At 41.0% G+C, this 144,179-nt stretch overlaps 3 protein-coding genes and 1 long non-coding RNA gene across 6 annotated transcripts; 2 read left to right on the top strand and 2 right to left on the bottom strand.

The window, feature by feature from the left end:
- Window positions 1–24,158: 24,158 nt before the first annotated feature.
- ACAN (aggrecan) lies at window positions 24,159–66,177 on the top strand. Its single transcript, XM_088148686.1, has 18 exons — window positions 24,159–24,165; window positions 24,618–25,001; window positions 28,094–28,268; window positions 29,481–29,608; window positions 31,078–31,371; window positions 32,689–33,177; window positions 33,932–34,106; window positions 35,937–36,064; window positions 36,790–37,083; window positions 39,061–39,240; window positions 42,885–45,260; window positions 46,222–46,335; window positions 52,396–52,509; window positions 55,971–56,129; window positions 59,359–59,441; window positions 60,239–60,383; window positions 61,983–62,165; window positions 64,493–66,177. Exons 1-18 carry the CDS (start codon window positions 24,159–24,161, stop codon window positions 64,567–64,569), a joined length of 5,505 nt encoding a protein of 1,834 aa, XP_088004812.1. The 3' UTR covers window positions 64,570–66,177.
- A 587-nt stretch (window positions 66,178–66,764) lies between these two features.
- HAPLN3 (hyaluronan and proteoglycan link protein 3) lies at window positions 66,765–81,551 on the bottom strand. 2 transcript variants are annotated; one of them, XM_007427153.3, is made up of 6 exons: window positions 81,411–81,510; window positions 80,591–80,699; window positions 72,030–72,166; window positions 71,211–71,579; window positions 69,719–70,021; window positions 66,765–68,672 (listed from the first exon to the last, which is right to left on the bottom strand). In XM_007427153.3, exons 2-6 carry the CDS (start codon window positions 80,638–80,640, stop codon window positions 68,392–68,394), a joined length of 1,140 nt encoding a protein of 379 aa, XP_007427215.1. In that variant the 5' UTR covers window positions 80,641–80,699; window positions 81,411–81,510; the 3' UTR covers window positions 66,765–68,391. The 2 variants fall into 2 exon arrangements, with proteins under 2 accessions (XP_007427215.1, XP_007427214.1); XM_007427152.3 differs by having other exon boundaries at window positions 66,767–68,672; window positions 80,591–80,702; window positions 81,411–81,551.
- Window positions 81,552–81,655: 104 nt separating this feature from the next.
- LOC148214794 (uncharacterized) lies at window positions 81,656–87,861 on the top strand. Its single transcript, XR_015797508.1, has 3 exons — window positions 81,656–82,174; window positions 82,597–82,667; window positions 87,599–87,861. It is a non-coding gene; the product is annotated as an uncharacterized LOC148214794 (long non-coding RNA).
- Window positions 87,862–102,709: 14,848 nt separating this feature from the next.
- On the bottom strand, window positions 102,710–134,594 carry MFGE8 (milk fat globule EGF and factor V/VIII domain containing). Of its 2 annotated transcripts, none has more exons than XM_007433187.3 (10): window positions 134,420–134,594; window positions 126,956–127,081; window positions 125,518–125,643; window positions 123,437–123,550; window positions 116,590–116,771; window positions 115,522–115,677; window positions 111,914–112,058; window positions 110,012–110,214; window positions 107,856–108,011; window positions 102,710–104,233 (listed from the first exon to the last, which is right to left on the bottom strand). In XM_007433187.3, the coding sequence occupies exons 1-10, from the start codon at window positions 134,490–134,492 to the stop codon at window positions 104,090–104,092; spliced, it is 1,425 nt and encodes a 474-aa protein (XP_007433249.2). In that variant the 5' UTR covers window positions 134,493–134,594; the 3' UTR covers window positions 102,710–104,089. The 2 variants fall into 2 exon arrangements, with proteins under 2 accessions (XP_007433249.2, XP_007433250.2); XM_007433188.3 differs by having other exon boundaries at window positions 110,012–110,196.
- Between the last annotated feature and the right edge of the window lie 9,585 nt (window positions 134,595–144,179).

Genomic DNA, 144,179 nt, shown 5'->3' with positions numbered 1-144,179 from the left:
CATCTTTTTAGTTTATGGTTTATTATAGCATGAGAACCCAGAACATGGGTTAATTCAGCAGCTAGGTTAAGCAGTTGGTGTGAATAGAGTAAGCAATGTAGGATCACCTAGGGGAAGCTGTTATAAATAAATGAGGATTTAAATAATCTTCCCAGTTCAGTGTCAAAGTGTTTGTTTCTTATACCATTTTTTTTTCTTGGCTATTCGTTACTCAGAGAATAAGGCTTGGTATCAAAAATTGTGAAATTGCAGATTTATATCTGCAAACCATAAGTTCTACTGTTCCTTACGCTAGGAACCCACGATGTTTGGAGGTTTGTTCTCAGAACATTATTCTTTTATCTTACTTCTGTCTGTAAGCTGTCTAGAAAGATGGGCTATTTGGCAAATGTAAAACATACTAATGATGAATGAAAGCATTAAGGGCTGGGGGAGAACACTGGCCTTAGATCCTGCTTCTGTTTTTTAAAAAAAAGTTTCTGGCTGTGAAAAGTTGATTCTAAGTCCCTGATGGCTTCTCACAAGGTCTAGAGTGACTAGGGTTTAAAAAAAAAGTCCAGGCGATCAACTTAGAATGGCTAAAGACCTACTTTCTTTTTGAATGAATGCACAGAACTTTTTTTTTCAATGTGGTTTCATTTTAAAGAGAATGTGTCATTTCTTCATGGAGTCGGCTTTTTTAAACCCTTCATTACTCCTGAATGCTTGTATTTTCTGCCTGATGCCAAACCCCTAAACTTTTACCATAGCCAATTAGAACTAGGCTTTGCCCAAAGAGAAAAATGTGACCACATACATTAAAAAAAAAAGGGGGGGGGGAACATGCATGAATTTTGTTCCTTTGTTCTATTAGCATGGTTCTTTGTCTGTTCTTTAAACTTCTTTTGATTGCTAATGGGTAAGACCCAGAAGACATATAATCATTTTTTTAATGGTTAAAGGAGATTGCTTTTCTCCAGGAATAAATCAGTCCACACTGACCATAGTACAGTAGTTTTAAAGATATGAGACACTGCCACAGTTTCAGCAAAAGTTGTACAATCTGTTAAAAAGTAGCCAAAACCACCCATGGTTGCGCACTTTCAGAGAAATCAGCAATTTATATGAATCACACAATAACAACAAAAGCTTATCCATTGAGCATAATTGCATTTTGGTTCAATAGGTGTTCAAAACAGGCATCCCTTTCATGAAAAGAAGACACAGTTCTCACACAATGCAGGTCTCAGACTTCGTAACAAAAGCGTAGAGACCGTTCCTCGTTTCTTAAAGAGAATGCCATCTCTCCCTACAAAATGGCTAAAAACTTTTGCCTGTTTCCTAGAATCGCTTTTACCAAGGAAAATACTCTCATTCAGGGGTGTATGATCTAACACCCCTCTAAAAGCTGCAGCTGTAGTGGGACATTTAATGTTGCAGAGCGGGGGAACGGGGTCTCTTCAGAGGGTGGTCAAAAATGTCAAGAGGCAGATAAAAACAAGGCTTTGATTACACCATCACAGCTGACATCTTGACTTTTTGTGACCACACCCTGCAGACACCCATGGAAGGGGAAATGAGTAAATAAACAGGGAGGTGGTTGTTGTTTGTTGTTTGTTGTTGTTGTTGACTCCGGGCAACTGCCTGGACTAGTCCCTGCAGTCCTCTAGGCAACATTTTGGAAGTGGTTTGCCCTTGCCTTCTTCACAGGGCTGAGAGAGGGGGACTGGCCCAAGGTCACCCAGCTGGCTTTGTGCCTCAGGCAGGACTAGAACTCATGGTCTCCCGGTTTCTAGCCTGGTGCCTTCACCATGTCACTGTGCATTTAAGTAAAAAAGTGGTCTTGAATCAAGCTCTTCTGATGACTCCATGGATGGATCCATCCATGCCATTTTCTTGGCCAAAATACAAAAGTCCGCCCTTGCCTTCTCCCAGGATGCCTTTTTCAACTTCTCAGTTTAGCCTACAGCCCTGGGATTCTCTAGGGATCACCTATCCAAATATTAACCAGACCCAGCCCTGCTTAGTTTCCAAGCCCAAAGTCAGCCAGGTGCTACCACACACAGGGTTGGCCAGCTGACTCTGTCTGTTTTAATTTGAATGAATTGATGTTTAAATCAATCAACCTTTTTTGTCCCAACTTGACTTCTCTTACTGGCATTCCACTCAAGGCTGAGTACTTCCTTCATCTCAAGTTGTGCCTCTGCACTTCAGATAAAGGTCTCCCAAGTCCATCTATGAGACTTATCTCCTGCATTTCCTTTAGGAACATTCCCTCCTCCAATTTTTCACCCACAACTACTAAAAGTCTACAAAGCATTTCAACACCATAATGTCTTGCATCCCATTCCAACTTCTGATACTAAAACAGGCCATTGTGGCATGGCTAGTGGTGGCTGATCTCAAAGCGAAATATCCTGAAAACAATACAGTGGTGCAAATGGTCTGTTTTGAATTTAGACCTTTTCTCCAAAGCATGTCACATGGTGCTAGCAACAACCTGGTGAGGTAGGCTGGGCTGAAATAACTGGTTCAAAATTACCCTAGGAGCTTTGATGGCTCAGGATAGATTTGAACCAGGGTCTCTGTGGTCCCAGTCCAACATCCTAAATATTACATCATGCTGCCTCTATTTGAAGGCCTGTTAGTTAGTTCATTTAGTTGTAAAACTTCCTAGGAGGGTAGGAAAGGAGGCATTTTGGTCCTCTGAGATGTAAGCACTGAATAAAAGACACTAAACCTCTTATTTTGTACTGTGATGAAACATATTGGAAGATGGGGGCTATTTCAATCATTATTTCTGAACACATGAGACACTGCAAATTTGCAAGCTTTTTCATCTTTTTTATGCTGTAGGTTTTTGGCCAGGTTGTTGTGTCAAGGGGCTACCCTACTAAACTAGCTTTTAGTATTTATTTCACATGGCTGCAAGTCAATGGTGGCTAACTCCTTTGTAGCTAGGGTTAAACTCTTGGTGGGGGGGGGGGTGACGATGTGATGACGATGAAATGGCATTCAAGAGTGGTAGGGTCTGTGGCTGATGTCCCTGCAATGTCACTGAGGTGGGTGACACTGAAGTGCTCTGCTCATTTTGGCAGGACTCCAGGGAGCGTGTTGAGTGCAAACAGGTTTATTTCCATTGTTATTTCTAAAATGCAACAGCAAAAATTATTCCAATGAAAATTTTTGGCAGTGTCATCTTAGGGGAGCTTCAGATGTATTTAGGGTTCCTGTGCAATCTGCAATCCATGAGTTGTTCAGCCTTGCTGTAAAGCAGTGTTTCTCAATCTTGGCAACTTTAGGATGAGAGGACTTTAACTCCCAGAATTCCCCAGCCAGCATGGGGAATTCTGGGAGCTGAAGTCCAGTCATCTTAAAGTTGCCAAGGTTGAGAAACAATGCTCTGAAGTGAGGGTCCCAGACTCCTTTGCAGAGTCTCCAGAAGGCTCCTAGATCAGACATGCAAACCTCAGTAGCAAAATCACCTATTCTCAGTGCTGTCCTTTTTAGTGATTTTTGTTTATTTGCTTGCTTGCTTAAATATGAGTAAGCATGCACTTTGACTCTCAACCTTGCCTAAAACAAAAGACAAAACATCTGCAGCCCCCAAAGGCTTAGAAAAATCCATTCCAAAGCCACTAAGTACAGCCCCTAGGTTGGAAACAGTGGATTTGCCCAGCCCTGCTTTAAGGGAATGAAAAACCCTGATTTAAGAAGAAATCACAAACCCTTCAGACTTTGCATTGGCTCTGCCAATAGAGCAAGATTATGCCAAACAGGCAGACTTCCATCTCTTTATTTATCTAGAAAATTAAATGACAAGTTGCACCTGCTGAAACTCCCCTTCCTACACATCTAGAAAAGATACAAGAATGGATTCTTCTCTGGTAGTTTGCTGCCCCTCCTGTCAGATTTTCCAATTTTCTTTTGGCTCCCACCAACTATCTTGTTCTGGCTCCACCTTCCTCCAAGCTCCAAGCCTAATTCATTACCTTCTTCTGGGGCTTCACCTCCTGTCAATCCACTCATTGAGTTCACCTAATTATCTTATATTTTTGCATTCTGTGCCTCCCTGCATCATATGTGAGCACAGGATTGTGTTGACATGCATGTACCAGTAACTCCCTTTGCGCACATGTACATCTCTCTCATACATTCCTCTCCTACCCTTATCCTGTTCTTGCCCATTAATCTTGAGCAGGAAGAGGAAAGCAACGAAGCTTTCTTTCTCTTATGGTTATGGATGGTTGGTTTTATACTGCCATTTGATGTGGGAGACCAGCAGTCTGGTTCTTTTTAGCTAGCTGGACAGTGCTTTGCTAGCTGGTGGGGACAGGATCACTTGGTTTCCTTCCATTCATGGCAGCAGGAAACCAATTATCCCTGAGGTTCTGCAGATCATACTTTTTGCCGTCAAGGGCTGCACAGAAATAAAGACAGGATTGCTCTAGGAGCACGATCTCGCTATTAAATATATGTTTGAGAGAGAGCGCAGGTAAAACAGCAGGTAAAGCTTTCCATCAAGCCATTATAAATTTTAAAAAAAATGTTGAAAAAACCCACAACTCTGCAGGATGTAACTGTCAGCCTTGTGGGGTAAACCACACAGGAATCACAACCAGATGAGCTAATTCTACTTTATTGTAAAGCTGCATTAACAGAATCCTACAAGTCTGAAAGTACAATTCTCCCCCTGCCCATCTCCTTTACAGCCTGAGAAACTGGGGGGGGGGGGTCCCTTCTGAGCCTCTTGCCCTGCCCACTATCCAGCTGTGGACTACGCTGTCTCTTATCTGCCCAGTCCCTTGGCAGCATCTCTTGGCCCAGTCTCCCAAGGCCTTTCCCACATACCATTACAGTAATATCATCTCAGCCACCTTTGCAATGGATAAGAAGCCTGAATGCTTGCTTCCCATTTGACTGGGGCTAAATCTTTACCCCCAGGGAGCTGCTGACAACGATGTCATACCAACATAATCTGCAAGTTTACACTATTCTCAGATCAGCTGGATTTTCATCTAAAATGGGATTGAGTCATCCATGTATTATGGAAACTTGATCATTATTTTAGCATACTGGGTAAAGTAGGCCATAATGCCATTTTTTCATTTAGGTATCACATTTTTTGTGAACATAGGAGTCATGTTTTGTTAATCCAGATTTAGAATTTAGCGTGTTGCTTCAATCCAGCTCCTGGGAGCTTAGCCTGGCTTCCCAAATTGACTCCTAACTTACCAGTACTGCCAGTCCTGAGAATTTTGGCTCCTTCCAAACACAATAATTCTGTCTCTACAGCAGTGCAAATGTTCATGGGCACAATATGCATGATGAGGTTATTATTCAAGACCTGCCTACTTAAGTAGACTTTTCAAGATCTTAATGCTCCATCATTTCTGTAATTCTCACACCCAAGACTTTAGCAAAAGCAGAGGCAATGCTATGCCAGGAACAGACGGAAATCTGGGGCCAGAAACAACAGGATGCACTTTTATGTTGTAATTTAGGTGACACCATCCATGGACTTTTATAGAAATATCATTCAAGTCACAGTTCCTTCTCCCGCGTTGACAGTCGATAGTTTAAAAGTGGGGTCACTTTGAAAAGTAACCAGCCTTCTTGATTCCTATCCCATGTTAATTTCTTCCCGATCCAGTAGAAATTCAAACACAGCCAGACAAATGGAGCAAGATGATTTGCATCTATCCCAGTCTCCATTATTTGCTCACTTTATGTGGGGAGTACTGTATAAGTTTCCTTGGTGCTTGGCTTCAAAAAATAATATTGGCACAGCCCGGCCTTTATTTTTCACAAGGAGGCACATTTGTATGCAGCTGGAGTCAACTCTCCAAACATCTTCATCTCATTTTAGAAATCAACAGTCACGTTCATTGGCTTTAAATAAGACATTTCCACCCTCTTCTAGTTCTCTAATTCACCTGCTGCTGCTTCTTTTCCTTTCCCATAGTTGCACTGAAGATGGGTGTTTTGACTATTGCAAAGTTTCACTTTCCCAAAATTTGGTCATCTCCTCAAAACCCTGCTCTACAACTTCCATTGCCCTGAAAAAGCCATGTTGCCCTTCCACAGCCAATGTCTGCCACAGCAACAAAAGCTGTGTTCATCTCATAGCCCATAGGCGGCCAGCTTTTGGCTGCTGCAGAGAAGCAATGAACTTTTTAAAGTCTTATTTAAAAGTTTAACTCTCTTTCTGAAGAGGGCAAGAGAGAAGGGTGGCTGGCTGGCTGGGGCTGGGTTGAGGTAGAGAGAGAAAGAGAGCAAGTTGTTACAGATTAAATTAACTCAAGCAAGATGCAACAGCGGAAATCAGAGCGTTTGCTTTTGAAAAACTCCCTGTTCTCCTTTGGAGAGAGCAGAACAGTTCACCCTATGTGTGCATAACTAGAAGTACTCCGATCTCCATCCATCTGTGTGTACAAGGGGAACGGGTGTGAGTAACTGCTTCTGCCCATTTCTTCTCAATAGACTTACAGTGCAGACATATAGAAGCTTTTTTGTTGAGCCACGGAATAGATGGGCCTTTTTTTACTTTATAATGGGAATCAACCAGCTTTTTTAAAAAACTATTCATAGTGACTGCACACACACACACACACACGTGCCTGTATTTGTGGGTGTGCATCATGGAGATTTCCTCCTGTTCTGCACAAATTGAGGAATTACGTGCTGTGGGCAAGAAAGACATTCAAAAGATGGCTGATGAGACCGCCATATGCTAGCTATCTTCACATGGAACACCAGGTTATGCTCCAATGGGGCTGGATTGCTTGGGGTTCAGCACATGGTGAGAATCCTGCCATTGTCTTAGCTTGATGTGTGAATTAGGTAATCAGATATAATGTTTGCTAGTCCAGTTTTTATTTTAGTTCACTGATATTGGACCCTGTCTTAGGCTCTGATTTCCTTGGAGTATTTTTCCTGCAGTTTCAAGTTTATCTCTGACCTATGTCTGCCTTCTGACTGAGTATTCAGCTAACTGTGAGCTCGTTATATGTGCAACAGGACATTTCCCCCCTTTCCCCAGTGATTGGCACCAGAAGCATTGGGAAATATAATTTTCCCAGTGGCCTTGATGTTGTTATGGGCACTGGGAAAACTACACCTCAAGGTATATTTCTCCCACCAGCAGAATAGTGATTAGCTCCAGATTCTGGAGAGATCTTTGTTTTCCCATCCTTACCCTGCACACACAACAATAATGTAAGCTGAAAGGAGGAAGAGCAGCTGAGCCAAGGAGTGCAATTCCAGAAGAACAGATATTTTAGAGAAAGTGTTGTCCTTTGGCAGATTTTAGGAATGACGTTTAGAGAAATACGATACTACAAGTGAAATCCCATTGGCTCTAGTAAGCAGGCAACAGCTAATCTGATGCCTAAACATCATAAAGGCACATTTCCTATTTGTATACTTCCATGGAAAAACATCTAAAAACATTTCCATGGAGGATGATGGAGATGTGCATGAAGTCGCCAGAGAACTGTTGCTAGTGATCCAAAATATGTATAAATCGTATGCTCACCAAACAATGTATATAAACTGCTACTCTTTGGATTAAGATTATATGAAGGATGGCCAGGAAAGGGTGTGACTTTATCTAAAACTCGATACATGTGATGCCTTTCAAGGGGCATGGCAGAGCTAAGGTTGCCCTAGAAAACAAGGAGTGGGAAAAGTGTCTGCAAGATGAGAGATGCAGAGAGGTGTGAAATTTCTACAACAAAGGGGTCTTAGAGAGAGTGCCCAGGGGCAGGGCACTTTGGGATCCACCCAAACCACAGCCAGGACTGGGAAAACAGACAGAAGCTTCTTTGTGAAGCAGAAAACCTTCGTGTTTGTCTCACTGTAAGCTATGAAAAAGTTAAGTTGGCTTTTAATTTTAGGTGTGGCCATTTCAAGCCATTTCGTTCATCTGTGGTCTTGTTTAAATGCAGATGTGACTCATTCAGCTCTTTACTCAGGAACATGCCGACTGGAAAATAATTTATTCTTTAAAAAAACTGAAATAAGAAAGCTGTTCCATCTACTTTCAGCCTTGTACAAAATGGTTCTTCTGAGCACCTCTAAGAATCATTTGGCATAACAACGGCCATCTTATTTTTGGAAATGGTGAAGCTCTCCAAGGCACTCTTCCCCAACCTGGATGCTCCCAGATAGGTAAACTTCAACTCCCAGAATTCTCAGTCATTATGGCCGGTGCTAAAGATTCTGGAATTAAACTCTGCACAAACTCTGCACATTTGGAGGTGTCCTGGTTGAGGAAGGCTCTTTAAGGAAAAAAGTTTTTTCCTGGTTCAAGGCAATAGATCCAGATCCAAATCTAGATCTAGATAACAAATTAAGCTAGTTACAAATAATTATCATTTCAAATATCAGAATTACAAGCTCAGTGATTTGTGAACACTTATGTAGTTCCTTTGTAGCAAGGACATGATGTCATGTGGCAACTATTTTAACAACTAAATTTACATCGCCTTGGAATCTTTATGCTTGTAAGAATGTACGTATTTAATGTTAGTTATGGAAACATTGGTCATATTGTATTGAAATGATATCCATATTAACTGCTACAGCTGCGTTTTTATTGCTTGCTTTATATAATGTCGGGGTTGCTGCTGTTTTTATATTATTATTGCTTTTGACATTGTTGTTTTGTTTGTAATCATGTTCCTAGCTGCTTTAGAAGTAACCATAGAAGCTGAAATAAAATGGAACAGGAGCAGGTAAAATAAATAAAGATCTAACTAAAAATCTAACTAACTCTAAATAAAGAGTTGATTTAATTAATTTTTAAAGTAGGTCTATTCAACATTCACAAATTACTTAAGTGTGATGGAAAGAATGTGTGATTAACATAATTCAAATGTGAAAGCAACAGATTCACATCTAGGAAGAGTTCTCAGTGCTTAGTTTATTTTTAAAAATCCTGGATTTGAATTCCAGGAACTGAGAACCCTGTCTGTATTGAATTTGGCTGGTGCAGATATGTGAGGGCTTGATTTACTTTATATTTTAATAAGATCTATTTTGAAAAGATTTTGAAACAGAGCCACACAACCTTTTAGAGGACAAAGACTGTTTGCAAGTTGGTGACTGCAGTCCAAAATATGGGCAGGGCCAGGAGAAAAAAGTGGGTGAGACCAGGGAAAAATGTATTATACATTAAATTAAATTTGCACTGTTGAACACATTTAATGTGACAATTCACAGTGTTTTTACTCATATTCCTGCCTGTTACATTAAAAATCATAATTTGGGGTAAGATATCATCAGTTCCTATAGCCTTGGGAGCTGGGTAAAATATAAAGATATGTAATAAATAAATAAATAAATAATATGTATATTTGCTAGTGAGATTTTGTAATGGTATGTGGGAAAGACCTTGGGAGACTGGGCCAAGAGACGCTGCCAAGGGAATGGTCAGATAAGAGACGGCACAGCCCGCAGCTGGATAGTGGGTGGGGCAAGAGGCTCAGAAGAGAGCACCACCCCCACCACCCGCAGTTTCTTGGGCTGCAAAGGAGACGGGGGCGGGGAGAGGACTGTACTTTCAGACTTGCAAGATTCTGTTAATGTAGCTTTACAATAAAGTAGAATTAGCTCATCTGATCATATTTCCTGTCTGGTTTACCCTGCTGTGATGGACTGGAATGGTGGGAGGGGAGTAAAGAATGTGCTCTCATCTCCAGAGGAGCGAGGAAGAGATAAGCAGAGGAGACTGGCACCTCCCCAAGAAATTCCATCGGTGTGAACTGGCTGAGCCTGGGAACTGGTTTCATTCTGGGAAGATTCTTGTTAAGGGGTTGTAGCTAATAAACCTTGTTGGATTGATTCTGCATGGTCTCCTGGAGTTCCTTGGGCTAGGCCCGACATCTGCAAGGCCGACAGATTTGGAGGGTTTCTGTGAGCTTTGCCCTAGGCTTTCTGTGACTCCATGAAGGTTGCAGTCCTCTGCTCTAGGCCAATGTGGTGTCTGCCAGCTTGGCAAGAACTGGACTGTGATCTCTCTCCTTTGCATATTTCCCTTTAAGAAACAGAATGTAAGAGAAAACTCCATTGCCAGATTTGGCTTCCCCAAGCTGCAAGTTAATTTATTGACTGAACCTGGCCAGACTGGTGGCACTTTTCATTCTGTGCCTTTCTTTTTTATCTCCTTCCTTCCCTCCCTGTTTTTTTCTGCAATTAAGTAACTGACAGACCAGTAAGGAAGGGCCTCCCTAAAATAATTGAGGCACCTGATGTTCTTTTCCTCCCTGACCCAGAACAAATAGCTGTAAACTTTCTCAGTTTTGACTTCTGTTGTTTTTGTGCTTTAACAGTTTGATTTGTTCCAATAAGGCACTGTAGAGAATAGCAGCAAAACAAGGGAAGATTTTTCTTTTTTCAGTGTTCTCGCCAAAAAAAAAAAAAGAAGAAGAAGGACAAGCTTAATCCAAAGTAGTTATTTATCTTCTGGTTCCATTGATGGAAAGAGGCAGGACTTGCTTGAATGCATTCAGTTCAGCAGACCTGCACAAATTTTGACTTGCTAAGTGGGACATAGTACGTCAGGCATACGTAGACTGCCTTTGGGGAACACACTAAACCTATTTATTGAATAACTCAAGTTCCAGGCTTGTACAATACACTGAACTGTAAGTTAACCTACTGAGCTGGAGCTTCGTACAGTGCTGTAAGCAACAAGGTGAAGAAACCAAGGTTTAAACCTGGCTAGGCATGCTATGTCACTAGGATGAACAAATTATCTGATTTTGCTACATTGTACTGCAGTAAATAAATAAAGAAGGGGGTGGTTGTCATGCATCTCCCTTATCACAATATATAGCAGGAGAGCAGGACATTCAGTTTGACATTCCAGCTATGCACCTATGTCGATTATTGATTGATTATGTGCCATCAAGTAGATGTCAACTCTTAGCAACCATATAGGTAGATCTTCCCCAGGATGTTGTCCCCATCCTGGCCCTTCAAGTCTTCTAATGGTGCTGCTGGTTGTCCTCTTCCTCTCCCCCCCCCCCCTTTCCCAGCACTATAGACTTCTCTAGAGAGCTAGATCTTTGCATAATGTGTCCAAATTTGACTAATTTGAGCTTGGTCATTTGTGCTGGATTAAACTCTGGATTAATTTGTTCTATGATCCATTTGTTTGTTTTCTTGGTTATCCATGGTATTCTCAGAACACTGAAGTTCCAAAGTGTCAATGCTCTTTCTATCCTGCATCTTCAACATTCACTTCCATAAAGTGTCCCAGGAAAACCATTGTCTGCACAATTCTAATCTTTGTAGATATAGACACCTCATGGCATCTGAATATCTTTTGCACGGACTTCATGGCAGCCCTTCCAAGTGATAGACTGCAGTGTATTTCTTTACTATCAATAGTTGTTCCTAGGAAGAAGCTATCCACCTCATCAATATCTTCATTGTCAAATAAGCCTATGCAGAGATCTATGTTAATGTCTTTAGAAAGTCATGCCTCAGAAACATCAATTCCTAGATTCTTATTAATCTCAAAGGGGATAATATATATAAAACACCCATACTGGGCCTTTGAGGGAAGGCTGGAATCCAAAACCTAGGTAGGATTATGCCTTTATTAGGACCAATGAAATGACACAAGACCTTCTGAATTCTCTAGAAATCTTCCATAGGCAAGATGTTACAAACCTGCAAACAAACCATGGGGTAGGAAAGAAAGAAGAAAGTTGCCAAATCAGGCCATGTTTTAAAGAGATAAATCCTAGAATTCAAAGTCAGTCTCACAATGGAGATTGTCACTACTCTACATTCAGTCCTGACATGATTTTACAAAACAGAACTGGAAGACAGGGCAATTTCTCTGACCACCCAATAATTGCATAAGAAACACACACACCCCGAAGCATCCATATTTCTCTCCTACTATGAAATACTTTCAAAATAAATGTATTGTTCTCAGACTGAATGAGCGTGGTAGGAAAAAAATGCAGAATTTCTCTGCCTAGCAGTACTTCACTGGTTCATCAAGTGATGATGGACCTTTTTCAATAGCAAGGCATTTGTTCATTCCTCACAAAATCTTCCATTTAATTTTTGGAACTGCTAGCTCTTAAATGGTTCTTGAGTAGAACAGCTAGAAAAAAAATTTGTGAAATTCTTAGCCTTTGGGGGCAAGGGGGGAAGGATAAGTGATGGGACACCCATAAAGCAGCTTTACATGTTCTGCCCAAACCAGTGGAAATGCCTTCATCTAAACCAGATGTGTAGGCTCAGTCCATTCTGTAGCTGCAATAAAGTGAAGTTTTCAAGCAACGTTCATTGTTCACCTAAGAAGCTTTATTATTAGTCTTGTGTTCTTTCAAACTTTACCATCTCTCAAAAGTAGTTACACATTTAAAGATAGATTACAGCCAACAACTATCCTGTGAGGTAGCATAGGCTGAGTGAGGGAACACAAATCACTTCACAAACTTGACTGCGTAACTGACAAAGGGCTTTTGACAGAACAGTGTTTTGAACTGTATAGATGAAAGTGTCTCCTCTAATGTTGCAAGGATGAGAATACTAAAATGGGTCCTTTGAATTCTTCCATCTCCTCTTTTCTTCCAAGTTCTCCCCTTACCCCTCTCTTCCTGCGGTAGCATCTGAGGAGGGCACCATGTTGGAGAACAGTTTGTTCATTTATTCTGCAACTGGGTATCTCATGATAGTGGAAAAGCAGAAGTGATGTTTGTTCTTTTCCTTAAAGATATATTCCAAGAAAACACATACTTGTTTTCCTAGTTAAACCTTTTTCAAGAGCTTAGTGTTAACTTTTTCCAGCAACTATTTGTGAGCTGTCTGCTGTGTAGCATATTTGATTAGCACGCATTAACACGCATGTGGAAAGTTGCATTTGTCCCCCTAACACCCAGAATTGCAACTTCTGGAGACCCTTCAAAATCTTAAAATATCAGTTCTTCCAAAGGGGCAAACTAGATAATATATAAAAGGCTACATTTTACATACCTTTGTTTAGTTGTCTCTGGGTATTAAATACAGTAGCTGAAGCCTGGGTGGAGTTTAAAGGAGATAGAATGGATTTGATTGATTCTCACCACATTCTTATACCAAGGAAATAAAGCTGCCAGATGTTGGCTGCAAAAGTCTAGATGACCACTAGATGACAGCAAAGAGATACAGAGAAGCTCTAACTCTTGTAGCCATCTAGATTTTTGCAGTCCAGATCTGATAACCGTAACAGAAAAGAAATTCCACCTCTCTCAAAACATTATATGCAAAACTAATTTCTTTCTGTTTCTTTTCCCAGTAGTAATGAAATTGACTAATGCATGACACTAATAGGAAGAAATATTTCTTCCTGCAGCGCGTAATTAACCTGTGGAATATGCTGCCAGATGATGTGCTATGGGCTGCTAGGTTAGAGGCTTCCAAAAGAAGACCAGACCAATTCCTAAAAAGCAGGTCTATTAGCAGCTATTAGCTTTGATGGGTGGATGTTCCTTCCATACTTGAGGGCAGCCCATCTTCACCTACTAGGTATACAGGAGCAAAAAGACAGAAGGGCTCCCTTGATCTCTTCTATTTGCATGCATAAGATAGGCTATCATGTTAGATTGAACATTGGCTAGAAAGGCCTAACCCTGATCCAGTAGGTCTATTCACATGTTCTCATGCACTGTAATATGTCACAGCAGGTAGCTCACCTGGTTGAACTTGGCTGGTCTCAGAACAAAGTAGGATAATCCTCGGCTCACATTGGGAAGGGAGACCATTGGGGTAAACCTGACAGTAGGCTAGACCAGGATGTCTAAAAGACACCCCAGAAGACTGGAAACCCCTCATAGACGTTTTGCGTGTAACAGAAAAAAATGAACTGATGATTTATGGATTAGAAAATAATAGATTAGAGAAAAAAGAGAGCTTTTTTCTGTAACCATAGGGTAAGAGGTAAGAGGTATTTGAACTTATAATTGCTGTAAAGAAAATCAGAAGCGACTTCTTTCTATTTCTTTTCATTCATTCCTTTTGCACTATTGTCTTCCTCCTTGTCTTTTCTTTCCTTTCTTTCCTTATATTAGTCCTTGTTAGTTTTTAATCTCCTTTTTAAAAAATCTTTCATACAAATTATTTTTAAAAAATAAGAAAAGACACCCCACAAGCAAGGAATGACAAACCACTTCCTTACTGTTGCCAAGAAAACGGTACGGTTGTATGTAGGGAATTACCGAGGCGTAAGCTTAGCTCAAAGATGCCTTTACCTTGCTGTGATTTGTTGTTTGTCTGTTTTAAATATTGGGGCTGGATGCATTATGACTGTAGAAGCTTGTTTATTTCAGAAAGCAAGGAGGAGAGAGGAATGTTCAGTTGCAAACTAGCAACCGCAGCATCGGTCAATTTTGCTTAGCTTTGATTCTTTACCTCCTTTGATTCTTTATCTCCTGGACTTCAGCAACAAGGAATGGTGTGTCTTGTCTGTTGGCCTCTGCACATATTCCTTATCCAAATGTTACGGAACATAAAAACATGCCATTTTTGTCCAGATTGCCCTTCCTGCTGTCCTAGCAGGGAGTGGGTCTTCTTTCTCCTTTCTTTGATAATCACTTGATCTGTTGCTCTTAGGTCTGCCAAACTTTTCAGGTAATCTCTTGCATTTCATCTGAATTTATAAACTGCTTCTAGAGCTAAGCCAACATTTCGCAGAAGTTCCCCCTCTCCAGAAAGTTAGATTTTGTTTCCTCCCCATTTTTTCCCATTCCTCAGAAAAAGAAAACAATTTTGCATTTCACCCAATTATTCTGTATCCGTTTTTGGGCAACCATTTCCCTATCACCTGCATACAAACGGATTCTCACCATGTCCTGAAATGATGTTGTAAATGGGATTATGGTAGATATAACAGGATAGGAGGGGGGGGGGGAACCCTTAGTGGTAAAATGTTTAGAGAATTTCATCTGTCTTTGAAGAAATTCCATGAAATTGCTTCTTCCTCCTCCCTTCCCCTTCCCATATCCCATTGGAGAATTTTGAAAGATGATTTCTGCACCATTTTATGGGCCTTCCTAGAAATCTAATATTCCTTGCTATATTAAATTCACTTTACTGTCTGGCTCAGCTTGACCCTCATTCTATACTTCCCTACTGATGCTCTTGAGTCAATTCTACTTTAGTATCAACTTATGCCTCATTAGGTATCTGAATATGAAGCCAGCTGAGCTTCTGCATTTTTATGCATTTTATTTTGGTGGGATTTCAGCTTACTGAAGAAATAGGTTTTTCTGAACCAGTTTTGATTATCTGAACTAGTGCGATGTTTTCTTCCAGACATAGTGTGGCACTGATTGGTTTAGTTAGTTTTAACCTTGTTTAGTTTTTCCCTCTGGCTTAGTATTGGTTCATTCACAATTCATGGTACTGATTCATTTACAAGTAATCATGTTCAATAAATCCAGCAAATGAATTAATTCAGTAATCAAGTTAAGTGTGTTGGGTGAACTCAGTCTATGAGGAGAGTGGGAGATAAAGGTACACGCTGGAGATAGGGTGAGTAATTAGTACCAGTATTAATTTTTAGTAGTACAGTCACATCTAATGGTTACACAGCAAGAAGAAAAATAGCAAGTGGAAACTTTATCTGTTACCCTGCTCTATTTCTCCTGATTGTGCCTCACTAGCCATGAACAGTATAAGAGCAATTCGAGAGGAATTCCATAGGAAATAAGCTTTTTTGTTATTGCTGTTTTCTCTGGCCCAGCAAAGACCAATCACACTTGTTTTTGATGGGAACTTCCCACAATTTTCAAAATGTAGCTGTGAGTATTTCACCAGGACTGTGGCATTGGGGAAGATGTCGAAACTTTTGCTTCCATGCCATGGCTCCAATTCAAACCAAGAGATCCCACGTCTGCCTTGGAGGAACATCCTTAAACCATCAAATGATCAGAACAACCAGCTGCAAAAGAAGATAGGGTGCCTGACGCAGTTAATGTCTGGTTATTCCTACTTCTACACAACATTTAAAAGAGATCACTCCAAGGTAATGGTTGGTTTGCTGCTAAGCAAATTTCCAACTAAAGCAACTTCTTTTACTCCATGGATAACAAACTGAATTTGCCAACATTCCTGTCCTTCTGTGCAAATATTAAAAATGCAGCATCTTTGCAGTCTTTTGCATCTGACCAGCTACTTTTCATTTTCATAGTTATGCACTTTTAAACTGTATTTATAAATATATGTAACTTTGCATAGATGTAACTTCGCCTTGCCGTGTTAGGCTTCTCCATGTGGAGGATCTAACTTGTGGGTGAGATACAGAAGCAACAGCATATCCTGGCAATCTGAAGGAGTCCCCAGTACAGGAAAAGCTGGAACCTCAAACTGGTTGCTTGCATAAAGCTCTCAATGAGACCCAAAGCAGATCATCTTGGGCAGTTAGCACGGACAGGATCTATTTACTTTTTTTCATATTCAAAGGGGAAATCTGTTCCAAGCAAATGTCTAGGTCTATGGAATTTCCACTGTGGCAGTTTGTCAGGTTCTTGCTGAAGTCACCTTTTGGCATTCCATACAATCAGAAACCACTGAGAACATTTAAGCTGCTAGTCTAACTAGTAAGTTATGAAGACTCAATAGCACAGCATTCCAATAGCCCTCCACTTGTTTTGGCAGAGGGTCAAGGAAAGTGCAGCTAAGAACTGCCCTTAAGTATGAGGTAGATCACCATTTAGCTATCAGGGCTAACATTCAGCATGTTTTGGCTACTGCTGCTCCACGTGGAGCTACCTTTGAAGACCACTCAGAACTTTCAGTTAGCCCACAATGCAAATGCCCAGTTATTAGTTGGCACTTTTCACCACAAGCATATTGCACATGTGCAAATCAGCTTAAGAGTACAATTCAAAGTACCGGTCATTAGTTTGGCATGAGGTATGTGTAGGACTACTGCCTCCAACCAGGATCGATCCACCCCACCCATGCATTCTAGGAGAAACTGGAGATCATCTCCCATTTCTGCAAAAATGCATGGTCCTGAGAGTCATAAGTTCTGCTTTACAGTGGCAACACTTATATTACGGAACAACCTTCCCTTAGAAATCAGGCTGGACTCTACATTGCTTAACCTTCTAGAGATTGTTGAAAGTGAACTGTTTCCGATGCTTGTTATGAATGATGAGGCACCCATGATTGATGGGTATTTCTTATTGTGTTTTTATAGTTTTTATGGATTTAATTCTTACTGTGGATATTTTAATGCTTTTAATTACTTAGGCTGCTGAGAGTCCAACTGAACGGGGTAAATGTTAATCTGTTTAATTAATTAATTAGAATCAGGTCCTCAAACACCTTCCTCCTCCTATGCCAGTGAGCAAATTTACATAATAGCAAAATCAAAAAGGAAAGATAATGTTTCCTCCAAGTTGAGTTCAACTCCTGGTGACTTCGTGAATATGCCCATGTAGTTTTCTTGGCAACACTATGGAGGTAATTGGCCAGTGCTGCCTTCTGGAATGTTTTTATAATTTCTCAGTCTGACCTATAGCTGGACTTTTCTGGTGTTCTTGCATCCAACTACACACCAAGTCCAACCCTACTTAGCTTTCTGAGATCCGCTGAGATCAGCTAGGATCTGCCATCTAGTTGGCCCTTAATCATAATGTTCTTCCACAAAGCTTTGAAGCTTGCATTCTCCTTCCAGGGCTGAGACAATAATAAATAAGTTCAGCTTTCCAGCCTTGCTTAGGCTGTAGAAATACAGAGCTCAAGAGCTGCTTTTAAACCGCCACAGAATCCTTCTGTGGAAGTGTTCTGAATCTTCCAATGCTTGAGCATGATTCTCACTTATTGTCATTTGCCACCTGAAATAGCTTCATTAATGGCAGAGGCAGCTATGCCAGGAAATAATGAATGACCAAACCCAATGAGAGGATGGAGCTGGACATTATTGAACTAGGCTTGCCAAGACAACGGATCACAAGGTAGCTAAAGAGAAATAAAATGTTAAGGTGGAAAAGGAGTTGAAAGGACTGGTGGATCTTCATCTAAGATGGACAACTGGTGGGCTATGTATGGCCCCAAGACCCAACAACAATAACAAAAAACCACCACCACCACCACCAACAGTAATAATAATACCATATTGCAAAGAAGCATTAACAGTGAAACTAAGATGATAAAGTAAAAAATCCCATTGAGGAAAGGAAAGATTTCTCCATTACTTGATTATTTCTCCATGGTCTGTGCCTAAGCACCCGTTTCTTCCCCCATCTTTAATAAAATTAAAGAGAATAATCTATTATCACATTTTTCTTCATTCTCCCTGATGATAAAACTCCAAACGCCTAATGCTGTCATGCCAGCAAATCTCTATTTGGGTTTCTTTACCTAGATATACCTACTTGCTGCTATAGTTTGATCCCAGGAATTGGGAGGTGGAGCAGGTTAAGAATCCCTTCCATGGACAGTAGATAAGGTGGAAATAGTAAAGTCAAGGAAGAGGCATTTGCTGTCTCGGAACAACATTTTCCCATCCACAGACGCAGTGCTACTGACATGGGGATATATTAACATTGCAATTACTGACATGGAGGTATGTCAATGGCAAGCTGTCAGCTGTAACATCATTTAATCAAGGGATTCTTCACTAACATGATCACATCTTTGTCTGGAAGAACTGTAGTTCTCAAATGTCCCAGAGTGCAGTCCCCCAGCTTGCTGGAATATTTTGCTTTAGAATAGAGCAATTCTATTGTTTACCCATCAAGCTTAATCCTCAGATTTCATCTAAGATGTTTTTCTGCTCCTAATGAAAGACAAAGCACTTCTAGGAGAGCCAACGTGCATGGCAGTTGAATGCAATTTCCTCTATCACCTCTATCAGCGATACCAGCGTCTCTTATTAAGAGCAAGTCAGATTCAGTAGACTCACTCAGCAAAAAGACTTAGAGGAAGGAAGTTGGTGAACTGAACCATTTCACAGAAGTAGATGTCCTTTCTGTTTTGGCAATCAAGTTCCCTTTTTTTGTTGGGGGTATGTGTCAAAACCCTCTTTCCCCCTAGCTCTAATATGGAAGGAGCTATGGGGACTGATCTTCTCAGACCCATGTCCCCATCCATGAACACATCTACCATTTTTAATAAAAGTCACTTTTCTAGAAGTAAGCCATTTTCTGCAAAATTCAGGCTGGTTAGACTAACGGAAGAGATAGGTTTTAGGGAATGGACATTCCAGTCCTCTCTCCTTAAATAAATAAACAAATGCTAGAATCCAAACACAGTAATCAATATACTTCTGTGGCTTTTAAAAAAAACCTTATTATTTACATCAGTGTTCTCTCAGCTGGATTATTCCATTCTGACTGGCTTCCAAACTCTCTCAGATTAAGCACTTTTATAAAGACTGGTCATCTGGATGCTATTCCTCTGCTTCTTATTCATAAAGAAAAAACATCATTTAAAAATTGAGGATACCTCTGCACAAGCTCTATTTTCAGGTTAAATCCTCCCAAAGAACAACGAGCACCAAATTCACATCAAAACTCCACATTTCTTCACAAGTAGTGGTTTAGCCAATGGAGGAATTAAGCATAAAATTAGGCTGTAGATTACAGGTTGCCCATCCCTGCACAAAGGTTGTGGTCTCCCAACTTGGATAAGGTTTTCTTGGAAAATATGGGTTAGGGTTACTATTAGCCATGATGATTATATATATTACTTATAGAAGAAGTAGACTCTAGGCAATTTGTATGGGAGTTTCTTCTGTCCATATATGAACATCTGGCTATCCGCTCCTGCAGAAGAATTTAGCGGCCTTTATTTATTCATTATATTTCGATTCTGCCTTTCTTCCAGTTGCTCCCAAGGTTACCCCGCCTTCTATTTTTCCTCCACAACCACCCTATGAGGAAAGTTGGCGAGCTTTAAAACTGGGTCTCCCAATCTTATTTCTATCTAACACTGCCTCTCCTAGAACCTTTACCTTACTAGACCAGCCTGGAGAAATCATGTCTTCATTCCCATGGGAAACACTGCAGTGTCTTATACGGCTGTAAGCAGATGTGTGAGCATGAAACTGAGCAAACTCAGGGAGGCAGTGAAGGACAGGAAGGCCTGGCGCGATATGGTTCATGGGGTCACAAAGAGTCGGACATGACTTAACAACTGAACAACAATGCAGATGTGAGTTTGCACAGCAGTGTTTCCCAAACTTTTCATACACTTCTCCTGAGTCGTCCTTTTTTCTCCCTTTAGAGATTTCATTTTGTATTTCTCTTCTGTATGATGCATAGAACCTTAAACTCTGTAACCACACTGGGCTGGGTTAGTCTCCATGGCACAATGAGCTATAATAGCCAGTCACATTTTAGTTTAAGCTGTTGTGTGAACTCCACCACAGAGAGAGAGAGAGAGAGAGAGAGAGAGAGATCTACAATATACATGTTCCTTGGGCCATAATTCACGTAAGATTATATTATAACAAGCTTATTCATCCTTCATGACTCTACAAACACCTTGTCCTTTCTGAGCAGACTAGCATATTTTAAAAATGCCTTGAGAGGCTACAAAATGTACTGAGATCACCAATGAGAGCTTTTTCTTATCTATTGCCAATCCACTGGAACAAGGTTCGACCACAATACAGCCTGGTGCCTAATTTATTCAAATATTTAAAGATGATAACGTTTTGTTTAGTATTTTTAATGGGCCTTTCTGAAATTGGTTAAAGTACTTTTTTAATGCAGAAATGTATAGTTACTAAGACATAGGTTCTAATTATTGTTTTAAATATTGTGGGCAACTTAAGTAACTGAGACTCTGTATTTCTGTTGTGATCTTAAATTGGATTATTGTGAGTTATTATATTTCTTGATGTTGCAATTTATTATTTTCTAGTTCATCAACTCTTGGTGCATGAAAAATAAAGCAACCACTACTTCTATTATTCTACAATTACAGATCAAGATTTTTTTCAGTCCTGTATTGTTGAACAAACTATACTGCTCTGGTTCACATATAACTAAGTGATAATGTCTTGATTTCTATGCTAGGCCAAAATGTACTAATCACATGATGGTTTCTTTATATAAACCAAGCTAATAATTTCCATCTAACAGGCTGTAGTTCATTGGAGACAGAATGGCTGGCTTCACCATACACTTTAGATGAGGATAAAATGGGCTTGAGTAGTATGTGATTCAGCAAGTTGTGGAAATCTAGCCATTGCCTTACCATTTTATATAACCTGGCTCATCATATTAAGCCATAATATCATTTGTTTGGGCACAGCATATTATGTGAATCCAGCAATCATATTTCGGTGACCTGGGCTTAAGGTACTGTATATTGTGTTGTGTGAACCCAACAAATAAGTATTGTTTGTCGGTCATTATTTCCCCTCCTCCCATCTCTCACTCACCTTAGTGCCACACTTCCATGGTGGATTAAAACATAGTTTCCATGCTACCTGAATTGGAAAAATGTTCTGGCTGTAAACCATTGTTGCAAGTATAGTTTGTGCCATGCATAAGCTGGTTTCCTTGTTCAGATGCAACAGAAAATTGTGATCTAATAAACCTTGAAAGTAACGCATCAGCAGCAGTAGCCAGCTGCTAATTAGGAGGGGACAATGTCCAGTCCTCCAGCTGTGACCGAACACCAATTCCCAGCAACTCCAGCTGGTCTGAACAATGGTGAAGGATGCTGGGAACTCATATTCATCAATATCTGGAAGGCTGGACATGGTCTCCTCTTAATTTAAACTCTGTCTTGACTGTAATGAGTAGCAAATCCAAAATATTGAAATGTAAAATATTTTTCTTCCTTACCAGCTAAAGAAGGTGAAATCCCAAAGATGTTATAATAAAATATTTGTGTGTGTGCGTGTGTATGCTTAATACAGACTGAAGCACCTCCTGCTAAATTGACTTTGGTCATTGTTTCTTTCATCCTACCAAAAATGACAACTCACTTACCTCTATTTGTATTTCAGGAAAAGCATGACCACTTTACTACTAGCATTGGTGTGTTTGCGTGTCATCGCTGCAGTCACCTCTGTGGAAGTTTTAGGTATGTCCTATCAGGGGCTCTCCTTAATTATGATACAGCTTTGAATACAAAACAGAAGCAACTCAGTGCCTTTTCTGGTAACTAATTATCAACATCCTTGCAGTTTGTAAAAGTATGCTTTATCACACGTGTCTTCTTCAACATTCTAATTGATCATGATGTTCATCTTCTGATATTTAACACCTTCTAAGGGCAAGAAGGAATTTCATGTGATCCTCCATATGTTGGTGGCTACAACCTCCATCATCCTATACTATTGAGCATCCTGGTTGGATTTATGGAAGTTGTAGTTCAGCAACTACATCCAGAGGGCCCTGGCTTCTTGATCCCTGTCTTAAATAGTCCAAACAGTATTAGTCCATACTGTTATAAACACTATTTTTTTCTTTCATTTATATTCCAATGCAGTCCATTTAAGAACTCTCCACATTTTACAGATATACACACATATAGTTAAAATGACCATGGCAAAGACTAAAAAAAAAAAAATAGAAAAAATATAGTAGAGAAACAACAACCAGAATAACAATAAATGGGCTCAGTCCCCAAAAAGAGCTCTGTTTTAAGTTTTTTGCAGAAGGCCATTAGAGAGGGAGCCAAACTAATGTCAACCAGGAAGCTGTTCCAAAGGGGAGTCACTGCCACAAAGAAGCAACTCCTCCTGGCCTCAGTCCCCCTTGCTTCCCAGAACTGGGGAACCACATTCCCTTTTACCTCCTAGAAGTGAGGAACCACAAGCTTCTTCTTCTGGAATAATTGTGTAGTTCAAGCTGACTCTAGCTGGAGAAAGCAGTCTTGAAAGCAACCTGGTGCCAAGCCATAGAGGGCTATATAGATTAAAACCAGTACTTTAAATTGAACTTAGAAGCTTATTGGCAACCAATGAAGGGGTTGTAGCACAGGCATAATGTGCTCCCAATGACATAAATCAGGAAGTACGCAGCTACTGCAATCTGGACCATCTGCAGCTTCCAAGTAGCGTTTAAAGCAGCCCCAAGTACAGCATGCTAGAGCAGGCTAGTAGGGTAATGAGAAGGGCATGAGCCATTGTAGTGAGGTCCTCCCACCTCAGATAGGGCCACAACTGGTGCACCAGCCAAAGCTGAGCAACGCCTCCATGGCCACAGTCTTCACCTGCTGTTTGGGAAGATGTCCAGGAAGGCCCTTAAGTTGCAGAACTGCTCCTTCAGGGGTAGGGCCTCCCCCTGAGAGACAACACTGGAGCAGACAAAGAGCTTGATGGACAAATAGTAATTCTGCATTGCTTGGATTCAACTTAACTTGTTCTGCCCTATTCAGATCCTTACATCCTTCAGGCCCTGGGACACGACTTTGATGGCATCTCCAGCACTATGAAATTACATCGACTGCTACAGTGCATTTACATCTTTTTTCTCTATATCTAGTAAATTTGCCCCTCATTTAATCAAGATGCTAATCCTTATTGTTATGATTTTTAAGAAGAGGGGGACATGACTACTGGTCATATAGGCCAGACTCAATTTAAACTCTAGAACCTGTTATTTCAGTACAGTAGTTGGGCTCCTCCTCCTCTGGGCAGTTGTATCAAAAGTTGCCACTGAACTTACACAGAATTCTCTACTCCATAAGACACAGTATGTATAATAATGGGGAAAGATAAGTCAGGCCAAAAGCTATGCATTATAGAGGGTGTTAAAATTTTTGCATTTTAGATATTAATAGGAAAGGTCCTACCAGTTGAAAGCATGACTCCTGCTTCAAAGATGCATCTAACTTCCCACTTGCATGCTCTTGATGTGAGAATTTGCTTTGATTTGATAATTTGTTCTTCTGACTAAAGCATCTTTGAGAGCATTTGGAGGCCTGAACATACCCCAGTCTAATGGTTTCTCAGCAATCACTTTGTATCCTCTCTTTATATCTGGATGCTAATGTTGGAGAGAGGGAACAGAGATCCTTTAACAAGCACCAGGCAGTTGGCACCATGTCACCCAAAAAGTACCAAAAACACAGCTTTGCAAACAGCTATAATCGTAGCCATCTGACACAAACTGGAGTAATCAGAAAAAGGGGTCCAGAGTGGCAGTGGGCTTTTGATGGTTGCCTGTTGGTCAACAGTCAACATTTGATGCTGCAGAAGAATGGCAGGTAGGTCCCCAAAGCAGGGGACAGGAGCTCTCTTGCTTTGTGAGCAGGGATGCCAGATTTAATTGAGGGCTTCAGTGGATGGGTGGCAGAACCAATGGATGGTGTCAGAACTGAATTTGTGGTTTGTTTGTTTTTCTTTTCTTTTTCCTGAGTTTGGGAAGCAGCTTTGAAGGGTTTTTTCCCCCTTGTTTCTTTTTAAAAGCTACGTTAAACCTGTTTTACAAGTTGACCAAAGCCTTCATTTTCTCACCTGTTTTCTGCCTGAAAAGGATCCAAAACCACACCTCCAACTTTTAGAGTTATGTCTAAGGGCTCTCCAGGTTTGCAAAAAAAAAGGACACAGGCAGTTCTTCCATGGGGCATGGTTTGGAAATGATTGCTGTCTGTTAAACACGAATTAGCCTATAGTACTGATATTCACTCTTTTCTCCTTGACTTTTTGGGATCAATAGATCACAGCGCCACACTTAGTGTGAGCATACCTTTACGTTCTCCCCTGCGTGTTCCTCTGGGAAGAACTTTGACCATTCCCTGCTACTTTATCGACACCTTGGGCCCAGTCACCACAGCTCCAGACACCCCACCAGTGTCCCCAAGAATCAAATGGAGCAAACTATCAGAAGGCAAAGAAATTGTCCTCCTAGTGGCCATGGATGGTCAGGTACGGGTCAATACAGCCTACCAGGACGCTATCTCTCTGCCCAATTATCCTGCCATACCAACTGATGCTACTTTGGAAATCAAGGCACTCCGGTCCAACGATACTGGGATCTACCGCTGTGAAGTGATCCATGGCATTGAGGACAGCCAGGACACAGTAGAGGTGAAAGTAAAAGGTGAGAAAGCAAACCTTCTGGGCTGCTTTGGAGCCAAGTTCTGATTACGGGTGTCCTGCAAATTTCTCCTCCATGTTTACCCCTACCAGTGCTCACTGAGTATGATGAAAGAGTATTTGCCTGTGAAACTGCTTTTCAAGGAGGAGAGAATTTCAGTAAAATTGTCTAATGTTCTTGCCCTACTTAGCTAGGAGATGACCAAAAGATACATGTAATTGTGCAATATGTATAATTTTGCATTGGATAATCCTCTACTCATTGATAGCACCCTTCCTTGCTTCCCAAACATCCATTCAATCTTTAAGAAAATATATGGGGGGGGGTCCCCCATCACAGCAATGTCTCCACTGTGATTGGCAAGTGTATGCTAATGCATGCATTCCCCTCTTCTCTGGTAGATGCCCTCCATGGGCCTAACATTTAGGCTGCTGAGTTCCCTGCCTCCCTTTGAAAATAACCTTCCCATAAAGCCTGACCGTGTGTTGCTCTACAAGGCACATCTCATTATATTGCCAAAGCAGAATAACTGTTGGAAGAGCACTTGTTTCAACTGGCATACGTTAATCTGGCTCTCACACTGGAGAACAATTTAGTGCTACCATACAGAAAAGCCTTATTTGTCAGTACACTGCTATTTCCCAGTTGGTTGGAAGTGAGCAACTGTATCTTGTCGTGCAAGGATCCTAGTTGGAGACCCTTACTTCATAGAACAGAATGAATCTGCTTTAGGAGAAACTGGGCTTTGGTCACCCTTGTGACATATTGGCCCAAATGTGCCCAAACTGACCAATACTGTCCTTACAGTTAGCAGGGAATGTTGCATGTGGCACAGGAAAGACTAAGCTGGTAACTTAGTTTACACTTTTCTAGCTTACTAAAAAGAGTTAGTACACAACAGGCAGTGATTGGCAGAGGTTAGTATTTGTATTTCTATCTGGTGATAACCGTGGCATCTGGAAGATTGCAACCTGACTTGTAAGTGGAATGAATGGTAAAACATATGAACTAACAAAGGAAACGGGGGGGGGGGGGGAGGTTGTTGTTAGCCTGTTGAACTAAGAGAAAGATACTGTATAATAGATCTGAACGGAGGTGATCTGAGTGAAATGGATGAATATATGTAGGAAAGGGAAAGTATTGGTTTAGTTATGAATCAAAAGGCTAAAGTGTATGTCAGAAGTATGAATTAGTGTCATTTAAGTTGTTCTGAGTGCATAGGCAGGTAGGGATCTAAATGTTGGTGGCAGTTATATGTTATGCTTTAGTGAACAGTGATTATAGAAAAGCTAGAGATGAGTTCAGGAAAAAGTGTACAACATTTTCTGAGCCAGCGGAAAAAAAATATTCTGCTAGGTAGCATGAATGGATGAGTGGGAATAAGAAGAGGTAGTACAGAGAAGATTCAGTCATTCAGAGATCTAAGAATGAATAAGAATAATGATGGGAGAAACATCTGCTTTGAGAAAAGGTCTGTTTGCAGGGAATATGTAATTTAAGAAGAAATCTATTCATTTGAATATATGACAAAACATAAAATCTAAAAGCATTATTAATGTGATTGTTTATGATGAAAAGTTGTGAGAGTTCCTGAGTTATATAAGCAAGATGAGAGGTTTTAAATATAGGAAAGAACATTTTTTGGTGGTACCAAGAGTGGATCCTGGAGAAAGACAGACATGGGGGGAAAAAAAGAAGTGAAAGGAACAAAACTAAAAATATAATGACTGCTGGAGAAGGAAGCATGAGTCTTGTATAAAAGAATACTATTTATTTATTTAAATTTATTATGGCCACCCACTCCAAAAGCTATTAGAAGATAGACTAATCCCCCAACTGTGTGAAAAGTGGACTAAAGAAAGCTTTATTAAGATTAAAAGAGGAAGAGAAAATATATAGCTCTTTTGATGCAATTTAAAAAAAAAAAAGGTTTGAAAATAGGCTAAGCAGGCAGCCACTGGCAGAGTGAAAAAAGAGAAGTGATGAAATGATTTGCAATGAAATTGAAGGGAGGAAATGCTGGAAGGAGTACTTCAGATAGATTTTTCTTGGAATTATAGTAATACGTTCAAGAGCGGAGCTGAAACTAATACCAGAAATGTTAGCGTCCAGGAAAAAATTAATGAAAAGGACATTGTAAATGATGTGAGAGTGTTAAAAATGAGAAAGGCTGCAGGTATAAATGGTGTAACTGGAAAATTATTAAAATATAGATGTGGCTTCCTTATGCAGTAGTTGTGTGACTTGTTTAATATGTGTGTGAAGAGAGCATGTGGATCTGACACTGAATAAGCTTGAATTAAGGGTTGTTTTGCATAGTTATGACTTGAAGTAAGAATAGTACACGATGGGAGCAAAGCATATCTGAGAATAACTGGAGTGCTCAGCAAATGGTTCTACGTTGAGCAGGGGAAAATGTAAGGGTATATGTTTTCCCCTAGGTTGTTTAGCGATGGAGATGTATAGTGAGTGGTGCTGATATAAACTAAGTTTAGCGGTTTCCTTTTCTTGTTCTTTTCTCGTGTATTTATATAGTTGCCTTCCTGTTTCTTCCTCTTTTCTGTCCTCTACATTACACTGTGTAGTCCAAAAGGGAATAGCATGATTGGACGATATGCATGAACATGTCTCAAAAGAAAGGGTAGGCAATTACTTTCAGGGTAAGTGAAGTGTACTTTCAGGGCATTTCATTTCCTTTGGCTTCTGAAGCCGCAACAGTGTTCAGGTGATACGGTGTCATTGGGTGAAGCCAAAAATATTCATCCTTTTTTGTGGGGTGTTCAATATCAAACCAGACATGCTAAAGGAAGAGAGCATTTCTCTCATAGGAAAATGGCAGTGCTAAAAAGCCAGCCATCCTGGCATTTTTACTTGAAAATGGTTTTAGATTTTGTCATTGACCTACATGGATATGAATGGCTGATGAGCTCAACTGCAAGCCTAGCACACACATATGCATCATCCAAAGGTTGGGGGGAATTAGCATCTTGGGTACACCCAGCCCTTTTGTTAATGTATGGATCCAAATATTGTGCCAATCCAGAAAATTAACCAAGGGAAGCCTGTTGTGTGAACACAACCAATGTGTTTTCCAGGGATCGTGTTCCATTACAGAGCCATCTCTACCCGCTATACTTTAAACTTTGAGAAGGCAAAGCAGGCGTGCATCCAGAACGGTGCTGTCATTGCAACTCCTGAGCAGCTCCAGGCAGCCTATGATGATGGCTTTGACCAGTGCGATGCTGGTTGGTTGTCTGACCAAACAGTCAGGTAAGCAATTGCCAAGGGGGTTTGTATACCCTCTTCTCCCACTCTGGGTCATCTTGGTGAACTAGAATACTGTCCCATCTTCCCCAGCCAGTGTGGCCAGTGGAAATTGTCACGCTGGAGAAGCATGGCTGTATGCAAACACAGGGTAAAGACTAATCATGGTGAAAAATTAAGCAGTGCTGTGGATCAGCAATGAGAGAAGGGGTAGGAAGTTACAAGACTGAGCTATTGCCCTCCTTTCCATTTGATGAGAATTCAAGGCTTCACAGCAAGGATGAGGAATCAGGTTTCTCTCTCCACCCAACACTGCTGGACTGGATAATATTGGTGGGAAGACTGCAAGAAAGAAAAGGAATTTTTTTAAAAGCATGGGTGCACTGCCTATAGATCGGCAGATGTCACTGAACTACCTCTCCCAGCTTCCCTCACAAATGGTCCTACTTGCTGTTGAGTTGTAGTTAAGGGACCTCTGAATGGCTATACTTTGTAAAACTAAGCTGCAAGGTGGAGATGGGCAACCTGAGGCCTCACCACTGATTTTTACAGTTCCAGAACCCAGTTGTCATCGTTTCCTGTCAGCTAAAAGTAGGAAACCCACTGAGCTAACAGTAAAAGCCCTAGGACAGGCTGAACCAAATTGAAAAAAAAAAAAAAGACAACTAAAATCTCCCCCTCAAACAAACCAAACAAAAAAATTCTGCCCCACCCACATGGGTGGCACAGTCCTGGGCTCCTTGCCATGCTATGTACCACACCTGCAATGAAAATGCCCCCCCCCCCATTCACAAACCCTGTCCTTTGAGGTGTAATCCCAATTCTTTCTGTTTCTCTGGAGAGAAAGAGAAAACAAACAATCACAGCTTGTAAATCCCTGTTTTTTTAAAGAGAGAAACATTCATTATCAGGGCTTGGAATAAGAGTCTCCCTGAGCAAGACATTTCTTACTCCTATGAGCAAAAACTTATGGGATGGGGACTTTGGGGAAGAGAAAGTGAGGCTTGGAAACAGTGAGAAGAAGCCAGTCAACTGAGTGGTGGAAGTCGGTTGTCATCTACAGCCCACAGGCTGGAGGTTCTCCATGCCAGAGCTGTAGTTCAGTCTCAATACTTCTTCTGGTTTTTCTAGAAATTATTTCTATCCCAGAACACACTGTTTCCCTTCTCTGCCCTCTTCCCTTGAAGATAAATTTTCCTCTCCCTTTTACTGAATCAGGTACCCAATGCACCATCCCCGAGAAGGTTGTTATGGTGACAAGGATGAATTTCCTGGAGTGAGAACATATGGTGTTCGTGATACAGATGAGACATACGATGTGTATTGTTATGCAGAGGAAATGGAAGGTAATGGTTTGTTTTTATACTTTTCACACTTAAATTCTGTTCTTCCGCTAGAAGGTCTTAATGGCAGCTTGTGCAGCGTTAAAACCATTGTTCAGTGATTTAAGGGGCAAAATAAATGCCTTGATTTGATGTATTTTTAGATGCTTTTTAGGGTTATGACCTCTCAACCCAACTTGTACAGGGACTATTAAATGGGAGTTCTTGTTCTCTGAAATATTGGGAATGTATACAATACTCAGGAGGGGCACTCTGGGTATTTTAATCATCACAATTACAGGCAACATCAAAAAAGGTTTTCAAGGACTATCAATGTGAGCATTGAAAGGGCCACTTGAAGTATTTTCATAGCTGTTCAGATCAACCAGATTCATCTTCTTCTTCCTCATCCACCCCCCTTATCCATCCCACAGATACCTATTCAAGAGTTCCATAGCATTCTTGAATTCAAAACTAGAGTCATGTCTCATCTACATAATAATGATATTAAAACCTAACTTCTGGATGACTTCTCCAAAGAACCATATGGTTTGTTTTGGGAGGGGAGAGGGGGATAGTGAGTTTTTCGAAGGAACTACCCTCCTTTTTCTGAGTTCTGAAAGGGTTTCAGGAAATGAGCTTCTTCCAAATTTCAAGGAAATGCTCTTTAATACGTGTTTGGGGTCCGTTGGTATCAGGTGGATATTACAAGCAAAGTACTATCCATTCCAGCAAACTGTACCTTCAACACCAACCCTATTCAGAACATTTTCTAGATTTATCAAAACTCTTATTTTCTTACTTTTTTAAATCCTGCACTCAAGAATCTGAAAATAGCAGATATGGTACCCCGCTTCCAATTTAATCCTCTCAGCAACCCATGGAGATAAGTTATGCTGAGAGAAAAATTGGCCAAAATTGTAGGGGGTGGTTGGTGGGCTTTATAGTTTAATATTCTGGATTCATCTTTAGGACTGAATGAAAAGGTTGAACTTGCAGGTAGCAAACTTGGGGAGGAGGGAGCAATTTACAGAATATCCCTGGGGGAGACATAATTCTCTTCCACTATATAGCATCTTAGTAGTTAATCAAACTGTATTATAAGTGAAAGAAGGAACAAGCTGAGGAAGGAAAAACTAAAGGGGAAAAGATAGAGGATGCCTATTATTCTTTTCAGATGGATCCAACAGGGTATAACCTCAGTCCTTTTCCACATTTTTCACTGTGGCCATGACTGATAAAATGGATAAGGACTGTAATTTTTCCATAGTCCAGTCCTTAAGAAATCAAGAGTTCAAATTTCTATTAGTTCATTCTCAGAAATGCTTTTCTGAACCATTTTCAGCTCCAACGTGCTTTCTTTTAGACTCTGCAACCCACCTACATGAGCAAAGATAATGGGTAGAAAAGTCAAATGGAGCCTCTCTGTAAATGGAAGGGGCATCATCTGGCAGCTAATCGGTGGCATAATGATCTGTGCATTTTGATTGCAGGCAAAGTCTTCTACGCCACCTCTGCTGAGAAGTTCACCTTCTCAGAAGCAGCAGAGAAATGCCATAGTCTAGGTGCACGTTTGGCAACAACGGGAGAGTTATATCTGGCCTGGAAGGACGGGATGGACGTCTGCAGTGCTGGCTGGCTGGCAGACCGCAGTGTCCGGTATCCCATCAACAAACCAAGTCCCATCTGTGGTGGCAACCTGGTGGGCGTACGCACAGTGTACCTTTACGTCAACCAGACCGGGTATCCTTACCCTCATTCCCGCTACGATGCCATTTGCTATACTGGTGAGTAGAAACAGAGGCACTGAGCTTCTTCCAGTCTGTGTCAGTTCTGCCAGTTCTTTCTTCTTGCATTTCATGTTACCTTCTGTTCCCTCCTTTTAAAAAAACTACACAGATATGCATTTACAAGGACATCTTTCTCTTCCCCTCAAATATGTATTTTTGCATAAACTTCCTTCTAAAATAACATCTTCATATGTTTTCTCTTGTTCCAACTACAAAACTACATGCCTCACAAAACACAAATGGTATTTAGAGAATAACCATTCTGTTGCTTCGTGTGGGAAGTGCAAATTTTGTCCATTTTATTTTTTTAAAAAAAGTTCAAACAAATGTATCTAACATCACTTTCACTAGAATTACCATTTCAAAGCTCTTGGCATTTGTCTTATTCAAATAAGCATACTGAAAATGCCTGTGCTTCACTCACATTCCCTAGGGTGATCAAGTTCCACTGATTTTTGTAGGATAATTCTAGAATAGAGACTGTGGCTAAACTCCTACATTGCCATACACCATGGTTTGTTTGACTTAAAGGCTGTGGAACAAGACAATTGCTGGGTTTAGATTAGGCTAAGCCATAAGCCATGGTTACAAGCCATGGGTTGGATTTGTACACAGCCGCCAGTCAAAGCTGAATAAATCAGATGATGGACTAGTGTAATGTGTGAACCCAGCCTGTGATCAGAATTAAAGTGCTAATTAACAAGGTAAACCTATGCAAGTTTGTTTAGAAGTAATGTCTGCTATGTTTAGGGATGCTTACTCCCAGGTAGGTCAAATTCTGTATTACAAGGGAGCCAAATTTGAGGCCTTAGGCTTTAAAAGCCCTTAGGACAGGTACAAGAAACCTCTCAATGTTTTCATCATTTCTGATGTGACCAAAGGAAAAAGTGATAAATGTGTGATTAGAGAGTAATCATAGTAACTACATCGCTCTATTATTTTATTTATTTACATAAAACAAAACATAAATCAGATTGGGATTTTGTTTTGATCTGTGGTACCCTTTTAAAAATCTGGCAGTGAACTTACTCCCAACAGCTCTGACTGAAATGGTCCATTGTAGCCTTCAGAACTGTGCATCCCATTGACCCATCTTCCCTAATAAGCTGTTTCATTTATCTACACCATTTCTTAACATAAATTCTAGCATTTTTGTTTCCTACCCATAGTCCTAGCAGCTGGATCAGAGAAAGGAATCAGATGTCTGGAGCAATAAGAGCATTGTTACCTGCCTTGTAAACAGACATGGCCCTAAAAAGCTTGAGTTTCCCATTGTGATTGGGTTTACCAGCAGTTATCTTCTTCATGCTTTAGGTGTTGACTCTCGTACTGTCATCCATGAGAATATCACAGATGAATCTGTTGATGAACTGGGCAGTGGCTTCACCATCCAGACATTCACTGACGCAGATATTGAGCTGGAGTTTCCAGACAACACTACTGAGAAAGAAGCTCGAGGAAGCATTGCAACCTTGGAACCTATCGATTTTACTACCTCCACTTTAGAGGTGGATGAAGGTATCACAGCAACTCCAGATCTCTTTGCAACAGGTTTCACTGATGCAACAGAGAACAGGACTGAGATTGGGATCTGGGAGGACCTAGAAAATGGTACTGCCTCAACCTTGGATGCGCTCTTCCCCACGGATATCCCAGAAGCAACATCACTGGAATATAGTTCATGGAGTACTGCCACAACAGAATCAGAATCACCCTCACCATTTACCAGAGAAGAGCAAATCATGCCAGGGACAGCTGTTCCTGATATTGGTCTAGTCCCCCGGAAACCCATTTCTCCCACAGGTATACAACCAAGGTTATCATGTGTTATTTCAATGAAGATTTTGCCTTCCTATATGTTGAGCATCAAGCTAGCGAATAGACCAAAATAATAGAGAATTAAAAATCAGTAGAAACAACCCAAGTGATTAGTAGCATCCTATTCAAAAGCATGACCAGAGAGAAAGGTTTGGGCTCTTTGCTTGAAGGTTCAAAGCCTGGGAGTGATACCTGTGAGAATGCATTCCACAGTTGGAAGAGAGACAGGAGATGACCCTGCCACATGCATGACAGCGTGAGCATTTCTGAGCCAGGTTTTTAACAAGTGTGGGACCCCCTGTTCTAAACTATGAAAACAACTTAACCAACCTGAGTCACCTCATGAAGCATGTTGTGTGAACAGTGTCTCTGGGCTCTCTTCCCCACCTCCTGAGCATCCTCTACTGTCTCCAGAGTTTCTCTTCCTCTCTGACACCTTTTCTGTCTGTAGCTTTTCAACGTATGTGGATGCACTGCAGAGCCTCCACCAATCCTTTCCTGACCTCTGCTGTGTTTTGGAGGAGGGTATTTTTAAATGAATCTTTTCTGAGTGTTTGTACAACATAGGAACTGTGCCCTCATCCCATGGGTCATGTGAATAGGATACCAAGTATTGTATAGAGCACAGGAATAACTCCCAGCAAAATATCTTACCTTGTTTTTGTTTCTTTAACTATCAACCAGTGCGCCCTATTTCTTTTTCAGCCCACTTCCTTGTGTTGTGTTGGTTTCTCTGCAGGTGTCGTCTTTCATTACCGGCCATCCACCAACAGATATTCCCTGACTTTTGTTGAAGCTCAGCAAGCTTGCCTAGATAATCATGCTGTTATTGCTACTCCAGAGCAACTACAGGCTGCCTATGAAGAGGGGTACGATCAGTGTGATGCTGGCTGGCTGAAGGACCAGACAGTCAGGTAAGGTTCTGGGCCAATGGCTAAGGAAGGAAAGAGCCAAACAGAGGGATTTTCCTGTCTATGGATCAGCATCTTTAATCAGCCTCTGGCGATCTCCATTCAACAGGATTATCACTGACTTCTATGGATCCTGTTACTGGGAGGTCAAGGAAAAAGTTCCCCACATTATCCATAGGGTATTGGTTCCAAGAACAGAGGCCCCAGGAATATATGGGAACCTGCATATAACCTTGGGAGGGCCCCCTTTGCTCCTCGAAAAGTTGCCACTGGACTAACTTTCAGAATGAAAAGAGGGGCTGCATACAATACACTTCACTCGGATGCTAAATTAATCCATTTTTGGTAGGTCCATGTGATGTCTTGGACCTTACACTAAACAGATTAGTTGACCTCACAGAAACAGACAAGCTGTCAAAAATTAATCAGAATTTAAACAATCTAGTGTTGTGCATCAGCAACCAATATGTTAACTGCCCTGGGTAAACATGTTATGGGACCCCAACCAAGGATTAACTGACTATATTTAATTGATCTGACTATAATTCAAATGTAATTAATCAAATTTAGCTTTTGTCCTGACCTTCTTTGTTCTGGCCCAATCTGCTATTTAAATGTAGTCCTTGTATATCATTTAACAACCAAAGCTAACCCTGAGCTTGAAAAGATTTCTCTACCTGGATCAGTCTTCTGTGATCCTAGAAAATGAGAAGGCATCGCCTTCTACCTGACAGGCTATTTTTCTAGGTGCAGAGGTTGATTTTAATGGAAATTCCACCAGGGGTGTTCCCACCTGCAGACTAAAGTAATACAACTGAGATTCAGGTTTATTAATTGAGTGGGATCTTACTCCAAGAGTTCTTCCTAGAAAATGATGTCTGAAACTCGAGGTAGAGACATAAAACTTCTAAAGAGTTGCCCAAGCAAGGCTTTGGAGCACTGGTATCAGTCTGCGTCTATCTCAGAGCTATCCACTCATCCACTCCTTTCTCTCCAGCAAAATATTTACACTGAACTTGTCAACTCACAGCAGAGTTTCAAATTCTTCAGATTGCAATGGCAGAAACTGCCCATGATGTAGTTTGCAAGCCTGAAATGAGATGTGTTGTCCTAGCTTAAAAATAGTCTTGATTACTAAGTATATTCTCTCTCCCTCCCAAATGTGGAGGTCTGCTTTTATTTATTTTATCTATTTTATTAGATTTTTAAGGCTGCTTAATGGCAAGCAACTCTGGGTGGTTTACAATTGATTTAAAAATATATCATAAAAACAGAACAGAAAGCTATAATAATAACAACAGCACCCATTGAGAAATACAAAAGTTAAAATAATAAACATGCATGCAGGTTCACAAATTGATTTTCAAATCATGCAAAGTGCCCAGTTGTTGTCACGTTCTTTTTAATGTTGTTTAACAAACAGGTTGTTAGTATAATGGTCTGCCAGCTGAGCATCTTGGTTCAAATCTGCCCATTGTGACCTCACCAGATGCACGGGCTGGTGCCCCAGGGCCACCTCCAGATCTGAAAGCTTTAGATGGGCTCTCTGGAGGCTTTCCAAAGGTTGTCAACAAACAATAGCTTTTAACATTTTAACCATTAAGTACCTGTGAAGTGATCATAACATTTATTCAGTTAATTAAATATAAATGTATTAAATAGTTTTAGCCTCATCTACTTTGGGAATATAGCTCCAAACACCCCCCCCAAAAAAATCTAAGTGTAATCCTTAGACTGAAAACACATGAACCTAGACCACAACCACACAAAGCAATTGTCAGCTATTAGTGAAAAATTCTAAGACCTTTGATGAGATTCATTCCTGCTGGCCAGGTATCCCATTGTTGTTCCACGCAGTAAATGTTCAGGAGACAAGGAGAACTTCCCTGGAGTACGAACCTATGGTATGCGCCCCGCATCAGAAAAGTTCGATGTCTACTGCTATATTGAAAAACTGAAAGGTACGTTTCCATTTATGGAAGGAAGGGCAATGCTTTATTCGTGTCTGATTTAGTCAGGGAAATCGGGCTGGATAACATTTTAGATTCAATCTCCAAAGGTGTTTCAGGGCTTTCAGGAATGTGAATGTAGTAGCCATCTGCAACCTCTTAAGAGGCTGAAGGTTGAAGTGTTCTGAAGTTGTGAGAGAGAAAGCATTCTGGAGAGCAGGAATCTGACCTGAGCAAAGATGAGTGGAGCAGGTTTTATCACAGAGAGGATATTTATTTACAGAAAGCATTATCCAGAGAGACAAAGCCTAGACCCTAGCTAACTGCAGCCCACCAGGAGGAGATCCAAAAGCATGAGTTTTGTGGTACCCATGCCCTGGAAGAAAGACAGAAGTAAGTGACTTCAGATTGGCAATCACTTGGACGAAGAGCAGGTGGAAGGAGAGGCGAAGAGGAGATACATAATGAATCCTTCTTTCTCTTCTTATAACCTATTGTCGTTGGTAGATCAGGAAGCGCTGAAGAGTCAATGCTGTTGGATTTGGACCTCCAACAAAAGCTATTGCATCTGTTTATGGGATTGTTCAGCTGATCTCCACAGCAGCTGTGCTATCCCAGGAAAGGTGTTACGGATCCATGCTAGATCCATGCTCCAAGGCATTGTGTTGAATTGAATCCCAAGTGCCGCGTGTCCTAATGGAGGCAGGACCTCACCACCTTTCATTCTTTATCTGTAGGTGAGGTCTTCTTTGCTACTCAGACAGCACAATTCACCTTCCTAGAAGCCCAAAGATACTGTGAGAGCCAAAATGCTACCTTGGCTTCCACCGGACAACTCTATGCTGCCTGGAGACTGGGACAGGATAACTGTGAGGCAAGCTGGTTGGCTGATGGAAGCGTCCGATATCCCATTGTTAATCCTCGTCCTGCCTGTGGTGGAGAGAAGCCCGGCGTCAGAACGACTTATTTGTACCCCAATCAGACAGGATTCCCTGACCCTCAATCCAAGCATCAAGCCTTTTGTTTCAGAGGTAAGGAGCTGCTCATCTTTCTGAATGGGGATAGCAATCTTTTCCACCCAGAACTCAATCTTCTTTTCAATTCCTTGATGTCATGGAGGCTTCATGCACCCTTTCTACCCCACTAAAAAGGGGTAGCCTTGCTGCTGGATTTTGATATCAGAATCTGGGGTTTTTTCAAGGTATTATAGGAGCAGTAGCATGCAAGGAAATTTTATTTTTTAATTAATCAATTAATTAATTTCTATAGCCGCCCATCTCAACCAAGTGACTCTAAATTAGATTTAAATTAAATTGACTAGATTTAGTCAAATCTAGTGTTGACCCATTGAAATAAATGGAACTTAAGTTAGTCCAAAGTTTTACAGGGAGGATGTTTAACAGAGCATTCCAAAACCCTGGTTCAGACTAGTATTTAAATCACATCAATGAGTAAGAGAATGTTTCTCCATGTTCAATAAGCTACACTGTGAAATATTAATAAAGGCAAAACATAAAGAAACGAGGAGTTTCTTAAGCAAGATTATGAATGGCATTTTTAATACATACATTAAGATAACATTTCTTGGAATTTTTCGCTCCTTATGTACATAACTTCTTTTTTTGTTGTTGCCGGTGCCTTCAAGTCAATGTCGACTCCTGGCAACTGCCTGGACAAGTCCCTGCAGTTTTCTTGGCAAGATTTCAGAGGTGGTTTGCCCTTGCCTGCTTCTTAGGGCTGAGAGATTATGACTGGCCCAAGGTGACCCAGCTCGCTTCATACCCAGGGCGGGACTGGAACTCATGATCTCCCGATTTCTAGCCTATTTTAGCAAGCACAGGAAATGATGTCTTCATCAAGTCATCAATATGACTATATACTTCGATAAGAATGCAAAATGGCCTTATACTAAGACTAAGCCCACTATTATTGACACTGACTAGCAAAGTTCTCCAGGAGTTCCTTTTTTTTTAGGCTTCCTTGGAGATGCCAGGGATTAAACTCAATACCACATGAATCAGTTGTTCCACCGCTGAACCATCATCTCTTCCCTTTTGAATACACCAGGATAGTGTTGTTATTATTTTTACAGGCTGCATTCATGCAGCATCTGAATTCATTCTGGGGGTTAACACATTGCATTTAACCATAACCTAACCAAGCGGGCTGGAATTACACAATATGCTATGCCACTAACATGTAACTAAGGTTAATATTGTCTAAGCTGTTGTGCAACTATCTCTGGTAGATTTATACCAGATGTGTGAATGTAGCTCTTGTGTTTTTTCATAGTGCAAATGAGTGGATGAGTGATGAAAAATACAAATGATTTGCAGAGGCTGAAAGCCTTAGCTCTCACAGGAAGATTTAATATTACAAATTATTCTATTTAAGGTGGAATTCAAGAGTAATGACAACTCTTAGAACCAATCAATAGAAAATTAAAGGAGCAGGGAAATCATCTAGCCCTATTCAGAATACTGAATAAATACAGAAAGTTGTATCCCGTAGTGTCTAGCTATTAATAAAACAAGCAATAGTGGTCCATAGATTTCTCCTTCATGGAATTGAGGGCCCTCTGGAATAAATTTGAAGGGAAAGAATAGATGATATATGGCACAGTTGGAAATACATTTACATGGTATATCTATGTCATATGAAAGTATGTCCGTGGTATACCTTGGGCTGTACAATGGAACTGGTTGGCACAAGACTTAACAAAAAGGAAGTTGCTTGCTCGTGTGCCGTTGAACTTTGGAACTCATTGTCATTGCCATACAATGTGCTACTCTGACAAGCATTTAAAATAATTAGATAAACTCCAGTAAGTAATAGCTAGTAGAGATTGTAGCCCATAATTTCCAGTGTTGGGAAATGACAATAAGGATATCTCTGGATTGGCCTTTTGTTGAAAGAGTTACCATTCAAAATACAAACCAAATCCATCTGTATATCTACCTTGAACTTTCCTATTTGGGGTATTCCCAACAATGATTTCTGTCTTTCAGCTCTACCATCTTTGTATGAGGATATAGAGGAAGATTTAATTGCAGCCCAGGTGGTCCCTGGAGTAGAAGAAGTCCCTTCTGGGGAAGAAACAACTGTGGAAATGGAGTTTGCCACTGATTCTGAAAATCAAACTGAGTGGGGAACAGAAGTATTTCCAACTAATATATCACTGTTATCGGGTAAGTAAGTTCCATTGGTTCAACTCCAGAATAAACTGTTGTAACTGTTGTAACTGCAACTTTTTTGAGATCCATTTGTATAGGAAACTGTACAAAATATATTTAACAATAAGAATATAGTAAAGCCTCATCTTAATATATATTTACTTACTTACTTACTTAAATGTATTGACTGCCCAACTCTAGTAGGCTCTAAATGAACTCCCATTTAGCAAATTTCAGATTTAATTAATGAAATCTAGATCCAAACCATTCTCCCCTCTCCCGCAAAATGGACAAAGTCCAGATAATCTCAAAAAGTGGTTTTTGTCCATATGTAAAAAATTATTTGCATTACTTGCATATGTCTATAACCTTTGTCTCATTAAATCACTTAATTTATTCACTTGTAACTACATAATGATACAAATGTCACACATTTATGCAACTTCTATGTAATTCCTGGATTTAATGGACATTCAGATTTCATGGATACCCTTTTCCCCCAAATGGTTCATAAAATTGAACTTTTACTATCATAGTTATAATGATAATAGCAGCAACAACATCGGCAGTAATTGTACCTGTATTTGACAGTTCCAGAATCTAATCATGCTGATTTGGACAGTTTTAAAGATGTCCAAATCAAAGCAAGTTTCCTCTAACACACAGCACATCCAAATTAGAATTTCTTTAAAGCACCATTAATGATTCAGAATTTGAAAACACAAAGATAGTGCTGGGATACACAATATCATAATGTGTTTGGTTTGGCCTAGCCAATTACAGATTCTCCAGTAAATCATTATTAAACATACTATGTGTGAATCCAGACAGCAAAAATAGATCCATTTTGCCCTAATGCCTTCAGGACATGATGGAAGACAAAGGAATTCAGGGCAAAAGTCAACCATAGTTTCTAAGACTATGGAATCCAGGAAGATAGAACATTGGCTTGTTTGAAAAATTAAGATATATATCCTTCTGCCAATGTCTATGATTTTTCATCGCTGTTTTCCTATACTTGGAAAACTTGGATTCTCCCAAATCATTTATCTAGGCTAACAAAGGTCAGATAGTTTGAAGTCCATTATATGGCATGAATCAAGCCATCACATTAATCCATAATGTGGTTTATTTATTTGGGCATAGCAGGTTACATAAACTCAGGAATTGTGTTTTGTTAACTTAGATTTATTTAGTATGTGATGTGAACCCACCTCCAGGCACTTTTTGGTTCCAGTTTCATATTTAAACTATTTTTCCCTCGTTATAACTCATTAGTATCTGCAGCTTTCTAAAACTGGTCAGATTCTTTGCCTAAAGACCTCTCTATGCTATACTCATACAAATGGTCAAAAAAAAAAAAGTCCAAAAAACACAGAGGACTGTTAATGAAATTTATACAGCAACATGGCCTTGTTTCAGATTATCAGATCAATAACAAAAAAACCCCAAATGTTGACACAGAGAAAGAAAAGCAATACGTGCATTGAGTAACGGGGTTTAACACTACTGCCAAAAGGTTAAACACTTAGAAATCTATTTGACAAAAAATAATAAGGATTTGTTTTAAAATAATTATTTACAGAGCTGGGAGAATATTATAGCAGATATTTCCAGATGGGAAAAATCAACATTTTCCTGGTTAGGAAGAATTGCAGCTATCAAAATGAATATTTTCCCAAGACTTAACTTTCTTTTCCATATGATTCTACTACATATTGAAAAGGTATTAAGCAACTGGCATAAATGAGTAATGGACTATATATGTTCCAATAAAAGATCAAGGATTAAATTCAAGATGTTACAAGATGCAGGTGAGGCAGATTCAAAAGAGTGAGGGCACTGTTCATAGATATCTCAGGGCTGATACAAGCAGAAACCAACTGCAGAAAACATTATGCAGTAATAAGTGATGTATTAACATCTAGGATAAATACAAGAAAAGAATAGGCCCCGGATTGTTCCCCTGTTGTTTTGTTATTAACTGTTTATTTTTACAACAAGCAAAGCACTGAAATTCATTCAGTGGAGAGAGAACAATTTGTTTAGATTGCAATATCTGATTATTAACAAGACAAAGAAAAAAATCTTTTGAGACTCTTCACAATGGTCTGGTTCACTTGACTGCATTTATCTTCAAATAAATAGCATAGTACCAAAATAACTGCAGAAACAAAGGGGAATACATAGAGACTTAACTGAATTTAAACATTTTATCATGTATCACTCAGAACATCTGCCTGGCCTTATTTATAAACTGCTGAAGTATGATTCAGAAACAAGTCAAAGATTATACAGTAGAATTAAAAGGATGCAGGACTTATAGGTGTAGTAACAGATATCCAACAATGATAATTTCAATAGAAGAATATTAAATTTACTCTGAATATTATATTTAGAGAAAATTGATGTTTTATTATTAGTATACTACTCCAGTTTTGATCACCAAAATGGATAAACCGTTTTCTAAAAATTCCTGAAAATGTAATGAGCAGGTCAAATCATTCTTTCATCTCTCGTGGCAATGTTGTATAGCTCAATAATTCTGGAAAATGATTCATATCAGAATGAAATAAATCTTAAAAGTTGAATTCCCATTTCAATATGCAATATTTTTATTATTTTATTAAGTAAAATAAATTTATTTTAAACTTCATTAAACCATGTATTCCCTGAAAGCATATTGAATTAGATATGTCCATACTGACTGCTGCAAGGATATTATATACTTACTGGAAATGTCATTTGTTACCTTCAAAATGGGTATGCTTAGCCTTGATATTTCTATTCTGTAGCATTTCAAAATCAGAACAGATGTTTAAAAATGTGGATAGAATTTATTGTAGCTTATAACCTTACTCAGTCATTTATACTGTTTTGATCATGATTACTGATATTCATGCTTTGCTTCAAGCTTAATAGTGATTCTTAATCTTTTTCAATGATACAATGTATTCAGTTATTCACAATTAACTAATGAAATATTGGAAACTTTAACCTCCGTGACATTTATAAATCTCTTGCTTATTCATTTGTGTTTTATTTCTTTATCCCCTTTTCTTACTTTCTTTTGTTTGTTTGTATGTCTTCTTTAAAGTGATTAATTAAAAAAGCACATAAACCTACAGAGAGGAGGTAAGGAAAGAAACCTTTTCCTCTTTGCAGCTGTAACAACCTTTTTTTTAATTTATTGCAAGTTTCCTAACAGCTTCCATAACAATCGCTCACAAAAAAACAGAAAAATAAATATATCCTTATTTAGAATTCACAAACTAGTAAGGTTCACCATGTACAAAAAACCTGAACCTATAATGTGAAACTTGCTTGGCTTCCTATCCCTAGAAAGGTCACCATTCATCTAATTCCACCAAGAAATAAAAATATGACCAATAATTCCTTTGAAAAACTATTTCAAAGTGGGCAGATTTCTGAGTCACCACACTGATGTCTAAAACAAACTTTAAGGTTTGTATATATCCTTGCTGTGTAGCCCTGTGTTTGTATGGTAATATATATTTCATGTATTGAGGGATAATATTCCTTTAAAAAAAAAAAAAGTCTGAACATAGCCTAAAGTTTATGTTCCTTTTTGCATTGCCTGAGAATTCACCCTCGCACATGTGCTCTTTCTTTCTTTCTTTCTTTCTCTTTCATGCAAGTGAGTCCATCAGCTGTGAGTCAATCAACTGTTCTCCCTACTGATGTAATACCTGATGAAACAAGTGCAGAAGCTCCAATCACAGAGATGTCTGCTTCTGGTTGGACTTCTGGAGCCCCAGATATGATTGAGCCTAGTGGAAAACCCTCAGGATTTGGAGAAAGTGAATCTCCCTCTGGAGTCCCTGAAATGAGTGGGCTGCCTTCTGGAGAGAGTGGGCTACCATCAGGAGACATAAGTGGCCTGTCTTCTGGCATTATTGAAGTTGGCATCTTACCTTCTGGAGATGAAGAATTATCAGGGATTAGTTCAGGAATCCAAGAGCAAATACCTGGGCTCCAGGAAGGCAAAGGGATCCCAGAAATTAGTGGGTTGCCTTCTGGATTTAGTGGAGAACATTCTGGCATGGATTTCAGTGGCTCACCATCTGGAGGGTATGATTATAGTGGTCTCATATCTGGATTTCCTACTGTGTCTCTGGTGAATGCCACTTTGGTGGAAGTTGTGACCACAGCAACAGAAAGGGAAATGGAAGGGAAAGGGACAATTGGAATCAGTGGAGATGGAGATTTATCAGGTTCCCCCTCTGCTGACTGGGATGTTAGTGGCATAACCAGTGGATTGCCCTCAGGAGTTGATGTCTATGGAACCAGTGACATCAGTGGGGTTTCTTCAGGACTCGATATCAGTGGGGAACTACCTAGAATACCTGATATCAGTGAATTACCATCAGGACTTGATGTTAGTGGACAATCATCTGGCCTACTAGATATCAGTGGGTTGTCCTCTGGAATTGACTTCAGTGGGACATCTGTTGGGACACCTGATCTAAGTGGCTATGTGGATTTAAGTGGCCAACCTTCAGGTATTGATGGGAGTGGTGAACCTTCAGGTGTTACCTTCATTGATGCTAATTTGTTTGAAGTGACAACTCCTTCAGCTAAAGAAGAAGAAGGGAAAGGATTTGTAGAAATAAGTGGATTACCTTCGGGAGATGAAGATCTATCAGGCACAACACCAGGAATTTTAGATGGGAGTGGCCAGCCTTCTTCAGGACAAGTAGACTTCAGTGGGTGGGCTTCAGGAGTTAATGAAGTCAGTGGACTTCCAAGTGGACTAACAGACATTAGTGGAGAAAGCTCAGTCAGTGGCTTTTCATCTGGAACATATGATTATAGTGGCCTTGCATCTGGGTTTCCTACAGTTTCCCTTGTGGATGCAACTTTGGTAGAAGTTGTAACACAGCCATCTGTTCCACAAGAAGTAGGAGAAGGGACATCTGGGATATTAGAAATAAGTGGGCTTCCTTCAGGACAGGAGGGGACATCTGGAACACTATATGATGTGACAACAGCTAGTGGAATATCATCTGGGAAAGTTGATTTCAGTGGGACTTCATCGGGCATTCCATATTTTAGTGGAGAAACTGCTAGCACTGACTTAAGTGGAGAGTCTTCAACCACAGCCAGTGCTAGTGGTGATGTCTCTGAAATCCCAGAAATCACCTTAGTAACTCCTGATTCAATAGAAACTGTGACAAGACCAACAGTTTTACAGGAACAGGTTGGAGGAACAGAGGCAATATATTCCCATGTTCATGAATCAAGTGGGGAAGCCTCCACATCTGGTGCAGAAGTTTCTGCATATCCCGAAAGTACCATGTCAATCCCAGTATATCATGAAATCAGTGGTAAGACATCCACATTTCATGAAACTAGTGTAGAAGCCCCTTTGTTTAACGAAACAAGTGACAAAACATCAGTCTTACCAAAAAGCCACCTAGAAACTTCAACCCATTATGAACCAGGTAGAGAAACATCTTCATTATCTGAAAGCTACTCAGAAACATCTGGGGTACCATTCATCAGTGGTAAGACATCCACGTTTCATGAAACTAGTGTAGAAACCCCTTTGTTTAACGAAACAAGTGATGAAACATCATTCTTACCAAAAAGCCACCTAGAAACTTCAACCCATTATGAACCAGGTAGAGAAACATCTTCATTATCTGAAAGCTACTCAGAAACATCTGGGGCACCATTCATCAGTAGCTTACCCTCTGGGGCTTTTGATGAAAGGAGTCAGATTAATGGGGATAGTTCAGGTCCAGCCCCTCAGACAGTATCAGATACACCAGAGAAAGTTTTTTTGCCAGATGTCCTACTTGGCACCAGCAGTCCAGATGTTGAATTAACGGAACACTCAAGGCATCTAACTGAGTCTCAGGTTGAAGCAGAGACCAATACACATCCAACACCAGAGCTGGAAACAGGAGATGTTGCTACTCCAGGGATTCCACTACCATCGCCAACAGTTTCTGATCTCCTTCCTAAAGTTTCATCAGAGGTGGCTGATGGAATAAAGCTTCTTACACAAGGTAGGTTCAGAAATATATATATATATGCACTGCAACTTCCAATAGCCAGTCTGATTCTCCTAAATTTTCACATTTGCTGCTCTTTCCCTTATTTCTCCCTTGACATGGTCACTCAGAAGTAGAATCTCAGGAAGGTCTTCATTCCTGTTAATCTAACTGGTTGATTAGCAAAAGATTTTGAACATTCATTGGGACATATTTGGCTCTCTCTCATCCTGTTTAATACTTATTACAAAATTACCTGTATTTTGATTTCTTGTTATTGCCTCATCCCTTCTGCCACCAGCTGGGAAGCAAGAGAAGTTAGAACATTGTAATGTCAGGGATGCTCATAAATTCTATACTTTTTCAAATATGAGGGAGCTAAAAATATAGCTGTATATCTGTCCCTTACACCAGATAATTTTTTAAAAGTTGTTTTTACCTAGCCTAGGAAATAAAATGCTCAGTTTTCTCCTATGTATTGATGAAAAATCCAAAGTTCTTTGAACACTAGTATGGAGGATTCTCAGAAAGGACTTCCATATCAACAAATAAAAGCACATGTTTATAAAATTATATTTGTCTCACCAAAAGCCAGGAACTATTATTTCTGTATGATCTCACTTGCAATAGCTGTGCAAAGCTCATAGGCACTGAAAGCATTTTCTGACCAAAGCTTTGGACCAAATATGATCTTTAATTTACTTTTACAATCCTTGAAATCCAAAGGGCTACAAGAGTGAGTGAGCTAGAGTTCACAGATATGGGCAAACAATGTAGTTTTACTAGGAGAAGGAAGTTTGTTTCTTAACATTAGTGAGATTCCAGTGGTTTTATTTACTCAACACTGGAATCAAACCCTTATTTCGGTTTAAGAAATTCCGTCTGTGCTGTAATAGAAAATCTGCTTGTCTCTAAAAGTAACTTTCAGCTTGGTGATTCTGCAGAATAATTAAAGAAAATATATTTTGGGTTGCAGCTACACCTAAGACATGTGAGGAGAAAGTATGTGGAACTGGGACCTGCCAAGAACAAGAAGGAAATATCACCTGTTTGTGCCCACCTGGATATATGGGCGATTACTGTGAGATAGGTAAGTCTTGATTTCTTCTTAATATGGAGCTGGAGGATAATATATATCATACCAAAACACCCTATTTATTAGGAGTGGGGGACAAATGTCCCAGGTTCTGAGCAAAAAGAGAGAACCAAGAAATAGTAGATACATTTCTGCCTATATAAACACACCCTGCCTATATAAAATCTGTTCGTAGTTCTATTTAACCATGACCAAACCTCCTCTACTGATTCATTCTAGGTTCCTTCTTTTAACTATGATTTCTCTAATAGCAAGTTAATCTCATGTGAGTATCAAAGCTCTGAGTGGTGAACAGTAAGCCAGTCCTTTCTTCATACCACAACAATGTAACTCTTCCCCAACAGAGGCTTATGGCTATTGGTGCTGGGAGAAATAAGGGGTCTTTAGGCAAGATAAGCTTCACACAGAATATTGAGTGCTCAGTGTCCCTTCCTAACCAGGAAAATTTTGATTTTTCCCATCTGGAAATATCTGCTATAATATTTTCCCAGCTCTGTAAATAATTATTTTAAAACAAATCCTTATTATTTTTGTCAAATAGAGTTCTAAGTGTTTAACCTTTTTGCAGTAGTGTTAAACCCCATTACTCAATGCACATATCTTCCTCCATGTTCCCCTTCTTTCTTTCTTTCTTTCTTTCTTTCTTTCTTTCTTTCTTTCTTTCTTTCTTTCTTTCTTTCTTTCTTTCTTTCTTTCTTTCCCCCTCCCTGTGAGGTTGGACCTATGCTAAAATGGGGTCAGATTATTTGATCTAGGGTACTATGGAAACCCAGCTATTGTCTTAGCAGTGTGTGTGAAGCAATTCATTATGTTAAGCCATAGTAGAACTATCTGAGCATTACATATTATGTGAACACAAGAACTGTACCTTATGTACCTGAGTTTAGCATGTTGGGTGTCCCTGTCTGGTCAGGTGCTAAAACCCTCACCGTGGTTTAGATATGGTGCAAAGCTGTAAGTCAGCATCTCCATTTCTCTCTGATAGTCTCAGAAATGATGGCCATTCCTCCCTGATGGTCCCAGGATCATTTTAGTTGATCCCATCGCTCACAATAAGATCTTCCACCTTCCACCCCTATTACTTTTGTTGCTGCTGCTTTGCTTTGTTACAGTATGGCACTGTAGGAAAAGTGGCTGTTGCTCTGATAACTTCAACTCCTTTTTGTTTGTTTGTTTATGTATAGCCATGGGGAAGAGAGAGGAAGACACATATTAATACGGTTTTAATGGAATTCCAATAATATTATGGCTATTTTATTCCATACATTTCCTATCCATTTAGGGGTTTATGTCAAAGTTGGGACTAACCCTATAGAAGAACATTCACATTAGCAAAGTTCAGTGCCTTACTCTCAATCTAACAAAGGGGAGTATAACCACATCCCTTAAGCAGAACATTTCTGCTTCTCTTCCAACTCTGCATTCATTGTCCTCTCTGTTGTGCTTGGTGTACAGAGCTCATAACTTCAACTCCTTACCCATTATGCTGCCTGTTTTTAATTCAAGCTATCTACTTTTCCCTTGCTGATTTCTCTGCTGAAATTTCCAGTAATGTAACAAAGGTTCACTCAGTTGCAATTGCTACTGGGTGGTTGAAAAACATCTGTAATCGAACACATGGTAGATTATTGTCCATGACCTTTAATGAAGAACCTTCATCCTGCAGTGGATAGATTCAAGGTGCTGCTGCTGATTTCTGTATTTCATTATATTTTATTTTATTCTACTGTACTCTCCTTCTGTAACCTACTTCTTGTGGAGTTTGAGGGGGGGGGGATGTGGATATAAATTAATAAAGTAAGTCCACTGTTTTCTCCCTCTTATCTCAAAGCTTATTTTTAACCACTGTGATGAATCATGGTAAAAAAAACAGAGAAGGGATTACTAGAAAAATACAGAGATGGACAACAATAATTTAAGTAAATAGGTGTGGTTGCAATCAGCTCAAACACCACTCATGAGAGATCAGCTATCCAAATGCATGTTTGAATTCCAGCTATTGATCTGATCTCTACTCCATTATATCTAGAACTCTCACAATGAAGAGCTCTGTCAAAAAGGGTAAATAATAGCAGACATACATGTTCAGAATGCTGAATCTGCCTTTCTTACTGAACAATTGTAAAGCTCTTGACAATATTAGGAATTTGAAAATGAGGTCACAGGCTGGAGGGCAGGGTTAACTTTCATCCCAGCTGCTATACTTTCAATCTTCCTCCTCACTCCTCCACACTCACATTGTTATACCATAAGAGGAAAGCAGAATATTAAATTTTAGGAGAGAATTGGGGAGAAGAAGGCAGAAACAGAAACATGGGGACAAGAATGTGCTGAATTAGTACAAGGAGTAGGGGTTGATCCAGGGGTAGCAGGAAATCAACAAAATAATTTAAGGATGGGCTTCATAACAGATTGGTAGGAAGAATAAAATTTCAAGTCTAACCTTGAGATCTGGCAAATCTAGGATGTGATTGGAAGAGTAGGTGGGGAGGTATTTACAACTTACAAGTCTTGTCTTGCAATTTATTGTTTCATTTTCATGGTCAGGCTTCGCAAAAGGCATGGACCAATTTATGGAAGTAATGGGGATCAATGGCAGATCTATTAGCCTTGGTGGCAGTATGACTGCCTCTGAAGGCCATCTGCTGGGAGACTCGTGGGCTTCCTTGCGCAGTTGGTTGGCTCCTGTGAGAACAGACTGCTAGTACTAGATGGGTCAGAGATCCAATCCAGCTGGGCACTGCTTATGTTCTAAAAAAGGAAACTACAGGTAATAACATTCTTGGTCTGTTGGCTGGTAAGATACTTTGTTGAATGCCACTCTGATAGATCACTTGTCAGAAATCAATTTCATACATTCAATTTCTGGTTTTGTTGAGTTGAAGAAAGCACATGAGCCATGGCTAGGAAGATGTATGATAGATGCTGTGCTTTGGAAAGTTTTTTCCCCTCCATACTTTACAATTTCACAGATAAAAAAGGGAGAGATGTATTTCTAATATAATTGTATTAACCATTTTTTAAAAGGAAGATAAAAACCAATAAAAACCAATATAAAGTAAGAAAAAGAAAAGAAAAAGGAAGAAATCAAAGAGGAAGCTAAAAGTGCAAGAAAGGAAAAAGAAAAAAGAAAAAGAAAAATAGAAAAGAAAGAAAAAAGATACAAAGAAATAGCTTCCAATCTTCTTTACAGCAGTTATAGGTACAATTATAAATTTACCTCTTACTCTATGGTTACAACATCTCTCTATAATCTAGAAAGAGAAAGAAATCTATAATCTCTTCTTTCTGTCTAATCATCAAAACCATAAATCATAAGTTCATTTCTGGGGGGAGAGATGTATTTCTGACCCCATAGATTGATGCCTAAACTCTTCACCCACCACCCATATTGTTCTGCACTGTTTGCTGTGTATTTATTTTAAGAATTTATTATTTTAAAAATATCCTACAAGCCACAGATATTAATGCAGTCCCAAGCCACATATAAAAATATCCCCCTTACTGTGCAATTAATTGATAATTCTTTACCTCCGCAGTCTTGGGCAACTGGACAACCTCTTTCTGGCAAGGGCTAGGAGCAAACTTTCTAGAATTGTTCTTTCCTGTAGAAGCCTTCCCCAACTTAGGTGCTCCTCAGATGTGTGGACATCATACATACACACATTCAGAATTCCATAGGCATTGTTGAGAATTCTGGGAATTAAGTCCACATATCTGGAGGTTGCCAGGTTGGGAATGTTGGGGGTCATTCCATTTCTAGTGATGATTTTCCCAGGAAGCAAAGTTGCAGCCTCCAGTGACCATTGATATATGTCTCAGGAAGCAGAATTTATAGAAGGTAAATGGTAGAGCCAGCTGATAAAGAAAGCAAGATCTTGCAGTGCATTCAAAATTCAAACACCTAGATACCAGAACAGGAACTTCAAGACAGGCCAGAATCTTGGTCAAGTGGAAAGTGTTTTCAGCACCCTGGACAGCTCATTGGGAGCTTTTATAAAATTTCTAGTCCTGATTATTCCCTGTCCTAGACTTTCCATAGTGGAAACGTGGTCACTATCTTCTCCCTTGTGCCTTGCCAGTACTAGTGAATATGAATATATAGTTATATATATATATATATTCTTTTTCTTTTCTGCAAAACATTTTCCCTACCTAGGTCACCATCTTTGACTATATATTTGCAGCAGATACTAACCTTTTTTTAGCTGTACTGTGGGGATAATTTCTAGATTATCAGTATTTCAGGATCAACATTTCTAAAGCTTTTCACCCCCTCAGAAGCTGAAGGACAAATATTTCAAGGATAAATGTACTATTTCCTTTACAAAGATAAATGAGAGCCAACTCCATTTGATAGCCTTGAATATTTTCTTCATACAATTAAAATGGTTTCCTCGCTCATTAGATTTGTTTTCTTGAGCTAAGAAAACACCATCAGGCAGTTTCTACTGTCTTTTTCATCAATCAGAAAAGCAGCAGAAAAGTACATTTCTAATGGACTCAAGCCTTCAGACTCACAAAACACAGATCTGACTACAATTTAACTTGATATTTTGAAGGTAACTCTGGTTTGCCTGTATGAGATTCTTGGTCAGCAAGCAAATTTATAGGGGCCCAAGAGACAATCTTAGCCATCTGTCAGGATGGGCAATCATCAATGACCATTCACTTAGCCCAACTCTCCTGTCTTTGGCATGGTCACAAGCCAACAGTTGAGTCTTCTCAGGGAACCGTGTTGGGGAGTTTCAGCTATTGTTCCTTATGCTGCTTGGTCAGAAAATGATTTATACTTCAATGTTTGGGTTAAGTGCATTTAGATTATTGGGTTTGCTTTGCTGAGTTCTAAAGAAATTAGATCCCTGGTGGACCAAGCATGAGAAATCGGTCATTATCCATATTTTGATGCTTTTACTAATTAAAGATATCCCACTCTTCCCACAATTTAGCGTGATTGAATTCTGTCTGGGCTTGACTTTCTTTGACTTTACAACTATTCTCATTAGCTGATGGATGAAGGCTGGAAAACCACAAGCCAGAGTTGCTTAACTAGGCAGATAACTAGACAGATAATTTATTGGCAAAATACACACACACACACACACACACACACACACTGTTGAATGACTGTAAACACAATTTAAAAGCTTTCTTGCTTATGTATCTGATTTAGATGAATTAAACTAACCCTGTACATACAATGCCTGATTGCTAAGGTACTATTTTTGTATTTCTCAACATATAATCTTGTATATACCAGACATTTTCATTATTTAATGACCGTTACTTCTCAAGGCTTAACCAAGTTCGCTTTTCCCTGAACTCAGATGTTCATTACATATTAGTCCTTTTTAAACTTTTAACTTGTCGATATATTCATAGATAGGCTCTATGTTCTTACAGAATATTCCCTAAATTTAAAGGTATTTAAATAATCATATTTAAATAATATAAGCATAACATCAAACTACCTGCCCATTGCTCATTGCCCCTTTCAGACCTTTTAGCACAAACTTTCCAGGAAGTGTACCCAGTATCCTATAGCAAACATAAAGGCCATTGATTGGACTTTCCCAATCCAATGCCTTCCAAATGGGTTGGATATTAACTGCCATCAAGTTTGAGAATTATGCACTATGGTCATCGGGAGCTATAGTCTGACATGCTGGAAGGCCACCAAGCCAGAGAAAGATGCTCTTAATTATATCTCCACTCATGTAACTCAGCTGCCCCCCCCCCAAATGTGAACAGTAGTGATTTCTCTGCAATTCACATACAAGTTCTGGTAGTCATTGCAATATTATGGTAGCCAGGTGGTTGCCAAGTTTTTTTCTATGGTTGGGACATTCTTCCTTTCCATTTTCCCATTCATTTTCTTCCACATTGGAGGCTGCAGCTTCAGTTGGCCCCAGTATCCAAATGTGTCCCGTTGCCTCTACAAATCCTGTAGTTCGCTCCCTCCTCTATATTCTGGTTAAACCAAGAAAAGCGGGTCTCCTCTTGTGGACTTTCTGCCCAGCCAAAGTCCTAATGGCAGCCCTTGATTTCTTCCAGACATTGATGAGTGCCACTCCAGCCCCTGTCTGAATGGAGCTACCTGTGTCGATGGCATCCACACTTTCACATGCTTATGCCTTCCCAGCTACGGAGGGAACCGCTGTGACGTTGGTATGGCCTGCCTACCTTACCCAGCTTCAGCTAATTCTACTAACTGTATCCCTTCTTTTTTTCTGGGGGACAGAAGGAAGCAACCTGACACATATGCACCCAGTGCTATTGTATTGCATCCATTTCTCATCTCATCTAACTAACTCCTAAAATACCTGTTGCCAGGGGGAAAAGAACTGTTTCCTCTGATCACTATCTACTGTTGACCTTGGTCAAACCCATCCAGGCTTGGAAGCTAAACAGAGTCAGGGCTGGCTGGTGCTTGCATGGGAAGCCACCAGAAAATGCTGAGAGTTCCTCTGAGGTCCTAAAAGGGAGGGGAAACACACAGAGCAGAGCTTCTGGGATTTTTCCAGTCCCTTTACTGGTAAAGGCCATAGGAAGGGTCTGCATTTTCTTCTGTGTCCTGAAGTAGCATCTTCTGTTTGTGTGCACCTTCTCTCCAGGGACTAATTGGGGTATGCGTGCATTTTGTGTGCATGTATAAGAGAGAATTTCTGATCAGGTGGATGTGTATATGTTGCTTCTGTTTGTATGTTATGGATCTAATTGTGGCAGGTGCATGAGCTTTGGGTTTCTATGAGTTCTCTCACAAGGCAGGGCAGGGCAGGGCAGGCTGTCTGCTCTGAATCAGGTGACTAGAATGCAGGGGACCTGTGATGGAAGACTGGCAGTTTTCTGATCCTCTGCCCAGCTGTTTTTCCTATGGCGATACAGTGGGGGAAATTGTTAAGATTTTTTTTTTCCCACAGCCCTCCGCCTGATTCTTTCTTTCTTCAAAAAGAAATCTGAGCTTTCTTTTGCCAGCTTCTTCCCCCATAACAAATTCTGTTTTCAAAGTTATCCTGCTGCAGATGGACAGAGTCCCAAACCTGTTACATAAGGTTCATCATCCCAGAACAAGGCAAACCACTTCTGTATGATTGCCAATGAATAAATAAACAAATAAATAACACGGATGTGTTTGTGAAGTCCTCAGGAATGAAAGCTTAACTTAGGGCAATCTTTACCTTTTAACACAGCTAGTCCTCGCTTACCGACCGCTTGTTCAGCAACCTTTCAAAGTTACAATGGTGCTGAAAAGGAGACTTACAATCGGTCCTCAAAGCTGGGGCTGTCGCAGTGTCCCCGCAGTCACATGATCACAATTCGGTCATGCAATCGCCATTGGTGACCTTCACAGCCAGTTTCTGACAAGCAAAGTCAATGGGGAAGCTGGCAGGAAGTCACAAGTCACAGTCATGTGAGAGTTGTGGGATGCGGAGAGTTGTGGGATGCAAGTTGTGGAATGCAGAGTTACCAGTCCCAATTGTGGTTGGTAGGTGAGGACTATCTCTATGATCACTTCTTTGAGCTAGAGGTCCTCCAACTTTGGGGCTGATGACCACAGTTGAAATAAGCACGACTACAAAATAGCAAGCACAGACAGGATGCTCCCAGCATGCCTGTGTCCATTTTTCTGGACAGAGGGGCACACTTTCAAATAAAGCAGTGGGTTGCTGTCATCCACCATATTTGTTTTCTAAGAATGTCTACATGGCCAGGATGGCAATATCTACTGTTGGAAATAAAAGCTGGCCTTCCCTTTTCTTATTTAATTAACAGGTTTGTTTTAAAAGGATAAAAGCTGGTGGGATAGGGACCCTGGCAGGAAGCAAGGGAGTTGTTTGTTGTCACACTGTTACCCAAAAGCAGAACCAATCCCCATTCTAGTGTTTTGTGTCTCTCTCTGAAGCTCTAAGACACCTGGTTGTTTGCTTTAACATTTTTAGTAAGCAAAGAAAACCTTTTAGCTAAATCCATATGCTAGTCTCCCTCAACCTCAATTACAACTGCCACTTGAAAAATCATATCCTTTGTTATAGGCAATTTTCCCTGAAAATATGCATTTTATTCAAGTGCTTCCTCCTTTGGTACCTTTCATTCCCTAAGCATCTATTTCGTTATACATTTCTTGATCAGAGCTGTGTGGCAGAATCTGGAGTTACAAGAAAACAGACGGATAATTGCATTCTGCTTTGTCTTGAAAGATAGACTGGTTTGTATTAAAATGCAAGCCACAACAATATAGGAATGCTTCAACACACGTTTGGCTAACAGCTTTTAGAAGCCTCCCCACAAAAAAGGAAACCTGAATTATTCAAGAAGGTTTTTTTTTTGCACCATGGTGAATATGGAGGGACAAAAATGCTTCACACCTCAATATGGGAAAAAGGTGTGGAGTTGGGTCAGGGCCAAAAATACCTCTCTGTGTTTCATGCAATTTATATTAGGTCCTTCAGCTGGTCTAATATAGAAGGGCACTTACTTTTAGAAGTAGAAAACAGGGAAAGAGAAAATATATACTTATTCTATTCTACTTAGCATTAATAATGTTATGCTTCTGTCCATCTTTTGTCTCTCCTCACAAAAGGTTCCTATTCATCTGTCTCCCTCATAGAAAATATAGGCTCATCTCTGATTACTGATATGATCCAGGACAAAATCAAATTTATTGAGGCTTCTCCATTTTTGCTTTCAGAACAAAGTTAGAAGGATTATTTATTAAAAATGACATGAATACTGTGTATCTCAATGAAATGCAAATAGAAAGTACATAAGTATGAATTAGTATATGCTAGATAGTGGGCATGGTCCAAGTCCCTCTATGAAACAATGCCATCAGGTGGCAGGTCTTCTCTGCATGGTACCTGCCCTATGGAATAGCATAACCCCTGAGATTCAGTTGGTCCTGACCTGGATGGCCTTCATAAGGCCTTGAAAACCTGGCTTTTCCCCAGGCATTGGGCTAGGAGGCTAGATGAGCCCAGTTTGTTATGATTTAAGAGAATGACTTTGGATGTATACGTTCTTACTGTTATTTTTATTAATTTTTGTTGTTGTTGTTGATCTGTTATAGACCAATCATTGCTCCCACAGTCACAATTTGTGAGTTGGGCAGCCATATAAATTGATTAAATGCATCCATATATAAAAAATTAGGGTGCCCTTTGTGTACGAGGAAATACACAAGAGGGCACAACAATCAAATACACAAGCACATGGAATCAATTTTTAAAATTTCATATTCCCTCTTAAGTAAACTTGTATGGATTAATTTCACCATAACATGAACCAAGTTGTACAGGACTAAAAAATATCCTGTAGGATTTTTTTTTTACTAGCCCATAATCTGAATGTTTCCCTAGATAGAAGCTTCTAAATTTCAGATGCCTGTAAAACACTTTTCCCTCCATTTTGGCACTTCTAATAAGTTCTGTCAACCTTCAGTATTTTTTGCCAAAGTGATAGCACTCATTGGCAAGAAAATCAGTAATTCTTTGTTTTTGAAGAAACAGGTAAGTTTTACCCAGCTGCTGAGTCAAGTACCATCAAGCCTTCTACAAAGAGATTTGGAAGGGGTTAAACTTCACTCTCTGCTTTGACTCTTGTTCACATAGTCCTTCTGTATCCATGTCTAGATCTGGCAGAATGCGAAACAGGCTGGACCAAATTTCAAGGTAACTGTTACAAGCATTTTGAAGAAAAACTCACCTGGATGGATGCAGAGAACCTGTGCCGAGAACATCAATCCCACCTGAGCAGTATCATCACACCTGAAGAGCAGGAGTTTGTGAACAGTGAGTGTGGCAACTTGAAATTTCTAAAAAATATATATATATACCCCCAAACCAATGGACTGCTGGGAGCTACAACACTGATTCTGAATTTCACTTAGGAGAAATGGATTGTCTAGATAGGCTGACTTTTCATGGCTGAGCCTTTAATTGGTATATTTTAGTAGATTGCACTGGTGTTATATTATGATGACCATGAGCTGTAGTACCCAAGAGATGAGTTAAATCCAAAGTTGGCAATGTTTCAGCTGACAGGGCCACCGTTTAATCTACTGACCTTCCAAATGCCATGAGAATCCTGGCTTTAATTGTTTTATTTATTTATTTAGAAAACCTAACTCATATTGATACACAATCCAGAAATCACCATCTTTTCAGTCCTGGTTCAGCAAACAGTCCATTAGAAGCTACCAGAAATGTCAAACACATAATTTATCCCTGATCAAATAGTCCAACTTTCTACTCCTTCCTTTTGTGCTTCACAATCCTGCTCTTTAATTCATTCCACTGGTGTCACAAGATTTGGTCTTTTATCAATCTTTGTCATTCCAAACAAGTCTTCAGATCCTTTACCAAGCTACTTTGTAAATCCAGTAAAAAAGCATCAGTCAGGATTTCTTGTCACAACTGCTCCTGGTCCAAGTCCTTTTCTTGCTTTATTTTTTGTATTTCCATTTTAATAATCTTTTCAGTTTTCTCATACCCAATATTTTCAAGTTCTATTAGATCTCTGTGAAGTAAAAGTTTATTATTTTAATCACGTTCTAATCCACCCAAAGAATTTCAGTTAATTGGGTGCATTGGAAATGTGTTAAATAAATAAATATTTAGGTGATATTCAGTGGTGACTTTAAGACAAGCTAGACTGGACTACAGGTTCTCAAACTGTGATTTGTAAACTGCTGGTAGTCTCTGCTACTGTCATGGAGGAAGGTGTTTTGGGGAGTTGGGGAGTTTTTTTTTTAAGAATTTAAGTATTGAATGTCATCCAAGCAACTTCAAAATATATCAATTATTATTAATTTTATCTACTATGGGATTTTGAAGCACATGCATCTTTGGGGAAAAAATGACAAATTCTTCATTAATATTCTTGATGAGTAACAAATTTGGGCTTTAGAGTCTTGTACTCATTTTATCAATTATCTTTCCCTTGCTTTTTTCAATCTATTTGGATGTTGATTATTGAATTCATAGTATTTTTGCTTTAAAAATAACAGCTGCTGTTGATATGTCTCTAAAACAGCCAAAATAGTTGGATTCATTCTATATAACACTTGGTCAAGCAGCAAAACGTGCATTTCAGATCTTAATGACTTTATTTTTATTTTAAAGAGAATGTCAAACAATAAGATTGGAGGCTTTAAAATCCCTAATACAAGGGAATATATAAATCAGATATGTCCAGTTAAAAAGAAATCTTCACAATTAGCAAGTAAATTAGATATAGAAATCAATCATTTCTAGGTAAAGTATAATAAGAAAGGTTCCCCAAATATATGCAGTTAACAAAGAAAGAAAATAGCTAGTACTTCATAATAAAATATGTCAGAAAAGTTAAGAATATCTGCATTTGATATTGCAGTTGATTTTTTTTTCCTTGATAAAATGGTCCTGGTTATCAGGTATTTGACTACAACTTTGGGCTATAGCCCATGACTGATACTGTATAAGGATGTCTATTTTTTTTTCCTATAAAAAACATACCAGTTAAAAAGACCATTCATGGCTTGGCAATGAAAAATGGACCAATTTAGAAAACTATTTGATGTGAATGTAATGGTGTATTAGAGGTCTGTAAATCACCCAAAATGTAATTTGGATCTTCAAATGGATTCAGAGACCTGACTCAACCTAATTCAGACTTCTGAAATGATTTGGAACAAGTGCTTTTCCACAGATGCAAAAGGCCCTGAATTGCTGATTAAGATCCAAATCAATTCAGAGGCATCCAATTTGACGCTTCAAATCAATTCATATTCCAATTGACTAATCACATTTCTAAACTGAAGGTTTGCACAGTCCTATGGTTGATAGTTCATAAGAATAGCTAGAGGCCTCCATTTGAATGTTCAGCACCCACCCTACATAAAATCCAGCTTGGTATCCATGTGAAGGTGGGTCTTTTGATAACTGCTCCCATTCTGTGCTGCTCATTACTGACTGAAACCCATCTGTTCAAATTCTTGTCAGTGCTGAAATGTAACCTGAAAACCTTGCCAGAATAAACCAGGGTTGATCATGCATGGACTTTTTTCTGCAGTAGGTGGCAGACAGGAAAAGTAGGGTCAGACCTGGCTAGTACCTGGAAGAAGAAAATCAAACTATTGCATGGTTTAGGCTAGAAGAAAGGAAATGGCAAACCACTTCTTTATGGCTGCTAACAAAACTGCATGGATGTCTGCACGAAGCCCGCAGGAGATGATCTGAGCTTGACAGAGTCTTTATCTCTGACCTTTCAAAGATTATTCCATTTTTTGTTTTGTTTTGTTTTTTGCAAAATCAATAGGTCCCCGAATGTAGGGTCAAATTGCATATCCTGTTAATTAACATACAGCTTGACTCCAAGTAGGACATTCCTCTCCCCAACCAAAAAAGATCACTGTCCCTTGTGTGTCAATAATAAAGCCATTCCCATTGCTGCTGATAGCAACAGGTTATCATTAATTACTTTCCAGGGCAATGAAGAATTTTTAAGGGTGCCTGAAGACTGAATCACTCCTCTTCTCTATATGTTATAAAACTAAACTGGAATAAATGCCTCATTATTACTTACTGAATGAATGAATGAATGAAAGAAAGAAAGAAAGAAAGAAAGAAAGAAAGAAAGAAAGAAAGAAAGAAAGAAAGAGCTCCATATTTAATCTGAGCATTGCTTAAACTAGAGCTGTGCAGTGCTTTGGGTTCAAAAGCAAGAAGATGCTTCAGTCTGCAGGGGCGTGCCATAGCATCCCACTGTAACTCCTTAAACCGTGTATGTCTTTTCCAGGGATCATGGTGTAACACAGGAGGCAGATGGGCAGTCCTGCGAAAAGATGCAGCTGCTTTAAGGAATTGTAGGCAGGTGCCGTGGGTGACCCTTGGTGATCCAAAGCACCTTTTTGCATTGAATTTGAAGTGCTCCGTAGCTTAGTTTGAACCTCGCTCTTAGGCTCAAAGTCAGAGGAGTCATCCTCTGCCTCCAAATAAGCCAGCATTCATTTTCATTTCTCTTTCTGGGTGTGTTTTCTAGACAATGCACGGGACTACCAGTGGATTGGGCTAAGTGACCGAGCTGTGGAAGACGACTTCCGCTGGTCTGATGGACATTCTCTGGTAAGTTAGACTCTGGAGGTTATCAAATATAGAGATGTTTCTGGACTCCTGGGAAATCAGTGCTTCAGAGATCCAGGAATCCAACAGGCTAATCCCACAGTGCCTATAGGACACCAGCTTGGGGAATGCCAATATAAGGAAACACTACATGGACAGGAGGAAGTATGGGAAGCAGCTATGTTTTGTAGCATGGATGCAAATCACCATTCTTGTTCTAGAAGTATATTCCCTGAGTCCCCAGATCTGCCTAGAGCAGCCCCCAGAATCCACCAAATAATCGTTTTTAAAGGAGGGGAATGATTAAATATACAGACAGTTATCTTATTCACTGTGTCTATTCATTTTTAATAATATTGAGATTGGTACCAAATTAAATCAGTATTGGTCTTGGCTCCAGCCCTTCTTTTATGTCCTGGAACTGCCCCTTTTGGAATGTAGCCCTGGTATATCACTCAGAAGCCAAGGTAGTCCTTGGTCCAAAAAAAGGTTGGGCATCTCTAAGGTAGGATGGATTGGGCATTTCCCCCCATTAAAATTCCTTCCCTCCTTCATCAAAGGTGCTTGTGATCCATAATGGAAAATGAAGGTTTGGTGGGAAACTGGAGCAGTCTTAAGTAGGAAGCAGGTTATGACCCTCAAATTCCAGCATTATAGAGCAAGACTTGCTTATGGGGAATTTGCAGCTGCTTCTAACTTTTTTTTAAAAAGGAAAACTATGGAAAATCTAATGTCTTCTCCCTCCACCCCCATTTCATCTGACTCTGTTTTATTCCGGCTTTCTTTTCCTCTTTTCTAAGCAATACGAGAACTGGCGACCTAACCAGCCGGATAACTTTTTTGCCAAAGGCGAAGACTGCGTGGTAATGATCTGGCATGAGAAGGGTGAATGGAATGACGTCCCTTGCAATTATCACCTCCCATTCACTTGCAAAAAAGGAACAGGTGAGGCTCAATGTCCTGCTCCAAAGGGCTCACAGTCCAGTCACAGTCCAAGGTTATCCCTGCAAAAGGCTTACATCTGAGCAGTCAAGGTCCAGAGGATAGAGTGGTATGGCACTGTCAGGATTGAGCAATGATTAAGGGCATTATGCAGTGAGGCAAGACTTGGAGGAAAGACATGGCAGATCCAAGGACAGGCTGTCCCAGCAGCTGAAAATGAAATATTGAAAGCTACTGGCCCTGATCCAAGTACAGCAGATGCTAATCATAACCCGTTATAGGAAGTGGGCTTCTTGGAAGCAATAACTCACTCCAAGGATGCCACCACATAATGAGGCTATTCCCAAGTAATTTAGCATTTCTTCATTTGGACTTCTCCATGGCACCTGCATTATTTGGGTACAATTCTCTGCATCATATTTAAACCTATTCCGTGCCTTGTGTTATCTTCATTCTTCTCTCTGGGATGACAATTTGAGAAGGTCATAATCCATGTCTTCTGGAGATAATAAGGAAAGGTCTTAGCACTTCTCCAAAGCTGTTGGTTTCTGGCCTAATGTTTCAGTCAGCACCATATAACTGGGGCTAGTCTGTCATTTAAATTTCCTACAATGCTTCCATGCCACATTGGACTATGACACTATGGGAAATTTAGGCATAGCCACTAGTTACAGTGCTGGTGGCCACCAAGCAGTTGTTTCCCCAGGTCTCTCTCAAGCCACTCCTGGTGTCCATCACATATTCTTTGTAATATCTAAGGAGTTTCTTAATTTCTTCTATAACAAAGTCACATTGTTCATACCACTGATTCAGTTCCCACTATAGTGCCTTATCACCTCAAAGTTGCCCTGTTACTTTGGGATACAGCTAAATATTATCCTGTCGGCACTCAAATAGCAAGACCAGATCAAAAACTAGTGCAGCACTTTTTATGGTAAGGTCAGTGGGCCAAAACATAAGGTCAAGTTCAGGGGTTGAAACTTAGAATTAAACATGAAAAATTAAGATTCACAGGATTGAGCAGCAAAGTATTGTCTGGTCTAAGTAAAAGTCAGAATTTCCAGGAAACTAACATGGTTTAGAGTCCAGGCACAAGGTCATATTGATACTGAAAGTTTTCAGGCCCTTGACTGTGTTTATACCAAGCATCCATGATCTCTCCCCAATTAGAACCTGTACCCATTGCAGAAAAAGGATTACTTGAGAATAATACCAGATTTCTGAGTACACTATTATTCCCAAATAAAACACTGTTCCCAAAACGTTCTTCCAACCACTCTGATATTCCTTCTCTCATCCTTTGTCTCTGTCCTTCAAGCATCCTGGAGGTTGTGGCTTTGGAACAGGGTTGAGAAATGAAAGGCAGTAGAAAATGCTTTTATCTGAGCCCTAGCACCGCTGGATCAGACTTTCTAGATTCTTGACCCAGCCCTTATTTTCCCCTCCTCTTCAGAAGAGGATTCATCCAAAGAGGCCATGATAAACATTGAGAATGATGCTGGTGACCAGGGACTATAATTATTGTAGCAACTAGGAGCATCATGTTCACTGAAGGATGCTTTGAGCAGAAAGCAATTTGAAAGATGTCCTTTTCTCCACCAGTTGCCTGTGGAGACCCTCCTGCAGTTGAGAATGCCAGACACTTTGGCAAGAAGAAGGACCGCTATGAGATCAATGCCATGGTGCGGTACCAGTGCCATCAGGGTTATATTCAGCGCCATGTGCCCACCATCCGATGCCAATCAAACGGGCACTGGGAAGAGCCGCGGATAGCCTGTATAGATTGTACGTAATGTGTTCTGGTGAATTTACAGAGTTTGTACTCATAGCCCTTTCACCTCTAACAAATAGAGGGAGGGTATTTCAGCCCCAATGGAAATTTACAATAATTCTTATTCGAACAGTTTAGATAGATGCCTTATGTTATATTGGTTCATTTAATTGTCTGGATTTGTATGACCATGGTTTATAAACCAAACTGACTGGGTTCTGACTAGCCAGCTAGGATGCAACCATCTATATTATGTATTTCTGGATTCAAAAAAGGGGAAATAAAGTTTTGGTAAAATTTGCCTTGGGTGGCTAAGTGAAGTAGACAACTAGGGGAGAAAACAAAGCAGTTCTGTCGAAGGAGAGATGCTATATTATCTTATGATAGAATTAGAACTATAATAGACTCCTTGCTCTCTCTCTACCCTGTTCATACTATTTGCATCAACCACCTACTCATTTGTAATGTTCTTTTAATTAGGAGGGAATTCCCTGAAAGACTTTCCACAAATGAGATTTAAACCTGCTTTCAATTAAGACAATGCCTGCATTGGGGTAGAAGAATCCCTGTGTACTAAATTTCTGTTCTAGCTTTTCTTTCCTTGTTAGCAACGATCAGATGATTCATTCTAACATTCAAGCTGCTCCATTAAACCTCTTGATACATGGGAAATGCTCTTGACTGTAGCTTTAATATTACAGAGATTATTAGTTCAAATGTCTCCTAGTCGAGCTGGACTGCAAGAGCTGACTGGTAATTGAGCCCCGAGTCTTTTAATTAATTAAAGGAATGCCAATAGTTGGCAAGTCCTTCTTGGCCAACATATGGTACTCAGCAAACTTCTATAAATCTTTGGTTTCTCAGAATTGTACAAGAACAGAGAGCAAGCAGAGGAACTCACAAGACAGGATGAGTATAAATTAAAGAAGGATAAACTAGTGGCCTCCAGGAGTTCTGGAATTCAACCTTTCAGCCCAGCCAATTGGTCAGTAGCAGGGGAATGTGAAGTTCTAGTGCAAACCTTATGTTCTCCCCCCAACATTTCCTGGAATGGTCATGTAAGCACACATTGCACATCACATGGCCATTCCAGAAAGCATCCAAAAAGATGGATGTAGGGTGTAGACTCCAAACTGAAGCAGACATTGGTCTGCTAATACTTACAATATGGCATTTTGGAGAAGAACAAAGACAAGAAGTTCCTAGTCCACAAGATAAAAGCCTGATCTTTTGCTGCATGGATTTATATTGGAGAAACTAAGAGGCAAAGAAGAAGAACAATCCTAAACTGCAGGAGGGGATCATTTTTCTGCCCAATTCATGCAATTTTTCCTTCCTTCAAATGTTGTACACTCTGGGGTCAACGTAAGATTGCTGTTGAACAGTTTTGTGTGTATATGTGCCTTCAAGTCACTGTTGACTCCTGGAAACTGCCTGGACTAGTCCCTGCAGTTTTCTTGACAAGACTTCGGAAGTGGTTTGCCATTGCCTCCTTCCAAGGGCTGAAAGAGAGGGACTGGCCCAAGGTCACCCAGCTGGCTTTGTGCCTAAGGCAGGATTAGAACTCATGGGCTCCTGGTTTCTAGCCTGGTGCCTTAACCACTACAACAAACTGGCTGTCTATCTGAACATTACTCTAACCCAACTGGAAAGTTTGAGCTACACCCCAGAACTGCCTAGGTTGCATGGATCTTTATAGTTCATCTGAGCTGGCTCTTTTATTAGAAATGGTAGAATAGCCTTCTTCAGATGTTAGATTTCTAGGCACCAAGAAAGTCTTGGACCATTTTCTACCTTCAACATAAAAAAGGGAAGGGGAGCTCCTGTTTCATTTTAAGTCATACAGTCAAAAGTTTAAACTTCCATAAGTCTTAATGATTACAAGGCTTCATTTACGGGTGCTCCCTCACCCACCCGGCCCCCCAAATTAGCCCCCTTGCTCGTCCATGGGACAGGAACAGAATTCTCTCTGTCAATCCCTGATCTCTCTGGCAGTCCCAAATGTTTTGGGAAGGAGGGGTGGAGGGACAGGGGGCAGGTGGGACAGGACCTGCTCCAAAGTGCACTAAGAAATCCCTATCTGACTAATACATCAACTCCCTGTGCCCCAAAGGTAAGAAAAAGCACAGCTGTGCAAGAGCAAGGAATCTGGCACTGTAGCATGTTCGTCATGGGCAGCCAGAAAAACAACATGCTACAGCCTCTGTGGTGTTTTTCCACAGGGAGAGCGCAAGCCAGAGGGAGGGAAAAGCTCAGTCAATCTAGCTCAGGACAAGCTGGGCCTCTGTAGCCATCATTCCTGAGTAACAAGGTCTCTTTTCTTCTCACTCTCCTCCCACAGCCTCCACCTATAAACGCAGACTACACAAGAGAAGTTCACGGACCCGATCAAGGACCAACGGAAAGATGACGGCATGATCCACCCTTTAAAGAGAGCGATTTGAGCGAGAGAGAGAGAATTTATGGAACAGTTATATTAACAAAATTGATATATTTTTTGTTGTTGCTTTTGGGGAGGTTCTCATTATATAAGGAATAATGTGTATATATAAAGAAAAGAACAAAAAAAGGGAGAGAAAAGAACCCTTTGCAAAATAGGAAGCAAATATGATTCCAGCATTTTTTTTTTTTTTAATGATTGCTAGATCCAACTATCTTTGTGCCTTTGTGGGAAAAGGGATAGGGAGGGTTACAGAGGATGTGGGTTAAGTTAAATAATAGATTATCTGGAGGAGGAGGAGGAGGAGGAGGAGGATCCTGATTTTTATCCTACAAGAAATATAATTTTTAAACTGCAGAGTGGACAAGTATTTTTTAACACCCCACCCCCCAAATCTCTCTTTCCACTGTTGCAGCAAATATCATGGGATTCAGCGGGAGCCACAGAGAGGAAGTGAGCATATAAAAGAGGAAGCAAACGGGGTCAAGGCATGGTAGGGAAAGGGTCAGGAAACCTCTTTTCCAGCTCTCCCAACACGTCGGTGCAAATAGTGATTGCTTGTTTTGGATATGTTCATTCCTTTAAATAAATGCAAAATGTCAAATCACGTGTGGAAGTTGAAATTAGCAAGAGCATCAGATCAGCTAAAATGCAAACAGGTAAGAAGGGGGCAGCACTAAACTCCACACCCTACTGCTTTTTTTGAGCTCCAGCACTTCCTGGTCAGACTCCAGTGGTCCTCGCTGAAACTGACATTGCATCACCTCTGACTCATTCCCCCTCCCTATTTTTATTTTTTGAAATTCCTTGAGGAACTGGAACAGGGAATGGGCTAGAAGCAGGCTGGGGCTAATGATAATGCTACTTCATATGCCAATATTTCTTCTTACTGCAATTTCCTTTCCCAGGACACAGCAAAGCCGCTCCCATCCTGAGATGGCATATTCTCTCTTACAGGGAACTGTGCAGGGCACTCGGATTCCCTGCATCTATTTATATTTTTTAAGTATATATATTATAATAATTGAAAACAGAGAGGAAACCAAGGAGTCATTTTTACAATAACTTAAATGGACTTGCCAATGTCTCTGAGATGCTGGTAGGAGCCCAGCTTTGGGTATGTGCTATATATCCAATGGGGAAGGAGAAACTGGGGCAAGGGAAGGATGGGACTGGGGAACAAAACCAGTAAGAGCTTTTTATTTTGCCAAAAAAAAAAAAATCCATCAAGGAAAAGAGCCCCAGAATTTTTTTTCTTTTCTGGAAAGCTCTGTGCACGTAAAGCAACTCTTGAATGAAAAAGAGCCACGCCTATTGCTGTCAGTGCTATGGTGAATCCTGTACAATAAAAGTTGTTGTAATTTATCCTGGCTGAGGTGCTATTTGCATGCACTGTGGGTGGGTGGGTGCACCTGGGTGCATGAGTGTACTTGACCATTTGGGTGCACCACTTGTGGGTGCTCTAGTACAAGTCAACTGCCCTGCTCAGTCATGTCCAAAAGGAGATGACAGCTAAGACCCCATAGCCCAGAGGATCCACATGGAGGAGGAGGTGACAGGGCCTTCAAAAGATACACCTAGCATCAGTCTTGATGAGTTGGCATTGCTTGCTGCAGCATCCTCTTGTTTTGTACACCTTTTTATACTTTGTACCCCTTTAGTGGGTTGTTTGTAGACATTTAGAAATGCTCGTCCAATTGTGCTTGTCCTTATGGTTACATGGTTCTTATTCCCAAATCAATGTATTTTCCATTTAACAGCATGGTGGTAGAAATCAAACTCCATTTTATATTCCTGAAATCGCAAGTGTGTCAGTAGCCAAGTGAAACTGGGGAAGTAAATGTAAAGCATGCCATGGCAGTGAGTGGGGAGAAGGTAGTTGGGGCATTATGACCAAAGCAAGCAAGCAAGCAGAAAAGTAAGAGGAAAGAGACAAAGGTACAATTCTCTAATAGGTCCTCTGTTCTGAAACAAGAAAGCAAGGGGTCAACATCATTTGGGCTTAAACACGATCATGTCCTCCTGCAGTCTTAGGCTGACTTTAACGGTGAGAAGAGCGAAGCGACCTCTGCAAATGATTTAGACTCTCTACATAAAGAGGGTGTTTAATTTGATTTCAATATTTAAGCAGAGCATTTCAATCTGTGCTGTAAACAGCAGAGACCTTTCATTAGTCATTGGTGCCCCTATGAATGCAGCTCATTCAAAGCTCCTTCCATCAGCCTCCCAGTCTTTCCTTTGGCCCCTCCACACCCCCACATTTCCTTCCCACCTCCTGTCCAAAGCATCTCACTTTTCAACACTTTCTTTCCATTCTGCTCCAAAAGGCTCAGGTTAAGCTTGGTATCTCACGACCACCTCAATGCTATTTCTGTTCTGTGGAATCTGGTAGAAAAAGGGCTTCTGGAACCGTTTAGGGTTGGTTGTTGGACAGCTTCTGCAATCAAGATGGAACAAGGCACTGATATCCACGTTATTTCTTTGTGTGGTTTCCTTCAAAGTTTTATTAGCAGACATCCCAGACACCCCATCTTTAAACACCACAAAACAATGTTCAAGACACCTTTGACAATACAAAAGGTACAGAAGCAAAAGCTTCCCAAAACAATGGTTTGGTTGCAGTGTCCTAACAGAGTTTTGCTTGTTCTGCATACGAAAAGTGACAAAACAAGACAAGACGGCTTAGTGAGATGTGTCCATCCAGGCCCAGATTTGCCCATCCTTTACAGCAAGCTGAACATTGGACTGCAAATAACAAGAGCGCTGATTCTTGTCTTCTCCTCAAAGTGGCCTAATTCTTAAAATCAAATTTGGAAGAGGTCTATGTGTATGTGTGTGCAAAGATAGAAACTTGGATTCATGCATTACTCGAAGCCATAGTTTAACTATGGTTTACAAATGGCTGGGTTTGCACAATGATCTATGCCAAAACCAAAGAAATACAAGATAGCATAGCCTATTGTATGAGCCCAGTCATTCCACTTTCTTCACTTTACAAAAAGATGGGAGGAGGAGATGAATTGGTGACATCACAGGCACTACCCAATAAACATATAGGTCCAGTTCAGCGTTAAACAGAAGGAATTATATTTTCCCCAGTTCATGTTGACAACCTGAAGAACAGGAGAAAGGATACTGAGAAACAGCCCCTTCTGCATCTCCTTTTGCCCTGAGATTCTTGCCAACAAGCCAGAAGGCAAACAAACCTTATTTCTGATCCTTCAATGCCTATTAAGTAATAATGTAGTCACTTACCATACAGTGTCCTGAGATATTAAAATAGCCAGTTCACTTTGAACGTTGCAAATATTGGATCACTTAAGATGAGATCATATGCTACTAAGAGTTGGGAATGTCACACTGGACCAGGAATTCCTTTCTCAAGACAGTTCTTATAACAGCTGCCTAACTGGTACTTCAGATGGCTTCCTAATCCCATTGACAGATGTTGGCAGGAGCCCATTCCAGAAGACATCATAATCAGATGAGCAAACCAACTCTTCTCCCATGTACATGCACCATCCCAAGTTAAGCTCAGGTTTTCCAACCACATGATTAAATGGGCAACAAAGCTGGAAGCTCATAGGATCAGTACTAAGGCAACTCAATTTCCACCTCACAGCTTGTGCAGCATTTTCTGTTTCATTACAAAAAGTTTTTTAAAAAAAAAAAAACCCACAGAAGAAAACACAAACTTGAAAACATACAGTTAAAACAGACCCCCAGAGACTGGCCCTTTAAATAATAAACTCTAGGTGGTGATAAAAAGGACACTGTCCACTGATGAAGGAAGCTTTTCCTTAGCTCATCTTGTAACAGTAGACTCCAAATTTCCCAGTTTGGGGAAAGCCAAAGCTTCGGACCCCTGGTTCTGGTGGGCCACAGTTGGGTCGGGGAGAAGCGATGGGGTAGCGCACACTGCCATCAGCCAGCCACCCAGCATCACAACGGTCCAAGTCCAGGAACTTCCATGCTGAATAGAGCTGACCCACCTTGGCAATTTCACCCTGGTCATCCTGGCATGCTTGCTTGGCTTCTTCTAAGGTGAACTTCTGATTGTGATCCAGATAGTAGACAGTCCCTATTCAGGTGGGCAAAGAATATTTTACTGATACTTATATATTTTTTTAAATCAAATATAAAAACAAGTCAGCATTGCGAAAAAGAAAGAGAATGAATGTATTGCAACTGGCTAGGTTTGCATACCGTGCTAATTCATCAGTTAAGTTTATTATAATCAAAAGAGCCAAATGTTGGCTAACATAGTTTATGTTTTGTTAAACAAGCCAGAGGGGCACAGATGACACATAATGCTAAACCATAAACAATGGTTTGTAAGACGCATTGGATGAGTTCCTACATTGCATTAACCCAAAGTTTAGAGTGATAAGCAAGTTGCATCACTGTAAAAGAGTGTCCTCTTATCTGTATAAGATGACAGCTTTAAACAGAATATTGGCTGGAGAGGTTGGGAATTGTTGTCCAACAATATCAAGGGCACTCACTATGTAATGGAAGATTAAGGTACCACCAGAATGAGATAAAAGCAAAATTGTAGTGGAGATTGATTTCAACCCAAACTAAAAGCCAGACAAAATATGTAAAAAGGGTGGCTTATTCAAAGTTTTAAAGAGAGGGAACCAGCCCCCTCCCTGTGGAGGCGGTTTCAAAGCTTAGCTCCTGTGTTAGAAAAAGTCCCTTATATATGTATCTGAAAGTGAAGCCTCTCTTAGGTTGAGCTACAAAACACAACCCAATGGAAGAACATTTTTAATGAAAAAGATATCAGATTCCATCCCTTACCTCTTTAGCTAAGACAGACTCCTGCCTACAACGGATCAATGGTCTGCCTTTGAAGGTAGCCCCCAGAGTAGCTCCCTATGTTCCCATCAACTGGTCCAGTCCATAGTCTAGTCATCTGGTACTTTCATTTGAATTAACTGCAGTTTCCAAGCCACCTTCAAAGGCAGACCTGTGTACAGGACAGACTAGTAGCCAATCCCAGATGCTATCAGAACATGGACATCAGTCATAGTCCAGAAAGAGAAAAGATCCCTAGTCTGCTACCTCTTTCTCAACACACCTGCCTCTAAAAATAGTCACTGCCCCAAAGATAACAGCACTCACCTTTCAGAGCAGAAGAGAAACAAAAGACATCAAAATGATGGAGGTTCTTATGACGTTCTCCATAGCTTCTGATACCAGGTTCTAAGTGATTCCCACCACAGGGTTCCCGAGGTAATGTGATGGGGTACTGGACTGTGCCATCAATCAGCCAGCCAGCATTGCACCAGTCTAAGCCTTCCATCCAGGACTTGAAGAGCTGGTCAAAGGAGGCTATGACCGCATCCTGATCTTCACAGCTCTTCTTGGCTTCGTGGAAGTTAAGCTTATAGCGTCCATGGGGAGGCTGATAAGGAAAGACCACTCCTGAATTGGGAAAAGTGAATGAATATAAATGGAAAGACCACTGAATGTGTGTGCATTTGGTACTGGATAATCCAACATTCAAATCAAAAAAGTGGAGGGCCACATTGATCTCTGGAATTGGAGAAGTGAATCAAACCCAACTTAAATGATCTTAGTTTGGGAAAAGATCGTGTAAAACAGAGGTGGGCAACCTGTGGCCATCTAGACCCTGTTAAACCAGAACATTAGCATCCCTCACCACTAGCCATACTGAAGGGAGCAGCTGGACATTTTGATTCAGCAACAACCAGACAGCCAAATGTTACCTGGTTTTTAAAAATATCTTCAGATTGCAGGCCACATATCTTCTCTCAGCCCACTTTGCAAATGTAGGATCTGGATTATGTCAAAACAATCACACAATAGGCTGCTTATGTCAAAATGATACCAATTTTATTCTTATGTAGCATTTTATCTTTGGATTCAGAGTTAGTCCATTGGGAAGTTAAGTTTGAAAAAAAATGACAGACTGCTGGTGACATCTGGTGGCCAGAAAGAGGAAGAAACTCTAGTTCTGGTGTTATCTGTTCACAAAGCAAAATAAATATTGTCTGTCTGTCTGTCTGTCTGTCCGTCCGTCCGTCCACCCACCCAGTTCTGCTGATCTTACTAAGCTTCTAAATAAAATAGCAAAATACCTTCTTGCTAGTCAAAATCCATCACTTCAAATGTCTCATTTTTGCATTCATAACTTCATTCCATATGCATACTAACTTTTAAAAACCTTACACAAATTTGTATGCATTTTTGCACCTCTTTCTCAAATAATATACATTTCTCCTTGCAGTTTTGTCTAGTGTACATAGCTTTCCCATATATTATATCCTTTAATATTTTTTTCAAGAATTTATCCATCTTTGTGCAATGTTACCCTAATGCGTCTTGGGGCATCTAGTTCTATGGCTTTGTTGTACTTTTTCCATTTATTTTTGCATCTGTATCCCAACTTATACCCTGAAGGCTGAAGACCACATACACAGGGATTGCCCTCCATTTTATCCCTACAACAACCCAGTGAGAGAAAAGGTGTCTGTCTCTCAACCTCATCCAGGAGCTCTGTGGTCAGTTGGGTCTCCCCGGTTCAAGACCAACTTCTTAACCACTTCATTACACCTCACTTGTTTAGTCACAACAGTGACATCCTACTCACCTTGAAGTTCTAGATCCACAGTCCCACTCTCATCTTCCAGACCATCAATGACTTCACAACGGTACTTCCCAGCATCGTGTAAGCGCAAGTCATTGATCACCAGGGATGCTTCATCAGCAGCCTCCTGCTGCAGATGAGTCCGTCCACGGAACTCGCCAAAGATACGGTGCTTTCGCCCAGATGCCACCAACACATCTCGCTCTTTAGTGTTGTCCTCCCGCAGCTTGGACCACTTGATGCGGATCCTGCGTGGGGCATCCAGTTTAGGTGCGTAGTGATAACGGCAGGGCAGCGTAACATTGGCACCACGGTGGGTAAAGATGGCATCATCAGATGTCTCAACCATCAGTCGAACACCATTGAACAGAACTGAGAAAAGAAGAAACAAAGGTCAGATGTCAGGCAACACACCTCAAAATACCAGTTTCAGGGGAACAACAATGGCAGAGAGTGTGTCTCCAGCTCCTGTTTGCAAACACCCTAAAGGCAAACAAAAGGCTGGACTAAGAAGGACCTTGGACTGAGCCATTAGCAGAGCCATTTTTACAATTTAATGTAATTTGCAAACAACTGCCATGGTGTAAAATGTGCACATTTCTTGTTAGGTCAAACAGTTCTCCAACCTAGTTGTCTATAAATCAAATCAAAGTTAAATGGAAAACCGTGAAAGTTCAACCAAAGTTTTTATTTCCCTCCTGTAAACTCTAATATTCTCACTTTGGAGTCCTGATTTTTCTATGGATTTTTAAAGCAAATCAACTAGTTAATTATTTTCTCTACCCATCAGGCCAGGTACTAATTTCCCTGTCCAAACACTACCTTCTCCATCTCCTTTATCGTTCATGACTCGGTCATAGTAGAAGCCATTGTAGAAAGGGAGGCTGCCATAGCTACTCCCAGTCTGTAGCAGCATCACCGCCAGGGAGAAGAGCATCACTTGTGGAAGATTCTGGAACCTATCAATCAAAAGAGTGAGGGTAGAAACCATCCAGATTAATATAGATCTCACCACGTTGCCTCAGCAGGTAGCAGCATGAACCTGACCTTGGCTGATCCCCCCAAAGCTAAGCAAGATGGGCCATGGCATGGGACAGAAGGGCAAAAATAGTTAAGTCAGAGCACTCCCTCCCTTAGTAGTCCTCCCCTCAGGAAAGAGAATTGGGCATGGTGTATTCAGTAAGATGTTGTCAGATTTAAATAGGACTAAATTTCAAGAGAAAACTTTGTTGTTGTTGTTGTTCAGTCGTTAAGTCGTGTCCGACTCTTTGTGACCCCATGAGCCATATCGCACCAGGCCTTCCTGTCCTTCACTGCCTCCCTGAGTTTGCTCAGTTTCATGCTCATTGCTTCAGTGATGCTATCTAACCATCTCATCCTCTGCCGTCCTCTTCTCCTTTTGCCTTCAATCTTTCCCAGCATCAGGGTCTTTTCCAAAGAGTCCTCTCTTCGCAAAGAGAAAACTAGCGGTCAACAATTTCTTTGTATTGATGATTTGCTTCCTCCTAACAGAGAAGTAATCCATTTGGTTGAACTGAATCCTATTCAATCCAGTCCAACATCCAATTGAATGTGTACTGAATCTGTACTATGCTGAGACATTTCAAGGAAAAGAAATGTCTCAGTACAAACAGGATTTTTTTTAAACTCCCTCTTAAGGACTTGAGTTTATCCATGCTCTTCCTTCCCACCTCCAAATTCCTCCCTGACTTCCAGACCTCAAATGACACTTGGACATTTTTATATGTATTAGAAACTCACATCCTGTTTAAGGCGGCTTGCTTGTTTTGCATTTACAAACTGACATTTATTTGCATGCGGAGAAAGATAAGCATCTCCTGAAAAAAATTGTTCAAAGGATGGAACATGATGGCCCCTTCCAATGTCATGACTTTCTGAAATCATCCTTTTTTTTTTTGGAAGGTTATTTCTCTTCCACCTGAATTCATTGATTCCGCAATAAACCACTTTTCATGGTTTTTCTTTGGCGTGGTTAATCTTTTTTTTTAATTTATTTATTTAGATGATGCAAGTGTCCTTGAGAACCTTACTACATAGAAGTTTACAGCTAAGGGATAAAGATTCCTTCAAGTTGAGCTCAATTTCTGGTGACTATACAAGGATGATCAGTTCCTTGGCAGCAGTACCAAAGTGGCTTATTATTTCCTTCTTCAAGGAAGTTTTACTAACTTTTCCATCTAGCCTAAAATTCTGGAATTTCCTGGTGTCTCCTCCAAGTGATCCTGCTTAGCCTTTTTATGATCCTCAAAGGTCAGCTAAGTGATGTTCCCTAGTTGGGCAAAAGTATAACACATTGCACTAAATAAATAAATGTGAAATAGAAAACATTTGGAATGCTTTTATGGCTTTCCAAATGCCGTAAAACATTTTAATTCCAAAGGTTGCTGGGGAATTCTGGGTTGTGAAGTCCACCTGTCTTAAAGTTGCCATGGTTGAGGAACCCTGTCTTACAGAACAGATTTATATAACCTGGGTCAAGGACAGCTTAAAGCTGAGAACCCTAAGTGGTTTGCAACACATTTTTTTTCCAACCCTTAGCATTGGAAGAGCAGACTCAGCAGATGTCTAAATGTTAATTCTGAAGGTGTCAGAAGAAGAAATTATTTTTAAAAAGCAAAAGCTTCTTCTAATTGAACTCAACCCTGGGTGATTATGTAGACAAATCCATGGAAATGGGATGGAGGTGAATTGCCATTGTCTTCTTCCAGAATTTTTTTCTTCCCGGTGTAGCCTTACAACCTACAGATTTCCTATCCCACTACTAACCAGCCCTAATCCTGCTTTGTTTCTAACCCTGCTCCAGGTCAGGCAGCTGCTTCCACCTGCTGAGATATAAATAGATTAAATAATAGAAAAGAAATCAAATCAAATATTGGGGACCACCCACTTTTTGGAGGGTGGTCCAGAGCATGCTACCTAAAGGTGAAATGTGGCTGTCAGCCTCAAAACGATTGTGCACCCTTGGGTGTAAGCCCTCACATACAATCAGGTATGGTGAAGCATCTTCAAATCCCATTCTTTTGCAGTGAAGAGCTAAGCATGCCTCACCTCCCACCCAAAAAATTAATTGGATGGAAAAGTGCTTCACCATGACTGCATACTATCTTACAGATGGCGCAGCTGATTAAAGTAACACAAATGTGTCTTGATTTCTCCTCCAGTGCAAGAATGAATCTCTTTTTCTCCTTTTTACAGTGCAAAATTATTGCAAGTTGCCTTGTGTGGTAAATTGAATCTCAAAATACTGTTCCTTCCTGCCAACAGAGGGCACTTTGTACCCGTCACTAGCATGTCCCTGAAACTCTTTTACGTAGACATTCGACTTTTTGGACTCCTGGCTAGGCAAAGATTTCCAATTCGTTTCAAAATTGCCACCTCCCTGTCTGCACCAAAGAAGCAGCTCTATAAACAGGATTTTTTCCCCTCTCTCTCTTCTTACCAAAGGCCTCAGATGGCCTTTCCCATCCTCGCCACACATTGCAGAAATTCACACACTTGGCTTCTTGCTCACGGAGCCTAATAATCACTGCCCTTCTCAGCCCTGGGAACTTTGGAAAGATGCAGAAAGCAGTCATTATCCTAACTGCAAGCTCATATGCCAAATTACAGCAGAGATATAGCCAAAATATCACAGAATGCTTACTGTTGGGAGTGGGTGGCAGAAAACCAGGAGGATGGAAGGGAGGGTATCAGAACACAGCAAAACTAGCTGGCGGGCGCCTTCAATAGGAGCACTCCAAACTGCAGTATTTTGTAGGCCCCATTTATCAATATTCTGGAGTCAGGGGACAGGATACCCTGATCAGCTGTGCTATACCCCTGGTTTGCTTAACTGTAATTTCTTGAATAAGCCACAGCAGAGCGGGTTGCTGCACAGGCGGAGCCTTGGCCAGGTTTAACAACCCACAGGGACTGAATTTGCACATGTTAAGTCTAAACCAAGCCAACCACATAATGGCTTTGTGCAATGTGTGAACCCGGCCACATTTGTTTCAATGCAAAACGCCTGGAGTTAAGTCCATGTGTGCCTAAACTAAGGGTAATTATCCTTATTACTACTGAGATGCGCTAAAGACGTAGTTCACTTTTATACCAAAAGTATTTCCTTTCCAGCTGAAACACAGTAAGAACAGCTTTCTTGCGCAGAGATCCATCTGCCCGTCTTTCTGAGCTAACAACTCAGTCCTGTGCAAGTTAATCACTGCTAACTCCAATGTACTCTCATGGAACTGAGCCCTAGACTATCTCACTGAACATTTGTACACATGTTTATGGAGACAAATCCTCTTGAGCCTATCAGGATTTAGGATTTCAGCCAAACCTCCGTTTATTTAGTCCAGTGTTTCTCAACCTTGGCAACTTGAAGATGGGTGGACTTCAACTCCCAGAATTCCCCAGCCAGCCAGAGTTGAAGTCCACCCATCTTCAAATTACCAAGGTTGAGAAACACTGATTTAGTCCCTTGAATGGAAGATGCAAAAGGAGCGAGATCCTCCTATCCATGATGCTATAGAAGCAAACATCCATCTTTTACAAAGGGCAGGAGTGAAATAAGGTCCTTTCCAACTCTACAATTTTAAATTCAGAACAGTGACTCACACAGCAGAGGACAGGCATCTTCATCTATAGCATTAGTGAATGGGGTCAAAATACACTTTCATTTTGACATTTAAATCATGCCAGTCTTCTACTGCATTTATTTATTACATTTACAGCCCATCTTTCTTCCAGAAATTCAAGGATGTGAGGGTGCCCCCGTAACATTTTATCCTCACAACAACCTTGAGAGATCAATTAAACTCAGGATCCGACTGACCCAAGGTTAGCCTGAGATGACACCTCTGCATATATATTATGCATACATCCTGTGCATGGTTTATTAGGGCTTTGAATGTGCACCTCTTCGTTCTTAGCCCAATACCCTAAACCAGTGTTTCTCAATTTACCCAGCATGCTGGCTGGGGAATTCTGGGAGTTGAAGTCCACACATCTTAAAGCTGCCAGGGTTGAGAAACACTGTTCTAAACCCAGCTCTTTAAAAGAAACAACCAATGCAGGAGGCAAGATGCAAGCAAATAGATATTTCTAGGAGAGATTTCCAAGCAATGGGTGCTAGAGTGACAAATTGATCTTGTCCAAGAACTAGCATCCATATTCTTAAAGCAGAACTAAGTTGAAAGTGGCATCTTCAAATTAAGCAATAATGTACTGAATCTTAGATTTGCTACTGCTAATGAACATAATAAGACGCACATTTGCCCTGAATGGCTGGCTTGTCAGCGGGAGCTACGCATGCTTTCAAAATGATTCAGAAGAGCTCTGGACTTCAAGTGAGCTATTGCTCTTCATTAAAGCAGACCAACTTCCTTGCAACCCTGAAACATGAAGTGTGCCTTTAGGAGTAGATTCCTTAAAGCAGTGTTGTCCAAACTTGGCCACTTTGAGTGGACTTCAACTCCCAGAATTCCCCAGCCAGCCATGCTGGCTGGGGAATTCTGGGAGTTGAAGTCCACTCATCTTAAAGTGGCCAAGTTTGGACAACACTGCCTTAAAGCAAGGAGTTTTTCCCAGTCCTCTCTTCCATCTAAACATAGAAGAACAAAGTCCTGTGCTTACATGAAATCCAAACTCTTCTTCAGAGTCCCCGCTAAAGCATGCTTAGCCCTATTGTCATGTTAGAATGGCCTCATTTTAACTCAAAGTACTCATATACTCTGCTTTCACCTGAATCATTCCTCCCTTTGCTGACTCCTATGATATTCCCCTACTTCTCCATCACTACCTCATTTTTCTTGTACAAATTGCCATCAGAAAAAACATCCCTAGAGTGATAGAAACACTCTTATTATGGGAAACTGTCTTATTTCTCAAGCAGGCAAACAGCTCCCTTCTAGGTTTTCCTCTTTGAACAAGAGCTGTTCTTAAATTTCTTGTCCCAAGCTACAAATTCCTTTACAACTGGGGCGTAAGACAGAGACGTGGGTGGCGTCAGGATGAAAAGTCATTTTAAGTAAATCTACTTAATATTACAAATTGGAGAGTTCTAGGTAATTGCTAGAATGGCTTTGGTTGGAACTCTACCACTGGTCTTCTAAACAGAATCACTGGCTCTGGAATGGCCCTTTAGAACACAACAGGTCACATCTTCTGTGCTGCTAACCACATCTTCCCTTCCCCCAAACCTTTTATTTCTCAAAATTCTCCATTATAAATTGTGATTATGGTCTTTGGGAGGACTTTTATTTTAAAATCACCAGCACAATGCCTCTTCAAAGTTCCACCATTATTTATCATATAATAATAGCATTGACGAGGGTAAATTACATGTTGCCATTCTTCTTGGATTTCCCACGGAGAGGAAAAATCAAAGACATCCCTGTATGTTCTACCACTTTTAAAGAAAAAAGAAAAAAAGTTAACTTACAGGAATGATGAAATAAAACAGATGAGGGCAGGGGACACCTTTAAAAGACTGCCCAAACTATCAAATTGGGACTTAACATAAGAAGAATTATATATACTGCATACAGTCCAAACAAGATAATCCTTTTTATCGGGGGGTGGAGAGTAAAATGATTAACTTGCTCCTTTTGCTATCAGTTTTTACTTATTCATTGTACCCAATTCAGGGGTCCCAAGAGGATTCATTCAGATTTTTAACAGCCAAGTGTAGGTTAACGTAGAGGTGAGTCCCATAAATTTCAAGGAGCTTCTTCTGCAGGATGTAGTTAATCTTGCTTGATCTAAAAATCTAAACAGGGTGGACTTAGTACTTGCACTGGAAGCCACCAAGGAATCCCAGGGTGGTAAGTTAAAACAACATCCCTGAAGCCCTGGCAACTCCGTTTCATATTGTTGCCAAGAAAACTCCATGAACATAATAAAGTCACCAGGAATGCAGCTTGACTCAAATGAAACTTTGTTCCTTAGCCTAGTTTGTCTAACAGCACCTGGCCAACCTTGGTTTGTCTAAGAAGCTAAGCAGGGTGGATTCAGGTTAGCACTTAGGTAGGAGTCCAGAGAATCCCATGGCTGTAGGCTAGACTGGAAAGTTTAAAAAAAAATGTCAATAGGTAACAAAAGCAGAGCCTTATCAAGGTCAAGAGAAGTACATGCACATGTCCATTGTAGGAGAAGATCTGGTGAATGATTTGACCTGCAGCTCATGAAAACTTATTCGTTAGTTGGAAAAGGTGCTATCAGATTCCTTTTGATTGCCCATGATGCCCACAATACCCATGAAATTCCCAGGAGTCAAGTTAGACTCAAGGAAAACTTAGCCTTCTTTCTGGACTAAATATTGCAGCCTAAGACAGGAATGAATATGTCTGAGAGACTTCTGGGTAACTTTGCAGGAGATAAACAAGAGTTTCCAATCCCTGAGATTGGGCACGACTCTTTGCCCATTTAATTTGTTTAAATTGCCTGTTCGTAGTAAGAATGTTTGGGTAAATTGTGTAAAAAGTGTCCATTCAAATCTGGCAATAAAAATAAATTCCTGGATAGAACTATATTCTAGTTCTTCAAACTAGGCTTGTTAACTGCCAGAGCGATTAACTTGCATAGGGAAGACTCAGGATTCTATATAAAAATAAAGTAGATCACATAATGCTAACCTTAACTGTAATCCTGACCAAACTTACTTGGAAATAAGCCTTAGCGAAAAGTACAGGATTTACTTCTAAAGAGTGGGTTGCCCATTATGGACAAGGGAATACATTTTAACAAAATTAGCACACCATTAAGCAAACTGAATTGGGAAGTCAAGTCAGTTGCTGACATTCCAAAGTCAGTTTCTGTTCTGAAGAGGCAAGGGGTAAAAGTGATCAATTACAGAAATAAATAAAAGCTATCACAAGAATGGGACTCACTTGCAAAAACAGTAGAGCTAAAAGAACTCCTTTATCCCTTTTCAGTTGGGATCCATTAGTCTTAGCCTGATATTAAAAGGGTCACCAAAGCAGCAGAAATATATGGCCAAAATTAAGACATGGGCCCCCCCAATGCATACTTCAGTCAAAGATGAGTCTTGCATTTCCAAAGCTTGAGGAGTTCTGCATCTCAGAATAGTTTCTCTGCATCTCAGAATAGGTGGTGCCAAGTCAGAATGGAATTTTGGAGAGAAATCAAACACATCCCTCAGCTGATAATGGCTTAATTAGTTTACAATATATCTATCTACTGCCTTTCTTTATGAGAAGGAATCTGGTAGCACCTCTTCCAACTACTAACTTTTATTAAAAGGCACAAGCTTTCATGAAGCGCAGCTCACTTCATCGGATCCGTAGAGTTAATCAGAAAAGATGCCTTCAGACTCCTTCTGAATTTTGTTTTGTTCCCATAGATTAACATGGCTCTCCTCCTACAATGCCTTTCCTTATAGGATTGAGAAAAACTGCATCGTAATCTGGACTGGCTTAGATTTTAGGGATGAAAATGGGAGGTTTCCCATTTCTCGTATGAAAGATGTAACTTTTGACAAAAAGGCATTGGCATCTCCCATAAAGATAGAAAACAGGATACTTGACGTGAAGCAGCTTTTCAGACATTAGCATTTCAGGGTTATTGACAGATCCCAAAACTCATCTTGAAAGAACAGGGGCTGCAATCCAACACATGCTTACATGAGAGTGGAAAAAAAAAATCTGTGAACTCAGTGGGACATGTTTCCAAGTTTAAATATAAATGTAGAGTTGCTCTCATAGATTCCATCAGGAGACAGACAGTGCAAAACATCCAGCCATGTGTTTGCTTAGTTCATCCCAACCCATAGTCCAAATGGAAAGAGTTCATCACACCAGTCTAGTCACACAATGCATAGAATTCCCCAGTAGGAAGTGAAGGCATGGCTTATTGCAAATACCTAATCCGCAGTAGGTAAATGTTAATAGTTCAAATAGTCGTGCAATTTCACAACTCTTGGGTGGCAGTTTGACAGTGAATCCCAGGCTTCCATCCTACCAGACTACAATCAACAGATTATTCCTTTCAGTTCTCCCCTTCTAGGAAAATGGTTGTTATTTACATTGCTTTTGGCAAGTTTTCCCCACTCCCATTCCTTCTTCAATTCAAACTTATCCCAGGCACATTTGGAGACATTGTAATAGGATGCCAATGTTATGCCTGCTAACACTTTCTTTCATATCAGCACTTATCCTCCTGCTGTACTTAGATGGATTTCCATCCTCCCCTTCCTTTCCCATTCTCAGGTAGCAGCCCAGGTAATTTCATACTTACATATGTTTGCTCAGTCTTAATACCCTTCATTAAGGTGTAAGTGGCCCCTGAGTGCAAAGGGATGTTCCCAACAATGCAACATTATCAGACCATACATTTCAGTTCTCTTTGGCAGCGAAGCCCACCTTGATGATATGAGAGGCATCTCCATGCTTGTAGATGTCAGTCCAGTCATTTTGTTCTTAAGGTCAAGGTGCTGGTGGGATGAATTTCAAAACAGGTTGATCCTTCCAGCTGCTGTCCAACACAAGTGTGAAAAAGATCAAATAAAATCAACTTGCCAGGTTGAGCAGGGCAATTTCAATACAATATACCAATGAGATGCAGACAAGATGTTCCAAGGATCTTTTCCCCACTTATTGGTGGGGATCCTCTGCTTGTTGGACTTAGAAAAGAGGTTTACACCTCTGCCATAATCAGCATCTACGTTTGCCTCTCTGGCTTCAGTCCAACCTTACGCAAGGGTCGTGTTCCGGCAAGGTGCAGAATTACCAAATTAATCCATTTTCTGGGTTGCACAATACATTGAACTATACCCAGACCCAACCAGCTGAGTTCACACAACCAGCTAAGCCAAGGGCGGGTGGGGAAACAAACCCTAACTGAGATAAACCCTAACCAAGTAAAGGCTCTGTACCTACAACTGCTAGGTCTGTCGCTGACCTGATTCGGGGTGTGTGGTGTGAGCCTAGCCCTTACCCCAGCGAATTTCTCCCTACTTCTCCCACTCAGTAGCTACAGAACAGCTTCTCTGGCTGGCCGCTGGACCGCAAAGGGACTTAAAAGTGCGCGGGTGCGCTCGTGCGTCCCGCGCTCCGGTCCTACCTCCTCCCGGTTCGCCTCCCGTGGGATGAAAGGCAGAGTCCCAGCGGAGAGAAGAGGGGGGAAACGGGGTGGGACCGGGGGGGGTCTTTCTTCCACTCCTTCTCCGGATCTCCTACTTACGGAGCAAGAGGGCATAACCAGCGCAGCGTCCTGAACGGACTGCGAGCAGCAGCCAAGAGTTGAAACCTCCCTCCGCGGCGGGCGAGCGCAACTGAGCCGCCTGCAACTTTAGCGAAGTGGGTTGTAGATCCGCGGAGCGGGGCGGGGCGGCGGCGATCCAAAAGGAAACCGCGGCAGGACCAACCCCTTAAAGGAACACGCGCGCCGCCCCCCGAGCCGCACTTCTGGGCCGGAGACCCCGGGAAGGTCTCCGTCCAGCTGGCTTTCTGTTTTTCCTCGGGTGGCGCCCGTGATTTTGGGCAGCACCCGCCTCGTCTGGCAGTTTGGAAAGGGCCCACGAGGCAGGGACAGAGTTCGCCCTTTCTCTTTCTTATCCATGCCTTCGCTTCAGAGTTAGCCTTCCTTATTTACGGCTTGGCTCCTGGGCTTTAAATATTTGTCCGCTGCTTCTCGTTAGAAAAATTCCAGAGGCGTTTTTTGCAACAGCTACTGCAATCGTTCGCCACAGTTACTGCAAAATATAACCAGTGTGGTGGTGGTGATTATATTATTTATTTAATCTATGTACTACAGCTGTTTGCCCAGTGGAAAAAGAAGGGAACTAGAAACAGAAGCTTGGATGAAAAGGCACAATATTTTTGTCCTTTAAGCCTGCGTGTGTGTGAAGTTATTATCTAACCCTGATCCATAACAAGATCTGATCTTAACGGTTCATCTTCATTCATAACTGCAAGGGAACAATGCTGAATTGAAGGGGAAAATGGGTGAGCAAAGGCTTATGTATTAAAAAAAAAAAATCCATGATCAGCTTTCCATTATGTTGAAAATGCCACATTAGCTCTGACAGTATGTATTATTGAGTTATCAGTCCAACCAAGACAGATGGCCTGAGGTTTTGCAATTAATTGCTTCTTGGGTTCTAGCCATGGTTAAAAGCCACATGTGCTGGATCACAGTTCCTGTTCCCACCAGCCAACCTGGTTATGCTTGCTGGGGATAATGGGAATTACAGTCGTCTCAGTTTGGGTTGCTGAAGGTTATCTTAAAGCCGTTGCCACAATATTCTTACTCAACTGGGGTATAATATCAGAACAGACAAGCGATGGGTTTTTTTTAAAAGGCGTGGCATTTCTTTTTCTGCCACTCAAGCATTTTTCAATGGATTTCTTATCCTTTATTCTCATAGAACATTGAGGATTGTACAAAGACTGGAAAGAACCAGATTCAAGTTCTCCTTCAGCCCACGAAGTTTGTCTGGTGAGTCTGCATTAGTCACTATCTCTCAGGCAGCCTCCCTTATCTCAGAGCTGTGAAGATGACTAGGTAGATAATCATGTCCGGTCCCTTGAGCAAAATAAAATAAAAAAAAATGGGAGATGTAAATAAGCAGTATAAATGATGATGTTAGCTGCAGCTGCTGTCTGAAGTCCACACACAAGGCAGATCTTCCAAGAAGTTTGCTTCGTTGAGTTATGGCACCTACACCTAAGGGAATGGATGCTGGATAAAACCCTGAGAGAGTAAATTCCTTTGGGGGTGGCTGATTCTGAGCAAATACCCTGAAGCTTGTGTTGCCTGAACATTTTCTTCAGATGTTCTTCATCTCCTGAGACCATCGGTAGCAAGTAGAACAATAAGGAACCAAGAGTTTGTCCCTTGCGTCCCTCCATTTCCAAAAAGGTTTTCTCACTTAAATTCTGGATGCGAATCTTCTGTTAACAGCATGGGAATAGAGCCTGTTGAAATGATGGCCCCCTTGTAAAGCATTCAGGAGAGATGAACTCTTGTCTGAATTATCTTCTGCCTCATCAATCATCCCTTCAGAAGCCTGATCTGATGCTGGTGCAAGTAGCTTTCCACTCGTGTGCCCTAGGGTGTTTTTTTCCCCCAGGCCACATTGCTTTTCTTGTGGCCACATCACTCTGAGTCATAATTCCATTCTCATTTGCTCTGGTTTTGTATTTATTTCACATCGATGGTGAGCCTTGCATTTCACCACAACTAAATAAATAAATAAACTAGCATGGAATTTGAATGTAACCTATTCTTCCCAAGCTTGCATACCAACAATGTTATTTATGTGCTTCTGTCAATGAGCCCATCAACTGATCAAAGAACCTGTCAATCAATCCATTAATAGCCCAAAGCACCCACCTGATCGAAAATAGCTTTAATACAGTGTTTTTCAAACTTGGCAACTTTAAGTTGTGTGGCTGGGGAATTCTGGGAGTTGAAGTCCACACATCTTAAGGTTGCCTAGTTTGAAAAACACTGCTTTGATACAATTTTTGGTAATATTCTTTGCCATCCTGACAAGCAATTGTGGGAGGGCTGAAAGGAAATTAATGCAAGGGAAGGCTGCCCAAATCTGCAGCAAAATGTTGCAACTTGCAGGACTCTAGATTCCCATTTCCCAGCCACCCACTCAATCATGTTGTTTTCTGGAATAATTGGAGCCCCACCAATTCTCCATCTCCATTCTTTATCTACCAAGCACGCTCTCTCCTACTTTTAACCATCTCACCTTGGTTTCTCCCCTAAATTTTATGGGTGTGGAAAATGTGGGTTTTCCCTACTCTAATTTTAATTTCATTTTGACAGCCTAAGCATGCATTTGACCCCTTTCCCCTGTCAAGAAGAGAGAGCTAAAGGCAAGATAAAGACAGCATATCTCATATGATTGGTTTGGGCTTTGTGTGATGTGTGAATACAGCTATCATGCTCTGTAAAGTGTGTGGTATATTCAACTAATTGTGGTTAAATGCCTACATGCCATAGGACTTGGTTACTTGAGGGACCACTTGTCTCCCATAGTATCTGCCTGGCTGATCTGATCTTGCATGGCTGGCACACTCCAGGTTCCTTTAATTAAACAGTGTCATCTATCAGGAGCCCAGAAGCTCCCCTTCTCTCTAGCACCACCTGCCCTCTGGACTGAGATTCCCCCCAAGATCTGGATGGTGTTTCGAAAGGCCGTTAAGATGTGACTTTTCACCCAGGCATTTGGCAAGGGACGGTGAGATCCCTTGCTTTGTTCTATCCAATCTGTCATTCTTGCCATCTTTTATCTTTTACGCTTCCTTTTAATTGGTTATATTGTAATTTCTTTGTTTTGATTGTTGCGAGTCAGCAAGAGATGTTGGGAATCAAGCCAAATATTAGATAGATAGATAGATAGATAGATAGATAGATAGATAGATAGATAGATAGATAGATAGATAGGCAGGCAGGCAGGCAGGCAGGCAGGCAGGCAGGCAGGCAGACAGACAGACAGACAGACAGACAGACAGACAGACAGACAGACATATATTTAATAACAATTAAGCAAAACAGGGCTTGATGTAATTTATGAACATATGCAGTAGATTATCAGAAAAATTTCCAGTTTATGGATTATGTCTGTGCTGAGAAAAACAAAGGGTCCTATGCCATGTAAGCATTTAACCACAATTAGTTGAATATACCACACACTTGCAATAAAGCATGATTTACAGAACATGATAGCTGTATTCACACATCACACAAAGCCCAAACCAATCATATGAGATATGCTGTCTTTATTTTCCCTTTAGTTCTCTCTTCTTGACAGGGGAAGGGGGTCAAATGCATGCTTAGGCAGCCAAAATGAAATTAAAATTAAAACCAAGGGTTTTTCTGATAATATCAAGGGCAATTTTTGTGATTTCACTTTTGTTGCTTGGAGAGCTGACTTTATCGGGAGAGTAGCTACAAAAAGCTTAGCTTAGTCTGCTAAATTGGGACTCTCGAAGTAAGAAGATAACCAATATCCAGTTTCAAGATAGTGTCACCCAGATGTGTGAAGCTTGGATGGTAGGAATTTTAGCCTAACACATCTGTAAGCAGCCAGATTGGGGGAGATGGCTGCAGTTTCTTTTGCCTCCCAGGCACAAATTCCTCCCTTCTGCCTGTCTCTGCTGGCTGCTGGATTGTTGCACCAAAAGGAATTGGAAAATTGTGTGCACTGTGACCCATTGGCCTCTCGGCCCTCTGGGCTCTGGCTTAGCAGGGCAACTTTGTTATTCTAGGATGAGGAAATGGGGTTTGGATCCAGGCAAACCCCTGGAATCAGGAACTGCTTGGACTAGAATGAAAACAGCCTTTGATTTTCTTAAAAAAAAATCAAAACATCTGCCTGGCTTGGAGTGCCACAGGTGGAACCCTGGTCTGATCTTTTTCATGGGATCCTAAATCTGGGGATCCTTTGCAGGCAAAGCCTGAGCTCTAGTGTTCAGCTATGGAGCATCTCTTCATCAGACAGCTGTTTCAGTTTACAGTACTTAATTAATGTGGACGTGTTAGCAAGTCTCTGGTGGCTTCCCCAGGCCTCCCTGCCCCACTCCCTTGCTCTGCACTGGGGCAGCCGTAGCCAACTAGCTATCTCTCACCCAGATGCTGCTCCTTCCCGACTCCTCCTTTGATCTTGGGGGCCCAAGTATCCTGGCTAAGGACTGGAGTGACGCTATTCTCTTTCTGTCTCTCTGATAAACAGCAAGTGGCTTTATCAGGCAAAACCAGTCTGTCTCCTGGTCCCAAACAAGGAACCCTTGTCTAGAAAGGATGAGGGCAAAATTGCTTTGCTTCAGGGGTCACCTTCAGAAGGTACCCTGAACCGAAGCAGCAAACTCTGATGTCTGAGCACTTGAGCAGGCTTCTCCCTTGCACCCCAGGCCTGTTCCTTGTTCTCTGCATTCTGGCTTCCCTGAACATTGGAGAAGCAGCAGCGGCCATTAGTTGTATATGTTTACAACTAATTCTGTAAATTCATATTTACAGACTGAGCACATGGAGAATGCAGATTTATCCAAAGTAAAAGCTTGGGAGCCTGTTTATATTTATTCATTTGTTATTCATTCATTCTGTCTTGCCTTCCCTCCAGGTGCTCAAGGTAGCTTCAAGAGGGATCCATCTTTATTCAGTCCTCATACTGGCCGTGTAAGGTAGAGGTTGGGCTGAGAGTGTGTGACTGGCCCAAAGTCACCTAGCAAGTTTCCACAGCTCTCCTAGTCTAACATCTTAACTCTACATTAGATGGTCTCTACCATTTGGGTATCTAATTTAGCCTTCCCAATTGGATGCGATGGACTATAGTTCCCTTCATCATCATCTTTTGATAGCATGGCCATTTCAGGAAAGACCCCAAATTGGGAAAGTGTAGACAGCACCAGCAGCAGGTTGGGTGGGGTGGGCAAGTGGGCAAGGAAATTCAAAACAGACCAACAAATCCAGAAAAAGTCAGTGGCAAACAATTCCATGTTCTTGCCAAGGAAAGAGCATGAACGTACCCATCTACAATCATCTATCAACAGACATCTGTCAACAGACCCTGGGAATGCAGAGAAGGGAGAAAGATCGTTATGGGAGCTGTTATGGAAAACATTCCTGAGTCCAGGGGAGGGGGAAAACATAAGAACGAGACTCAGATTAACTCCACCTTAATAAGGCTTGGGGTAAATTGAGCTGGAGAATTCTTTCAAGATTCTGTTTCATCACTCTACTAGCAAAAAAGATCTTTCCAGAAATCCAAAGGATTCTTGTTTCCTGAATTTGCCTGATTCAGAGGGCTGGATACCATCTCATCCCCATGAGCTGAGCTGGACTCAAGGGGGTTTTCCTTTTTATCCAGCCCCAGACACTACTTTTTGGAATGCAGGCCTAGCTCACCGGTCAAAGGCCAAAAATTTTCCTGGAAAAACTGCACACATTTGGTTTGAAATATGCTTTGGAGACTTCACGTCCTATGCCCTCTCTTAACTCACTTTGCAAATAGGATGTTTGGAGATATGTCAAAAAGATTGCACGTTGAGCAAAATTGTGTCAAAAATATCAGTTTTACGGAACTCCGTTTAGCAGACTTTCAGATGCAATGGACCGAAATTCTGTCCGGACATCCCCTTGAAATAACAGACAATCCTTTGCATCCAAAAAAAGTCAATTAAATTTATACTAATTTTACAGGGTTCTTGATGATTAGCGTCACTGCTGTAATTTCATAGAGCTAATTATGTAAATGACATTGTGGCACCACAAATGATATAAGTTGATACAAATGATATTATTTGCTTTTTTCTTTTTTTTCCTTTTCCTTTTTTTTTCTTTCCTTCTCTCTCTCTCTCTCTCTCTCTCTCTTTCTTTCTTTCTTTCTTTCTTTTTTTGTGCCTTCAAATCAGTTTTGACTCCTGACGACTGCCTGGACTAGTCCCTGCAATTTTCTTGGCAAGTTTTCAGAAGTGGTTTGACCTTTCCTCCCTCCTAGGGCTGAGAGAGAGAGACTGGCCCAAGGTCACCCAGCTGGCTTTTTGCCCAAGGCAGAACTAGAACTCAGTGTCTCCCAGTTTCTAGCCTGAAGCCTTAACCGCTACACCAAGATGCCATTTTGCAAATAATGTAAGTCAGTGGGAATATTGTAATTTGTGACTGGTCTCTTAAATCAAGATTGTAATAACATTATTCTACAGCCACTGAGCATGAGAGAAGAAAAAAACATGAAGCACTGGAGGAGTAATCCTGTGAATATACTGGGAATATATACTGCCAGTGCCAGAAAGGTGCTAAGTGTGAATATTGTTGGTGCCTTATATCTGCTAATGTTCAAAAACATAGCTGTTGTTCACTAAACAGTTTGGACTGAAACTGATTGAAGGACCACCATACCAGTATCTGCCTGCATGTTGACTTACCACTGTCCTTTGGTTGTCGAATACAAGGAACACTCCTTTGTGTGCATTAGCCCCCTCCCCAGACCCCTGATCCAAGTTCATCTGAAGTCCACCAAGCCCCATTTCTACAGGCCTATAGGGAGAAAAGTGGGATCTCTTTTTACTCAAATGCAGTAATACAGATGTGATTTGCCACTATTGCCTTTTGTGATATTTATCAATTTTCTAGTCTAGCCAACCACTCTGGAATCTCACTCTGGAGTCTTCCATCCAAGCATTTATCGAACCCTGCTTGACTTCCGAGCTGAGATAAATCGCTACCACCTGCTGAGGCTCTGGAGGAAAACACATTTATTTGCTTCAGCTTTAGATTATGTTTTTATCTCAAAGCAGTTATCTCTGCCATTATTTTAGTATTCTCTGGACTCCTTGTTGATTATTCACTGACATGTATAAATATTATCAATTTTGATTGTTGTGTTACAGCAGTAGACCTTTTTGTACCTAAATCTCCTGAGGAGAGCAGTATGCTCTTAGAAGCATAATAAAGATATTTTGTTCTTAAAATAAAATGAAAAGATCTAACAACCTAGGCATTTCCTAGCACAAGACTTCTCGGTATACAGCAAAATATGTTGCACATACGAGAACTGTTCCATAGACTCTTCCTCTCTTTCTTGTTCCCATGTGGCTTAATAAAAATAGCTTGGCAAGAGATGAGTACGAGAAATGCTGAAACATTTCATAGAGGTTAAAATCTGATTGGAGTACAAAGAGGGGGAACCTGGCTACACAAAAGGAAAAGGAGATTGAAGGTTTCATGTATCACACAGTACTGTTGATTTTGGATTAGAATTTTCTAATGAGGCGCCAGAATGTGGGCGTCTAGATGGTGTCGGGAAAAGAACATTGGTTCAGTTGGAAACCAGATTGAGCAGGTCACCCCCAACTTCCATGAAGTGCTCTTGCTATTTCTTGGAATGAACTCACTCAACACCAATGACAGGATGGTAGTTTTGCAAACCCAACATTATAATCTCCTTTGGTTTTGTTTAGTCCCCAGCTGAGAAGCGTTCTTGCATTTTTCCCTTATCCATTCAAGCTTGCTTTGATGGAAGAGAATTTGCTTTCAAAATTCTTTACAATGGAGGATTTTGGTGAAATTCCCATGAATGGGAGCTGTGTTCTTGTACCCATTAAATGGCAAGAACACCAAGGGGTATGTATGAATGTTCAGTCTTTCTTTTGCCATCAGTCTTTCTAGTACTTGGCAGGCTCCATTCAACCCCAATAAAAAAATTGGGAGGGAAGTTTTCACATGAGCTTTTCCAATAGTGATGCTACTGTCACCACAGTAGGGAATCCTACTCTAGTGATGCAATGAAGCTTTGTCCTCACTTTCCTGGTTCATGGGATAGTAGGCACCTGGAGAAAGTGGGTGAATTCATACATTTTTTTAAATCCAGTTAGTGTGATTCTATGTTGCAGAACTAGCAGATTGGACTTGTGTTGGAGAACCCAGCTACTGAGTTGGATCTGGGTTTAAGACAGATCCTTGAAATTATGAAACTAATAATTATGAAAAACTAGCGCCCAGCAGGAAAGTTCTGACTAAATCTCAGCTTAGTGTGTTTAGTGAGTTCATATCCCATAGATTTTGAGATGACACTGGCAGCTTCCAATGTCTTATCAAGGATTCCTATCTAGAATTGGTTTAGAGGTAATACTGATGCTAGTAGCTGGGCTAAGATACAGTATCAGTAAGCAAACAGAAGGCCATAACTACATAACAAGTATTCAGTTCACACTCCTTCACAGGTGTCTTAACACAACATCTTCAAGAATCATTCAATTATGCTGAACTATCCCCAAAGACCTTCTGAAGAGCCACATCTTAATTGCCTTCCAGAACAATAGCAAAGATGGGGCTGTCCTTATCTCCTCCGCTACGCTGTTCCAGAGGAGAGGGGCTACTACAGAGCACATTTGCCCTCCAGGTTCTCAGTGATGACCTTTCCTAGGACTTGGTACCCACAGCAAGCTTCCTAACTGGATCTCCCCAGATGAGTAGATTCTACACCAAGAAGGTAGTCTTGCCATTTTCAAGTCCTGAAACAAGTCTAGCAAACATAATCAGACCTGGAAGCTTACTGGTAACCAGTGCAACTCCTAAAGTTGTGGTGTAGCGTGCATACACACACACACCAAGCTGAATCTGATATTATTCAAGCTGCCATATTATGGGGCAACTTGAGTTTCTCAATGGTCTACAAGGGCAGCCCCAGGTAGAGCAACATAGAAGTGACATGTTAATAAAAGGCAATGCACCGAGTGGTATATGAACATGATGGAAAGAGTAATAGTTTGCAAGGAGGAAGAATCTAGTGGATGGTGTTAGAGTAAATTAGATTTAACTATGTTCCTTTTCTTATTCTTATCTCATGCCTTTCATTCCTTCAGCTTATTATTTCTTCTTCCTTTTCCATGCTTGGAGATCTCCCTTCCACTGAACAGGAATAGTGTGATAGGCATGTATTTATGTATATACTGTATTCAAACATATAGGTCAATTTCATGTAAGTTTGTATGAACTGCAAATTGCTTTAAACTGCACAAAATGTGCATTGTAATGGTATACAACGTTCTGTAACGTAAAACATTTTTGCATGCAATTTCCACCTAGAGTAACAAATTTCTCACATGCAATTATCCTCAAAATAAAACAATTTCTTAAAACACATTTAAGCATCAAGAATTACTTTGCAAAATTTAGGCTCAGCCACTATCCAAAACATGGCTACCTATCAATTTCTACAGGACTGGGAAATGCAAAATCTAGGTTGATTTGCTGAAAAGACATGGACCAAAGACCAAAAAAAAAAAAAAATCTACAGCCCCTCTAATAAGAAATCGATGAGGGCCAGGAAGGTAAGGGATTAATTACCTGGAATTCAGGAATTGTGGGGATCTGCCTTTTGTGGATTTCTTTAGCATTTACAAGCCTGAGAGTGACCACCTTCTCTACTTTAAAGTTTGAATTGCAACTGATCCAAGTTTGGATGGCTTTGCCAAGCCAGAAGGGAATTGCAAGTGAATACAGACTGCACCAAGGAAGGAAGAGCTGATGGGGAAATGCTTCCTACATTCAGCAAGCATGAAATCATCTGTAGTCAGTAGTATAGCTGGAGAAAAGCACAAATGTTCTTCATTACACTTACAGCAACACGGACAGGGGTTCTTAATCCAAGTGCACGTATATTCACAGTTCATCAGCTAATTGCTTTGCTAACAAGTCCGGGGTGACCAAGATCTTGTCAGCACCGCCTAGACACCACTGGGTTGCTTGCTTCTGGAATGTCTTTTCTTCGCCCCAAGGCATTCTGGTGGGAATCCCTAGAATGCTGTCTCACATTGGCAATTTGCAATGCATATTATTCTGCAGACTCCTCTCTCTTTAGAAATATGTGCAACTTATCAAAAAGGGTGGGAGTTTCATCAAGAAAAAGGAAAAATAATATTAAGCAGAGAGGCGGCAGTTCCATTTAATTGGTAGGCTTGTTTTGGACCGATGGTTTTCTTTTTATTAAAAAAAAAAAAAAGAACCCTATATATGGAGCCTAGAGGCGTAATCCTATCTGAAGACAGGATCCTTCAAGTTGCCCTATGCCTTGCAAAAATTTGGGGCTTGTCTATTGAGGGCTGCATTATCTCAGAGGAGCCAGTTCGGTGTAGTGGTTAAGGCACTGGGCTAGAAACCAGGAGACCCTGAGTTCTAGACCTGCCTTAGGAACGAAACCAGCTGGGTGATCTTGGGCCGGCCAGTCTCTCTCAGCCCTAGGAAGAAGAAAGGGCAAACATGTTTTGCCAGGAGTCAACACTGACTTGAAGACACACACAAAAAGAAAAATCTGTTGAATGCTATACAATGAGCAGAGCAGAAATAAACATAACAATATCTTAAAGTACTTGGGACACCCTTTTTTCTCAGCCCCCTCCCTTTTTTTTCCCTTATACCCTTTTTTCCCCCAAGCAGCAGACTGTTGAGGGCAAGAAAACTTTGCAGAGATCGGAACCATCTCTTGCAGAGGACTTAAGAAAATACGCCACACGTAGCCTTAGAGCTGTAGATCACTGACTTTGGGTATAAGGTATAATTGGCCCATATTGCTGGCAATCAAAATTCCAAAAGATCAGAGCTCCATTCATTTAGTTAGTGGCCATGGTTAAACTTCTCTCCAACCTTCTGTTCTGAATCTGAGCCATAAGGTTAAAACCAGCAAGATCCAGAGAGTGGAAACTGCTTTGCATGTTCTAGTTTTCCTGGAAGAGTTCTAGATGCATGAAAGATGCAGAGGGAGGGAGGCTTAAAACTCTGCACAAGAGGTTTTCAAAGTATAGGAGGTTACTTGCCCTGGGTCATGAGCAACTAAGACTATAGCAGTTTAAACACACACACACACATACACAATTGATCGGCATTGCACAGAGAAAGGGGGACCCTTCTTAAAACTTGCCCTGGGTTTTGTTCTCACTTTGCCTGTGCAAGCCCCAGTGTGCCATTGTGATATTGCAAAGTTTGAGACCCCCTGTGGTAAACCTATAGTAATCATGTATTACTCATCTCCAATACCAATTAAAACATTAGTTTCATTCATGGGGAGGGCAGACAAATTCATGTATCATTTTAAGAGGGTGCAATACCACCAAATATGAGGATCTGTGCTCTATGCTATTTTTCATATTTAAACCCCCAAAATGCTACAAATCTCAGAAAAAAAAAATACAGGCATATGACAGATTTTCTTTAGATACTATTTCTCCAACACAGTTTATTATCCCCCCCCCCCCATTTAGATCTGGGAATGGAGGAAAACAGGAATCTAAGCTCCATGGATCTATTTTCCAGTGAGGAAAAAGAAAAAAACTTTCCAAGGAATATTATTTTTATTGCAAGTCAATGGCATGTGGACCATTTTGAAGCTGTGAAGTAGGCACTGATGCTTTAACTCCAGCCTACTTCACAGCTTCAAAGTGGTCCACATGCCATTGACTTGCAATAAAAATAATTTTTATTTTTTTCATTTTTACGCAACAAGTCCATGAGGAGCAAAAGTTGGTCTCCATAAGCACCCAAAGTTGGTCAGTGATATTTCTTGTCTGTGAGGACATTCATGGCAAGGATGGCTCCAGAGGAGGGACGAAGGAGGCAGGACCCCACTTCCAGACAAATAATTTGTCTGTATTGCTCCCTTCTTTATAAACCTTTGAAGGGGACGCTCTTTTTCAATGCTCTTATTTCTTTTCCAAAAACCCAATGTGTGAGTTAGCCTCCCCACCCTAAAGTGCACTTGCTCCCTCTTTTTTTTTGCCCCTTCTTTTTTCTGCCCCCATTGATTCACTCCAAGTCTTAGCCCAATACCAATCACTGTAGCATCTACCTGTGGTGGAAACTAACCCAAAGAGCCTCAACCAGCTTGGCCAGTAGTTTAGGATAATGGGATCTGGAATGCAGCAGCAACTAGAAGACCAAAGGGTTTTCCTCTTCTGAACTATACAGAATCCTGTTTCTCATGTCATGTCTGTTCTGGTCCCAGGCATTTGAAGGGGGATCACTCTGAGTCCAGATAGCCTTCCATATTGGATTAGGAACTGAAGGCTACATCAAAAAGGTTCTGCTAATTAAAAAGAGTGAGCAGCAGCGGCTGCCTGTTGCAAGCACCAACCACAAAATGAAAAGACTCTTCTGCACAGTGGCATTTTTTAAAACTTTGGGCTTTTAGAGGGCTTGCTCTTGTTCTTCTGCTGTTTTTGGGGAGTGTCGCTCTCCCCAGCAGCTCCACAATCATGGGCTATACAACTTCCAGAGCCAGAGATGCTGAGTCACCTCCTCCATTGTTTCAGGTGGAAGGAAAACGCTGCTTGCTGTCTTGCGTGTGGCAACAGAGCATAAATGGCTCCCAGGAGGCTTCAGGAATGTACTGAGGTGTGCACAGCCCGTTTCTTTTTCCTGGAAACAGAGCTGATGGAGGACGCATGGTCTTGATAGCAGTTCCTTGCCAAGGATCACAAATCTCACCCGTGGTAAATAGGTTGAATTTCTTCAGCATCACACAAAACATCTTTGGCTGCTATTGGCTGAATGGGTGTGACTCAAAAGAATGAGATAGCTCAATGCTCTGCCACAATGATTGGCTGGCCTCCCCTTACATCACAGAAGGGGGAAATGGCCATTGGCTGCTCCTGCCTGAATTATTGTTAGCCAAGAGAGTGGGGCAGTAAGGTGACGCCTACTGAAGTTGGATAGGAGAAGAGAGTTGGAAGATATTGAAAATATATCTTGGAAGATATTGGAAGACATTGAAAAGATATCCTGGGAGGAATACTGCACAGAGACAACTTCAAATGACAACCAAAACGAAGAAGGGTTATGTTCCCAAATTTTGTTTTGTGTTTCCTTTAAAAGATGGTCAGTGGAGACACATGGCATTTTAGAATATTTCATGGCATTAAAATGACTCCAGTGGATCATAAGACGGAGTAAAAGTCCATGCATTTGGAAGGTGCAAATGTTGTAATACTGTACACTGCACTAAACAAAAACCAAATTAAACATGCTGTGTGCACAAACTACTAAGGTTGGTTAGCCTGAACCTTGGTTAGGGTTTTTAGTGTGGCTTAGCATGTTGGACGAACCAATGGCAACCACAGGCTCTCCCTGCTTTCATCAGAATGACCACAACAATGCTGTAACATTGCACTGCAACTTCTGCCCGTTCAAATGCATGTAGAAAAGGGATGGGGGTTATGTTGTGACACTGCTTTCATCACTCTGACCCCCCCCCCCACCCCTTCTGCACATGCTACTGGTAAGAACCAGTCCAGCTGCTGATTTTGTACAATAAAAATCATAAAAGGAATTAAATCAGTAACCCTGTAAAGGGTGTTGGGTTAACCAAGCTTTTAAACATCCATTATATATGCATGTTGTAAGCCAGTGTTGTGCAAACTTGGCCACTTTAAGATGAGTGGAGTTGAACTACCAGAATTACCCAGCCAGCCATGCTGGCTGGGGAATTCTGGGAGTTGAAGTCCACTCATCTTAAAGTGGCCAAGTTTGGACAACACTGCTGTAAGCCATAGGGATTTGCTGAAGCTGTTCTGTGGCTGCCTATGGAATCCAGAGGCGTTCCTGCAAGCAAAGATAAAAGACCAGCATGTTGCCCAGATCCCATTCCTGTCTTTCATTAAAAGCATATTTTAGAAAATTAAGTCAGTTCTGAGAGACTGGAAAGTGCCAGTCAAGGTGCCCATGAGCAGATAGGCACGTGTGGGTACCACATTGTTCCCTCCTTTGGTAAGGATGCATCTCTGGGAGGCTTGTTCCTGGTAATAATTCCAGGGCAATCATTCAGCTGTCACAGTTTGGCCAAGGTTTCTTGGTCACCATGACCCCACACATCATATTCAAAGCTGGGGGTAGATGCCTACAAAAGGAAAAGTAGGGCTTCATCCCTCTTTGGAAGCACCAGCCTGCCCAAGTCTGCAAGCCCTTCCCTTAAGCATGCCCAGCAATGATTCCACAAGATCAAGGCGCTTTCTATCTTTTCAGAAGTACGATCAAGTATTCTGACTTGGTTTATGAGGCACTGTCACATTACCTCTTCTCCTACTACAATGTACCCTGCCAAGTTTTTGTGAGGATGAATTGGAAATGGTGATTTTCATTGCTTTCAGGAAGTGGCTTTCATGATGGGCTTTAGATACAGTTCTTCCAGGGCACCATTCTCTTGCTCAGCACCATATCTCTGGCCAGGAATTTCCTTGTTTCAGGGGAGGATGGCCAGAGCCTCGTGTTTCCGGTGCAGCTGTCTTCCAGACACCTGGCAGCACCAGCAGATTGATATGCAAAAGTGAGAGACAATGTCTGTCTCTGCAGCACGACCTACAGAGAGACAGGATTCCCATCTATTTCCTGCCTTGACATTCTGGAGACTTTATCAGTTTCTGCTCCACAGGGAAAAAAAAAAAAAAAACGTCAGAAGGATGCTGGTGGCAAAAGACAGAGGTAACCAGGAAAAGCTTGTTATAGTCCATTCCCTGTTAAGTCCATGGCCTGGAAAACATCAAAGTGTCAGTGTATTGTGAGCCAGCTATGTGTCCAAACACACACACACACACACACACATCTCAAAACTCCGCCAGTATTAAGTTGAAGTCCTTCCAGAATGAAAAAAAAGAGAAGTGTAAATATTTCTGGTTCAATGCACAAGGCAAACTTAAGAGGGAAGCAGGAATTTATACAGCACTTTGTCTCTCTGTTCAGAGAATGCTGCATTCATGCTAGCTGGGTTCATAATCACATTAAGCCATGATTTGTTTTAATTCTGGTTTATCCAATAAACCAAAATAGCTAGGTTCATACTCAAGCTGAGCCAAAAGCTAACAAAATACATCATGGCTTAGTGCAATGGATCGATCACACACACACACCTTTACAATCTGTAATGCTTGCAACAAGCCTAGAAAACAGACTCCAAAACTGCAATACACAAAACCAAAACATATCCAGCAAATTCAAGGTGAACAGGAGATCTGAATTGTGAACTTCACGGCTCCGTTTTTTAACCAACAGTCTGTCCTGATGTCTTCCCTGTTTTATATAGTGGATTAATGATCCTGAAAAGTAGCACTAAGCTCATGAGTGCACCAAACCTGATCAAGGAATGCATCCATTGAAAGCCAAACGGTTACAGTATTTTTTTCAAAAGTAGCAAAAATAAAGAAATTCCCCAAGTATCATTTGGGGTGCCTAGGCGAGAAAAATGTACAGACTATCTTAAAACATAGTATTAGATGTGCAAGTGAATGAAACTTTAATCAGTTAATTGATCTGCCAAATGCCAGATCCTCAGTTTTGTTTAATGAGCTGACAATTGTATTTATAACTGTGAAACAGAGGTGGGAGGGAGGACTGGGCAGAAGCACGGGCAGGGAGGATGGAAGCAGCTGGTAGAGCCATTCCCCCACCTTGGCACGGGCTTTTATGATAGCTGTGCCTGTCTCGGACAGCGGCCAGGGCCCCAGCATTTATAAGAAGCTATTGAGCAATTAAGAGTGTTCCATCCTCGCTTTGGGACTAGCACCTCGAAACCTTTGATTCTGCAAGAGCTGCCATTGAGTAGTTCCTCTGGGTCTGGGGGCCTCACAATTTCCCAGGGAGAGGAGCTCCTTCCCAGTTGGGCTATGAGCCATACTGAAATGAGAGCATCCATGAGACATGGCTGGATGACAAGACCTTGAAACAAAGTACAATTAAAAATAATAATAAACTAAAAGATACCCCCCCCCCTTTTTAATGGCTCACAAACCGTGAGAACAGGATGGATTTATTCAGCCACCTTTGAAATGTGCTCAGCTTCTTCCAGCTCGGTGACTGTATTCGCACGACACTTATACATCATTAATCATGGTTTCTCAATCCAATTTTGCACAATCCACTGAACTATAAACCAGCTACACAGCCTGGGTTATGCTAAAATGCAATTGGTGGTTGGCTGTGTTTGCACAACACTGTCTATAGCATTTGGGTCCTGTGAAAGTTTCCCACAAAGTGATGGGGAATCTTAAGAGCTATTCTGAGAATCTGAAATTTCCTTTCTTTCAGAAACTGAAGTCTTCTCTCTTCATGGTGCAGAACAATTGAAACGGGGAAGAAGCATAACTTAGTATCAGAGCACTCCCTTGTAGAGTTAAGGTCCTAAGATTGACCCTGGTTTTCTAGTTTAAGAGTTCAGATAGCAGTCAATATAAGAATCAGTGTCTAATTCACACATCACCCAACCATGCTTTGCTTTGTGGCATCACAGACCTTAGTTAACTATTAACCATGGTTTACCAACATCTCAAGACTTTGATTCGGACAACATGCTGAGCCACAACATGGTCTGTTGGATTTGGTTGAAGGGTGCTGTGTAGACTTAGCTAGTAGATGCTTTGGTTTCCAGAGATTTTGAGGTCCAGATCAAAGCACTCTTTGCAACCTTTAAGCCCCAAACTGCCTTCAGCGAAGGGCTTAATCACTGGAGATCTGTAGTGCATCTGGGCAGAGATGCCAGAAAAGGATTTCTCAGTGATGCTATTAAGTTACATTTGGAAGGAAGAGAAGACATTGCTTAGGAAAAAGAAGACTAAAGGTAAACAGATGGGGGAGTTGGGGAAATCCAGTATTTTGACCACTGGAAAAGTAAAAGGGGATTAGTGAAGATAGGCAGGGTGGTGCTTACAGGTTTCCATAGCATTCTTCTAAATTCCTGTCAACCGTGAATTTGTTTGGATTGTTCCTTAAATAAACACTTGATTATTAACCCTGAGTACCTATCAGTGCTTACCTTGCTTACAAGGTTTCTCCATTCCATAAGTGTCTATGCTCAGTATCTGCTAGCACAGGAGGACTGCATCACCATTATCTGCAGCCCTGCAGCCCCCAAAACAACCTGCAGATAATCTGCAGAAGATGCATCTACTCTTATATATCCCATATTCACCAGCCAAGGGCAATTCAAACACCCAATTCTCACCCCTGAACTACATCTCCTCCACTTTTTGCTGCTTCTTGTACACTGGATTTGTTCTCTGTGCTGACACTCTGCCCTTGGCTGCTTTGAAGACTCAAGGGTTCAATTGTTCTAGTTAAAAAATGAATAAGGAAAAAAGAGAATTGCCCAACATTAAGTTGTCACAAGTTCCTGATGTACCTTTGTGACTTCATTGTGTGGGGAAGAGCACAAGGTGTTCTGTCTTTTGCTACAATACTCAAGGGAATTATTGAATTTAGAGCATTGAAGTTCACACCTGCTCAAATGAAGAATCTTACCTGTACGGGGTCTGCAACAAATGGGTGGTCAAGTCCTGCTTAAATGTCCCTGCCAAAGGGAAGACCACCACCTCGATGCTTTTATTCACATACCACGTTACACCCCAACATATCAACCATATTGCAGCTTAACTTGATGGCACAGTCCACACAAGGATAGAAGAGTGAGTGGTCCTACTGGGGACATCTTTAGTATAAATGTGGAATGTGATAATGGCTGGGTTTTCCAACTGTTATGACGTTGTTTGATTGATAATGTTTGTTGATGAGGTTTTATTGATTTGGTTTTAATGAAATTATTCAAGAATATTGTTGTAGATTGCTTAGTGTGTACAATGAAAGCAACTTAAAAGCACTGGACGGGTGGATGGATGGATAAGGATTTTAAATCAAACCAAACCCAGGTTTCTGGCATCCCGTTACCACGAGGGCCAAGTTGGAAACAAAAAATTATTTTACCCTGATGGGATCACATGGAGGACAGTGTTTGGCCCTGTGGATCTTAAGTTGTGCCACCATTTTCATAACTCCCATCCCAATGACCCCACTGATTCTGCTTTGTTCCCATTTTCCTTTTCTTGCTCCCCATCCTATCCTGGTCTCTTGGCATACTTTTGTTTTTTGGCTCTGGCTCATCTAAACTGGCCCAACTAGATAAATGTCTGTAGCCAACTTTGGCTGATTCCAGAAAGCAGTAGAAAATCACTTCCATATTGTTGCCATCGAAACAGCATGGATGTGTCCAGGAAGCTGCCAAAAGACGAACTTGACTCAGGAGGTTTTGCCTTTGCTAAGCTGGCATCCATGTAAGTAACCACACTTGGCTGAACCTGACTGATCTTAAAAGCTAAGCAAAGTTGGGCCTGGTTAATCTTGTGATAAGAGGTCACCAGTTCTGGGCTAAAATCTACACTGGGAAATTAAAAAAAAAAAAACCTCAGAAGGGATTCTTGACAAACCACTTCCATGCTGATCCAAACTCACTCCGAATCACTTCCCTTTCCAGCTGACACTTGGATTCAAAACCAGCCTCAGATCAGGCATCTGTCCTTGTACAGCCTGCAGCCAATACAATTTGCCACAATCCCAGCTATCCATGTATATTTGTGTTGGTGGAAGGACAGTCAAGATGGACTCAGAAAGCAATCAGATCAGAAAATGTAGGCATGTAACACAACCACACCCCAACAACAGGAAGGATGCCCACAGGGACTCAGTTTGTCCCCCAAACTGGAGAATAAAACCAAGTTAGAAGATCTGATGTTATTTTGTAGAACAACAGATTTGGAAGACCTTGTTTCTGATCAACATGGATAAACAGCTTCTTCCAACTTCTCTTTATCTTTTTATCTTTAGCTTGCCATGTTCCTATTAACAGCAGTTCAGTGAGCATAAATCAAAAAGGCAAAACTTTTCTCACCCCTCAGTCTCCTCCCAAAAAAGCCCTTAATTTGGAGGACCAAAAGGGTGGGGCTCTGAAAAAGCTTTTAATCCAACAGAACTCTCTGAGGTTCATCTTTATTCCATTTAAAATGAACAACTTTCATTCATAATGCACCTTTCCTAATCTTAGCCGAGAGTTAACTAGTTTCTACAGCTAAACAAACTAAGTTATAGGCTTAGCTCAGTGGTACACCCTCTAGTTTGCATCCGAAGAGTGCCAGGTTCAATTCCTTCTATCTCCAGGTAGGGTTAGGAATGACCCTTTCTGTACAGATCTACTGCTAGTTAACAATAGACCAAAACAGAATTGATGGAGCCACAACCAGATTCATTATAAAGTAACGTTCTGTTCCCAAATGCAACAAATGGCCTCCTGGCAAGTCTTGTGATAATGGAGTGCAATAATGGCACAAATCCAGCTCTTAGTGTATGTGGGAGAAGAAGGAAGTCCAGCAAGTCCATTTTTTGTGCATCACGGTTAGACAGATGGATACAGATGCCTAAAGAGAGATGCAAGTAGAAGTCGGCGCATCTTAGAATGGAAACAGACTGTTAAAGGAAATGTCAGTGGAGAGAATAGCAAGAGAGGTAATATAAATACCGAAGCTCAAGCTCAGATATTTTGGTCACCTAATGCGAAGAGAGGACTCTTTGGAAAAGACCCCGATGCTGGGAAAGATTGAAGGCAAAAGGAGAAGGGAACGGCAGAGGACGAGATGGTTAGATAGCATCACTGAAGCAATGAGCATGAAACTGAGCAAACTCCAGGAGGCAGTGGAGGACAGGAAGGCCTGGTGCGATATGGTTCATGGGTCATGAAGAGTTGGACATGACTTGACTATAAATAGAGTTCCCCAGACACCTTGAGAGGTTCTCTCCCTTTAGAGATGACCTGCTTTCTTCCTAGTAGAGCATCACTCTCAGATGGAACCTGGGTGAGACAAAGATGCCACTGATTGTGCCACTATTGGCATCCTATAGGAGAATATTACCTGCATCACAGAGGCCAAGCCTGCCCTGCACAACTTTGTGTCAAACACACAGCCCTGCCGAGTGGACAATGAATGAAAGAGCCAATGCACAGAACAAGAACTGTTGGGAGTGCCAATGGCTGGTCTGCTGCTGTGTGGTTTGACATGTTCAGTGGTGTGGCATAGTGCCATAAAGTCATAGTTGAAAGGGGCCAAGTAAGTGCTCACATCCAATCCTGTTTCATTCTAGCTTTCTCTTCAACACCTCCACTTTTTTGTCACTTATTTGTCAAAGTCTACAGAGGTGCCAATGTTAACTAAACAGGGTTTGCAACCAGTTTCAAACCAGCACATAACCCAAGATGGACAAGTTTCTGTACCCGGGACTGCATCTTTGTCTCTAAGCAGGATGCTGGAATTCTATCTCAAAGGAGGACAGGGCCACACAACATTGCAAAAATACAGCTAATATGAATATGCCCAGGTGTTTGCTTCCCTTTTGATTCATTAAACATTACAATTTAGCAGCAAATTTTGGTAGGACTTTGGGGGCTGCCTAACACACACTTTTTTTAATAAGCTTTTTTAATGTCCATAATCAAGGTTCAAAAAGACATGCAAGGCAAAGCAGAATATGAACCTGAACTCTTTTATTGCATCTATGAGGTCATGATGCATCTGGTTGTCCTCCAGATGTGTGAATATCAATTCCCAGAATTCCCCAGGCAGCACAACCATTGTCAAGAATTCCAGGAGTTGAACCCCACATTTCAGCTCTGTGTTTTCCAATGGCAAGCTTCAGGAGAATCCTTACTTTAAGGCCCCCTGACATCCACTCATACCAATGGCAGGCAACCTTCTGATGACCAAGGGACACACATCACATTTTTGGAAAGGTCAAAAGCCATCAAGCAAGTAAGGCCACATCACACATATGGGCAGGGCTGAATCTGGGGAAAGTTTGAGGGAGATGATATTACTATTACTACTACTTTCAATGACACTGGGCTTTTAAAACTTGGATGTACCAAATTGGGGAAGTAACCACTTCCATCTGCTTCTTGCCTTGATATGGGCAGAAACCGGGCTGTCGGTTTTCTTCAGGCCTAGCCTGAGAGGACACCAAGGGACACCAAAGGGGGCTGGAGCTGCCCATCACTTAGCCTGGACTTCCAGAGATACCCCCCTGGACACAACTTTCAAAGACTCTCACCGAGTCCCCCCCAAAGCAAGCAGCTGGAAAGACGCCTTGGCATTGGTACCACCCCGACTCCCTCGCCCTCCCATCTGCCAGTTCTTTCTGGGGTTCCATACACTGAAAGAGACATCAGAAAACAGAGTTCTTGTTTTAATATTGCCCGTTCTTCTTTAACACTGCATCCCATCGGGAAGCCACAGCCACCATCAGCATTTCTTACAACTTTGGATGCCTTTGCTCTGAGTTAATTACTTCCAGAATTCACACTGGGCCCCCTGCCCATCCCCACCCCCCCCAAAGCCACTGAGTAGCTTTGTCTTACAGAAAGACATGTGTCCCAACCCTTCCCCCCCCCCCCACTGCAGCCCTTCCAAAAGAACGTTGTTCCACATTTATTTGCGTTTTTCAATGTTTTTCTTCCCCTCCAGAAAATTCTGTTTCTTCTTAGTGCCTCTGCCAAGCACGGAGTTGACATGACAGTGCAGAATCCTTGATGGTAGCTGTGGCACGGGTGGAGGGGAGGAAGAAAAACACTTCGATTCCTTCGGTCAGCAAAACGTGTATGTGCTTGGGGAGAGGAAGGCATTGAGTGGCTTCAGAAGACGGGGGAGGGAGTGTAAAGAAGACAACTTGGCAGAATCCATGCAAGTGAAAAATTTCACTCCCACTGCTAAAAAAAAAAAAGAAGAAGAAGAAGAAATAAAGTCTCTAGCCCTCATGGTTGCAAAGCTGAATATAAATGCAGGTGGGAATTGGCTGGAGCTGAGAGAGGGGAGCTGTACGTTTCTCAGGTAGGAGAAGGGTTAGCAAAGATGAAAGATGACTTCTTTCCCCTCAGCGACTCTAGAAGCGGAATACAAATTATACAAAACTGGGCAGCTCTATTTAATTTGCAAAGCTGACAGAGATGGCAAAACTACCTCTTCCTTTGTTCAGACCTATAAAATGCACATCGGCTGTCGAACAAGAGAATCCTGGGAACTGTAATTTCTAGAGAAGGTGAGGTTCTCAGCTAGGGAGCTCAAACTTTCCCCAAATTATAGTTCTGAGTGTGCCTAAAGCCACTTAAATCTACAGTGTACGGTCACGCTCCAGGAGAACCCAAAACTTGGCAGGACTTTAAAAACAGAGAGCCCTGCCACAGAAAGAGGTTCTTAAAGTGCAGTGCTAGGAACCCACGGGAAACTAAGGGGGCCACACCATAATCATACAGAGTGGGCAGCCATCCCCTCAAAAGCCAGCCACGTAATTTGGGAAAGCAAGGGCAGAAGAAAAGGATCAGGTGAGACATACTGAGGTCCCTTCTTTCACGAGCTTCTGGTATCACTTCTAAAAGTTTGGCAACGCCCAGCCTGTGAAAGATGAGGCATTCTTACCAATGGTGCAAAAATAAAATATGGAGGAGAGGATGCTGGAACCGTAAGCCCTGTGGGATCTCTGGAAAAAGGGGAAAGAGCAGGTGTGGGGAGTGGTGGAGCAGTCTGATTCGTGACACCATCCCTCCTTTCGTCCACCGTCTACTCCTCACAACCCAGAAGTTCTACCCGCAACGTGATGCGGTTGTGCCAAGCCTCAGGTAAGATGCGGACAAAGCGCGCGTAGAATGGCACGTCAAACGTGTTCTTCTTGTGTGAGTAGTTGTCATGGTTGCCTTGGAATACCTGCGTGGGAAGGGGAAGGAGGAGAAAAGAAGTGGGGTAATTTTTAAGGAGTTAGCAAAGGTCTGCCAATCAGGGCTTCTAGAAATCTACGAGGTCAAATCTTGTCCATTTTCAAATTCCATCTTTCTTTTGCTGGATTCTCTAGCCTGCCACCCAAAGTTGATCCCATTCTCTTCAGGTTTTGGAGTGTTAGGCTGACCTGCTTGACACAGATGAGTTCCAATGTTGCGTTGGATTTTGAAAGAATAAAAAGGGAAGTTGGGCAGTTTTGGGCTTCAGGGTTTAGTGACCGTGGGCTAGACAACAGATTGGCTGATGTTTCACCAGCAACTGTGGCTGGCATCTTCAGAAACAAGGTGGTCTGCTAGGCAGGCCACAGTCAACTGAGCAGCCTACACCAGTAAAAAGGGAAGTGTTAATAAAAGTCAAGTCTCTTTCAAATTACACTTAAATCCAGATGGCTGTGTTGCTTTCTTGGGAACACTGTAGAGGTAGTTTGTTATTGGCTTCTTCCAGGATGTCTTTTAAACTTGCCCATCTAGTTTACAGCCCTTGGATTTCCTGTTAGTCTACTTTCCTAATACTAAGCAGATCGGACCCTGCTTAGCTTTTTTGAGATTAAGTGCTGCCACCTGGTGTGACAATAAAGACATTGGCACTCTGATGCTAAAGGGAAGAACAGATCCATGGAGAATTACATTTTGTCATTTATTTTATTTTTTCACAAGGAAAATTTATAAGCTAGCCAAATTTGGGCAGAAGAAAAATTCCAAAATACATATTATGCAATAATTGAAAAGTCATAAAAACTCTTCATCAGACAAGATGTGAAGAAAAAGAGAGAGGGAGGAAGAAACTAAGGATTGGAAAAAGGAGACTCGGTAAAATATCTAAGAGGGAGGAAGGATAATAAGATTGTGATTATCTGTTGAAAAGAAGGTCGGAAGTCATGATATTTCATAACTTTCTTTCTTGTCTCTCTCTCTCTCTTTTTAGTTTTGTCATTTACTCTATGTAAAATTCTTAATAAACATACATTAAAAAAAGAAAGGAGGAGGAAACTCAGAAGTGAGTGTTCCCTGCTGGAGCTCCCTCCCTGTAGAATGACACTCCCCCGCTCAAGAAATAAGATCACCATCATTATTATTTTGAAAGTTGCTGAAAACTTGGCTGTCATAAGCAGACATTTGGGGATTGAGAGGTTGATGATGTTACTACTTGGAACATGGGTGGACACTGTTGATGGTTCGGTTATTCTGAACTTAGGGAGTCCTGGGGGTTCTCTGAGCTTGGTTGTTTTCTTGCAAACATTTCATTACCCGGCTAGGTAACATCTTCAGTGCTAGAATGGGATGGGGTTTGCTCTCTATTTATATATTGTGGCATGCCCTGCCAGTGTTGGCGGGGGTGTGGGTTTTGTTTTTTTTTTTCCTCTGGTAGTTCCTTGATTAAGGTATTGTTTACTGCTTGCATGTCTGGTGGTAACCTTGGTGTTAATCTCTGCTTATCTGGGTGATGATTGCTGGTCAGGAGATGTTCTGGTCTTTTGTCTTCCTTTGTTTGGTCTCTTTTGAATAGTGTGTAGATGTTGTTTATCTCTATGTGGCTGTTGATGGCTGCCTTGTCTGAATACCAAGCTTCCAAGAATTCCCTTGCATTTTTGGATTCCCACTTGAAACTATGGTTAAGTCTGTCCCTGTGTTGTGAGATTTTCCCCACAACAACAACCCTGGCACTGGCTGAGAGGCACCCAGCCGCCTTTGATGCCTAAGGCGGGACTATAACTCACCATCTCCTGGTTTCTAGCCTTGTGCCTTCACCATTAGACCAAACTGGCTTTAGTTTATTGCTCTTGCAAGTGGCTTAGATTTGTCTTGACTGCCGTAGCATAAAACACTTGTATAGAAATAAAAGAAGAGGTGCTGTTGCAAAATTTGCTGCTACATTTGTTTCTTCTTGTAGTTTGTGTGTTTTTGAGTGAGTGAAAGAAATGTTCGAGTGGATTGTGGGCTTGTGACTGCATATGGTCTACAGTGCAATTCTGTTGACCTAGCAAGGTAGTCCAGACGGGAAGCACACCCAGAAGTACTAGCATTAACTTTATTGCAAGGTTACATTAACAGAATTTTGCAAGTCTGAAAGTTCATCTCTCCCCTCTCACCTTCACAGTCCAAGAAACTAGGGAGGGTCCCTCCTGAGCCTCTTGCTCTGCCCACTACGCAGCTATGGGCTAAGCTGCCTCTTTATCTGACCATCCCCTTGGCTGCGGCTCTTCCTCCTGTCTCCCAAGGCCATTCCCACCTACCATTACAAATTCTCACAGGTAGAATCAAGTCTTGTGTTCCCTTAGCACAATGCTGAGGTGCAAGACTTTCATTCACATGCTGTGAAAAACTGTACTGTTCAATTTTCTCTCTGATGATCTGCACCCTTTCACAGGGGAATAAAATTTTGGAGAAACTAGAGGACACATTTCAGCACAGCATTAATGATAAGGCTGAACAGTCTAACTCCTAACAAGAACTCCATCACATGTAGGAATGTGCTGTTGGGGAGAGTTGGACTATTAATGGATTAACAATATCCTTGTATTATTATAGCTTTGATTAGGTATCAGTTGTTTTCATTTGTTTATATTTACTCAGGACATTATAACTCTAATAGAAGTTTTTGTCAATTGTTTTGTAAACTGCCATGAGCCTGTATTGAATGAATGAATGAATGAATGAATGAATGAATGAATGAATGAATGAATAGGAAGGAAGGAAGGAAGGAAGGAAGGAAGGAAGGAAGGAAGGAAGGAAGGAAGGAAGGAAGGAGAGAGAGAGAGAGAGGAAGGAAGGAAGGAAGGAAGGAAGGAAGGAAGGAAGGAAGGAAGGAAGGAAGGAAGGAAGGAAGGAAGGAAAGAAAGAAAGAAAGAAAGAAAGAAAGAAAGAAAGAAAGAAAGAAAGAAAGAAAGAAAGAAAGAAAGAGAGAGAGAGAGAGAGAGAGAAAGGAAGAAAGAAAGAAAGAAAGAAAGAAAGAAAGAGAAAGGAAGAAAGAAAGAAAGAAAGAAAGAAAGAAAGAAAGAAAGAAAGAAAGAAAGAAAGAAAGAGAAAGGAAGAAAGAAAGAAAGAAAGAAAGAAAGAAAGAAAGAAAGAAAGAAAGAAAGAAAGAAAGAAAGAAAGAGAGAGAAAGGAAGAAAGAAAGAAAGAAAGAAAGAAAGAAAGAAAGAAAGAGAAAGGAAGAAAAAGAAAGAAAGAAAGAAAGAAAGAAAGAAAGAGAAAGAAAGAAAGAAAGAAAGAAAGAAAGAAAGAAAGAAAGAAAGAAAGAAAGAAAGAAAGAAAGAAAGAAAGAAAGAAAAGTTGAATGGTTGAACAGTTGAATGAATGAACGTTAAAACCTGGCACTACTGTAACCTCTGTTGAAAATCATTTGAGGTGGACTACAAACCTTTTAAATTAATAAAACCGAGGTAAAGCTGGAGGAAGTTACGCTAAGCAAGAGATAGTCTGCAACTGCGTAACGTTACCCCACATTCTGAAAAGTTACAACTCACCAGTGATCACTTGTACAGAATGCCAATGGTTTTCAGACCCTGCACTGACCCCCAACCCTATAAAAAGATTTTGCTCAATTCTACCTTGGTGATGTTTGTCCTGCTGTCCTTGTAGAGAGTCCACGATTTCCCATCATCGCTGTAGGCCACTTTGTAGGCTGCTACATACTGAATGTGCCCAAAATCTCGTGCTCCCTGCGTAATAACCCCAGTCACTTTTTTCTGTCTCTGAAGATCAATCTGCAAAGGCAAGCACAAGAGCTCCACTGGTAGAAGTAAAAGCTACTGATTGAATCACATCAATCTTTCTTACAGCTATAGATCAGCATCAGAGGATGAGGTACAGTCATCATGAAGAAACATAAGATATAATAAGTAAAAAGTTGTATATAAGAGCTGTATAAAGTGTGCATGTGTATATATATATACACTCTATACTGTATATATAGTTTTATATACAGACATACACACATACTGTACACAGAGTTTTATATGCATATAAAGTCTATGACTCATGTTTGTGTGTATATATACATATATGATAGATAGACAAATATAGATATAGATATGCCATAGAAGGTATAAAAGACATAAAAAATGAGAATTTAAAGGAGGTCTATATAAAAGCCATACAAAGTGTAAAAAGTAAAAAACTAACTAGGAATATATGAGACATAGAAAGTAAAACTGCCTAGAGTCATTGTTTGTTGGGCAGTATACAAATATAATTTTATTTTATTTTATTATTAAGAGGATGATGATGTATAAAAGAGATACAAAAGTGGGATGGGAGCATTAGAAGAGTATAAGGGAGCAAGAGCTACTGAGCTTCAAGCAAGCTATTCTCAGCGGGGAACCTTTTACAACCTAACCTGTATCCAAGGGGCCTTTTGGACAAGGAGCAATATTGCGGGTTAAAAACTGACAAAAAACCTGATGCAAACTGAGCTTGCCATCTTTTCGCTTCTCTCCCATCTCTCTTTCCTTTCATTCTAAGGTTTTAAGCTTTGCAAACTCAGGATTCTTTGAAATGAAGAGAGGCCCTGAAAAACTTCAAAATAATAATTGGAACCCTGCTGGGAATAACCAGCTTTTATTCATTGATTCTAGGAATAAATAGAATCAGTTTGGATCAAGAGTGGGGTCGGAAGGATGGGGAAGGTATTTTAAATCTATCAAGAAACTGCCAAATGTGAAAGGCATCGTTCATCCTGACCCCAAGATCAAACTGTTATTTTAAGACTCAAATTAAATACTGATGGTCAGGAAAAGTACACAAATTCAAGCAAATTGGCATATCTTTAAAGTCCTTTTCTCACTACAACATTTGCAAACATTCTCACCTTGAGCCATTAGATTTGCTTATTTGCATCTGCACATAGGGTAGGTATCCAACAAATTCATTTATTTTTTTAAAAAGCAACAGTACTCCCAACAGATAGGATGAGACACAAGCTATTCATAAATAGGGAATCACACTGGTGAATTTTTTGAGGAGGAGAGAAAAATTGTTTTCTTAGCAGGAGCAGGAGCCAGGACACATACTGAAAAATATATCAAATCCTGAACTGACAAAGTAAACCATTCTGATTTCCAGTAAGCTATTTTTCTAAGTGGAAGGATAAACTTGCTATTTTTAAAATACTATTCAGTCTCTGTACATCAAAAATTACATAAAGTTTCTTCAGGGTTCAGGCAACTAGCCCCCTCTTCCCCCTCACCACCCATATTACCTTCCCGAAAGTTATGCAGAGGCAAAAGTCGTAACTTTTAACCAGGATAGCATGAGTGAAAGGCAAAGTCTTCCTGGAATTCAGTTTTCTGCCAGGTGATCACATGGACACATCCATGCTATTTTCCTGGCAACAATACAGAATGGAAGCAGTTTGCCTCTTCCTTCCTCCAGGAATGTTTTAAAGTTCCCAATCCAACCTACATCCCTGGTGGCCTCTCATCCACATACTAACCATGGTCAACTCTGCTTAGCTTTTTCAAGATCAGCCAAAGTTGGGTACGCTATTTTTTTTAAAAAAATCTTGTCTTGCTCATGTGGATATGCTGATCTACGACTGTAATAAAGTCTTACTTACTAAGTTCTTCTTTCTACTATAAATGATGTAAGGATGCTGGATGATTACAAGGACCACCTTTATCACCCCACCCCACAGATTCCAGTTGAAACAGTTTCTTCTCACACCAGCTTCTGTCCCCTTCTTCTTCTGCATCTGGCAAGGACATACCTGAAGCCACTCGCCTTGCTTGTTGGTGAGGGCTGCCCAGGCATTGGTTTTCCCACTCTTATCCAGGCGAGCATAGTAGGGGTGCCAAGCCATCGCATCCATGCCCCAGGTCTTGTACACACTGGAGGCTGTGATCTGCTGGTCAGAGATGAGATGGGACTTCATGCCCAGTGGATCCGAGCAACCTGCCATGTTGAAATACACTGTAACACAATGATTTATAGACACGGTGAAAGGCAAGAGTTCAGAAGGAATAAGACTCTCCCAAAGATGGTGCCTTTAAGGAGATGCCCCAAAAGTCCCCCAAGAGGAAGAACATTCGTTAAAGCAACAGCAGAAATCCAGGCAGCAGCCACCACCAGAAGCTGTCATTGTGATTACTGATGCAGACAAAGGATGCTTCCCAATTAGCATTTATAATTTATGGAGCAACAGTCCTGCCAGAATTTAACAGGGGTCCAGATTGATGAGGATTTACCTAATTTTGCATCAACTGTCACTTACGTTGGAAGGGGTATTTAATTTTTGCATTTTCAAACACATCTCCAAACTACAAGATTAGTTAGCGTTGACAGGGGCACTCCTCTGAATGTGGCAACACAGCTCATCATTTTAAAAAGATGTGCACTGGGAAAAAGGCTGTACAAAAGACCTATTTCTCTGAATATATAGAAATGCAAGGTAATTGCAAAAATAGTATTAACTGCAGACAAAAGTGCATACATTTGGAGAAATGTGCATCAAAAGATGTGCGCATTTCAGAGCAAACTTAAATGAAATCAAGTGCAACCAATCAAATTTGACAGATTTACAAGAATCTGCCATTTGTAGCCCAGATGGTATTGTCTTCCATTTGTCATCCTTCTGTATTTTCCTGCTAATTTCATTTTTTTTTTCCCTTTCTACTAAAGGCATGCAAAATGTTTCAATTCAAGCCATTCTGAGTGTGTAACTATTTCAAGTGCAAAATAGCCTGTCTCAGGCATTTGGGAATGGCCTTGACACAGGATGTATCACCAAGTTTTGCACTCAAAATAGTTCGAAATGAAGTCTTCTACACATCTCTATTTTCTACCTAGATAAAGATAGAAAGACAAAGAGATGGGATTGGGACAACTTCATGGTGTCTTATCGATAATGCTTAGGAGCTGTCCATCTGGAAACAGTCAATGAGAAAGAGACCAAGGACCCATAAGCTGGAATATGGAGACCTCACAGCTAGCAAGGAAGACTCCCAGGACCATAAGGCAAGTTAACAGAAGCCTAATTTTACTCAGCCATCCTGGCAAGTCCCATTCTCCAGCTGAAGGTACCCATTTCAAACGATGAGCCATGGCAAATATAGAAGACTTGCCACCTAAAGAAAAGACTGTGGTGGTCCATTAGCATCCCCTATTTGCATCAGCATGTCACCACCTAATTAAAAAGAGTCAGAAGTCAAGGCCGTCCATTCCATCATTCTAGCCTTTGCTTAGCTTCCCTATATTTTGGACCAGAGCCCCAAGTTATGCAAAAAGGCTGATTGCTCATTGACATCATTTATACAGCTTGCAAAAAATCTGCCTTTCTAGAGGGAGAATTTAAACTGGCCAACCACGGTTTTAATTTTTTTAATACACCAAGCTGGCAATTGCCCCACATGCTGTAGGTGTCAGAACAATAGACCTAATATTCGAAAGCAGAGGTCACCCACCAGGAAGGTTTCAATTCCACAGAACCTCTCCAGGTGTTTCCACAGCCTTCTGTTAGCCCTTTGGCTTTCCTTTGCTGACCCCCCATTTAAGAAAAAGGACCTCGTGCACAAAGAAGCCTAAATGAAGACACCAGTGCCCAGTTGCCCAATTATCCATGCAAGAATGTGTGCCTCCATCCAACATCATTAGACCCACGAAAAGCATTTACCATTCATTTCACAGCCAATCAGTTCAAACCGCGCAGTGCAGGCTCGGTAACAGATCACAGGGTAGATACGAAAATACTGGGCGGTAACTGGAGGATTAAACATATTGGTCACAGGACTATATTTGTCTGCATTGCCTGAGAAAACCTGCAGGAGGGAAAATGTAAAATGAAGAGTAACCTAAGAGTAGGAATAGGAATCACTTTCCAATGCTACACAGCCCTGGTCTTAATCAGGAGACATTGGTTTGCCATATATACTTGTGCAATAATAGCATAATAGCTAGATTATGGGACTTTTGCAAATCACTTTTTGGATACAAAGATAATTTGTCTTGAGCCAGTTCCATTTTTAAGTCAGCTTTCAAGAGTACATGCAAGAGGAACATGGTTGACTTACACAGATGCACACTAAATAACTAATTCCCAGATCCCAGCTGGACTCAAAAAAGCAATGACAGCTATTATCCTCTGCAGCAAGCAAAACCACCTTACAGTTAATCATAATATATCAAAAAATATGGGGGTGTTGGAAAAAGAACTAAATCAAGAACCTGGATCATAGAGGTTAACAAGATTGAGCAAGTCCGTATCTTGAAATATCTAGGAGTGGTTTTTCATAACAAGGATTCACGGAAAGCACATCATAATTACATTTTTCAGGCAGCACCATGATCACCTGCCATGATCAAGCTACTTTTTTTCACCAATGGAGGGAGCCAGTTTCTCCTTCCCTCAAGCTTTTCAAAGCTAAAACATTAGCTCAGATTGTATATAGAGCAGAAACGGGCATCTACAGCATAAAAAACACAATGGAAGGGCTGCGATCAAAGTTCTTCAGAGCAATTTTGGCCACCCCAAGATGTGTATCCAATATTATTCTCAGACTTGAGATAGAGATGCCCAAAAATTGAGATATTGGCTCGGAGCCTGATGACTAGCTACTGGTTAAAACCTTCATTTTTCCCAACCGGTCTTTTACCCCTTGTATTGACAGAGAAACTTTAAATCAAGTTGGAGTGGTCTTATAGAATCCAAACTAGCTTCCCATGGTCTTTCAGCTGAGTACCTTCTTCCTTTGGATTGCAATAAGGCCAGACACCTATTCCTTCAGAGGATAAAGGATATGAGCACCAACTGGAGGCCAGATGGATTCCATAGAATGGCAGAACCTGGATTCCAAGGGGACCTGTATACTGACCAAATATCTAACATCTCTCACTTTCCCTAGGTTGAAGGACTTCTTTTGGGCATGGTATAGCATCTTGCTATCCGCTCTCTTGCAGGATACTCAATACCCCCCCGCTTTATTTAAACAAACTTGTCCATGCAGTTCAAGAGAAATCAAAACCACAATTCATATACTGTTGTACTATAACTTTTATGGGGCTCTAAGGAACTCACTCATTTCACCTATCTTGCAACAAAATTCTGGACAGACAGCTCTTTGGTATACAACATGTTTACTTTCTGATTCTAATGACAACACTATGGGCAAATTTCCTGCAGCAGCAGTTAAGACACGTCAAATACCGTATCCCTGATTGTTCTATATTTATTTGTTCTCATATCCTTTTATATCTTATTGTGTATGGATCACTGAGCACAACAAAGATTGCATTGTACTAAGCTAAGCTAAATGGGCAGGATAATACATCTCAACAATGATACCATTATATGTTATTGGTAATATAATTAAAAATAATAGCTATATTATATGAACTAAAGAATATAAGCAAAAGCTTGTAACTGGTAATCAAGGCAAGTCAATATTCATTTGTTAGGTTCCACATTAAATAGTATAGATAATATACCATTTTATATAAAATTCAGTCCATTAATAGACAGATGCTTCTCATCCCATCCTTCCTTTTGTTGATATTTTCTGAAATTCTGGTGAAGAGCAAGCCAAATTGTATGCCAGCTAAGCAAACTGGGTTTAGTTGCAGCTTTTGGGATTTTCTGGGGCAGTATTTAGCATTCAGCTCGAAAAGAAGACTCTTGTTTGTAATATAGAATAGGATAGCAAGGGTATAACACCCTGCTTAATTTAACTAGATCAATTAACCTTGGTTAATTTAATAAAGCTTAGCCCTGAGCAACCATGTGATGATGCTGGAAAAATTCAGACGACAGCCTTTACAAACTGCTTCACCAATGCTGATTGCTCATCAATGCAGTGACTTCAAGAATAACTCACATTGTCTTAACCATTTGACAACGAGGGCAATTTGGCATCTAGCTGTTTGAGGCTAGACCCCATGTGCCTCAGGTTAATGCTGGAACTAACTCAACTCAAATGTGCTTTGTGCCATTCTTCCCACAAGATGAGAGGAGCTTAAATGGGAGGGAAGGAAGGAAGGAGAGAGAGAGAGAGAGAGAGAAAGCTCAAGAGGAGCTGGAGAATGGTCAACTATGCTTGAAGAGAAATGTGTTTCTGATTATCTTGCTAGTCAGTGCTTGCAGAAAGAAGCTGGAAAAACTGCTGGATTTCCAAATATTTAACACCAGCTGAAGCTCTTCAAATACCCTCAAGCTATAGCCAGAGCGCTACCAATTGATCAGAGCAAGGTGAAAATTAAATATAATTAGCATTAAGTATAGGGAAGGGCAAAGTGCTAAAAATCCTGTCTACAGGAATGGAATTCTAGTAATGCAGACACTAAACCATTCCCCACTCCCACCTCAGACCCCTCAGGCTTTTAAACAGAATCATGGAAAATGTTGTCCCCATTTATCTTTATAACATCTAATAACATATGAAGATGTTCTACATGAGAGCCAGTTTGGTGTAGTGGTTAAGGCACTGGGCTAGAAAGTGGGAGACTGTGAGTTCTTGTTCCGCCTTAGGCACGAAGCCAGCTGGGTGACCTTGAGCCAGTCCCTCTGGCTCAGCCCTAGGAAGGAGGCAATGGCAAACCCCTTCTGAAATCTTGCCGAGAAAACTGCAGGGACTTGCCTAGGCAGTCTCCAGGAGTCAAAAACTGACTTGAAGGCACCCCCCAAAAAAAAAAAAGACTCCCAGGGCTTTTAAAAAATCACGGAAAATGTTGTCTCCGTTTAAACATCTCATAATATATGAAGATTTTTTAATACATCTTACAATAATTTGCATAACTGCTGGGATAAATTGTCAATGCCCCTCCTTTTTTAAAAAATGTAAATCATACTACTTTACACATGTAACACATACATTTCCCTGATGGGAAGTTTTTAAGTGCATGCATGTGTGTGTGAGAGTGTGGGGGGGAGGGGGGAGGGGGAAGAGGGGAGGGGGAGAGATCCCTCTTCACGTAAGAAGCCTTCAAGCTTCCACTTCACTGACAGAAGAATCTGAATTGAGCAACCAACATGAGACTGAAAGTGGAAGGAATGTTCTGATCCAGTGCAAATGTTAAAGGAAGTCAATGATCTCCACTGTGTGGCATCTGATAATGGATATGCTTTTATTGTCCAACCTTATTTTCTTGTAAGGATAACATTACGAAGTAAATAAAGCAAATCTGACCATTCCAATTTTTTTTACATATAATAAGCCTTGTTTCAAATAATTTCCAACCCCTTGGTGTTTCTTTCCTTCTTTCAGCCATCTCAGCCGCTCTATCACCTACCTTTTCCTGATTTTGATTCTCATCCTTATAGAATTCAAATTCTCGTCCATCTATACTGTAGGCAACTTTGTAGGCACGGACATACTCTGCTCGGCCCGCACGGCTTGCTCCTTGAGTAACAACCCCAGAGATCCTCATTTGGTTCAACAGATTAAGCTACATGGGATAAAAAAAGGGGGGGGAAAGGACCTTAAAAGAGGCATAATGAACCAAGTTGGCTGGTACCTAAAATGAAAACAGCAAAACCAATCATGTATCAAAAGTTAGATTGTATTGAAGTGACATTATTCATTAAGTCTGTTCTGTGTATGTGTACTTTGCTTTTGTTAATTAGTTCAGCACAATAATTTTCATTAGAAAAGGTTAGGTTATAATCTCCTCAGGACACGGATCTGTTTGTTTTTAAAAGTGAAGCAAAGTCATCTAGAAATAAGCCATCACACTTATTGAGAGGCCCTTTTGAGTGACCAACCTTGACTGAAAACCTCTTCCTTCTCAAAACTCAGAGCTATCACCAGAAAATGAAAAACTCTGTAAACATTTCCATTCCAAGCTCTATCTGACCATGGACTTCAACTCCAGCTTTCCTTTAAAAATGCTACAGTTAGGGCTTTGCTTCCTGCCTAATCCCTATAAATAAGAGACAGGATTGGAAGAAGGCTTACCAAGGAGAGAAATTTACACAGCATCGCCACCAGCAAGTCCTTCCACTGTGTTTATGTTTTTAAAAAAGCTCCCATGGTATCAACAGAAGCATTAAAAAAAGTTTAGTCTTGGCAAGCATGTGTAGTTCTCCAGATGCTCTTTAATTCCCTCAGCCTTAGCAGGCTTGTCCAACTAAGAGGATACAGGCACTGCAGCCTAACAACATCTAGAGCCTCCAACTACCCCTCTGCTAATTGTTGCATGTCCCAGAGTGGCTGCAGGTTGGGTGAAGAACCCATTGAGTTATGACATGGCCATCAGCCACCATCCATCTCTGAGGCCCATCCATACAGTGATAATGGCCATACATCTTCCAGTCCCCTTCTTGCCTTCTGGAACTGATGCTTCATCTTGCACCAATACCTGAATCCAAGGGTTTTGGTCATAGTTGCTGGATGTCCAGGCATTCACAATTCCTGTGTTGTGGAGACGGGCAAGTTCGGGGCCCCAGCGTTGCAGACCCAGGAAGCCATAGTACACAGAAGATGCTGTAAGCTGGCCATCCACAATAGCTCCTGTTTGCATGCCCAATGCATCTGCACAGCCTGGAGTGGGTGAATTGGGGGGAGGGAGAAAGGAGAAAATGAAAATATCATGAGCATAAAAAGAGGCAAAAGAAGAAGGCTGGAATAAAAGGGCAGAGGAGGGATGTAAGAATCAGAATTTTAAAAAAACCAGGAGCATCTCCTATAAAATTAGGACCAAATCATTCTATGTGCTCCTGGTGAACTTGGGCTCCAAACATGGATCTGGCTGTAATGAAAGCAGCACCGTCCACACACAAGGGAGTTCGAGAAATGACTCAGAGGGATCCTGAAGTCTGCAGAAGTACTAAACAAACTTTAGAGGGGGGGGAAAGCTAAAGAACTGTCCGACTGAACAGCCTGTCATGGCTCTCCATATCTGATGCAGTTCCATGGTGCCCGCAAGACATCTGATAAACTGAAAACACACTGGGGAAATTTGACATAGGCCAAGCTCCTTGCCTTGCCGCAAGGAGAACTTTCCAGATTCTCACACCTGTCTCCAAGGCTCGACCTCTGTATCAAAATCTGCCTCCAGGCTCCCAGCAGTTGGCCTCCCTCGCAAAAAGAGCTTCCATCTTTCAACTCTATCCTCAAGTTGCTTGAGAATTTCTTCGGAATTTCTCTTGGGGAACTTCTTGAATTTAAGGTGGCAGAAAGTCTTATTGCTAATAAGCCTCCCTGCCTACTCATGTTTCCCATCTGAAAATAGCACCAAAGGGTTGGGGAGTTCCGTCCTGATGGATTTCTTTGGGATTTAATGGAATAAGCAGCTTTCCTTGCCCCCAAACTCCTTTCTCATTGAAAGTCTTCTCTCCTTTGCCCACCAATAAATATATACAAACGGGGGGTATGGCTAGCCACTGATGAGGATGTTGTGCTGTGTTCTCAGCTCTTCCCCCGATCCAGCTATTTTCTTTAATATAGCCAGTTTACCTTATTAAATATCTTATCAAATAGTAAGATAAATTAAGCAGGATGTTAAGGGAGGAGACTTTGCACGAAGGAAAGGGGATCAAAGCTTATTTGAAAGGAGATTGAGGAGGCACCCCTTCCCAGCAAGGAAGAAGCAGCAATGGAGGACGACAGGCAAGGACAGACATCTGATATGAAGGTAACCGGACAATTAATGAAACAACTTAAAAAAGAACTTAAGACAGAATGGGACAAACATGCTGTGGGAGTAGCTAAAGACTTGGCAGGTATGTCTGAGCAAATGAATAAACAATTTAAGGAAATGTCACGGCAAATAGCAGATATAGCTCAGGTTGCCAGCAAAGCTTATGATATGGCTTATGATATGGATACAAACAATACTTTGGAGATAGGCAAGACTCAAAAGAGTATTTCCAAAATAACGATTGAGTTGACAGATTTACAGGATCGTAGCAGGAGAAATAATTGAAGGATCAAAGGAGTGTCAGAGAAAACTGGAACAAGCAATCTGACTATTTATCTCCTCTCTAAAATTAATGACCTGAGCTCTGATTTGAACTTTTTGGATAAAGGTATTGAACGTGCTCACCAGGTTTACTCTCCTGGGAATACACAGAACTCTAGAGACATTTTGGTCAGATCTGAAAATTCAAATGTAAAAGATAAAATTATAAGAAAAGCCTGTGAACTGGAGGAGATTAAATGGGACGGTGAGAGAATATTCTTCTTCCAAAATATCAGCGTAGCTACATTGCAGTGAAGAAAGGAATTCAAACCACTGGCAGAAAAACTTATGCAGAATGAAATTCAATACAAATGGGGATTCCCTTTCAAGCTCATTGTTTTTATGTCACATGGATGAAAAGTTATTTCAACTTTGAGATGCAGAGCTGGTTGGCAGGGCACCCTAACAAGGGATGAAGGAAGCTATCTACAATTTGTCCTTGGCACTGTGGAAAGCAGGTTCAACCACAAGCTGAAGATTAGATAAGAACGCTGCATCGAGCTGTGGAGTAACAGAAAATATATTGATTGTTTTTTTGAATTTTTAGGTTTGGAGGAAAGGAAAAACGGAGGGAGTTAAATAAATAAGGGGAAAGAACTATATAAAATAATAATGTAGGTAAAACTATGGCTAAGGAACTATTGTAATTTAATTTGAGAGTTTATTGGCTGGTAAGGGGGAGAAGGCATCTCAGTAGAGCTAAGGGGAAAAAAACATATTAGTGCAATTAAAAACAGCAATGGTCAAATTGTGACCAAAACCCAAGGTATAAGTGAACAATTCAGACTTTTTGTTCAAGAATTATATTCCTCAAATAATCCATCACCAATAAAAATTAATCCATTTTTAAATACATTAACATTCCCAGAATTGGCTCCAGAAGACATCCAATTTATGGCATCTTCTTTTTGTATTTCAGAAATCTCTGAAGTTTTCAATACTATTCAAAATGGAAAATCTCCTGGCCCTGATGGATTGTCAGGGGAATTTTATAAAGAATTTGAAGAGATTTTAAATACCTGAATTTTTATTTTTATGCAATACTTTGCACTGGGGGAACCTTTACCAGAGTCTTGGAAACAGTCTAAGATCATTTTGATCTTTAAATCAGGTAAAAATTCCCAGGATTTGACATCTTATAGGTCCATTTCACTTCTCAACATGGACTATAAACTGTACACTAAACTGTTAGCTATTCAACTACAAGTGATTATAGGTAAAATTATTCATATGGATCAATCTGACTTTCTTTATTATATATTTAATTGAAATATATCTACGCCTGTCAGGAAATTATTAAATATTATACAATTTAGTAAAATTAATAAATCTTCCCCAGCCATTTGTTCTTTAGATATATTTAAAGCTTTTGATTCTCTGGAAATACAATTTTTAAAACAAATATTAATTCAATTTAAATTTGGGGCTGGTTTTGGTAAGACAATTGAACGTAACTAAAGCCCAGATAAGACTTAACAGTTATGATTCAGATCCCATCACCATTTTAAGAGGTACCAAGCAGGGTTGCCCTTTATCATCTTTACTATTTAACCTAGCTGTAGAGGCATTGGCAATAGCACTTAGATACAATAATCAGATTTTTGGGATGAAAATGGTAGATAAGACATATCTTTTAAATCTATTTGTAGATGATATTTTGACTCTCTCAAATGCTTCTTATTCAACTAGCTATATTAAGGAGCAGCTAGAGGAATTTGCAGAGATGTCAGAACTATCCATTAATTTTCATAAATCACATCTGATGTTTTTTCATATTCCCCCAAAAACTCAAAAGGAAATTTCCAGTTTTAGGGATTCCAATATAAATCTTTAAAATCTTTAGGTATAACTATTACTAAAAATATTAATAAAACCTTTACAAATAACTATATACCAACATGGAAGAAATTAAATAAGGAAATGAATAATTAGGCTTCAAAATATTTCAATATTTTAGGGTGAATTGCAGTGGTAAAAATGAAAAATCTTGCATGGCTTAACTTTTTATTTCAATGCCTCCCAGTGGTAATTCCAGAACAGGCTTTAAGACATTGACCAAAACAAAAACAAAAAAATAGAAAGCTTCTGCTTTCATTGCAAAAAACATGAGAGTAAATGCACAAGAGTAAATAAAACGATTTTATATAGACCTCAGAAACAGGGAGGGTGGGACATGCCCAATTTGTTAATATATTACCAAGCAACACAGTTAGGGCATATGATCCCATTTATTACAGAAAACTCTTCCAAACAATGGATTTGGATTCAAATTGAAACTATGTTAGAGTCAAATAAATTTATAAATCAGTGGGTTTTTTTCACTAGTTTTGTAGAATAAAACAGATTGAAAATGTTTTTACTAAAACAATGCTTCAAATCTGGAAGAATAAATACACAGTTTTGATAAAGGATACTTCTCCTTTAACTCCTTTGATAAAATATTTCCATCAAGATAATTATTACGGCTTGGCTAAAATGAGATCTTTGAGAGCATATAATCTTTATAAACTGAAAGATGTTTATAGTAAAAGTGAACCTCTCAGGAAAGATCAGATAGAGCAATGAATAGGTGATTAGCTTATCACCATGGCTTTTTGGGGATCAACTCAAACCTCTTTGGGGCAATAGAAATATCAGTGCTTCAGCAATATGGCCTTATATTAATCTTGAGAATTTAACACTTCATTATTTAGAACAACCAAAAGGAACCATCTCAAAAATTTATAGGTTATTATTGCAATCAGAAATAGGAGATCCACCATATGGATTAAAGGAAGATTGGGAAACTGATGTTAGCAATCCCATAAGGAAATGAATTGGCGGCAGTTATGGAAACCGGGTGGATTCACTTCAACTTTAATGCAAGAATTGCAGTGGAAGATTATTGGCATTGGACTCCTGTTAGATTGGCACATATATATCAAAATTATTCTTCCAAATGCTGGAGAGGTTGTCAAAAAAAAAAAAAAGGGTCATTTTTTCACTTGTGGCGGTCAGGTGATAAAGTTATAACCTTTTGGCGAAAACATTTTTGGAGAGATAAGTATTACCACTAAACAAAGAATTGAATGCTCTCCAGAATTAGGTTATTGCATTTATTTACAGGACCAAACCATAAGCTTGAAAATAAATAACTGATTATTTAATTTTAGCAGCCAAAATAATAATTGTGCAACATTGGAAAACTTTAGATAACATAACAATTGAGTTGTGGACTGACAAGTTATGGATTAATGTGGATTGCCACATTAGAAAAAAATCACAGATAAAGTTAAAGTAATGAAACTTCAGAAGCAGAAACTACAATTTTATCAAATTTGGATGGATTTTATGATTTACCTTAATAGCAGTAGATTATAATTTGGTGTACTCTATATATATGGTAAATTTTCACATGTATAGCACCTGTCTCTTTATTCACATTGTAGAAGATTTTTTTGTATTTTCTAGATCCTTCTTTTTTCTTTATACGTATCTTGGATTTATGTTAATGTGGTTACCTGATATTGCTTGAAATTTTAAAAATGCAAAGAAAAAAATATATATACAAACTCACACTTCCTTCTATTAAAGCCAAGCTATTAAGACTATCCTTCAGCAATGAAAAACAGGCTACAAAGTATGAACAGAGAATTCCAGTTATCAGCTGAATTAAAAGCAATCATAAACAACCAAAGGACAAGGAGGCTAGAAAAACTTCCTTCAAAACTTTCACCCAGTTTTCACACAAGCTGGACAGCTTTAACCAAGCCGTTGCCACTCAACCTACCTCACTGGGCAGTTGTTGGATCAAACAAATAAAAAGACAAAGCTCTTTTTATTCTTTCAGCCAGCCCCCCCGCCCCCGCGGCAATTCACAAAAATGTAAACGCACAATGCCCTTTTGTGTGGCTTGATTTGTTTTGCTTTGCACTGCACTGCCGATGAAAGCAAGCTTTTGCATTTGTCCAAAAAAACCCAGAAAAAGTTCCTGACTTCTCTTGCTTATGACCGAGCTGTAGATTCAGGTGGGCATAACCTCAATCACTCTGCCTTTGGATAAAAGGGCTCACTTTGAGGAACAGACAGATCTTAACCAAAGAAGTACACAATCCATTAAAAAAACTCCATTATGAGGATATCTATGAGGAGTTACTCTGATTGGGAAGACAACTTTTTGGCCTGAAAACAACTAGCTAGGGGATATCCAGATGCATGTGAAGTTATTCTCTCACTCATATGAACTCCAGAATGATTCCATTTTCTCCCTCCCAGTGATCTTCAGCAGGAAAGCTTGTGGCAGGGAAAGGAAACTACAAGATTTCCCCACCCCACCACAAATGCTTGCAGACTGTTGATTTTCCACTGTGAGAAACCAGTGATTTTGAGAAGGGTTTCAGAGTGGGGCGGGAGGGAGTGAGCCAGACTGGTCTCAAGATCTCTAGCTTCCCTCTGTTAACAACAGCAGGAAACCAGCAACTTTGAATGGCTGAAAAAAAGAGGAAGAAAGGAAACATCCTCTTCAGTCCCCTGGTGTTAGATCTGTCCACCTGTAGATTCCCACTCTAACATTTTTGTTCCACTTTCACAAATGTTAAGATTTCCCCAAGCCTGCTGGTATCTCCAGGATGGTTTGGGGTCCATCAGGAACAACACTCCAAGAATGTGATTGCTATTAATAGAATACAGGGTTTATTGGGCAAAATGCTTTCAGTAGGGCTCCTCCCTGAGCATGCCCACCTCCTCTTCACAACAGCCCTCAATGTTCATTCACCTGCCTCTCTCCCTCTTGGTGGCTGAATGGGTGAGGTCCAGATTGTCTCACTGTTGTTCAGTGGCTTAGAGGGACAAGCAAAGGGACAGGGAAAGAAAGAGGGGATTGTGAAGGTCTCCTGTTTCATGGCTGATATCAAGTTGAGTCAGACCTGCTTAGTACTTGGATATGGGAAATGACAATGAAAGCTTGTCTGCAAAATCAAAAATCATCTTAGAAAAAGCGCCAATTGTGACCATGAAAATTGCATGGACATCTGCACAAAATCCATCAGGAGTTAAGGTCCAAGGAGACTCTACCATTAACTTCTCTGTTTAATGGTTTGTAAACCATAGTTCAACATTCCTTGAACTCAGGTCTACACCCATAAGCTCCTATGACCTTAGCCTGAAAAAAATTGCTTTCCCAGTGCAGAGAGATCCATCAGTGGTGCTACAAACCTTCATTTCTTAGCTCTCTTCCAACTCACCAGGAGGAGGACCAAAAACTTACGGATATGGCAGGTCTTCCCCATATAGGGTGATGTGCATTTACAGGCAAAGTTGCCCTTCTGATCCAGGCAGGTCCCTCCATTCTTACAGGGCTGTGAAAGGCATTCATTCGTGCCTATGGCAAAAAGAAAGAACATATGCATCTCATTCCCAGATTTCACCAGATCCGTCCTAAAAAAAAGCCAAATCAAGCCATACATCATAGGAACAGAAGTACAGCCAACTATTTTCAATTATTTTAAAAAGGTTTTAAAAAAATCTGTCACTCAAAACACAGCACTGATTCATACGATATATTATATTCCTTTAGGAAGGCTTCATTTAGCATCTTCATTTTTTTTTTCTGGAAAACCCACTGGCTGTCACGGTTCTTCGTCTTATTTTGAACATGATGTTCATGTTCTTTTTCTAAACCGATGATTTGGAAAATAACAGGAGGACAACAGAAATTGCATGTTTTCATGATTGCAAAAAAATTGATACTTCAAGGTTGGGTGGGTGCTCATTCTTTGTTAGCTGTATAGCTGACTATCAAGAGGGCAAAGTTCAGATCTGTCATATAATCCATTTCTCTCTCTCTTTCTTTTTCCCTTTCCCTCTCTCTTGCTAGGTACACACATTGCATTACACTACAGCTTTGTTAACCATGGTTCACTGAATTAATCACAACTGACTTGATCATTACACTAAAATGCATGGACTATCCAGCATTCTCAATCTGGCCATTTCTACCTGCCCAGGAAGACTCTGCACCAAAAAAACCCTAACCCCCCCGCCCCCATTGATAAGTACCATTTGTTGTTTCCTACAAACAACAAGCCCCACAAAGAGGCATGTGCTGATCTGGGATGACTAATCTATAGTCAACAGCAACTGCGGGGGTAGTTTCAAGATGTCAGCCCTTCAAGGTAAAACAGATTACAAAACCAAAGTTTTGAACACTATTATTACTTTTAGTATCAAATCACAGTAACAGAAACTTGCAAGTCTGAATACTTACCCCCTCCCTCCCTTTATTTTCTTGAGGACTAAGGAGAGTCAAGTCTGAGACGCTTTCTCAAATTACATTTCTGCCTTGGACTCAAATTTCTTTTATCTGATAGTTGTCTTGATGGCAACTCTTCCTCCTGTTCCTCAAGGTTATTCCTATTGTCTGTTATATCAAATCAGCAAGATGGGGGATGGAGTGTTGTGATGCAAGCTTTTTAAGGATAAGGCTTGCATCATAATACTCTGTCTGCCATTTTGCACCCCTGTGGACACTGCTGACTGGAGTGTTACCTGCTGCTCCAGAGAAAACACTGTGAACACTGAATTATGGCATTTCTTCAATAATGGGATATGTGGTTCCTTCCCTCATCTCACCCCTGGGTACTTTAATATTCCTCCCTTTCTCTAGAGTCAAGGAATCATGGTTCCTGCCACCACTTCACCATGAAGATTTATCAGGCTGAGGGACAGTTCTGTCAATCCTGCCCCTGTTAGAAGAGATGTGGACCTTGGGAATGGAGAAGGAATAAAGGTGGGTGGGCTTTCAGAAAAGACTTTTCAGTCCTAAAAAGAAGAAAGCATGAGAAAGAAATTGAAAATAACATTGTCTTGATTTTGTTTAGTATAAGATGGACAGAGACAAGCTTTCAAGATTCTGTTACTCTACCTTACTACAATAAAAAGCATTCCTGGAATCCCTGTGGTGCCTGTTTCTTAACCTGGCCTACCTCAAAGGACTGACACTCTACCACAAAATGTTCTTTCTCTCACTGCAAAATAAACACAATGAGATAAGACAAAGGATGGGAGAATCCAAAATACTGGCTCATTGTCATGTTTTGAATATCACTGTTGCCACCAGGAGAGATGGGAACTTTGGTAGGCTTTTGGAGAGTCCTGTGGGTGGCAAAAATGATGACATTTTCTGGATGGCATAATGCCACTTGAGAGGGTTCGGTAGGGGGAGGAGTGGCTGTGTAAGAGTGCTCAGTTTTAAGTCCCACTTATGAGTTTCCCAGAGGCTGGTTCAAAACTAGCATGAGCTGATCTTCTGTGACCTGGGATATCCTTCCAAAAGAAAATCATACTCACTGTGCTGGCAGTGTTTGCCATTATACCCGGGAAGACATATGCACATGTATTCAATGAAGGCATCACCCCGGCTGGGAACTAGCTTGCACTCCCCACCATTCTGGCATGGATTTGGGTGGCATGGACCTGAAAGGAAGAGATGCAGAAGAAGAAAGAGAACAGAAACACTGGGAAGAAAAGGAATATGATCAGCCTCTGTCTGCAGGTTCCATCTATGTTAAGAGTAGTATTTAAATCAACCCAAAGTAGCAGCATCAACCTCTCCCCATTGCCTGCATCTTAATTCACTAGAAAGAATGAATGGCCAATGAATCCTAAATTTAAGAGCAATGATGATTTGCACATTAGAATGATCTTTAGTGTGGATCTCATTTCCAAACAAATGGCATCTGTAAAACCTTTACCGGATCTGATTAGAAAACCAAAACTGGCTGAGGAATAAACCACAGCCTGTGGCTTGGCCCATTAGTGGGGAAAAACAACTCCAGAGATTCCAGTTTGCATGTAAATGTTAACGAAACCAACAAATGAGCATTCGGGTTTGCTGAGCTGTCCTCTCCTGCCACAGCTTAGAGGAAGAGATCAGGCTGCAGTTCTTCTCAATTAAGGTAGCATTCACAAGAATTCTGGCTTGGTGAACATTTCAGACATGGCCTATTCTATAACACAGGACAACCTGTGGCTCCTGAACCTCTCCTTCATGGCCCCAGAAGTCTCCTCTGCTTTAGCCACCAAACTTCAGCAGTAGTTGCCAAAACTGACTGGCATTGGAATGCTGTGTCAAGTTTTGGTTGCCACAAGGAGCAGGCTGAGGAACTGGAAAGAGTGCGGAGAAGAGCAACAAAGACAGTGATGGACTTGGAGCCTAAATCCTATGAAGAACAGTTAGAAGAACTGGGCATGTTTAGGCTAAAGAAGACAAGGTGAAAGGGAGACATGATAGCAGTCTTCTTCTATTTGAAGGGCTCTCACAGGAAAGAGGGTTGGATTTACTCTCCATAGTGCCCAAGGATGGGACAAGAACCAGTGGGTGGGAGCTTTACAGAGAGGGATCCAAAACTGAAATAAGGAGGAATCTCCTGACCATGAAAGCTATTAAGTAGTGGAACAGCCTGCTTTCTGCAGTCATAGATGTTCCACCTCTGGAGGTTTTCAAACAAACATTGGACAGCCATTTCTTTGGGATGGTCTGAAGATTACTCCCCTGAGCCAGGACTGGGACCAGAAGACCTCCAAAGTCCCTTCCAGCCCTATGATTCTATGAAAGGGTGCCCCCAATTTACAGCGATTTTGCCACTGATGTGAGGCCGAGAGAGCTCCCAGAGCCCCAGAAAGGGATTCCAGCACCCAAGGGATAGGGAGGGGTTTATGAGAACTTCTTAATATTTCCTAACATTTAGGAAAGAGAGAACATCTGGGCTAAGAATGTCACTCCTACCTTTCTCGGTTTCATTGCAGGTAATCCCAGTAAAGCCTTCTGCACAGACACAGAAGAAAGGAGATTCATTTAGGCTCTTGAGACAAGTTCCTCCATTCTGACAATGGTTCACCTCACAGAAATCACCTGTAAAAAAAAAAAAAAAAAAAAGTATGTATCAGTGCAGAGACGAGGAAAGGGGTTGCTCCCTTCCAATCTGCACCTTTGCGCATTTATCTAACCCTCTATCCTATTTCCAATATTGTGCAGATCCAGCAGCAAGCTCCTGCAGATAGCAAATGGGGCGAGAGGTTACAGTTGAGCAAAAGAACACCTATTTCCAAACAAGGGCATGCCACACTTTTCAGGCCAAGGGTTGCACTAATGTTTTGAGTGACGTGCTGGCCACGGCAAGACAAGACCAAGATCGCATTTCAATGCAATTACATTTCCCCTTATGTATTCATTCATTCATTCCTTCCTTCCTTCATCTGTCACATCAAAAATTACAAGCTGGCACTGACTTGGGCTGCACCCAACTCACCGAAGGGGCGCACAACTCCACGGTCACAAATGGCAAGGAAAAAAACTGCTGGATCAGACCAAAAGCTGATCAACTTTGCCGCTTCATTTCATACAGGAACCAAGCAAAGGCCTCTGGGCAATTCAGAAGCAGAGCCCAGTAGTCACTGGCCTCTCTCCTGTTCTTGTTTCACAATGAACAGCATTCAGAATTGTAACCACTCTGACCTTAGAGATAATATATAACCATCCTAACCAATAAAGATTGAGAGCTTTATCATCCATGAATTAGTTAATCCCTTCTTTAAAAAAAAAAAAAAAACAGAAGCCAGCCACTAGGCCTTCATACCCCCAGGTAGTTAATTTCTCTTTTAAATCTAGGTGTTGGTGAAGAGCTACTCTGTCCATGCCAAATCACTCATTCTTACTCACTGCAGGGTCGAGAAAGAGAGAGAGAACCCACCATCACAAACTCATACCCCCTGGGCTCAGACAGACTGGGTAGCCTCCCACACTGGATCAGGACATGCAGCTTTCTTTGGCTTAAGCTACTCCCAAGGTCTTTTTATAGCTCAAGCTCCCTGGAGTTAATCTCACTTCCTGCCGCTCTGCAGCATACAGACTTTGCCAGAAACCTGGCTCCAAAGGGGGAGTTCAAAGTGCTGGTGTGGTTCCTACAGCCAATCCCAAAAAGAAAGCAACAGCACTGGGCAGGAATTCAAGTCCCTGCTTGTGCTGTTGCCCTGGCTGGTTCTGGATGACTTCATCTTCCATCTATGCATTGCCACGAGATACAACCCAGGGAGGAGGGCTTGCCCGGCTCTCGCTCTCCATCCAACTCAAACCATCAAAGGCTGGGAACGGTCTCGCTCCTGAACAGCTTTCAGCCCAGGACCTGTAATGTGCCTGCCAAGCTACTGCAAGAAATCCTAGGCCTCTTCAAAGAAAACAGGAGATGTTTGAATAACCATGTGCCATCATTTGTTTTGATTCTTCTCCTTGTATTCCTTCAGGGCTCCCTTGAGGCCAAGGTCCATTGACTCACTCACAAAAGGTAGGAGGTTTCTGAAGGCAGGAAACTGAACTACCAGCTCACACTGCTGACATGCTGACAAAGTTGAATTCATTCAGGCACAATGTAAACAGAGGATTAAGAGGGAGGGTTCATGCCCCAGACTGTCAAAAAGGTGACCCTACTTATCCCCTATTGTCCTTGCTGTCAACAGTCATTGAACTTCTCTTGCATACCTCTCAGCATTATACAGAAATGTCACAGAACAGACATTTGCATTGCATCACGTTTGGTCTTCACGTCCTTCCTCTATATTAACTTTGCTCTTCGGCTGCATTGGGTGCAACTCCAGTAATTCTCCAACTCCCATTTCCCCAATCAGCTTGATCAATAGTCATGGATTATGAGCACTGCAATCCAAATAAAGCTGGAGCATGCCAGACTGAGAAGGTTGAAGGGCATCTCTATTTCAGTCCTTTTTCTCTTCCTGCTTCAGTAGGCCAAGTATGCCTGTGTCATTTTGATATTTACTTTCCAAACACAAGCTCATTCCCCATCTCTTAAATAAACAACCAACAAACAATGGAAACAGAAACTTTATCTAGTAGCAAGGATAACAAGCTATCATTCCCTTCCACAAGGGGAGCGGTGCCTAATGATTGCAACTTTGGATCAAGACAGCTGGATTCCAACCAGCTTCCAGTTAATTTACTCATTATTCAGAAATTGGATGAGCAGCATTATTGCATCTTAAACCCAATATATACAGCCTCTGTTGTGCAGAGCAAGGAACTACTCCCCCAAATCTATTTGTCTTTAAAGCGGGGGGGGGGGGGGGGGACACAATGCTGGTCTTGATGAGCACAGGAAGGAAAACCTGAAAGCCATTCATCTTCAAAAATAAGAAGGCTTCACTATGTCTCCAATATCCGGCTACAAATAATCATTGCATCTGTTGCTCTACCATCTCCTTAAGACACTCATTTCAAGCACAGCATTTCCATACAGGTCTCCCCCACCAGATGCATTGTCCAGATTTAGAGCTTCTCAGAACAATATGGAGCCTTTTATACTGCCCCACCCCTGCCAGAATCTATCTCCCAAGTGCTCCGTGTTTTCTATTACTCCCTGAGACCTCTGATGTTCTCAGTCCCTTGGGAGGAAGGTCCAGGAAGGTCAAATCCAACGACACAGCCACGTTTTGCTTAGTGACTATCTTGTTTAGTGACCACTCGCAAATGCAACAATCATAAATTCATTTTCCAACCAATGCGTGCATTTACAACCACATTTCATGCACCTGACAACAAGGCATACCAGAGTGGGAGTAACACCGGCATATCTGTACAAGAGAACTCTATCTGAATGAGGTGGCAGCAACCAGCAATCTTCATAGCGTGTGTCTCTCAGTCACACGTTCACTTAGAGACTATTTTGCTTAATGATCTGGTCACTGGAAGAGAACTCAGTCACTCAACAAGGAGCAGGTGCACAGGTATGATTAAGGAAACTTAAAAACTCCCTTTTATCTAATTACTATAAAGACTGTAGCACTACCAGGTGCAACAGAAACCATTCCTCCCCACTCAGAGCATATTTCATTCTGGAATTATCAATAAGGTCAAAAACCATTTAATGCATTTCAGGGCTTGGATTTATCCCCTGACCAGTTCTGGGGTACTGAAGCCGAACAAGCAACAGTTGGAGAAATGACTTCCATGCAGTACCATGTAGAGATGGGAATATGTGTTTTGCTAGCCATGTTGCTACGTTCTTCAGAGCAGATCTAAAACCTCCGTATCCGTTGCCTGTGTTCATGAAGCACAACCAGGAGCTAACCCTCACGTAGGTGACGTTCTCCAAATCTATTTTATGACTGGTTCGGTGAAAACTGCCTATCCTATGTTTGTTAACTCAACCCTCCTTTGATGGTTTTTACTTCTGCATTCAATGGAACGTCTAGTTTACTCCCACATTCCTCCCTTTTTATTTTCAGAGGTTTATACTCCATCCTGTATTTCTTTTGTCCGTTGTGTTTCTGATGCTGTCAGTCACACCTGTGATGTCTGGAAGCCTTGCAAGTAGGTCTTCCATTGTTGGGATATTTGAGGTTTGTATTATGAGTCTCATTTGTATGAAAGACTGTTTTGTTTTTAAACAGCGCGCTCATTACCCTGAGAACAGATCAGGATTTTCATTTGTGCAACTGGATTTGACAACACCTCTTCAAATCTAACTGGTTTCATTTTCCTCCACAAAGGGCTGAAAGTGCTGAATCTGCTCAGAAACATTCCAGCTGTCTCGACAGGTTACCGCTTACCGTCGCAGATTCAGGCCCAAACCCAACACGGCTCGGCGGTAGAAATTTAAACAGGTTTTTTTTTTCCTGTTGTCACCATCAATCAGAAATAAAAATACATTGTGCTTGTTCCTTCCATGCTTGCTTTGGGAATGAAGCACTTAGCAGAAAAAGAGCTCTCAGATATAACCATAGTGACAAATATTGCAAGGTAGTTTGCATAAAGCTTGTAACCTTATTCTGTACTGAATAAGGATCACATCACACAACATGCTAAGCGAAAATATGACTAGTTTGGTTTTGACTCAGCGTGTTGTGCAAAGCAGGCCACTGTAATTGACAGGCCATGCTTTATGACGTAATGTTGTGTGAACTCAGCCAACTGGAGCTTGGTTAAACAAACCATTATTTAAGTGCAATGCATATAGTTTTGTTCTTTATCCAAATAATTTAAGGTGGCTTTTTCTAAAATATGACTTCTTCCCCAACATACCCGCTGGCTGAGATTAATTATATAAATTATGGTTTATTCAAACACAGCTTACTGAATAAACCACAATAGGCTGGTTTCACACAACCAGCTAAGATATAAATCATGATTCATGAATTGCAATGGCCAGATTTGCAGTGCACGCTAAGTAAACATACCTTCTTAAGGCTTAGGGCAGGGATTCTCAAACTATGGGTCAGGATCACTGGGGGATAAGCAACGTAGAGGGAGGTCACAGCCTCCAAGTGGGAACGCTGCAAAAATTCACCATGCTTGCCTGAGAAAGTGGGGGGGGGCAGCTGCAGTACCTCAAAAACCTGATAATCCCAGTGATACCAAGTGTAAAAGTTTAATTTATTAAAAGGGGTGTATTTTTTTTGCCCATCCCTATCCCCAATGAAAGCACAAGGTTTGTGAAGCCCTGACTTAGAGCGATGTATGAACCCAGCTATTTTGTCTTCACAAAAATCCTACAAGGTAGATGAATCTGATATTAACTAGCCTTGGGCCAGGCACTAAGCTTCATACACCTGAACAGAGACTCAAACCCAGGTCCAACACCATTCATGGGGTGCACTGGCTCTCTAAACAGAAATGGGTCCCAATCTTTGACTTAATGCTTGGCTGACATTCAGGGAGGGGGAAAAACCTGCTTGCACATCTCAGTTTGGAACAATGTTATTATAGAAGCGTTCTGAGTTTCAGGAACTTTCAAAATATTCATATTTCATTAAACTTGGAATTACAAGCATTACAAGCATTACCCAAAGGCAAGCCTCATGTTCCCCAAGAAGCTGTCAGATAGCAGCTTGGCCCAGGAATAACCAGGATGCTTTAGGGCCAAGTTGGAAACTGACGTCTAATTTTTCCAATCCGTGTCCAAAACATTAACCGCAAAGTTATCCAACTTCAGGTCAACCTCATGTTGATCCCTGCTGAAGTGTGTAAAGGGAGGAGGATGTTGTCAATCCTATTTGCTTTATTCACCGGAAAAAACACCCTGTTCCCAACACATACAGAAAATTATATGCTGCATATTGGCAACCGTTCAAAGTGGCAAGCTGTCACTGAGAAGAGAAATGATTACTAGCCTAAGTATGGCTAGGAAAAAATGAGTGCTGACTAGCCACTGCAGATTCGCCTATTAGGCATCTCAAAGGGATTGCCGTTAAATCTCGGGTTTCTATAACAGTGGAACTTCCCTCTGATCCAGGATTGTCCCTGTCCAACGACACAATTTTTCTCACTTTAAAGCTGCCACCTCAATAAGAAACAGCAGTGAGGCCGAACCAACCAACCAACCACACATTTAAACGAATGTGTTAACTTCATTTCAGCCAAGCTTGCAGGTGCAGCCTCTATGCTCAGTAACACGGCTTCTCCGTGAATAACAAAAAGCATGCATTCATCTATGTACAGAGTTCCTTCTCACTCTCAATAACCACAGCAGGGAAGTGCATATCAAGGCAAAATGCCTGGGTTTTCAAGTGCAATGAAGCCCAGAGGGATGCGCTGCTTAGCAGTAAGGCATGTTTCACTCACCAAAGGTCCTTGGTTTTGCCCCATGTAAGACATTGTTTTGACAACCTCAAAGACTTCTTAGTCAGCGGCTGCTTTCACACAGCACATTAATCCAAGGATAACTGAACGACAGAATGAAGGCAGATGCCTGGATTTGCACACCACACTGAAGCACAAAGTAGCCAAACATCCTTTAGCTAACACATTGCAAACTCTGCTAAAAATAAACAGTATTGAGCCAAATGGGGTAACCATCTGGTTTGGGTCAAGCTGCCTTCCCACATTTCTTTTTGCAACAGACCCCTGCACTGAGGCCTGCTGAGTTCACCCAACATGCTAAGGCACGATTGGCTTGAACCAGAGTTTGCCCCATGGCCACCAATGCCTGGACTCAGACATTACTCTAAGGCCCAGAGCAGGGGTGACCCAGTCTCCTGTTTGGGGGCCTTCAGAACTCAGCACAGTATTACCTGCTTTAAGGTACAGGACATATATCCCAGATTAGTAGACCACAGATTTACCCCAAACTTCACTCTCGCCCATTGTATGATGTGGCTCCATCTATTTTGCAGCCACAGTCCCACTTATACTAAGCTTGGGTCTTGGCCATCAAAAGGTTGTTCATCTTGGATCAGAGTGATATACCAACTTACAAACCACAACAGCTGAGTTCACACAACACTCTAAGCCCAAGTCAAGCAAACAATATGATTGTTTAAGATGCAAACAAGAAGTCAGATCTGTCGTTAACACCTCAGTGGAAGAAAAAAAAGTCACTTAGCTCCAAAACAGTGATCCCAGTTCCTGAACAAAGAACCCTGTTTCACTTCTGATTCATTAGCTGCATTCACATATACCAAATTACATTTAACCATGGTTTCTTAAAGATGTCATAATGGGCTAAGCACGCTGAACCAAAAACAAGACTGTGCAAAGCACACTGCGAGGACTCACACAACAGCTTATCCTAGCAACTACAAACCTAACAGCTCATTCACTTGGTTAGCGTTAAGTTTGGTTGGGCTTCTGTAGCTTGGATTTGGGAAGTTCAGTCGATTGGCTTAGATCAGGGTACAGGTAGTGTACATACCCAGAAAAAGAATTTATTCAGTAACAAGTTTTCACCCCAAACAATTTGAGCATGCTTCCCTAGCAAGATCTTCATTTTAGTTGGGGGTCACCACCCACCACAAGGCAGAGCCTAACAACAGGCATTAAAGATACAAAGACCAGGCTTTCTACTGCTTCTGGCAAAGCAGGATCTGCACATCATCCTTAAGCCAGATCAGGAAAGACTTAATTAACAGCTTGCCCTCACAGGCAAAATGGAAACATTAACCTCGGAGATGACTGATTTCACGTCCTGAGCGAAGCCAGCACCTTTGGTGGTTCTAAAGCGCCATATAATGCGCCTGAGCAGAAAACGCGTTCAGCTGACCACCGGATTCAGCACCCCGCGGGAACGCGGCCGAAGCGCCGCGGCAGGGCTCAAGTAGGAGAGGATGGACCGAGAACAGGGGGAAGCCCGGACGCGCGCGCGCTGAAGGTTCCCCACCCGCTTCTCTCGCGCTCGAGGACCCGGGCGCCACCAGAGAGCCAAAGTAAAAATAAATCACGGGGCCTCCCGGCTTGCTTCATTACCGCTGATGACGCTCAGCGCGGAGAAGGCGACCCAAAGCCCCAGCAGGAGCCGCCGGGAGCTCGAGCTCTCCATGAGGTTCCCTCCGGCGCTGGACTCCCGTCCCGTCCCACTCCGCGGCTGTTTGCGTTTTGCTCCTTTCGCAGGGATTAAGTCGGTTAGCGAATGACTCAGTGCCCTCCGCCCCCTCGTTCCCCTGGGGCTCAGCCTGCCAATTACGCCCGGTCGCCACGTGCTCCAGCTGGCCAGCCAATGGGGAGCCGCCCCGAGGAAGCCAAAGGGGAGCGGCAGCCTCGGCTCCCTCCCCAGAAAGCCGTTCCTTTGGCTCCGATGCCAGTGGCGGATGGACCGGGCTGGGCGGCTGGGCGGCTAGCCGCCAACTTTCCCAAAGGGAGAAGACCGGCACGCTCCTTGTGCGGACTCCGGAGCCAATCTTAGCCATTGCGCACAGCGAAGCGTGATTCATTAGCCGGATTCACATAACTCACTAAGGAATGGGCTACGAGCTCAATCACCCCTAGGCTAACTCCCCCTGAATGTAGCTCAGCGTCTGGTGCCAGCACAACCAACGTGGTTTCAGTTTAACATGTTGCACAAATTCAGTCTCTTCTACTGTTGTTCAACCATTGTTTGGCACAACTTGTAATTGTTCAATGCGATGTGCCACGGCTTTATTATTATATTGTCGCCCAGGACGTGGCTGTGTGAGAAATCAAGTTTTAATTGCTCTGCTGGGACACTTGTAGCACTCCACATGTGGTTGAACTAGAACCAATATTGCTCCAATATGGAGCGAATGCAAATGGTTACAGGTTGTCCAGTCTGTAAGCAAATATCCATTAGACCAGCCTGCAAGACTTGTTGGGCTCTAATCTCCACAACAGACACCTGCATTTTTGGATGGGGTGCGGTCAAAGCATTCAGCCATTCTGTATGCAGGAATGGTGTAGAAATGAACCAGATGCTTCGGTGCATCTCTGTATGAGTCACTGGACTAGCTGGCTAGCTTCCTAACTGGAAGTAATGACTTATGCAGAAATACAGAGGACTGTTGTTGTTTGGTTTGAAAGTGGGACATTCTTAATTTTAAGCTAAAATGAGCTTTTTAGGGGTGTAAGTATAAGGTATCAAATCTAGAGATGAATAAATAAGAGATTTTTCAGGAAGGGGGAATGCCTGAAAGTTTAGTCAGGGTCTCTGGGTCACAGAGCATGGAAACCCTCAGAAGTGGAAAAGAGAAGTAACAGTTACTGGGTTTAAAGGAACAAAGGGCAAAATAAAAAAGTAAACAAAAAGCTGTGTCCAACAAGAATTGCCTGCAACTAAGGATTTTTTCTCATCTAAATCCTTATGGAAAGATTTGTTAGCAATACCACATCTTTTCATCATCTGTCATTATGATACTGAATTATGAAAGTGATACAGAACTGTCTCCCCACTCTTTTGGTCTGAACACAAAAGCAGTCAGGTTTCTAACCCCACTACTGTACTTGAAGCCCAACTTCAGGGTTTGCATAGCCTGTACATTTTTAAAAATAGACATATGAGAAAATCAAAGGTTTTTTTCAATGCATGTTTCCTTACTGTGATTGGGGAAAGAGTGTGAACAACTACAATTTTAGGATTTTTAAAGTGTTATTTTTTAAAAACAATTAGGAAATAGCTATTGTTTATGAACTGTAATTCCACTACTGGATAGTTTAATGATGGAAAAAGGGTTTTAAAAAACTATAAATAAATACTGATTACAACTATTATTGTTACTATTAAGCCAACTGTCTACCTACAATAAGTAGATGTTTCCCACAAATTAAAACAAACTACACTCTCTTTCTTCAGTCTGCCTAAGGCCCAGATTCTATTAGTTAATTAGGAATAAATCCTCATCAAATCAATAGCAAATCTTTGCTCCAACTGTTTACATAAATACCTTATTGTTGCAGGGGGGGGGCAGCCAATTGTGATTTATTAAACTAGCTATATATTTAATTAAAAGTATTTTGCACTTCTTATTCTATTAGGAAATGTGTTGTACATATCAGAGAAAACATCTTGTAAATATCAGAACAGGAGTTCCTTTTTATCAGAGACTATTGATTTTGATTGAACAACTCAAATAAGTCTGATAGAGATATCAGTGTGTCCTTGTGGGTGTTGCAAGGATGTCGTGACCTAACCACTGCATGTGATTGGCAGACATTGATTGATTGCTTGATCATCAATCAAACACCATCAAGTCATTTTTAACTCCTAGAGACCCCATTCATAGATTTTCTCCGTGATGATCTATGCCTAACCTGGTCTTTCAGGTCTTCCAACAGTCCACTCAATTGCCACTGTAACTGAGTCCATCCACCTTGCTGTTGGTTGTTCTCTTCTTCTCTTTCCTTCCATCTTTCCCGGCATTAGAGCCTTTTCCAGAGATCTAGATCTTTGCATAATGTGTCCAAAGTAGGATGCCTCTATTTGCAAACGGTAAACAGTATGCAGAGTTTTAATAGATTAATTGAGAGGAGAGGGTTTGATTCTTCAAGAAAGTCCAGGAAGTCGGAATATATATCATTAGAGTGATTTATGCTATTTGTGTGATAACATCACTATACCATTTATGCACAATGATATCACCATTAAGGTTAATCTGATAAATTAAGGTTTCACTGAACCTGGCAGACCGCAAAATGTTTCCATTGGCATTTGATGTCTGAGTTGAGGATCCCTGCCTCTTCTCTGTTATGGAATAGTAGTGGATCATTCTGTCATTAAGCTCAGAAACATTGTGTTTGTGCTATAGCATTTTAAAAAATACAACAAAAAGATGGAAAGGTCCAAGTCCAAATATGAAGGCTTTCCCACTCTGGTCCCGTCCATCCAACAGACAAGAAAATAATTGTGTTACGCTTTGTACAAGCCTTGGTCTACTTAACCATGAATTATTGAATAAATGACACTTTATAGGATTCACACAATACTTTACAAGCTTCAGGGGCTGGATTCACTTATCCTCCAAAGCCAAAAGTAAAGAAACCACATTATAGCTTAACAAGATCCACAAAACCAGTAGTCACTTATAGAATTCTCCACTCACCAGGCTTAAAGTGCGAATAGATATTTAAGGGAATGGGCTACATGAACTGAAGTATACCAAAATCTGAAACAAATAAAGGGATGATGGCCAAAGATAAATCACAGAAGAGACCTTCAACTGCATACCTTGCTTGGAAGCTTCATAGAAGCATCTATCTGGCTAATCAGGATCAAATCTCTAAGTTAATTACCCCAATAAAGCACTAATATGTTCATTGATTCCATGTCCCGACTTCCTGTACAATCCAGGATTTGTTTGTGTTTGATACGTGATTCTGATGGCTAGTTCACCATCAGCCAGCTTCCTAGAGCATGAGACTGCTGATCCAAAGAATGAGTCTATATTTGTCATGATGAAGAAAAAACTGATAAGACAATTTCTTTCTTATTATCCCTTCTAGCTTATGATACCAGTATCTGTTGCATCATTTTAAGCCATGAAGCATCAAGGTTGACCCCGCTTCCCCCAAAATGGACTTCATATAGTCATCCAAACACAATTGTTAAAGAGAAAGGATATCTTATGCTCTTCATGTTTATTGTTTCCAGTCTTTATGTCCATTAAGATAACCTTATATAAAAGTAACAAAATTAAAATTATTTTTTTAGAAGCATATAACATTTACAAAATGCATAGAATTCCCCAAGAGTGCAAGAGTTACACTTTTGCATTGCTGCTATATTCCACTAAACTAACAGTGACAAATACTCTCAATTTTCAAGTATCAGCTGCTCTTCTTCATAAATGTATTTTCAGCTTTACAAATAGTGCCAAACGTAACTCTCACCAGGCTATTCTTTATTATTGTAACGTTCTGCCTTTCCTCCAAGCCTGAGATAAATGTTCTCTACTTAGGAACTGCCTTTGATTGTTGAATGATATGCCAGGCCCCCCTCTAAAAAATAAGAGATTAAACAAGAATAAAATATACATTTCATTTCACTGATGCGTAGTTAAAATTAAATATAGCCAATAGGACAACTCTCCAATCATATATTTTCCTTTTTTATCATGTTACAATTTGTAACAACTTGTGAGTAGCTTTGGAGACTGTACCAGGGTATCTGCTGGGAGGAAGTTCAAAAAAATCAGGATGGTAGTCACAAACATCTGATCAAAGCCCCTTTTTTATGTACTTCAAATGTGCAACACACATTAAAAGGGGGCAGAGCTCTGACTGTGCAGTCAAGGCCACCATCTTGACCTTTTTGACTCTTGCTACACCCAAAATTTGGGAGGGCCACATGGCAGTCAGGGGCCTTGGCTGCATCCCATCTAAATAACTCAATTCTCCCTTCCTCATTTTTCCTTCTCCCCACAATCCTGCAAGGACGTTAAATGCAGTGATAGAGATGTGAGAGACTATTATAGACGATACAAAGTGGACAGAACCAGATCAGGCAGATGGGGTGGACTAGATGTCTGGAGAACCAAAGTAATATGTTTTAGAAGTAATTTGTTTTTCGAACCAAATTAGGCTTACTTTAAGAGATTATAGGACAGTTTTCCTGAGTGGCTGGGTTCAGAAGGTTGGAAAGCTAAACCACAGACTTTTCGCAATGGTGGTCCAAGGTAGTCCTGGGAATGGTAAAAATGGGGCCTGGGGTTACTGGTTGACCAGCATAGTTTTTATCATACTTCTCATTCCTTTCTCTGTTTCTTTTTCCTAGCAAGAAGTCCATCTGGACTCTCTATTTCACCTTCTGTCTGAATGCCAAGACTAATGAACCTCCATTTGTTCCAAGGATTAAAGGCATTGGGAAAGTTCTGATGTTTGCATTGGCTGAGTAATATCTGAAGGATTGGGGGCTCTAGCAGGCTTCACAGAAAATATTCTACTCACAGCCTTGCAAGTTGGGGCACGTGGAGATAGACGGTCTCTGAGCAAAAGCCTGGGATGACCAGTGGTGTTTACCGCAAACTGCAAGGACACCAAAGTGAGGACACACGTGCCCTGACATCACGCAAACACTGCCTGACCTCCGATGCAAATATGTAAGCAAGGGCATTGCATGATTGATTATTGTCCTGCAAATTTTATCATCTGATTCCTCCACCACCACCACCACCAGCACCATTTGCCCTTCTCTCATGCTTCCCTGTCGTGAGAGCTGAAGCCAGCAAGGCTGGAAATAAAAAGTGTGAATCTACAACATTATTAGCAAGACATTGCACAGATGTCCACAGTATCCAAGGCTGAGAAACAAGCATCAAAAAGTTGATTGCTGCATAAAAGCAGGAGAAGCCTTGGAGCTCCCATAGAAATATGGCAAGATTCTGTGATTCTGCAGAAGGCCCTCCGATAATGGGTTTGGAATGTGGGGCAGAATTTGCTCTGTATTCAGATCAATTGCTGGCTAGTGGCTGGAAGGCTTTTATTTGCAAAATCTCCATTACCCTTCGTTGTGATTGTTTTATTTGAGTCTTCTTGTTACAGTAAACTACTTTGGGTACAGAATAACCACAACCTTGACGATGACGATGACGATGACGATGACAATGACGATAGGCAAATGCAAATTAATAGGCCTTGTCCTGGCAGCAGCAATCTCTTTGTTTAGGTCTTACTTTTGGGCATCTGGCCCCAGACATACCATTCAAAGGCTACAATGATCTCTAGCCCAAAAGATAGGACATCCCACTCTAAAACAACATCTTCTCCTTAAACTCCTGCTTTGAGATCTGAAATGAAGGAGCCTCTATCTCTGGCCACATTAAGCATATTCTTTGTTGAGTCTCTCCTGTTCAGTCTTGCTGAGACAAAATGGTTAATTATCAACCTTGGAGAAGGAATCTGGAATGTAGGCTAATGAGATTATAAAGCATGCAATGCCGTTAGTCATTGATGGGGTCCAGTTTCCTCAAAGATTACTTGCAGCCCACCTTGGCAGGATCTGGGTGGAAGCTGATCAGACACAGGAGATGCTGGGTCAGCCTGGCCATAGGAAAACAATGCAACAGATAAAACAACCTTCTCTACTAACAGCTGCATGGGTGTAAAATTGAGAGAGAACACAGATGGGAGACTTCTGCATAGCTCAATGTCCTTTCTTTGCTGTTCATAAAAATGAAAGACAAAGACCCAAAAAAGTCTTTTTATTCTTCTTCTTATTGTTATTACTATTTTAAATTTATATGCTGCTCAACTCCCGGGTCTTCAGGGCTCTTTGAAACACCAGCAGGGTGGGGGGCATCTGGGTCTCAGGTCTGCAGAGAAGGTGTGCTTCTGGGGTCCTGATAGATGATATGGTTTAATGGAAGGAACCCAGAGCACACCAACCCTGCCAGATCGGATCAGCCAGGCAGATACTATGGGAGACAGGTGGTCCCTCCAGGCCCTATGCCGTGTAGGGCGTTATAGGTAGCAATCAGCACCTTGAATCTCACCTGGGAGCAAATAGGCAACCAATGCAGCTCACGAAGCAGAGGTATTACACGGGCATACAAAGGCAGGCCCACCACTGCCTGTGCCGCTGCATTCTGGACCAGTTGAAGCTTCTGGGTGGTCTTCAAGGGCAGCCCCATGTAGAGCACATTACAATAGTGAAGCCTAGGAGAACGTTAGGGCTTGGGCAAAAAAAGATATGTAAGGATTTTTTTCCAGTGTGAAATGCTGGTTGGGGAATTTTAGGACTCCTAATATGTGATCGGGTTGGCAGACCTCTGTGGAGCTCTGTCAGTGAATCAACACACTTGGACAGTTCCCTCATTCTGAGGATCCCAGCAAAGACAATGGCCCTGCCCCAGAGGTCCTCCTATAACACGTGCTTGTGGCCTTACCTGCCAGTACCTGTTAAGGCTAATGGTAAATTTCCTTACAGCAACTTTCCCCAAATACTTTGGAGGACCTGATGTAACCTTTGCTGCAGGATATTGTGGGAATTTATAATTTCGCTCCGAGGACCTGGATGAGCAGGAAGATCCCCAATTCAAGAACCAGCAGACTGTTGAAACGGCAGATATTTTCCCTTGCATTTGAGGGAATAGCTAGGGCACCAAATACACACAGAGAGAGGAAAACATGAGGATTTCGTTGTTGAAAGTACAGAATTACAAGTTGGAGGGGAAAATATAAATCCTGTTGTTGCAATAATTCCTGGCCAGGGCAAAAGATGAATGCAGAAACAGCTGGGGATCCAGTCCCAGCAGCCAGATCCAAAGATAAAGAAGATCTTAGATCACGCTTGATTCTTATTAAAAGCATCCATATAATTTTTGTGGCATGACTGTGCAAGCCAGGTTGGTACTATAAAGTTCCATCCCTTCCTTTCTGTGACTAGTGGGAAGACAGCACCATTTGTGCTGGGTGAAACAATGAATATCTGCTGACATTTTGCTAGCCAGGTTGCTACCTGCTTCAGAGCAAATCTGAAACCAAAGAATAACAAGGGTCATTGTCTGTTTCGATGGAACCCAGTGCCCACAACCGATCACATCAAAAATAGACGATGATCTTCCTCCCAATTTAAATTATTGAGAGGTTCATAAATTTCTGTCACTTCTCTTTTAAACCCGGGGAAATATCTGTAATACTGTGAGAAACAAAGCTGCGCAAATAATCCTTCTTGGATTTGGAAAGGCAAACTTTATTTCCAAGCATTTGCAAAGGCTGACGCTACTCAGCTCGCAGGCTGCAAGAAGCGTGTCATTACAGATTTCAGCAAGGTTTTCATGCACCCCTTCACACGTCGCATTGGTTCTGCCTCGTTTTTGCCCTGGGGGGGGGGCAAATCCGAGTTCACAACCTATCCGAGACAACAAATACATTATTTCTTTTATATAACGATTCCCAAACCCCCTTTTCTTATTCACAGTTTATAATTTCCTTGAGATAAGTGTCAAGGCCCAGGGCCATTCTGTCTCCACTAAATCACTGCCCTTTGTGTTGTTATTTTACTTCCTTCCCTGATTCACACATTCTTACTAACAAAAGGCAACACTTGTTTCATTATCTTTCATTCCCATGTCTCACCTTGGTGTGGCCCCTTCCTTTTTTTAAGCACATTTCAATTCCAAACCTAATCACTTTAAACATTAAGTATCAGAAAGCTTTGTTAAGTGTTGAACACCAGGAAGTTTTGTTAAAAGGTCATTTCTATTCCTTACAATACTGTGGTAGAATGGTGAAGTTCTCCACATATATTTTGCAGTTCGGTGATTGGTGTTCAACCTCTGGTGTTCTCCTATGCTTTTAACCCAGTGCCCAGAATCGGTTGGAAGTGGGGTGGCTTAGAAATACTGTAGAATGGTTGGATGAATAGACGAGCGAATGTAATTCTGCGTTCTGTGAAAAGTCCAGCCTGTCCCTTCCTAGAAAGTTATTTTATAAACTCCCTTGGTATTTAGAATGGGCAGCGCTTCAGTTCCAAAGATGAAGAGGCGCCTTGGAGCAGGCAGGAGCACATATGTTCTGCCTGTCAGCACCTCCTTAAAGAGGCTGCATTTTTTTTCTGGGTTCATAGGGTAGACATGCTTCAAAGCACCTCCCTAACTCATATATGGATTTTCCTGGTATCGTATGGCTGTTATGGAAGCCCAGGAAGAAAAGAAACCTCTTTAAGGAGGCCCTGACACTCACCCTAAAGCAACTGAGTTTGCATCTGAAGCTCTGTTTATGGTTATTATTTTTGTTAGAAGGCAGTTTAAATAAGGAGGAAGGATTTTCAGCTGTCATCTAATGCATGTCAGTTAGCAAGTAGCTGTGGGCATCTTGCCCCATGGAAAGAGTCAATACTTAAGGATGTGACATCTCTTGCCAAGTTTGGTTTCCACTGTGATTTGAAGAAGGTAGCAGCATGGCCCCCAAAACGCCGGCACATATTCATTGTCTCACACTGTCTCGCATCATTTAGAATTAATTCCACCAATAAATAGCAGCCATGAAAACCTACACTCTGTAACATGAGTGAATGTCAGTAGAGGGATGATGTTTATACTCTGACAAGATCACAAGGGGATTTCTTAAAAAACTAACAATCTAGCAATTATTGGTAAAAGAAAAATACCCCTTCTTCCTTTCTTCTTTTCTATAGGCTAACTAATGCAGGGAGCAAAGAAATGAACCACATTCAAACACTGAACAAACGGGGAGGACTTTTAGGGTGGGCTAAGGGGAAATTATAAGCAATTACCAAATAAGGACATCTTTTTCTAAGAAACATGGTTGCAATGAAGGAAAGAGGGGAATCTAGAGATTTACAGAGATAATAATGGAAGAGACATCTAGTTAAGCAACTGAAATGTAATTGACATGTACAGGGAGATAAGCCGGGAAAGAAATCCAGCTTTTTGTAAAGTCTAGATAGATCTGGAGCCAATGGAAAAATTTCCTTCTGCAAATCTCCAAGCTGTTTGTTCACAAGCTAGCTAAGACTTCATGGGAAAAAACTATTTATAGCGTGGTGGAGGAAGTTATGTACCCTTTCACTTCTCTGCAGAGAAGTTTTGATCAAAGGTTGCATTTCGTTTACTCCAGCCAAAGTTACAGATAGGGAAACATTTGCTTCCGCTTTTCACTCTTGCTTCGAACATCTTAAGGACAGCTGAATAGGGGTTTTTTGTCTGTGGTCCTGTACTTTTCCCCAGACGCTTTCCCTCCTCGGTGGAAACCAAACTAGCTTCACAGCAAGATTTCCCTCCCATAAAAGGCTTCTGCAGGAGAACAGCCTTAACGTTTC

This window comes from Python bivittatus, unplaced genomic scaffold, assembly GCF_059951505.1.
Source record: "Python bivittatus isolate LINGU-HERP-01145 unplaced genomic scaffold, Pbiv_v1 ctg000530_np1212, whole genome shotgun sequence".
Classification (NCBI taxonomy): domain Eukaryota; kingdom Metazoa; phylum Chordata; class Lepidosauria; order Squamata; family Pythonidae; genus Python; species Python bivittatus.
This window is presented reverse-complemented; position numbering and strand designations above follow the sequence as displayed.

What these genes read in the sequence shown, in the direction of transcription:
- ACAN (XM_088148686.1), top strand. An exon ending in GAAACCCATTTCTCCCACAG is followed by an intron (nt 33,178 to 33,931) that starts GTATACAACCAA and finishes GTTTCTCTGCAG; the next exon opens with GTGTCGTCTTTCATTACCGG. An exon ending in AATAAAGCTTCTTACACAAG is followed by an intron (nt 45,261 to 46,221) that starts GTAGGTTCAGAA and finishes TTTGGGTTGCAG; the next exon opens with CTACACCTAAGACATGTGAG.
- HAPLN3 (XM_007427152.3), bottom strand. Translation starts at nt 80,640, where the DNA reads ATGACTGGACTGACATCTACAAGCATGGAGATGCCTCTCATATCATCA. An exon ending in CGATAAAGGAGATGGAGAAG is followed by an intron (nt 71,580 to 72,029) that starts GTAGTGTTTGGA and finishes TTCTTTTCTCAG; the next exon opens with TTCTGTTCAATGGTGTTCGA. An exon ending in TTTCTCTTCTGCTCTGAAAG is followed by an intron (nt 68,673 to 69,718) that starts GTGAGTGCTGTT and finishes CCACCTGAATAG; the next exon opens with GGACTGTCTACTATCTGGAT.
- MFGE8 (XM_007433187.3), bottom strand. Translation starts at nt 134,492, where the DNA reads ATGGAGAGCTCGAGCTCCCGGCGGCTCCTGCTGGGGCTTTGGGTCGCC. An exon ending in ACCAAAACCCTTGGATTCAG is followed by an intron (nt 115,678 to 116,589) that starts GTATTGGTGCAA and finishes TATCCCATGTAG; the next exon opens with CTTAATCTGTTGAACCAAAT. An exon ending in AGCAAGGCGAGTGGCTTCAG is followed by an intron (nt 108,012 to 110,011) that starts GTATGTCCTTGC and finishes TTGCCTTTGCAG; the next exon opens with ATTGATCTTCAGAGACAGAA.